The sequence below is a fragment of the Gossypium hirsutum genome, chromosome D02, assembly GCF_007990345.1.
Source record: "Gossypium hirsutum isolate 1008001.06 chromosome D02, Gossypium_hirsutum_v2.1, whole genome shotgun sequence".
Lineage (NCBI taxonomy): Eukaryota > Viridiplantae > Streptophyta > Magnoliopsida > Malvales > Malvaceae > Gossypium > Gossypium hirsutum.
The window spans coordinates 71,132,830-71,237,761 of record NC_053438.1 but is presented as its reverse complement, the minus strand read 5'-3'; the positions used below and the strand labels follow the sequence as shown (position 1 = coordinate 71,237,761).

At 32.1% G+C, this 104,932-nt stretch overlaps 13 protein-coding genes, 1 long non-coding RNA gene and 1 other non-coding gene across 19 annotated transcripts; 5 read left to right on the top strand and 10 right to left on the bottom strand.

The window, feature by feature from the left end:
• The first annotated feature begins 5,288 nt into the window (after positions 1-5,288).
• Positions 5,289-6,956, top strand: LOC107908655 (MYB-like transcription factor 4). Its single transcript, XM_016835891.2, has 2 exons — positions 5,289-5,672; positions 6,316-6,956. Exons 1-2 carry the CDS (start codon positions 5,410-5,412, stop codon positions 6,743-6,745), a joined length of 693 nt encoding a protein of 230 aa, XP_016691380.1. The 5' UTR covers positions 5,289-5,409; the 3' UTR covers positions 6,746-6,956.
• Positions 6,957-10,741: 3,785 nt separating this feature from the next.
• On the bottom strand, positions 10,742-13,651 carry LOC107908656 (proteasome subunit alpha type-7). Its single transcript, XM_016835892.2, has 3 exons — positions 13,248-13,651; positions 11,458-11,872; positions 10,742-11,087 (listed from the first exon to the last, which is right to left on the bottom strand). Exons 1-3 carry the CDS (start codon positions 13,418-13,420, stop codon positions 10,920-10,922), a joined length of 756 nt encoding a protein of 251 aa, XP_016691381.1. The 5' UTR covers positions 13,421-13,651; the 3' UTR covers positions 10,742-10,919.
• A 10,671-nt stretch (positions 13,652-24,322) lies between these two features.
• On the bottom strand, positions 24,323-26,035 carry LOC107908657 (actin-depolymerizing factor 5). Its single transcript, XM_016835893.2, has 3 exons — positions 25,821-26,035; positions 25,480-25,739; positions 24,323-24,673 (listed from the first exon to the last, which is right to left on the bottom strand). Exons 1-3 carry the CDS (start codon positions 25,839-25,841, stop codon positions 24,523-24,525), a joined length of 432 nt encoding a protein of 143 aa, XP_016691382.1. The 5' UTR covers positions 25,842-26,035; the 3' UTR covers positions 24,323-24,522.
• Positions 26,036-29,150: 3,115 nt separating this feature from the next.
• On the bottom strand, positions 29,151-32,704 carry LOC107908658 (26S proteasome non-ATPase regulatory subunit 4 homolog). The gene is made up of 10 exons (XM_016835895.2): positions 32,562-32,704; positions 32,306-32,419; positions 32,088-32,193; positions 31,278-31,392; positions 30,988-31,197; positions 30,591-30,861; positions 30,352-30,472; positions 29,826-29,929; positions 29,668-29,736; positions 29,151-29,574 (listed from the first exon to the last, which is right to left on the bottom strand). The coding sequence occupies exons 1-10, from the start codon at positions 32,571-32,573 to the stop codon at positions 29,527-29,529; spliced, it is 1,170 nt and encodes a 389-aa protein (XP_016691384.1). The 5' UTR covers positions 32,574-32,704; the 3' UTR covers positions 29,151-29,526.
• A 9,872-nt stretch (positions 32,705-42,576) lies between these two features.
• Positions 42,577-42,650, top strand: TRNAT-AGU (transfer RNA threonine (anticodon AGU)). The gene has a single exon. It is a non-coding gene; the product is annotated as a tRNA-Thr (tRNA).
• A 6,934-nt stretch (positions 42,651-49,584) lies between these two features.
• On the top strand, positions 49,585-54,755 carry LOC107908659 (protein NUCLEAR FUSION DEFECTIVE 4). The gene is made up of 3 exons (XM_016835896.2): positions 49,585-50,011; positions 50,092-50,945; positions 53,931-54,755. Exons 1-3 carry the CDS (start codon positions 49,682-49,684, stop codon positions 54,412-54,414), a joined length of 1,668 nt encoding a protein of 555 aa, XP_016691385.1. The 5' UTR covers positions 49,585-49,681; the 3' UTR covers positions 54,415-54,755.
• Positions 54,756-56,480: 1,725 nt separating this feature from the next.
• LOC107908660 (thaumatin-like protein 1) lies at positions 56,481-58,646 on the bottom strand. Its single transcript, XM_016835897.2, has 3 exons — positions 58,292-58,646; positions 57,523-58,195; positions 56,481-56,950 (listed from the first exon to the last, which is right to left on the bottom strand). Exons 1-3 carry the CDS (start codon positions 58,347-58,349, stop codon positions 56,536-56,538), a joined length of 1,146 nt encoding a protein of 381 aa, XP_016691386.1. The 5' UTR covers positions 58,350-58,646; the 3' UTR covers positions 56,481-56,535.
• Positions 58,647-69,312: 10,666 nt separating this feature from the next.
• On the top strand, positions 69,313-73,652 carry LOC107908661 (auxin transporter-like protein 2). The gene is made up of 8 exons (XM_016835898.2): positions 69,313-69,602; positions 69,686-69,871; positions 69,976-70,088; positions 70,336-70,519; positions 70,671-70,768; positions 71,315-71,522; positions 72,131-72,388; positions 73,181-73,652. The coding sequence occupies exons 1-8, from the start codon at positions 69,438-69,440 to the stop codon at positions 73,454-73,456; spliced, it is 1,488 nt and encodes a 495-aa protein (XP_016691387.2). The 5' UTR covers positions 69,313-69,437; the 3' UTR covers positions 73,457-73,652.
• Positions 73,653-76,220: 2,568 nt separating this feature from the next.
• Positions 76,221-77,556, top strand: LOC107908155 (uncharacterized). The gene is made up of 2 exons (XR_001686919.2): positions 76,221-76,283; positions 77,247-77,556. It is a non-coding gene; the product is annotated as an uncharacterized lncRNA (long non-coding RNA).
• A 1,411-nt stretch (positions 77,557-78,967) lies between these two features.
• Positions 78,968-79,942, bottom strand: LOC107908662 (glycine-rich protein 2). Its single transcript, XM_016835899.2, has one exon. It carries the CDS (start codon positions 79,602-79,604, stop codon positions 79,116-79,118), a length of 489 nt encoding a protein of 162 aa, XP_016691388.2. The 5' UTR covers positions 79,605-79,942; the 3' UTR covers positions 78,968-79,115.
• A 1,334-nt stretch (positions 79,943-81,276) lies between these two features.
• LOC107908663 (chaperone protein dnaJ 11, chloroplastic) lies at positions 81,277-81,801 on the bottom strand. Its single transcript, XM_016835900.2, has one exon. The coding sequence runs from the start codon at positions 81,719-81,721 to the stop codon at positions 81,389-81,391; it is 333 nt and encodes a 110-aa protein (XP_016691389.1). The 5' UTR covers positions 81,722-81,801; the 3' UTR covers positions 81,277-81,388.
• A 5,193-nt stretch (positions 81,802-86,994) lies between these two features.
• Positions 86,995-88,383, bottom strand: LOC107908664 (PI-PLC X-box domain-containing protein DDB_G0293730). The gene has a single exon (XM_016835901.2). It carries the CDS (start codon positions 88,145-88,147, stop codon positions 87,191-87,193), a length of 957 nt encoding a protein of 318 aa, XP_016691390.1. The 5' UTR covers positions 88,148-88,383; the 3' UTR covers positions 86,995-87,190.
• Positions 88,384-90,962: 2,579 nt separating this feature from the next.
• LOC107908666 (pentatricopeptide repeat-containing protein At2g21090) lies at positions 90,963-93,236 on the bottom strand. The gene has a single exon (XM_016835902.2). The coding sequence runs from the start codon at positions 93,029-93,031 to the stop codon at positions 91,223-91,225; it is 1,809 nt and encodes a 602-aa protein (XP_016691391.1). The 5' UTR covers positions 93,032-93,236; the 3' UTR covers positions 90,963-91,222.
• A 3,956-nt stretch (positions 93,237-97,192) lies between these two features.
• On the bottom strand, positions 97,193-98,042 carry LOC107908667 (dirigent protein 23). Its single transcript, XM_016835903.2, has one exon. It carries the CDS (start codon positions 97,815-97,817, stop codon positions 97,257-97,259), a length of 561 nt encoding a protein of 186 aa, XP_016691392.1. The 5' UTR covers positions 97,818-98,042; the 3' UTR covers positions 97,193-97,256.
• A 3,153-nt stretch (positions 98,043-101,195) lies between these two features.
• Positions 101,196-104,357, bottom strand: LOC107908668 (eukaryotic translation initiation factor 4B3). Of its 5 annotated transcripts, XR_001687093.2 has the most exons (4): positions 103,190-104,343; positions 102,897-103,000; positions 102,534-102,814; positions 101,196-101,464 (listed from the first exon to the last, which is right to left on the bottom strand). XR_001687093.2 is itself a non-coding variant. In XM_016835904.2 (2 exons), the coding sequence occupies exon 1, from the start codon at positions 104,242-104,244 to the stop codon at positions 103,192-103,194; it is 1,053 nt and encodes a 350-aa protein (XP_016691393.1). In that variant the 5' UTR covers positions 104,245-104,357; the 3' UTR covers positions 101,196-101,464; positions 103,190-103,191. The 5 variants fall into 5 exon arrangements, 1 of the variants encoding a protein (XP_016691393.1); XR_005910597.1 differs by having other exon boundaries at positions 102,534-103,000; XR_001687091.2 differs by lacking the exon at positions 102,897-103,000 and having other exon boundaries at positions 102,534-102,633.
• Positions 104,358-104,932: the final 575 nt, after the last annotated feature.

Sequence of the window (104,932 nt, the reverse complement as noted above, 5' to 3'; positions counted from 1 at the left end):
AAAACAAAAATTCAAATCTCAAATTAAAAAAAAAAACTCAAGTATCAAAGTGAAAATTGAAGCCAAACTCAAGTCTAATGATAAAGTAAATTACACTTTCAAAGAGAAAACCTAATTTCGAACCGTAAAAATAATATTATTGAAAAGTACAACACAAACTCTAAATAAAAACAATAAAAACAACGATCACCTCAATTCAATTTAAATTTAAAAATATTAAAAAAAAAACGATGTACCTATGGACAGTTTATTGATGAAGTCCATTATAAATTTTGGTGGGTGTAATTGGGTTTAATCAAAGCATTATATTATTATGTGTAGGAAAAACTTGGGTTAAAAGGCCAACCTAAATTAATTGCGACGACGAAGGCACCAATCCAACCAATTAATGCGTTTAGGTATATGGTGGGTGTCGAATCCACCAATATAAACCTACGCCTTAGTTTGCAAATTATGCAGTATAGGGAGTAGGGTCGATCCCTCAGAGACTGGTTTACTGTAAACTGTTGCTCGCTTGACCAGATTTATGTCGGGGTAGCTGTCGTGCCCAAGACGTTCGGGGGGGATAAAAATTTGAAAACCTGAAATTAACAGAAAAATAACGTCAAAAGTAAAAGTTGAAAACAGAATAATAAAAACCGTGAAATAAATATTGAGGAAAATTAATTAGAATGAGCTCAGCTTTAGACACGAATTTTCCTCGTCTTTGAACCGATCCTCGAAATTGGATGAACTCCTCTTTTCCAATAAGCTAGTTATAGCTACCGAGGACGCCTCGGACACCAACTCTTCCTTGTGTAAATTAGTTATGGAACGTCCAATAACTAATTCTTACCGATCGAACAACCACGAAACATTCGTGATTTAGAACTCCGGCAGCTTTGCGTTCTAGAATAGCCTAGCTCGAACCAAAGCCCTCAACCGCGTGGGACATTTAAATCCGGTTACTACTTCCCTTGACGGAACCAAACAGCAATCTCTACTTGGCACGCCAATGTGTTCACAGAAAACCGATTAAAAACGTTCCTTTCGGAATTCTAACTGTACGTCTAACCACACTAAATCAAACGACGTCTTTTTTGACTTAGTGTTGATCTGACTTTATGAGTTGACGAAATCATACTCTTAATCCGGAGAAGTAATAAGTACTGAAATTTTAGGAGTTAAATAGCTCGGGTTTGTAACTTACAGGTTTTGACGAGGCTAATTTTGGCCTAAAGCTGAAAATGGGTTTAGTTGGCTAAGGTTTGCGGCATGTTGGTATTTGATAAATTAAATAAGGTAGAAATGGTGAAAAGATGGGTGATGTGATTGAGTATGGGGGATGGAAAAAATAAATATATTAAAGTGGGGTGGTTGAAAAGGAGAATTTGAAAAAAGAGTTGTAAATGGTAAGTAGTAACTAGCTGGAAGTTTTAGGAATTGAAAGTTAAAGAAACTAAAGACAATAAATAAATTTGTGAAAAGTTGAAAATAAAGGTGAAATGGATGGTTTGTTACTGGAATTAATAAATTGAAGGAAAACAAACTAAGAAATAACAAAGGCTACGTGAGAAAGGAGAGAATTGAAAGACAAAAGCTAAATATTTTTTGATTGATGAATTAATGAACAATACAAGCTCTATTTATACTAGGGGATTTACTAAATTAGGAGCCAACTAGTCATAGGAAATTAAGGAAAAATATCCCATAATAAAATAAATCCCAAAATAATCTCCCCCACTAAGTCAACAAAATTTTCAGCTAATTAATATTGGAAAAATTCTACTTTGGCCCTCCTTTGCTTCTTTCTTCAATTTGGCCCAATTGTTTCCTTTTTCTTCTATTTAGCCCCAAATTACATTCCTGCACAAAATTCAATAAATATGGCAAAATTAGTGGTGCATTCTCATAAATTAACCAATTTAGTTACATAAAATATGTAACTTTAGCTTTTAATCAGTATATGTTTGATCCATCATTTTTACCACTAATTTTATCTATTTCTTAAAACTTCAATGGTATACTCCCAAGGTTTTATTGGAGTGAGGTCAGTAATTAATTCTCTGTATTCGGTAGATTCACTAAAAAGTAGATGCTGATCACGAATTTTAAAATTGTTCTATATTCATAACCCTAAATTTAATTTTATTTTGAAAGATAAAAAACACAAGTGGGTAAACTTAAAACATCAATTAAGAATCATTTTTGTATTGGTACAATATATTTATTTTCTATGTATGGTTTAATTGTATTAAACATCCTCAAATTATGTAAATTGGTCCTTCAAAACATTTCAATTGAGTTTTCAAAAGCATCAGAAAAGTATCAATTAGGTCATTCTATCAATTTAGTCCGTAATTTGGTGTTAAATGACAACTCAAATATGATGCAAAGTATATTTAAAATGCATGGATCAAATTATAAATATGTGTGTGCTTATTATATGGATAGCTTGAATTTAATGTGTTAAAAAAAAGAAAAAAAATAACCCTCTTAAATTTTATTGACACCGTTTTTAACATGTCAAGTCGAAATTGTCTAATGTGGTAAGCATACATGCGTTTTAAATATGCTCCATGTTAGATCTAAACTGATATTTAACTCTTAAATTGATAGCTAAGTTGATAAAAAAGATTTGATTGATGTGATACTGATACTTTAATGGCTCAATTAACATGGTTTGAAATTTAAAGATCAATTTAAAATCTAGATAACAATTCCAAGATATTTAGTGCAATTAGCCCTTAACCAACAATATTAGACTTGATATAATTACAAAATAATGACTTAATCTTAGTCCAAAACTCAAATGGTGCCAGTAAAGCTTTGGCAGTATCGGTAAAAGTTGAAATTATGAGTTTTATGTACCTAAGTTCAAGCTCTATCATGGGTGGATTTCTAGTCATGTGCTGTTTAAATTTGAATTACTCGATTTTTAGCTCGTTTATATTTTATATTGTTTTGATTTAAGTATAAATAATAATAAAAAATCTCAAATGGTACCTCCCCCATGTAATTTCTAACGTCAAACGTGACGCCAGTGTTGGACAGTCGGAAAGGTGAAAAAGTAGGTGAATTGTGATATATATATATATCTCATGTGATATATATAAAAAGTATATGTAGTAGGTGAAAAAGTTATATTACGTGTGGTGGGTAAGTAACAAAATACTCATATGCAAATTTGAGCCAAATATTAAAATAAAAAAGTTATATATATATCTCGATTGAGTGTTATGTATTGTTGTCTATATAAGAGGATGTGAGTTCGAGTGAGTAAAGCCCATTATACTCCTATATATGGGTTAGGGATAAACTATGAGGCATTTAAAATATACCTGGACTAAAATAAAAATAAATTTAGACAAAACTAGCATATGATTGGACTTATAAATTTCTATCAATTAAGTACAAATAATTACTCGTAATTTAAGATAAAATATATTTTAATTATTAGTACGATGATGCTTTATTATCGGTGATTTTTATTATAATTATTTAAATGTATTATCTATGTCTTAACTTAAAAAAAATTAAATATAAACCCACTTTTTACATTTGATATTAGTTTTATTTAATTAAAATAAAAAAAATATTTTTTATACAATTATTTAGTATTAAAAACAAGTGAAAAAAAAAGGGCAGGTGAACCAAAGTCCACAAACAACCAAAACCCAACTTCCAAATCTTCTAGAAACCCACTTTTCTTTTTTTTCCCAAATCTCTTTATATAATTATCATATGATTGGCATCAAGGCTTCATCCATTGATGCTTGACAAAATAAGACCAAATCATCGGCAAAAAGAAGATGTCATAATTTGGGACTACCAATTCTCAACTATAAAGGTTTCTAAGATCCTTTTCATATTGTTTTTCGAATATTATGTTCAAGTCGTTTTATGTATAACATGAGTAAATACGGAGATAAAAGATCTTCTTGACGAATTTCGATAGATAGAAGAGGTTTTTAGTTAAAGTAATGTTCCATAAAACCTGCATAGAAGATAAAGAAATACAGTTCATAATAAATTTGATCATTCTAGTAGAAAGACCCACATCAACCAAAGTATCATTCATAAAATCCCATCAAGACTCTATCTTAAGCCTTTTCCAAGTATACTTTTATTGCCTCCAACCCATTTTCTTATTACAAATCCACATCAAATGTATAGCTTCTTGCACTATAAGGATATTGCCTATTGTGGAGTGTGCCTCGTATTTTGGATGAAACAGGGTTGACGTCGGGACGAGGAAGAGTCGACGTCTCGACAACATGACAAGAAGATTCGCCATGTCCTGATGACGCGATGAAGGACGTCCTGACAAGGCAGTATGCCACGTCACGAAGTGGCGATGTGTTCCAACTGAGTTTCTTCTCCTAGTTAAACTCTGTTATATTTTCCTAGTCTAACTCTGTTTATTCTAGGGATGTTTTAGTCATATTTTCTTTAAACGAATTTCAGCCTATAAATAGGTCATCTAGCAACCTGAGATAGTTTAGAATAACAACAACAAAATTAAGAGAGAGTTTGTGAGAATTTTGGAGAATCTTTGTATTTTAGGTTCAGGGTTTATTTGATTTTCCATATTGTACTCCCCTTTTCGGTTTTTTCCGTTTTAGTGAAACTTTTCTTTGCTCGTGGCTTTTTATCCTATTCAGAAGAGTTTTTCCACATAAATATGTTTCTGATTTTCTTGATTTTCGTTTATTCATTGCATAACTTGGGTTTGATCCAACAAACTAGTATCAGAGCTTGGTTCGATTTTCACATTCAACCCGTTTAGAGATGACAAGGAGGTATGATATCGAAAAGTTCGATAGGATCACAAATTTCAACTTATGGCAGGTTCAGATGACGACAAATCTGATTCAAAAAGGTTTGAAAAATGTTGTTATAGGGCAAAAGCCCGCGGATGCGAATCAGACAGAGTGGGAGGAACTTGATGAGAAGACACTGTCAACAATTTAGTTGTGCCTCACTAGTAAATTGTTAGTAAGTCCTTTCAAATTCAAATCATTCAAATTTAAAGTTTTGAGTTATCAAATCAGACCATTATAAACTCGGATCATATTTTAATTTTAATCACTTTTGATTAATTATTTGAATCATTTAAGTTCGAATTAGCTTAAGTTCAATTTACTTTATTCGAATCAATTCGAATTATTAATTTTTTAAAATCAATCAAATTGAATAAATTAAAATTAAAAATAAAATTAATCAAATGAAATTTTCGGATTCGAATGCTGCAATAGTAGTAAGAAGTCTATAAAACCACTTCTAAAGCTGTGGTTCAGGACCGGCCTACTACTTTATAAATTCTCTCTCTCTCTCTCTCAATATATATATACTGAAAAACAACTTTAATTTGTATATTTATATATACTATATATAAATACATTGCTGTGGGTTTATTGCTGAAATCAAATGGGAAGGTCTCCATGTTGTGAGAAAGCTCATACAAACAAAGGTGCATGGACCAAAGAAGAAGATGATCGCCTCATCGCTTATATCCGAGCCCGCGGCGAAGGTTGTTGGCGTTCCCTTCCTAAAGCCGCTGGCCTCCTTCGTTGCGGAAAAAGCTGTCGGCTTCGGTGGATCAACTATTTAAGACCTGACCTTAAACGAGGCAATTTCACTGAGGATGAAGATGAACTCATTATCAAGCTTCATAGCCTTCTTGGTAATAAGTAAGTATACCCCCCATTTTCATCTTAATTGGAACTTTGGTTGCTCATAGTAGTATAAAAATTGGGTTAATTGAATTACAAGATTTTAAGTTGATCTTGAATTTCGAAACTGTTTTAATTGATAAGTCTTTAAAGTATTAATATTGTATCAATCAGATCGTTCCATCAGTTCAATCACCATCTTTAGGCTGATAATTCTATGCTACATAAAGGGCTTTTTTGATTTATATGATGGTGGTAATTTGAGGACTCGATTAAAAATGTTTTGAAATTTAAGAATTTATTTAAAACCTACATCATAATTTTGGGAACATTGGGTGCAATTAGTTTATAAATATTTCAAAAATATTGATGGAACAATATAAAATTTGGTACCGAAGCCAAGTTTTTTTTGTCCCAATTTGATATTGAGTTTAACTTCAATGTTCAATTTGATAGGTAATTAATTTAGATAAAAAAAAAGTTAAACTTTGAACCCAAACTCAGGTACTTTACTAGGGAAAAAAAAAACTCAAGTACCAAATTGAAAAACTCGGTACCAACATTGAAACCAAATCTAGGTACCAAATTGAACATCGAATTCAAATCAGATACCAAATAATAAATTAACCTTTTTTTTTCTTTTTGTTTTTTTTTTATATAGGTGGTCACTTATAGCTGCGAGATTACCAGGAAGAACAGATAACGAGATAAAGAACTACTGGAACACACATATAAGAAGGAAGCTATTGAACCGAGGGGTCGATCCCTTGACTCATAAGCAACTCAATGAAAGCACTGGACGTCATGTTGCAAGTGCAATCTGTTGCAATGGCGTTAATTATGAAGGTAACAAAGAAGACAGCAATTATGATATTAAAAACCCTAATGAATTCATCAACAAAGATGATGATGATGAGATGAAGAAAATCCCAGACTTGAATTTGGACTTGAGAATCAGTCCCCCAACAGAGCCAATCATGAGCAGTAGCATGAACAAAAGCAAGAGCAAGAGCAAGAACAATGGTAATGGTTATGATTTCTTGGGGTTGGAATCTGGTTTCCTGGATTTTAGAAGTTTGGAAATGAAATAAGAGGAAATTTGGGTTTTCTTGTTCTTAAAAAATTAGGTGGTAGATGCAGAGAAAAATGAGAAGGATGTTATAGTTTATTATTAGCTTAAAAATCTTTCTAATTTTGTCTTTATATATGGTTAATGTATAACTTGAGGAGAAATTATGAAGTGATGTTGGTTCGGACCGTTGGATCTTTTATTGATTTGATATTAATTTTATGGGATTTTTTTTAAAAATTTTTGATGAGAGTCCGAATACTTGAACTGGCATCGATAATGATTTTAATGAGTACTTGATAGGAGAAATAATACATATCGCGCATGTTTTAACTCGAACTCATGCCTAAACCTTATAGTGTATTAATGGGTGAGAGTGTTATCACTTGAGCTATTCTCAGTTTCTCACCCAAATAATGTCTTGTATGCTATCGATTATGAGTTAAAATCTCATCAAACACAAATTATGAAATTTCTTGACGAGTCATTATATGTAACATGTATGATTTATTTTCTAAGAACTTCGACGAGATTCTCTCATTCTGAAAGCTCGTATTAAAATTTATATACAACAAATTATAAACAAGTGAAAATACAAATACAAATAATTGTATAATATAAAAAAAAACACACTCGCTGCATGGCAAGCAATGCATGGAATCTAATTATATCAAAGAGAGTCTAATTTTATGAAATTGCATAATAGAGTTTTTAATGTTATAAGTGATGTTAAGAGATTATTATATATTAGATTCTAAACAATTTTTAGTTTAAAAAATATGTAAAAATTATATTTATATAAGAATTAAATAAAACCTGGTTGAAATGGTAATGTGGGATTTTAAGTTTAAATTCTATTATTTACGATTTTTTTTTATTAATTTATAAATAATTAATCATTCATTAATTACATTTATAAAGTGAATATTTATAGGATTGGATTGATGTTATGATTTAATCGAATGCTAATACAATAAAGAAAAAGCTAATTTTTTTAATAAGGTTTTTCTTTATTTACCTGGCGAGGTGGCAGGGTCGTTGTAAGTTTGTTGTCGTCATGGGACGTGCTGCATGGTCATACTTTGACATTCTTTATCCTTGGAGTTGTACTAGGTAGTACAAGGTTGTTACACCTATGTGTCCCCCACAAGAATCTACAGCGGACTCTCAATGATGATTACTTAGAAGTTCATAGAAGAGTCTCACACGAACGCTCTGTTTAGAAGGTTCACAAACCATCTGTAGTGGTTCGTTATCCACAGACAGTTTACGAAGGGTTCTCTATGAATGATCCATAGGTTATCCATAAAGATTCATTATCCACGGGAGGTTCACAGAAAGTCTTTATTAGTTTATCTCATAACTAGTCACGTGTTATATTCTAAAAGGGATATAACAAATTTTAAAAGAGATTATAAAATTATACCATTTTTACCGGGTCAAAGTCACTACCTACCTTTTTAACTCCACCACTAATTTTGAGTATATATATATTAATATAGTGAAAAACATGTGTCTTTATACTAATTTATTTATCGAACAGCGCCCCTTGATGAAGCTAGGAAGTTCGAATGTTGATTTCATGAAAAGCTGAACTCATAATTTAAGAAGAAAAAAAACCCCCCAATTAAACTACTAATTGTTCTAGAAACAATATTAGGTATAACTCCATAATGTTCTTGGTATCAACCACTTAGATATATACTTCTAGAAAGATGATTTAGGATTTAGTGAATCTTTTGGGATTATTTTGATAATTTTCTTTTAGGACTTTTCTATATAATATTTGATCATTTTAAAAATTTTAAACATAAATTTATCGACTTTCATTTCGAATTATGGATTATTAGTCGATAAGATTTTGGTAGTATTAACAAAAGTGAAAGTCGAGACTTTCAAGTGTTTAGATTATTCTGGGTTTAAGTTTTATTATGAGTAGATTTTATCTAAATTTATTTTAATCTAAGTTTAGATATATTCTAGTTTTCAATACATTATGCTTTATATTGAGTTATTTTAGTTTTAGTTGATCGGATATTAGTTCTTTGTAATTTATAATTATACTTGTGATCTAAAAATGCTATAGAGGTTCTTGTACTAGGAGCTAGAATGTATTTTGCCCTCTCCACTAAAAAATGAGTAAATTGGTACATATACATTAGATCAAAGAGTAAGTTAATCATTCTGTTAAAATTTTTTATCTATTTATATGGTAAAAATTGATCCTTGTACATTAACACTACGTATAATGTCTAGTTATTTCATCAGACACACCAGTTTTTGAAAATTTTAACAAAATGAGAAATCTACTCTTTAGTCTAACATACATAGACTAATTTACTCATTTTTTAAATAAAAAATATAATTTAATTTTTAATATAGAGACTTCTACGATATTTTTACTTACTATTATATTGATAATTGTACTTAACTACTTCAAATTATAGATGATTATCTAATTAGACCGCTAATATATATATATATATATATATATGAATGACACCTCACTTGAAGAAAAATGAGTCACTTCTCCATAATTCACATTTCACCATCAATTTTATAATTTCTTTGCTTCTTTTTCAAAGGTGTTTGGTAGAGACATCAAAAGCTTCCATGAGTTTCTTTTTCTCCTTTAGTAATCAGCTCAGTATTAATTAAAAAATAATTATTTATTGAAAAACTTTTATTTAGTAAATTTGAGGGTTTGAAAATAAAATTGATTTCTCCACTTCATTTTGATTCTTATGAAGAATATAATAAAAATAAAATTATGAAAATACTCTAAATGAATAGAAATATTAAGATCGAAAAATGAATTTACACAAAAGAAATTAGATTATTTAAATTTTAGACGAGGCTCAAGCTTAAACATTTAACGTTCAAGCCAACCAGACTTGACCCCCTTTTTTTTTAATTTGTAGTATATTATATTATATTTTTTTTTTGTAATTTGTAACACATAAAAATTAAAACTATAATAATATACAATACTACAATGTAAACATTAAAAATTATAAAAATTGTTTATATTTAAAATTTAATAAATAAAAAAAATTATTGAATATGAGCCAACCTAAAACGGACTTGGATTAATTATTTATAAATACGAGAAAAATTGGGAAAATGTTGAAGCCTATATTTAAGTTGGGTTTAGGTAAGTATAAAATGTATTAATATTACAAATAAGTCTAATGTAATCCGACTCATAAGTACATCTACTACTGTATATAAAATCAAATACATAAACTTTTTTATATATTAATAATCTATATTATATTAAAATTTAACATGTTAATAATTTACATATGATTATATGATTGTTTATTTGAAATGTAAAAGCTTAATTTTCATTTAAAATTTAATTTTAGTATACTCTTTTTATTTAATAATTAAAGTTTAATTGATAAATCCTCAAAAATCCATTTGTTAAATTAAATCATATGATATTTTTTAAAATAAAAAAATGATGACACGAATTTATTTTTAGTCACGTGAAAATCCGGTCAATCATGTCAAACCAATAATAAGTTTATATGTGGTTAAAATATGTTATTAGTCTTTGTATTTCGACAAAATTTAGGATTTAGTCTCTGTATTTAAAAAGCTAGAATTACGAACTTCAACTATTTTGATTTAAAAATCACAGTTCAATTATTAAAATTGTAATTATTTTCTATCAAAATTTGTCAATTTGACATGTTGATTAATCTGTTCTCATGTAATACGCCATATAATTGATAGTAAAATAATGCTAAGTAACGATCATAATTGGACTAAGATTTTTAAATTGAAAAAGTAAGAGGATGAATTTTTAACTTTTAAAGGACATGGACTGAATCTCAAATTTTATAGAAATATAAGGACTAAAAGCATATTTTAACCTTTATATGTCAACCAAATGCTTTAGAAACAAACGATGTTACTAACGTGGAGGTAATAATATCAATCAAATTATATCAAGTTAAAGTAAAATGATTAAATTTAAAAATTTATGCATAACAAAGTACTAAAACCATAATTAAACCCAAAAATGGATTGATATATATATATTAGTCTCTAATTGTAACAACAATCAAGCCCTATAAACAAAAGCATAATGCTGAAAATATATATATATAGTTTTTGAAAGCAGCTAAAAAGGGCAAACTAATGAAAGGACACAAGCTGGGGCAATCGGAGAGATATCCGATATCAAACTAGGTTTCTTTAGGGGCGGCCAGGTCCTTCTTTGCAGCCTCCGCAGCTGCTTTCTCCGCTTCGATCTCGGCAACGATGGCATCGATTTCGGATTCTTCTAGTTGCCGCAGTCCATGCTCTTTCGTCATTGTGGCAACTTCGATGTTCTTTCCCCCGCTTTCGACGACCTAATTGTTAACCAAAAGGAAAACCACATATGTTCTCATTCGAAGATAAACCAAAACAACAAACATAATGCATTAATGAACTAAGCGAGACGTTTTATTTCGCCCGCACGCGATCATCAACCATTGGCAAACACTAATGCATTCACCATCGTCACTCAACAAATTCAATACATAAACTGCATAACAGAGGTAAAAGTATCATGGAGGCACTTGTACTAGGAGAAGGATTACATTTTGCTTCTTTTACTCAAAAAATGAGCAAAATAGTCCCTATCATAAAAGATGTACGTGGAGCGATCGAATGCAAAACCTAATCATATCAATATCAAGTTACAATTGCAGTGATCACATATGAAAAGCAAAAACTTACTTCGAGCAAAGCACGGATCGCTAACTTGATCGTTTCATGTCCGGAAGTTTCTTTATAATTTTTCTCGAGAAACTCCCTCATCGAATTGGAGTTTCTCCCAGTTGCATTAGCCTTCCAAGCCGAAAATGTTCCGGATGGATCGGTCTGGTAAAGAGAAGGAACGCTAGTATAGGGATCAAAGCCAACGATCAACGTCGAGAGACCAAACGGTCTAACACCGCCGCTTTGCGTATACTTCTGTTGCAAACCGGCAATGTATCGTGTTATATATTCGACAGTTACGGGATCCTCAACTGTAAGCCTATGACTTTGACATTCGATTCGAGCCCTATTGATCAAGACTCGAGCATCGGCTTTTAAACCCGCGCAAGCCAGAGCAATGTGATCATCCAAAGACACAATCTTTCTAACACTTCTGTTAGTACAAATAAGAAAAAAGAGATTATACTGAGCTTATAATTTCAAAATCCCATTATTACAACCATTCAAAATCATATATAAAAGAGTTAATTGCACCTATAGGCAATAGTTAATGTTTTCAGAATCGGACCAGTGCCATCGGTCTAAATAGAGATGGCACCGAGGGACAAGCGAGGGCGCTGACCGCCCAAAATAGTAAACTACCATTTGGCCGCAAAGATGAAAGTTTTTGATTTAATCCCTTTTAAAATTCTAAATTAATAAGCATATACAAAGATAAAATGGTAAACTATATCTATGGTCACTTTTGTTTACCTCATGTTACATTTTAGTCACTTATGTCTGAAATGTTACGTTTTAGTCACTTACGTTTTCATGTTGTAACATTTTAATCATTGAGCTATTAATTGCCATTAACAGTGTAACGGTAAGCTGATGTGGCACGTTAAATTATCATTTCAAACAAAAATTTTAAGTTAAATTATACAATTGGTCCCCATATTTTTTTCATTTTGAGCAATTTAATTTTTTCTTTTATGTTCTTTTGACTTTCTTTTTTTCTTTATTTTCCATTTTCTTCTGCTTCCCCCTCTGTTTTTCTACCTTCTCCATTTCTTTTAACATATCAAGAAGTCGAATTGGCAATGAAGAAAGAATCATGGTATGGGTTTATGGGTTTTGATTATAGGCAATGATGGCTTTCGACTTCCTACTTCTTTCTTAACTGTCAATTCGACTTCTTAATATGTTAAAAGATATGGAGAAGGTAGGAAAATAGAAAGAGAAACAGAAGATAATGGAAAATAAAGAGAAAAAGAGAGAGTAAAGTTTAAATAATATAAAAGAAAAAAATTAAATTGCCCAAAACAAAAAAATATAGGGATCGGTTGTATAATTTAACCTAAAATTTTTGTTTAAAATGATGATTTAACGTGCCACGTCAGCTTACCGTTACACCGTTAATGGGCCATTAACGGCTCAGTGATTAAAATATTACAACACATAATGTAAGTGACTAAAACGTAATATTTTAAACAAAAGTGACCAAAATGTAATCTAAAATAAACAAAAGTGACCATAGATGTAGTTTAACCAAGATAAAATTATCCCAAAATGGTAAATTATCATTTGGCCCCCAAAACACTCAAATTAAGCTTACATTCAACGATAAACCTAATCAACAAGCAAATAAAAGAAACTGATTGTTACGATACGGGACTAAATTAGAATGTTTCAAACTAGAAATGATAATTAAGGAAATTAAACAAATTAGGAATGAAATTCCATAAATTAACATAAAATATTCAATCGACAACCTAAAAAATAACCTTATTTGAGAAGATAAGCTCATTTAAAAGGAAATTCAGTACCTGGAATCTTGGAGCTTGACGGCGGATTTCTTCTCGACACCGAGGACGACGATATCAGTGCCGCGAACTCCGACGGCAGCGTTACCTTTACGGACGGCTTCAAGAGCGTACTCCACTTGGAATAAATGACCATCGGGGGAGAAAACAGTAATTGCTCGATCATATCTCGCCATGATTTTTCGTTAAAGCTTTTTTCCCAGTGATATTTACGCCTTTTTTTTTTGGGTTCAATTTCGGTACTTTGTTTGGTTTATTTTTCGAACCAAAGACAAAGATTGTGTTGAAGGATCGATTTGGTTTTTGATTTGCGACCTGATGTTTCGAAAAATGTAAAGAGAAGGACTGTGTTTTTGACCGAAAGAACTTGGGGGACAAGACAGCCATGAAGACACTGTGTACAATGAAAATCATCAGAACGCCGACGTTTTATTTTATTTGCTTTTCTCTTCTTTTTTTTGGGTTAAATTTTGCTATTTGTTCCTGTATTATGTGTGCGTTTTGAATTTAGACCTTATACTTTAATTTAGTTATTTTAGTCTCTATACTTTTCATATTTTGAAATTCCAAACCTGATCAAATGATAACTGCTAAATTCGTTAAATTAAATTATGCAATTTCCAAAATATTATGTAGCAAACATCACCGCATGTGTAATGTTATATCAGTTTACTGTTTTCTTTAGGCGAATCTAAAAACTTTTGAGAAGTTAAAACATAATTTTATAATGTACTAATCTATGATTTTATTATTTCTAAAGGACTAAATAATTTCTATCATTTTAGGAAGGAATTCAATTTTTAAATTTACGAGGTAATGTTTACCTATCTCTTTGGATTTGCTTATAAAAAACTAAAATTATTAAGAGATTAAGTTCTGATCATATCTGCTCTTTTTTTTATACAATACCTAAAACTACTCGTAGCCTCTCCCCAACCTTTAAATAAGAGGATGATGCGTTTCAACGTATTTCAAACCTACGTTCTCTTGTATTGACAATAATATCGATATCAATCGACATTACTAAAAGATTCTTTTTGAGAATTGTGACAATAAAAAGTCTGAACAACGAAAAATGAAAAATAAAATAAAATCATTGTAAAAAATTACAATAAAATTATAATCGAAGGAGATATGATAGCGATTTGATGAAGTTAATGTTAGCAATGGATAGCTCTGGATTGTGAAGGCTTCAAATGTATCTTATCTGCAAGAGTATCTTTCAAAATCTATCACCCTTTAAATGCCATCACATTCATAACTTGGGTTTTTTCTTCAGATTTTCAGAATCGGATCTGTAATTGAATAGTTCAATTGAAGTATTAAAAAGAAAATATTTAAAAATAGACCAAATCGATTCAATCTTTTATTCTAGATTACTGCCGTGTTCAGTTTTTGATCTAATCAATCTGATCCGAATTTGAAAACAATATCTTCAACAAAAACAAAAAACGTTCAAATTAATCTTTTTGCTTCTCCGTTTCTATAGGGTTGCAGCTTCAATTCGATACTAAGAAGAACTTAGCCATATAATTAAATGAGATATCGACTATTATTATTCGATGTTTTAAGATTCAGATCGACGGTTGAATCGGTTATATCAACCATTTTTGATTTAATTGTCGGTTCAATTATTATATGTTATTTTAAATTTTAGAATAAAATTAAAAAAGCATTAAGAAAATTAAAAATATATAAATATAAATATTTATTTTATAAATTATAAAAAGAATTAAATATTTAAACTAGTTTGGTTCAAACTATTGAAAACCGGTTTTACTCGATTCAATTGATTTTGCACCAGTTCGCACTTCTTTCAATCTTATAGGTTGCAGGAGTGAAAAAAAAAGGCTGAAATTGAATTATAGTTTTTTTTGTGAGGTCAAAGTATAATTTTATCTTTTATTAACTTATGATTTATGTTTTCTTTTTCATTTTTGTATGAACCAAAGTGTAATTTTACTATTTATAAAGGGGCTAAAAGATATATTTTTTTTATTTGAGGGGGCTAAGGTCGGTCTGGTTAAAGGCGTAGCGAAGGAGCAAGCAGGGTCTTGCCTTCACCTTGACTCAATGGTATAATTATGATTATAGTGCCTCCTAAATGTCAATTGTTCAATTTAGTCCCTTTTAGCTTTTATTTAAATAAGACAATTACAATTTTGATCCTTTTCAAAAGTTAAAAATTTAATTTAAGTCATTTTAATACAATTTTTTTTAATTTTACCCCTATTTTTTAAATTTATCTCAATCCTCAATCGCACAACTCCTGAATTTCCCTAAATTTGGTCCAGATTTAATTCCCTAACATTATCCTCTTTTGCTTCAATTGTTTACAAGTTATAACTAGTGAACATGCCTTAGATTCACGTGCCACCACATCCCTTTTCAAGTCTAAAAGTCGGCCGCCATTGCAGTACCCATTATAAAACCTCACCCAGGTTGGCACCAACTCCATTTCACCACATCCACACGAATCTACAACCTTGCCTAGCTAGAGTCTTCCAAGCCCTTCTAGCTTCAACCCTCTCATTAATGCACACTACATACATACATCTATATATACATAAATGCTGCTAGTCATGTTGTTTTTGCTTGTACTTGCACACATAGCAATGAGGGTATCTGATTCACTTGCAGCCAATTGGAACCACCTTTGGGTTGTTACTGTATTGTTGTTGAAGTTCATGGATTTCATTAAATTTTGGCCTATACAAGGGAAATGCCCTACCATTACTCTTCTTGTTTACTCTGTTACTTTGTCCTCCATTGTTGTATTTGCCGCACTTCTTGTTGATTTGGCGATGGCCATTCGGTTTCGGTCTGTTCTTCATTGTGAACCAGGCTTGGTTCGGTCTAAAACTTGTAAAGGAGGGATATGTTGGCATAATTTTGGGAGTTGTAAGATTGTTTGTAATGAAAATTTTGAATTGGGTTTGAGTTTTTGAAGTGCTAATGGATTGTTGTAAATTGTAATGAAGATGGTGTGTAGAAAAAACACATTAGAGTAACAGAAGGTATGTTTTATGTTGATTTCCGGAATTAATTTTTTCTAGGGTTTTTTATTGTCCTTACCAATAATATTATCTTCAGAGTTTGAATACTAGTTCTTTTTAGTAGTGCAATATGTAATATTGATTGATTAGTGAGTACAAATTTAATTTTGTATGACTACGACCCACTTTTTTTATTAAACATTTTATTTCATAAAACGACTTACGACAATTGTCGACTAATGTCTAGTATGATACAAAGACTAACAAAATCACAAAATCCAATTTAAGGTATAACTAGGGTCATGTAAGTGTCTTGGCCCCTCTGATTAAATGGGATATTGTTTGTTTTGTCAGGTATAATTAGGGGTGAGCATTCGGTCGAATCGAGTGAAAAAATTTCAAGTTAATCGAGTTCACGAGTCCTATTTTATCATCCAAACTCAATTTTGAAATTTTTTCGAATCAAGTTGAGTGAAATGAAATTCGAGTCGAGTCGAATCGAGTGAAATTGTTTTGAGTTAAATTTAAAAAATTAAACATGTCAAATAAAAATATTGTTACAGTATGAATAATTCCATGTTAAAACATACAAATTTGAAACCATATATATTTGAAAAAAATTTCAAAGCAAAATAATAAAAAAAATAAGATAATTGAGTATGATAAATTTGAATCATTAATTAGCTCCCAAAATTATTATTGCAATGGCCAAATTTCGTCCGGCTCAACAAATAAAACCAAAAATAAATAAAAAGTCTGTTTACAAAATATACTAGTCCAAACTACTAACCCAAGCCCATAACCTAAAATTTTTTCAGAAAACCTAAAACCCTAGCCCCCTTACCGCGCCGCTCCCCGACATGTCAGCGGACGCGGCGCCCAAAACCTTCCCACTTGCACCAAAACGGCAACAGCAACCCCGATGACTTCCACCGCCCCTGCAGGAAACACAAAAAGGGAAAAGAACAGAAACAACATAGAAACAGGAAGCAAAGCAGAAAAGGCAGAAAAAGAAAAAAAAAATAAAATATTTTGTAACATGGCTATAAAAGCCATAGCAATGGCATGTAACCTTTTTTACAGAGAAAAAATACAAAAAAGCAACTAGTTTTAAAAAAGAGGTAATTTGTTTTTATCTATTTTATTTTTTCGAAAATAAAAATAAGATAATCTCTTCTTACTTGCATCGTTTGTTCTTCGCCGTGTGAGGCCGAGGCCACTGTCTCCGATGAAAGACAGTATTGTCGTCAGATGAGAAACCGAAAGGTTTCTTAAAGATTTCTTAGGGTTTCATCATTTTTATTTATTTATTTTATTACAATTTATACTTTTAATTTCATTTAAATTCCAATTCAGTCCTTTATTTATTTACTTCCCCCTTTACGAACTGTTTTTTTTCTTTACCTTTTTAAATATTTAGAATTTATGTTATTTATAACTTTTTATGTACTTTTATATTTTATCATCATTATCATTATTTTTATTTTTATTATTCATATTAGTATTATGATAATGATTATGTCGCGATTATCGCTATTATTACTATAAATTGATGTTGCATTATTATTATTAGCTAGCATAGCGTTTTTATTTTACCTTTTATTTGTTTTTTTTTCTCTTTATTCATTTATTTATTTATTTATCATTTTATTTTATCCATCACTATTTTGTTTTATTTTGTTAATTACTATGCCGTCATGTTAAAATATATTTATTCATTTTTATATTATGCCTAAATAAATTAAATGTATATCATTTTTTTTAAATTATCTTCGTTTTATCTAACGTATAGAAAATACTTAAAATTGAGACAATGTTCATTATTTTTGGAATTCGAGGAGTTGTTCTCTTAACTTACGGAGTATGGCATCTTCCTAAAACCGAAGTAATCGAATATCATATTTAAAATAACGAAAAGCAAGATTTAAGTAGCGATCAAATGGCGATTATTCTGGTTTTTGAGAATTCGAGGTATCGTGTCCTAACTCACGGGGCATGGTCTTTCTTCTCGATTAACTTGAATTAAGGCATTTTTCATTTTATTTAATTTAGTTAAGTCATATCTTAATAACATTATGCAAGGAGGGATCGCGTTTTAAATTCTCTTCAAATTTTCAATCCTCGACACTAAGACATCAAGTAATCAATTAGGTACCAATTTTGGGCGTTATGAGGGTGTTAATCATTCCTTATATGTAATCGACTCCCGAACTCATTTTCTGAATTTGTAAGACCAAATATTACCCTTTTTTAAAAAAATCTAATGAGTCTTAAGGTAATCCAATCACACCTGATTGAAAATGATTGGTGATGACTCCATTTTTCGTTTTTTAAAATTAAAAGTCGATTTTAAAAAAAAAGTTTCGACAATTATTTTAGAAAAATTTTAAAATTTTAAAATTTTTTTAAGAATTTTTATATTTTTTAAAAATATAAATCTTGAATTTTTTTATTTTTTGTTGAGAGAGAGACTGCTTTGCTTATTTTCAATGTTGATAGGAACCAAAAGAGTATTTACACCAACCTGTTATTTGAAATGTGAAATTCAAGTTGACTCGACCTCAAAACTCGAATCGAGTTATTCGAGTTGACTCGAATAATTCGAATAACTCGAAATTCGAAATCTTTTTCAATTTTTTGAATTGAATCGAGCTTTATTCACCCTAATCAAGCATTTAATTTAATTAAACAATTTTTTTACCTTTGGTCCCCCGAAATTTTAAAATTTTATTTTAGCTCTCAATATCAAATTCTTAGTTTCACGCCTTCACCCTTGTCCAAACTCACAAAGTGAGGTAATAAGTTAGGGATCTCGGCGTTGTACAAGACAAAACCTCAAAAGGCTACAACTTAACATTCTATGAAAGAAAAACGAGCAATCATTGCTTATTCCCATATATCTTAGACAATGACCCGAAAACAGCTCCAACATCATCCACCACCAGATGCTTGCTATCGGCTGTTACGATCACCAGAAAGCTCCTCTTCTTCACCGTTGGTGTGAACACCAACTTCGCTTGCTCCACCCTCACAGTCACCCCTGTCGGGGCCACGATATTCGCAATGTAAATTGAGTTTGCCTCACCCACAGCCGTCGTGGTCCTAATGAATGTTCTGTTTGTTGGACCCTTTGATATGGTTGGAAACGATGCAACAAGCTAAGGGTATTTGAGATTCTCAGGTAATAGCTTCTTTTTCATTGGACAAACTGCTGGCGGTTGCGTAATGACTTGAACCAATTTCGAATTATAACCAATAGGACACACAAATTTTTATAATCATTTGTTTGTAATGTCATAACCAAGTCCGGGATCCATTGCACGATTGAGGTTTAGATGCCCCGAACCAAATTCGTATAGAGTTGATCACTTCCTAATTGCTTCGTCAATCATCGACTGATTCTTATTATTGATTATACTTGCGATAGTCATCATAGCTGATCGAATAACCGCCAGACACCAATTGAGGTGTACCGATTTAATCAACGCAGCCGCACAACTAACATGAGGGCAAGCCATGGAAGTTCCTGATTGAAAATTGAACTCGATTTTCTTTTATCGAAGGCTAGCCCGGTCTGACCAACGACAATGGTCCAAGCGGCCAAAATGTTAACCCTTGGAGCAATCAATTTGGGTTTAAGAATTTCAGGGTTCAACCAATTAGGTCCCCTCCCTGAAAACGAAGCCACAACTGGTGTCGGCTTGATACCAATGCCGGTACCCTTAACGTCAATAGTGGCCGTTGGATTTGCCGATAAATCATACACTCATGAGGATGTGTGCGCTGATAGACATTTCTTAATTTGTATGACAATGAATATGATGAGGCAAGGTTTTTGCTTCTTGTCTAGTAAGGACCTTGTGGCAAGGTGCAAGAACAAAATTGGGTTAGAAAGTATAGTGTAGATCAAATTGAAAGATTTACTCTCTTTGTGTGTTGTTTTTAAATTTTCCTAAGGGATACGTTGAAGCCAAATTATCCTTACTGACACTGTTCTGAACCCCTCAATGGTGAAATTAGAAATTTTTTAAGAAGACCAATATTGAGAGGTCAAAATATAATTTCATCATGCATTAGTTTACAATTTCATCATTTTTTAAAAGGACTAAACATAATTTTATTTTTATTTTTGAGGAGACCGAATTGTAATTTTATCATATATAAATTTATAACTTAATATTTTTTAACAAGACTTAAATGTAATTTTTTATTTTTAGGGAGACTAAGGCTCCTACTTGCCCCTTTTGCATACGTCTTGCTTTCAAGCATTATTTCCAATTTTTGTTACTTTTATTCGTTTTTTTATAGCACCGAGTCAAACAATTCTGTCTGATTGGGTTATGTTAGATTATTTATTCGAATCATTTTGAATTTAGATCATTTTAAATTTAGATTTTTTTTTGTTTTGATCATTTTTTGAATCTAGGATAAGCATTTTTGCATTTTTATAAATAAACTAAGTTGAGTCTAATTGAATTCTGAATTAAGCCAAATTTTCGCATTCGGGTCCTTGATAGATATAACAACAACAATTCAGTATGTGAATACAAATAGCTTGATCGCCAACATTAATTTTCCATTCAATTTTAACATGTTGCTTAATTCGTTGGTCATTAAATCAAATAATTCTTTGTGTAAATTTTATTGTTTCATAGTTTATTAGACTTTTAATCGGATCGGAACAATCGAAAAAAACATCTTATTTAATTTTATATAAATAAAAAAATTCGTTTTTCTTTTACGACTCGCTATCCGCTTAAGACCGACCCAACCCTTTTGACCTTGGTAAATATATAGTTACCCGAACCATACAGTTCACCTGTATAGGTTTACACCTAATGGGTTCTTGCCATCATGCAGGTAAATCCATACTCAGGAGGCATTTGTTGACCCTACAATTTCATCTGTTCTCCTCAATGAGTTAAGAGACAATGATTTGTGTAATTGAAATAAAAGCAAAAGAAAAAAAAGACTCTATATCATTGAATTCACAAACTTTATCCATCATCTACAGCCAAAAATCAAGGCCACCTAATTGCTATAATTTTATCTATTTTCTATAATTTTTGTACCATAGTTTTTAAAAATTCATTCGTGTGTTACGTTTTATTTATCTAGATTATGTACATGAAATTATAAAAATAAAATAAAATTTTCTAATTATTTATTTTATGAATAAATACATACCATTATATCGATAAATTTAACTAATAAAATGTTAAAATATTAATTATAAGAAAAATTATAAAAAAATTAAACTAATTTAAGTGAATTTTTTTGTATATATATACACACTATTATTTAAAAAGTTAACTGAGCTGGTGTCACATATCAACCGAGTATTAACTCATTTATGAAATTACTAAAAATTAATTATTTTTATAAAATAAAAAATATTATTTTAAAAATACTTTTATTTTTTATACTTTTATGTAAAATCTAGAAAAAAAAAAGAAATAGCTACACATAATAAATTGAAACCCAATAAATTAAAATTTTTATTATTTCAATTCTACCATTTTAACCAAAATCACATTCTATTTTTTATATCAACTTTTTTTTTAATTTAATGTTTTTCATCCTTATATATATATATATAAAGTTTGATAAGGCAAAAAGATAAAACAAATTAAAACAACAGTGTTCACTAGGTGTTAGGGGCCAAGCCATGATTATTTTGAGGTAATTATATATATGGCCCCATTACATTCATTTCCATCTTCCCATGAATAATGAGGTCTTCATGCCTCTTTTAATAGCTGTAATAATATTAAATGTTGAAATTTATGTGCATTTGGAAGTTTTGGAACTCTAGAAGAATATGATTGGGTTTTAGGATTAATTTCAAAACACATTTTCAAATTATGATTTTAATTAAGTTTTTAAATTATTAATATCATTTTAATCAGGTCCTTTTGTCAGTCCAATTCTCGGCTTAATTGCTAAATGTTAACTCAAATAGAATATTGATCATATTTGAAATACTGGGTCAAATTTTAAACACATGCGTACCTGTAGCATGAACTATAAATTTTAACAACAGAGTTTGTTTTTCTTCTACACATTAGATACAAGTTGCTAATGTAACATGTATAGATATGTTTGAAATTTGATCACATTTTTTATATTCTCCACATCATACCCAAGTTAAAAATGCCTAAGCTTGACGAGTAGGCTAATAGAAAGATTTGAACGACTCTTCCTACACAACAATCGGTCAAAAAACTTTAATTGCAACATTTTTAGTGTAGTTAAAGTATTCTACATATTCGTTTTATGATCAGTAAAAACTAATTCTTTCAAAATTCGTGATATCTCTCTCACCTCTAACATTTCCACAATTAAAATCATTATCTGATGAGACTAATCACCAATCCAATCCATTATGTTTGTGGGTGTGATGAGCTGGGAAAATTTGGGGTCTACTAAAAATTATTTCATTTTCTTATGGCACTGCAAATGCCATATTTCTTTTAGTACTTGACTACTTTAAATTGTCCAGCTTTTTTTTTGATGTAATAGCATGTCCCTAATCAAAGAATTGAAGGGTTAGCCTTACCTATCACCATAAAGGTTGATGTTGCTCACACTTTTGCAATCTCATTTTTCTAGTATTTGGCAAGGCTTTGTAGAGGTTAGCATTGTATTGTATCTAAAGAAAAGGATTATTATTATTATTATCCCAAAAATGAACAATTTTTGCTAAAGGAGATCATCCCAATTTAGGGTTTGTAGCCAACATGAAATTCTTAGATCTTACTTAGGGTTAGTACTTTATTAATAAAATTGGAAAAAGGTAGAAAGCCCGTGGGGTCAATTGGTGGTTCCATTGAAAGAAAAAGTTGATCCACTTTTAGTGGTGCTAATTAAGATTGTATATATATACATGTTATATTATACGTCAATAATTAATGACGGTAGGAATGATCACAAAGCAATAAGAATATACAGATTTTACGTGTAAAAGCTCTTATTGGGAAAAATCACAGGCAGAGTAGAAAAAATTCACTAATGTTGAGAAACAACAATGAGAATTCCGACTAGGCGCAATTTTGAAGGGTTAAACAACCCTCAGATCTTCGCCCCACAAATCTCCAATTTTGTCTCTCTATTTTATTTCTTTAACTGATTTGCACCTCAAACTTTTCATGCCGAATCAAACGGGATTCAGGTCACACAACTCTAACAATACATAAAAGGAATTTATATTTAATAGATCAAAGCTTATAATTTTATTTATTATCTTTGAATCAGATAATGATGTATTGTTAAATTTGAAGTTAAATGAATTTATTTAAAAAAAATAGATAATGATATATTGTTTAGGAATCATAGGAATTGTTTGCTAGTAATGTGTTTGTGATGGTGATTTGTTGCTAATGGTGAGTGAGTTGTACTAAAAAATTTTTAGATAATGTATTATTATCTAATATACCAATAGTGTGTAATTTTATGCATCGTAGTGCATTAAATATTTAACCAATATTTGGCCAAAAAAATAGTAACTATTAGATTGACCATAAAAAGTCGACAACCCCCAAATAGGTTCAACTAGAGTTTAAATTGACCCGAACTTGATATAATATAAACTCAAAATGATTCAAACAAATAACCCAAAATGATTGAAACCCGAAATGATTCAAACCTAAAATGACTCGATAAAAAAAGAGAGCCTTAAACTCAAATCATCGAAATCTCAAACAATCTAAGCTCGAAATGATCTGAGTCCGAAACTTGAAACAAATCAACTAAATGAAAACTCAAGTTTCAAGTTTAAAAAACCCAAGCTCTAAAAGTCGAAACATCCCAAATTCAAAACTATTATGAACTAAAATATCCAAAAATTATGAAAATCAAAGTAAGCCAATCTAATAAGTCTAAAAACAATGTATCAAGTGTTGAATAAAACCCAAAATAAAAAGAAATTAAAAAGAAGGAAAAAGGTGGAAGTGATGGCTACTTTGTCCTCAAATTAGCACGCATAGAACATCAAAATATTATTACAAATTAGAGGATTAGATTACAAAAGGTGTTAAGAATCTAGCCAAAAAAGTATTTTTTTAAAAAAAAAAGCACATGGAGTGATTAAAAGTAAAAAATTGATAAACATGATTTATACAGTAACAATGATTGCAATTGTAAGATACATTGTACTCTTAGAAAAGAACTCAGATTTGAACTTTAAAGACGACATTGTTAAGAGGAATAATCACGATTCACGAACGTCGAATCTCCAGAAAATTAATTTTCATGAATTGTAAAACCGTATTATAATTATTGTTCTAATAAGCTTTATGCTTAATAACATCCATTCCCATCTCAGTTGGATCAGTTGCTTGAACTTCATAGTGGATGCCATCAAGCACTCTCCTTAGCCCATCTTTTGATGTTGCATACAACATTTTTGCCCTTATCCTTGATGCTGTTGGGGACCTAAAATTAAATATAATTAATTAATTAATAAATCCCACCATTTTTATTGTCTTTAGTTAAATGTTTTTGGACCATCAATCCATTGGTTGGCATGCAAGTTTGTCCTCGCATTAATAAAACAAAACAAAATAAAATTGAAAAAAGGTATAAGTGTTGACTTGGTGAATGGTGATGGATCACCATTCCAAATCTTACTAAATCACTATATATTTTTATTTATCATTCAAAGGTAGAAGTAAAAATTGTTCAAAAATTACCGATTGAGTTTTAATTCGATTAGCGTGCAGGAGGACGTGGGTTCGAGTGCGATAAAGCTATTGTCCTTCTATTTATGGGTTGGGAAGGGATTATGGATAGTTCTAGACATTGTGCCAAAAAGAGCAGATATGATGAGGATTTATAATGAGATTATTCAAAAAAATTATTCAGAAATTAAAATTGAGATTGTTTTCGATTAAATATTTTATTATTTGATCCAATTGAAAATTAAAATTAAAATTTAACTTTTTATATTTCACTTGGCATAATTATTTCTAATAAAATTTTTTCCTAAAGAGTAATAAAAGATGCATAGATTCTTATTATTTATCAAATCTACCATTATTGATACCTACCTATAAAAATAATGCTAATCAAAACCTAAATTATTTGCTTATTTTTTAGATGTGCCAAATATACCATGTTACCCTTGTATAAATAATGAAATTCTCATTTTATAAAGGATAAAATAGTCAATTTGTCTTTTAGTGACATTAAAAAATTGTAAAGAAAACAATTAGCAACGGAGTGTAGAAAAGGCAACGAACCATGCAATGAAGAAGATCTTGCTTTTCCGGCAATTATCAACGGTGACGAAATCGAAATCAAACACCGCATATCGGCAATCGTCGGTGGGCAACGAGGCTGTGAAATCATCATAGCTTTCGCCAGCACCACCGACCTTGTCGACGGTCACCAGCTTTGATTTTTCGTCGATCTTGAACACTATGTATCGATGCACTTTCTTCCATTTCATCTCCATGAATGAGTTCTTGCACTCATCGGCCACCCACATCCCGGTCGTAGCCTATAATAACATAAACCGGAATCGAATTAATTACGTATAATCAAAATGAAAATTTAAAAAAAAAAATCAAATGGGATGTACCATCTTGAAAGCCATAGCCATTGTTGATGAGTTGTTTGAGTGATCTTTGGTGTTTTTTTTCGTCGCTGAAAGTTGAAAACGAAGGTGATGAGAATTGAAAGCTGCAATGGGGCTTTATATAAAGAAATAAGTTTGGAAATGCCACTAAAGTTCACTAATAATTACAACTCAACCCATTCTATAGCTATGTTGTGTGGAGTAAACAGTTGTGTTTTGGAGAAACCAAATTGTCACTTTAGGGGGTTTTGCAGCCATTGTTTACATGTATTAGGGTTAATTCACCAAATGTCCTCGAATTATTGTTTAGATTCTAAATTAGTCTCTAAATTTTAAATCATTTAGATTTAACATTAAGTATATTCAAAATACATAGGATATATTTGGAAAGTCGCCTAATAATCGAACGTGGATATAATTACACATGTGATATGTTTGGGTGACCATTGTAATTTGTAATTCTTATTGAACCGAAAGATTGTACCACGTGTCACATTTTTATTGGTTGATATTATGTTTTAGGGTAAAATGAGACGAAATTGAGAGTTTGGGTACTACTTTTGAGCAAAAAAAACTTTAGGCAACTAAGTAGGAAAGATGATATAGTTTAAGGGTCAATTTTACATTTAAGCCTTTAATAAAGTTAGAATTGAAATCTTTTAACATGTATATTTATTTTTAGGGTAATCTAGTTTTTTACTTTGAACTTGGTAACCAGTTCCATTTTTGTACGTAAAAATATAATAATGTGATACTTTGGAATTGTGTCATGTCATCACTTAAAAATTAAAAAATCTATATAAATTCTAAAAATTAAACAAAATTATATATATTTTTAAGTTTTAGGCAATGACGTTAGGGGCGAAGTCAAAACAATTTTTTAGGGGCAGATAAAATTTTAATTTTTTATAGTCTATATCTTTATAAATTTTAAAAGATTAAATCAAATTTTTATAATTCTAGGGGGTCCAAAGTGTAATTTTACTATTATTAATTTAAAATTTTTTTAAAAAATTAAGGGTCTAAATAGCAATTTTACATCCGAGATTCACCTCTGAATGACGTGACACAATCTCAAAGCATTACATTATCTCACTTTTGCATAATCCAATTTTCAGGATCAAAATGAAAAAAAAAACTGTCAAGTTCAGGTACTAAAATAAACAAAAAAAAATACAAATACCAAATTTACCTAGTTATCAAGTTCAGAGATTGAAAATTAAATTTACCCTTTTTTTAATCATTTTAAGCTCTTCAATAACATGGGTAAAATGGTTAAAGATGTATGAAAACATTTCAATGGGTTGCATAAAGAGGGAAGAAGTAGATCAAAATCCCCCCCCCCAAAAAAAAAAAGTTCTTGAAGATTGTAAACTGAGGAAAAGTTTACCAATTAAAATGAAAACATGAACGAAGTAAGAAAAAGAATACAGTGGTCCTACATTGGATACTGCAGATTTCTCTCTATCTTTGTGTCGCTAAAAAGTGTTCTTTGCGTGAAAGCAAAAGTAGAAGAAAAACCCATGGTGAAGATGGGAAGAAGGCAAAAGCTAAAATGGTCCAAAAAAAAAGGGGGGAATTTTTGTTTAGGGCTAATTTGCAATAAACATCCTCAAACTATGATCAGATTTTTGAATTGATCTCAAACTTCAAAACAATAAAACATCCTTATCGAAATCTCGAAAAGTATTACTAAAATATCAATCAAATCATTTGGTCAACCTAATCATTAGTTCGGACTTGGAGCATAATTGTAAACATGTATGTACCTATTGCATGAGCATTTTTGATTTAACTTGTTAAAACAAGAAATAACCTTTTTCTAAATTTTATTAATATTATATGTTTATTAATACATCAAATCTAAATTATCCATGCAATATGTACACACTTATTTATAATTTAACCCATATGGTTTAAGCATATTTTATGTTTGTTCCGAAACTGGTGTTAAGTTTAACACCTAAATTGACTGCTAAGCTAACCGAAGGATCTCATTGATAGAATACTAATTACTTTGAGGATTCAATTAAAATATTTTAAAATTTAGAGACCAATGTAAAATATAGACAATAGTTTGGGGATGTTTTTGTGAAATTAACCCTTTTTATATAAAAATAAAATGAATGATTCCCATTGCCTTTGCTTGCATTGCATGCATGTACCCTCCAATCACCTGTCATCCGAGCAGGTTCTTTGCCCCGGCAGTCCCCCAACTTTGTTCTTTTTTTAATTGATAAAACTGATTTTAAAGCTGTACAATTTAACATTAATTCCAAGATTTGATATCCCTAAGCAGGCTCGAATACTTCCACGAAATTGTCTAAAGAGTGTATAAGCTGACTTAGGCAGGGGAACAGCCTAACAATCATTTTCTCATAAAATAGATTCATTTGAGTTTAGGGGTTGGAATTATTAATTTGGGGTTTAGATTAATTTCAAGTTCAAAATGTTTGAGTAATTTTAAGTTAGAGCCAATTTGAATTCATATATATTAAAGTTTAGTTTGAACAATTTGGTAATTGGATTACATTTTACTCCCTCAATTCAAAATGTGAGTAATCCATGTATGTTTAATCAAAGAATAATCTAATCCTTCCGTTAAAAACTTCATCTACTTTTACTATTAAAAACTATTTCATGTCAACATAAAATACATGTGACACATCTTGTTACTTTGTTAGTCATATCAATTTTTAATAATAAAAATGAATAAAAAATTTTCAATAAAAATCGATTTTATTTTTAAATTTTTTAAGATAAAAAATAAACTATAATCTAATATAAAAAATCTCCATAATACTTTTACCGTTGTGGTTCCGAAAAGATTGACATGCCTAGTACCACTTTGGATGTGGTACAATTTGCTAGGAAAATCTTTTTTGGTGAGAATCTTTAAATTGTAAAATGAATTATAGACATTTCTCACCATTAATTTTTGAAATTTTAAATAAATGATTCATTTCTTTTGAATGGAGTTCACATTTACAAATCACAAAATAATATGTATAATTGAATTAGAACTAGAATTAATCCGAAAATCAAAATACATCTAGACATATTATAATATAAATTTGGACAAGAAACTTAAACCCAAGAATCTTATGAATAACTCAAAGATGACATTTGCGCATGGTAAGACTCAACCTACATATTCAAGATCCCAAGACATCGACCTTTACCGATACCACGAAAGCCTCATCAGCTAAATCAAAAAATTATTTATCAAATATCTTGAGGTAGACCATTTTTTATTTCAAATACTTTCGAACTCGGGTTGATCATATTGAACCAAGTTTAAATTCAGATTAATCGTACGAGTTGAGGTCAAAATTGATAGAAAAAAGAAATCACATTGAAATTAGTCTGTCATAAAACTAAAAGTCACCAACACATCCGTTTTCTTTTCCCCGCTTTGAATGAAATGAAAATAGAGACATGAATGTCAACATATTAATCCTACACTCGATCTTTCGAGTGCTTTAGACCAGAAAAAAAAAAAAAGGAAAATGTTCAACCGAGTCCACTGCAAAGGTTTTAACAAACTCGTCTATTTCAAGTGCCTGTTTTGTGTGTAGGTGTGTGTGTGAAGTAACATAACTCTTTACCGAGTTAAAAATCGACAAACACATCAACCATTATAGCAATAGGAAGGTAGATTAGGATTGATACCATAATTTAAAGTCTCTGGCCCTTCTTCAGCACATCTTCACTTGTCATCTTTTGGTTGCTCATCTTCATTCTTCTTTTCTTGTGACTGTTAGCAAGTAATAAAAATTACAACATATTAGTTTATTAATAGGGAAACATTTGATGTGTATGTGGTAGAATCGGTTTTATTGAAACAAACCTCAGATGGACCTGGCAAAGATGCTAACAAATCTTTTACATTTGGATCATTGGGGTCAACTCCTGGAAGCTGTAAAAGCCATTAACATGTCAGAATTCAGGCAACAGAAAAAAGAAACCAATTGTGAGCTTCAAAAAGGTTAATTCGACTAGACTTACCGATGAAAGGATGGATGACATAAAAGACTGATCTCCCAACACCTTGCTGACATCTGATTCTGATGATTGATCTTTTGAACTGTCCTGCATCGACATCTGAAGTGCTGCGTGCAAGAAACAAAACCATTTTGTATTTTAGTTCAAAAGTAGATCTCGATGTATGCATTTGGATTCATTTGTATCTCTACAAGTAGGGCTTTTGGAGTCGAGCATCTTAAACAAGAAAAAGATCCGATGCAAGTTAATATAAGGCATACATAACTATTATCCTTGCGTGAAATCTAAAAGATTGAAAAGCTTATGCACTGAACCTAGTATGGTTTAGTTCCTTGGCGATAACTGATTTGTGGGATTTAGCAAGATAATAAAATTGTAGACCAACCGGAGACCAATATGGCTGCAATTGTGCACATCGTAAATGTGAAACAGAATCTATAGAAGCATTTTGTAATTCTTCAGACCATAAGTAGTTTGATAAGTATACACCTTGATATGTTAAGACAACAAACAAATAACAGAGACATACCCATGGCCAATTCCCGATCATTGGTAGCCTCAGACATCTCAGCATCACCCGCAGAAGAATCAGATCCTGGGATATTCATCGACAATGCAAGGGCCTGCTTTAGCAAAGCATCATCCTCATCCTGCCACGACATCAGTTAGCCAAAACCAATTTGAAACTTAAGTTGCATTATCCAACGCTAACGGATATTAATTGGTGGAATAGTAAAATATGTTGATTTCAAAGCAACTAACACCAACCATGGGATCAGTAACTTGTTCAGTTGCATTCTGCGAATCGGACTGTGGTTGCACTTCCTCTCCTTTTTCTTGATTAGAAGATTCCTCGGCAGCCTTCTTGGCAGCAGCTTCTTGCCTTGCTCTCTCCTCTTCCATGGAAACCCTTAGGGCAAGAGCCAGCTCTGGATCTATATTTGGATCCACACCGAAATCAAAATTAGTAACACCTACTGATGCTGCATGAGCAGCAAAGCCACCTCCTCCTTCCCCATCCCCAGTGAACACAGGTGTGCTGCCATAGAAATACAGAATCACTATTAAGCAGCAACATAACTATATGACTAAAATGTAATATTTCCCCCTCAATAATCCAAATACTTGAAGAGTTAACAAAGAATAAGGGGGAGCAACATAAAACCTGATGAGCACATCAGAAAGTGCATTTTGACCGGGAGGAACATGAACTATATGACTACTGTCATTATTATTAACAGATGCAAGAAGAGCCTCCAACTTTTCTGGCTTTCCATCTTCATCCTCACCAAAGTCGACAATATCAAGAGCTACACTGTTCTTTTTCAGTTTCTTTCCTATCATCTCCAGGACCTTCTTTTCATACTTAATGGGACTGAAAGCATAAAACACAAGGGGAAAATAGTTATATTCAAATTGAAGTAAACAAGGAAATTGAAGATCAACCAAATATACCTTCCAGAAAAAACTATAATCCTTTGGTGTTGAAGTTTGTTTTGGCGATGCTTGAGGGCCAGCTGAGCAATCTGAATTCCAGCTGCTAGGTTCATCTCACCCCCCATTTCAAGACCTGTGTTAAAACACAGAAAATTACATTAAGAAGAAGTGGAAGAAGGTGATGTGGATGGGGAGAGTAAGAAAGCTGAAAATTTATGACCTTGAATCTGGAAATACTTTTTAAAAAAAAAACACTAAGGGACTAATCATTAATCAAGCTGCTTTTGCATAAAATGACAAACTACACTAAAAGTTAATGCAAAACTTAGTCAGCAAGAACAAGCCCTTAGAGCTGTAAACAAGCAAATAATTCGATGAACAGTTCATAAACAATTAAATTTCTGTTCATTTATCAAGCTAAATAAATTAACATGAACAAGATTTTGAAGCTCATTTGTTCAACAAACCTCACGAACAAGCTCATTTATGTTTGTTTAAAACTCCTTTAATAAATCATTTAAAACTAGTTTAGACCCATTTGCTGTTTAATTATCACATAATTAATATTGTTGATTTTTTAATTGTTTGTGGACATGTTCAATAATATATTCACAAACAAGATTGTGTAAACACAATTACAAACACACATCAATTTTAAAGAATGAACGTGAATATAATTCTAAAATTCTTAACAAACCTAACATGAACAAGGTTAAAAATAATCAATCAAATATTAGCATAGGCACATTCATTACATTCATTCAAGCACAGTTCATTTACAATTCTATAGTTCTAAGTTCTCCAGGATCATAAACAAAAACAGATTACCGTGCATGCAAGCCAAGATTTTGCCGAGATCACTAGTAGGAGTAGTCAATACACGTACTCCTTTGCCCGCCATAGTCAAAATCCCAACCGTATTCTCCGGATTAGACTGCCATTAATTCAATTAAATGAAATAAATTTCCCTATCTCGCGCAATTAGATTCACCAAATAAATAAAGATTAACCTAATAATAAGCTTTAAAGTTAAATCAGTAATCGACCTGGGTTTTAGCTCCACAAATAAGACTAACGGCGTCAGCTTGTGCTTGAAATCGAGAGGGTGAATAATCGCCGTTTCGCATCCATTCTGAGTTATCAATGCATATCATAGTCGCCTGATTGATTTGAAGGAAAAAATGATTCGATTAAAAAAAATTTTAAAAATAAACCCTAATTTTAGAAAGTAATAGATGAAAAATAAAATAAAATAAAGAAATTGATGATTAAATAAAGGCATTTTAGCATTGCTTTGCTTACCTCGAGAACCATGGCTAGGCTTGGAAGAGAAGAAAACTAGTAGAATTCAAGATGTTAGTTTACTATGTGTTCGTTGATTTGCAGAGAGATTTCATTTCAAATAGCAAGCGCTTCAATTCACTTTTACCAATATGCCCCTCCAATATTTTAAAAACAACATTGATGATGAAATCAGTTAAATCATTCATCGGTTCCAAAACGGTTCAACCAATTTAATTGTCGGTCCAACAATAATTAAATAATTAATTGATAAAAAATTATAAATCGGTTCAACTGTTTAACCGCTGACTTTTTGTCTTGGTTTTCAAAATTTTTATCAATTTCCGAGTAATTTGTTTAGAATAAGATCCCTAACCTCCTAAAATTGAAATTTTGTACTTCAAATTCTCTAATTTTTGTAACATTAGAAGTTAATACAAATAAAATTCTATTTTTTTCCCCTCTAAAAATATAAAATAGATTATTTAATTCTTTTAGAAATTGTAAAACTATAAGCTTACAATGGAAAATTTACATTTTTTCCACTCTAGAAAGATAAAATAGATGATTCAATTTCAGCTCTTCTAAAAAAATTTCTTAGTTTCACCCTTGTCAACCAATTCCAAATTCAGTCGGTATAATTGACTGGTCTAATTCGATTCCAATAATATTATGTTCCTCCTTATAAGTTTGGGTTAATTCAAGTAGACATCCCAGATAATGTCTTAGATTTTAAATTTGTCTTGAACGTCAAAAGGTTATACTTGAGTCTATCATATCAATCGGGTTTTTTCATGAGTCTCGTTATCAGTAGTCCAAATAAACTAACATTGCTAGAAGAAGGGACTAAATGCATTTTTTGCAAACAGATTATAATCATGGACAATGTTCCACTCAAGAGGTTAGTTGTTTAAAAATCAAAAGATTATAGTGATATCAACCTTCAAAAAATATTCATTTTGAGTTTTTACTAAATATTTCAATAAGATATACATATTAAACCATCTTATCGACATATTTTCTATGTCATCCAGATTTGAGGATTGTTACACTAGAACAAGGGCATAGACAAGAACAGGCGGTGGTTTTGTCGTTCTCCCCAAATTGATAAAATTACCTTGTAACCCTTTTAAAATTTTAAAAATTATAAGTTAATATAATGGTAAATTTACATTTTAACTATCTAAAATTTATGATTCATTTTTAATCTTTAAAAGCAATTTTTTAGATTCGTCCCTCGAGTAGAATGTGCTCAACTTATATGTATATGTTGACGGTTCAAATGATGGCGGTCCGAAATGAGCAAAATATGAGACAAGATGCTACAATCCAAGATCTGGTTAGCCCAACATGTCTTATGACCCAAAGATATAAAGAGTTATGTCAGGCAAGGCCTGTTAATGCTATTACCATTTAAGATGAAGTTGAGTCGAATTAGTACTATTTTATGTTGATATATTATATTTACAAATGGTTACATTAATTCAATTTGAAAATTAATATATGTATTTTTTTTAAAATGTGTATAATTTAATTAAAATTAAAGTTTCGTGTATATATATGATTTATAATTCAAATTTCACATGTATAATTACATCAAATCAAAAGTCATGTATCAAATTGTACATTAGACAAAAATTCATGTATAAATTTGATATTTATAAAAAAAAACTTTTCTCTTTTTTTCTCCAAACCATTTGGGTATCTTTGTTGTCTTCATAAGTTGTGATGGACAGATGAAGGTGCTTGTCGTTCGCTAAAACTCTACCGGCCACCAGTAGTTTTCTTGGAAAGTGGGTGACTCTTCGTCAACTTTTTAATATGTTTCTGTTTTGAGAGTATTTTAGAATAATAAATGATTTCACGTGTCGATTTGGACCCATGTTGTCTTAAGTTTTATATGTTTTTTTGTTTGTTTTTCTATTGTTTAATAAGTCTTCAGTTTTAGAAGTTTTCGTCTGCTCTTGTAGCATGTTTTTTAGTCTTCCTTATGCATGTAATCTTAGTTTTACAAGTGATTTTAGGGATGATTTTGTTGTTGTCCTTTCTAGTTTGGTGAATGCTCGATTCTTTTGTCGATTTTTGCTCGCCGTTTTAGACCATCCGGGGCTAATTTCCTTATCGTATTAAGTGCTTGCAATCACTTCAGATACGTCGTGCTTGAGTTGTGACAAAGCTAATTGTCAAAGTGTCATAATGTTCTATTGATACTGAGGCTAAAGCCTTTGTTGCGTTGATAGAGCTTGTCTTTCACTATCTATGACGAGTATTTACTATTTTTTTCTCTGAATTGTATAGTTCCAAAATTAATGAATTTACCTTTAAAATTTTTTTATTTATCCCTATTTAATAATGGACAATGTTAATTCTAGAAATGTTCAAATATGACTGTATGAAGTTCAATAGCAGGTGGTTTAGTCCCTATATTTTGAAGAATCTTTTATGCCTACCAACTGTTCGTGGATTTCTCATCTTCTTCATTAATTCTTTTCTTCACGTTTTTTTAATTGAAACACAGCTTTTAGTTTCAAGCTTTAGCCACTGACCCAGCTGTTCTTGTTTCTAGTGAGCCACAAGAAAAAATAATTGCCTCACAACATCCATATGGTGCCAAAAATTTGTCATTACCGTCATATATTATATTATATTTTGAGGTATATAAGGTGCATTCGAAGTTAAAATCATTTAGTCTGGTCGATTGAATCTTAACTCGATTGGTATAGGTATTGTTGTCAATACAAAAGGACATGAGTTCAAATGCGCTAAAGTGCATTATCCTTCTATTTATGAACTAGAGATGGGTTATAAGTAGTTCTAGGCATTGAGTAAAAAAAATAGATATGACCAGAACCAATAATGAGTTTATTAAAAAAACGATTAATTTAAATATTTTCCAATAATTTGCGATACAATAAAAAGACCCTTCATTAATTATTGTTGAAGACTATACAGATTAACCTCCTATGTAGATGACAAAGATATGTCACCTAGTTGGCTTAGTTAATAGTGCAATGTTTGCTACTATGTGTGTTGTATGATATTGTCTTTGTGGGGAACATAGCAAATACGTTCTTCAATGTTCAGTCTTTCAAACCTACTTAATAGAGCTCTCGAAAGACGAGTAGATGACTATGAGTTGGAGTTATTATACTAGTTAAACATCGGCATGTTACATGAACCCCACAATTTCCAACAACAACAATTACATATTTTCACTGTTGTAGCCTCTTGTTCTTGATAGTCATGCAAGTAACCGACCAAATATTACTACCTTTCATTCTATATCGGAGTCGTGACTAAATTTTTATATATGTTATATTCATTCTCACACACTACCATCAAGTCATCCTATTGTATTTTAATGAAACACCTATGCCTTTATAGTCATCTATAGTAAGGTATTATTGTAGCTGGATCTATACCAAAATTCTCCGTCCTCTATAAAAGTCTTCTCTATTACTGAAGGCTCCAAGCGGCCTATCAAATCTCTCTCAAAAAGTTCTCTAAACTCACGAGACCCTAAAATCATCATTCTCAATGACTCTCCGCACCATTTATAATGTGAATCACTTTCACTTTAATTACTTTTTCACACTTTCACTTTAATTACTTTTCCGCAACCTTATAATATAAACAACAATTACAAATCGGTCATCTATATTTTATAACTATTTATCCATTCAATTCCTAAAACAAAATTTTCATAATCAAAAGGAACTGAACTCAAAACCGTAAGTTAAACATTCACTCAATAATCCAACTTACTATAGAAAAATGGAAAACCACTTAATTCTCGGTTAACAATCTTGCTAGGAAAGAGTTTGAACAATTGAGATTCAGGGCAACAAATTGACCACACTAGCTTACCAACATGGCTTCACAGGCAACCAGGCTCGTTCTTGACATTTTGAGGCCCTGGGCAAAATAATAAAATAGGGTTTTAGGTTATTTAAAAGTTGGTAAAAAAAATTAGGCCCTTAAAAGCTAAAAAAAAAATTTGACCCCCTTAACAACTGAAAAACAATATTTTGGACCCCTTTCAGCCTTGGACCCTAGGCGGCCGCACCTCCAAACGACCCCCACGGCCGAGCCTGTAGGCAACCAATGGTCATGTTCTAGGTAGTCAAATTCTAGGTATAAATATCAGGGTACATCTTTCATCCCAAAGTACCCACACTTTCTATCTCTTCATTCTTGGAGTACAAGCTTTGAACACTCTTAACACTTACACATATTTTACAGAAATATTCAACTTATGAATTCAATCCATTTTTCACAACGAGTCATTCAAAATGTTATAACACCACACACTCATAAGACGAATCTCATAAACATACAAAACAATAATTATTATACTAAACCGAAATTTAAAATACCATGTGTCTTCAAATTTCACGATACAAAACCTTAAATCTGTTGTTCCAATAGGGTCGGAAGCGTGTAAATTATTGTACTAAAAAATCACACAAAGTTCAATTCCCAGGAAAGAGAGGTGGATCACATGGATCTCTTAAATACCAAGTCTTTCCTTAGACAGAATATCCCTTCTATAGTAATTTAATAGCACAATTAAATACTACTATTATACCCTCAAATATTGAAAGAAAAATAGGACAAGAAAGAACACAAGAGTTTTAACGAGGTTCGGTAAATTATACCTACGTCCTCGGGCACTAACACCAGATGATAACTTTACTATCTCCAAAGTATTACAAACAAATAGAATTCCTTAAGAATTCTCAAATGGGAGAAGAGAGAAAACTAAGAGAGAAAGATTGGTTGGGATGATTGAAATGAGAAATGAGAAGGCCTATTTATAGTTGAGGTTCAAGGACCAAACAATAAATAGCCCATTATCTCAAGGACCAAAAAAAAAATTATCCCATGCCACTTTTTCAAAGTCAACTTTAGGGTGCTAAACTTGCACCACTTTGTATTGTTTGCCATTAATGTTGTCTCCCATTAATGTTAACAATCTCCACCTTGAAGATTTGATTAGGATAATCACATCTTCACACACTTCCTTCAACTCCCCAAATTCGATAAAGTTATCTTTTGTAGTGCCTACAAATGCACTCTCGAGCGCCATACACCTGAAGGTGCTCAAATTCTCAGGATGTTAATCAAGTTCAAACAATGATTAAACTTGATTGTTGTTACCACCTTGGTCATCATATCTGCGGGATTATCTGCTGTCGGAATCTTCTGAAGTAGAATTTTTCCTTTTTCAAAGACTTCCCGCACAAAGTGATATCTTACGTCGATATGCTTGGTTCTTGAATGATAGACTTGATTTTTCGCTAAATGAATAGCGCTCTGACTGTCACAATATAAACTTATGTGACTTTGAACAACTCCTAAGTCTTTCAACAATCCATTAAGCCAAATAGCCTCCTTAACAGCTTCTGTAACTGCCATATATTCTGCCTCTGTAGTAGACACAGCTACTGTAGACTGTAAGGTAGACTTCCAACTTACTGGGGCTTTCGCAAGAGTAAACAGATACCCCGTAGTTGAACGACGTTTATCTAAATCACCAGCAAAGTCGGAATCAACATATCCAACTACAAACTGACCAAGTGCTTCATCCTGTTCAAAAATTAAACCAACATCTACGGTTTTTCGAAGATACCGTAGAATCCATTTCACAGCTTGCCAATGTCCTTTTCCAGGATCATGCATATACCTGCTCACAACTCCAACAGCTTGTGAAATGTCAGGCCTCGTACACACCATCGCATACATCAAACTCCCAACTGCATTAGCATATGGGACTTTCGCCATATATTCTCTTTCATCTTCAGTCTTCGGAGATAATTGAGCACTAAGTTTCAAATGAGAAGCAAGTGGGGTACTTACATGTTTTGTGTTTTCATTTACACCAAAACATTGTAATACCTTTTTCAGATATTGCTTCTGATTTAAACAGAGCTTGCCTCTCGGTCTATCTCTACTTATCTCCATGCCGAGAATCTTCTTGGCCTCACCTAGATCTTTCATCTCGAACTCTTGATTCAACTGAGCCTTCAGCTTATCTATGTCATTTTGGCTCTTCGAAGCGATTAACATATCATCAACATACAAGAGTAGATAAATGAAAGATCCGTCATGCAGCTTCTGCAAATATACACAATTGTCATATTTGCTTCTTGTGTACTTCTGCCTTCTCATAAAGCTATCAAATCGCTTGTACCACTGCCTCGGGGATTGCTTCAATCCATATAGCGATTTGTTCAGCTTACAAACCCAATTTCTACCACCAGCATCTGTGTATCCTTCGGGCTGAGTCATATAGATCTCCTCTTCTAACTCACCATGCAAGAAAGCCGTCTTAACATCAAGTTGAACTAGCTCCAAATTCAACTGTGCTACCAAGGCCAACAAAATTCTAATGGAGGAATGCTTCACAACAGGGGAAAATACATCATTGTAGTCAATTCCCTCCTTCTGAGCGTAGCCTTTAGCTACCAATCTTGCCTTGTAGCGAATATCCTTCTTGCTAGGAGATCCATCTTTCTTTGCGAATACCCACTTGCATCCGATTGCCCTTTTACCTTTCGGTAATTACGCCAACTCCCAAGTATTGTTCTTCCGGAGAGACTGCATTTCTTCATCCATGGCGCTTTTCCATTTATCACTTTCTAAGCTTTGCATTGCTTTTTGATAAGTGATAGGAATATCATCAACAACGGGAAGGGCGTAGGCCACCATATCAGTAAATCGAGCAGGTTTACGAATTTCTCTCCGTGGCCTTGCAACTGCAACTGGTTCTGGTGTACTTAGTGGTTCTTGGGTCAGAACCTCTTCAACCTCTAATTCCTCCATTGTGGCTGGAGAATTAGACTTATTAACTGGGCAAATCCCCATCTGCTCAAACTCCACCTGTTTTGGAGTACACTCCACCTGCTGTGGAGTATTGCTCGTCTGAATATCTTTATCTGCTACCTTTTTCAATGTGGCAGATTCATCAAAGGTAACATCTCTGCTACAGATCATTTTCTTTGTGCTTAAGCACCAAAGACGAAATCCCTTCACTCCAGAAGTGATTCCCATAAAGAGAGCTTTCTTTGCCCTCGGATCTAACTTTGACTCCTTCACATGGTAATATGCAGTGGTTCCAAACACATGTAAGGAATCATAATCTGTAGCCGGTTTTCCAGACCATACCTCCATAGGAGTTTTTCTTTCTAATGCAGATGATGGCAAATGATTAACAAGATGGCCAGCGTATGTCACAGCCTCAGCCCAAAATTGCTTGCCCAACCCAGCATTGGACAACATACATCGAACTTTCTCCAGTAATGTTCGATTCATACGCTCTGCCACTCCATTCTGTTGTGGTGTATCCCTAACTGTGAAGTGTCGAACAATACCATACTCTTGGCACACATCGAAGAACGGATCACTTTTATATTCCCCTCCATTGTCCGTCCTAAGCAGCTTGATTTTCTTGCCAGTCTGGTTTTCGATCATAGTTTTCCATTTAAGAAAGACTCCAAGCACTTCATCTTTAGTTTTCATGGTATACACCCAAACTCTTCTGGAAAAGTCATCAACAAAAGTAACAAAGTAGTGTTTTCCTCCCAACGAAGGTGTTTTGGAAGGCCCCCACACATCTGAGTGAATATATTCCAAAATACCTTTTGTATTATGGATAGCAGTGCCGAATTTCACTCTCTTTTGCTTTCCCAGAACACAGTGCTCACAAAATTTTAATTTGCAAGCCTTTGCACCTTTCAACAATCCTTGCTTTGCCAGAATTTGCAAGGATTTTTCGCTGGCATGTCCCAACTTCATATGCCACAACTGCATTGAGTCCAATTCTTTGTTACCGGAAGCTGTAGCGACTGCTCCAATAACTGTACTACCTTGGTAGTAATACAAGTTATTTTTCCTGATGCCCTTCAATATCACAAGTGCGCCAGATGTCACTTTCAAAATCCCATCTCTCATAGTAACAACTGAACCATTGGATTCCAAGGCTCCCAATGAGATGAGATTTTTCTTCAAACTGGGCACGTACCGAACATCAGTCAGAACTCTGGTTGATCCATCTTGATTCTTTAATTGGATTGAACCTATCCCAACAGTTTTACAGGCATTGTCATTGCCCATATAAACAACTCCTCCATTTAGTTCTACTAAATCAGAGAACCACTCCCGGTTAGGGGACATATGAAAGGTACAACCCGAATCCAATATCCACTCATCTGAATGGAACGACGATGATGATGCAACCAGTGATAGTTCAGAGTCACTAGTATCATGCTTTGCAACACAAGCATCTACAGCAGCTTTTCCCTTATTCTTCAGCTTTGGACAATTTTTCTTCCAGTGGCCTTTCTCATGACAAAAGGCACATTCATCTTTCCCGAGTCTGGACTTTGACTTTGATCTCCCCTTTTGAGTTTTCTTCCGAGTGTATGAACGACCTCGGACTACTAAAGCTTCTGTATCTCTGATTGAGTTTTTCTGTTTGTCCTTCTTTCTCTGTTCATAACTGTATAAGGCCGCACAGACTTCGCTCAGAGATATATCACTCCTGCCATGAAGTAGAGTAGTTTCTAGGAACTCAAACTCCTCAGGAAGTGACCCCAACAGCATCAAAGCCAAATCTTCATCTTTGAATGTCTCATCCATATTCAGCAAATCAGTGACTAACTGATTAAATTTGGTGATGTGATCATTCATTGTGGTACTTGGGACGTATGTGAAGCGAAACAGTCTTTTCTTCAAGTGGAGCTTATTTTGACTGTTTTTCTTCAAAAATTTTTCTTCAAGTGCCACCCACAACTTATTTGCAGAAGTCTCCTTTGAAAAAGCATACCTCTGCTCTCGAGAAAGGCATGATCGAATTGTGCCACATGCCAACCGATTGATCGCCTTCCAATCTTTCTCCTGTACATCATCTGGTTTCTCTTCATCAATGGCAATGTCTAGACCCTGCTGAAAAAGGGCATCTAGAACCTCACTTTGCCACATACCAAAATGGCCCGTGCCATCAAAGATCTCCACGGTCAATCTTGCATTTGCAATTGTCGGTCTTGTCCACATGGACGATGTTGAAGCTCCTACACCGACCGTTTTCTCCATAATCTTTCAATATACCTAAGGAAATCTTTTCTGATGTGGAAGATCAGTTTAAACTGCAACCACAGAGCATACTACGATTAACCTTCGGCTCTGATACCACTTGTTGTTCCAATAGGGTCGGAAGCGTGTAAATTATTGTACTAAAAAATCACACAAAGTTCAATTCCCAGGAAAGAGAGGTGGATCACATGGATCTCTTAAATACCAAGTCTTTCCTTAGACAGAATATCCCTTCTATAGTAATTTAATAGCACAATTAAATACTACTATTATACCCTCAAATATTGAAAGAAAAATAGGACAAGAAAGAACACAAGAGTTTTAACGAGGTTCGGTAAATTATACCTACGTCCTCGGGCACTAACACCAGATGATAACTTTACTATCTCCAAAGTATTACAAACAAATAGAATTCCTTAAGAATTCTCAAATGGGAGAAGAGAGAAAACTAAGAGAGAAAGATTGGTTGGGATGATTGAAATGAGAAATGAGAAGGCCTATTTATAGTTGAGGTTCAAGGACCAAACAATAAATAGCCCATTATCTCAAGGACCAAAAAAAAATTATCCCATGCCACTTTTTCAAAGTCAACTTTAGGGTGCTAAACTTGCACCACTTTGTATTGTTTGCCATTAATGTTGTCTCCCATTAATGTTAACAAAATCTCTATGTAATATTTGAGAAACCTTCGAATAAGTTATCAGTTGCGATCTCTTCAATATATTTTTTTAAAATTGTAGTTTCATTTCATTCTGTTTTCTTTAAAAATTGTTACAAATGGATTGAATATTAACTTAATTGACATTATTATTGTTGTAATAACATTGCGGCTTCAAACATATAATATTTCCAATTCAGGAGAGATGGGTATTTTACAAATTGTACCTTGCTACAATAATACCACAATAATTAAATAATTACCCAATTTTTTTTCATATCAACAGCTCTTGTAGCTCAGTTGGTTAGAGCACCCGTTTAGTAAGCGGGAGGTCTTGAGTTCGATTCTCAACAAGAGCAAGAACATTGTTTATTATTCAAGATAGTGGTAATTTTTTTTTTTGGTGAAAAATGAAATAATGGGCAATGTTAATTCTAGAAATGCTGTAACAGGTGGTTCAGACTTCAGTCCATATATTTGAAGAATCTTTGATGTCTTCGACTGTTTGTGGATATGTCATCTTCATCATTTATTCCTTTCTTCACGTTTTTCAATTGAAACTATGGTTTCAAGCTTTAGCCACTGACCCAATTGTTCACGCTTCGAGTGAGCCACATCACAACATCCATATGGTGCCAAAAATTGCCAGCTACTCACTTACAGATATATTTCACATTCAGGCCAAGTGTACATCTTTATCAACCCTAATTGAATAAGAGGCACATTCTAAACATATATATATTTCACTTGTCAACTAAGTGACACATTCTTACCAATTGCATAAGAGGCTAAACCGTATCTAATCGCTTATATATAATGAATGATATCTTTGTTATATCGTTGCTTTTAATTGTTGATTATTAGTAAACATCTCAATTAGTCGCTTTTAACTTTTCATATATCCGATACTCACCTAATAAAAGTTTCTTCCATATCGATTGTGAAGGAAAATAACAAATACATCATTCAAGTCTTTCAACCCCATAATCCCCATTGTCGTAGCCTCTTATTCTTGACAAATAGTCGGCCAAACATCACTAATTGCTAGTGGCTACAACTAGACTTGTATATATATCCCTTTGCATTTTCTATAATTTTGATAGGCAATTAATGGGCATGCACCAAGCAACCAGATACTAGGTATGAAATTTAAGGTGCAACTGTCGCCCCTAAAGTACTTACACCCGTCTCTTCACCGGTTTTATATTCTCGTTTTTTTGCGAAATAAATTCAAGATGTGTTTTAGAGCATAAGCTTCGTGACTCCCAAAATTTACATACGTCTTTCGGAAACATTCATTCTATGAACTCGATTCATTTTTTACCACTAGTCGTTTGGAGTGTTACAGCCTCGCATACTCATCTAATTAATATTTAAGTATATGATCATAGACTATGGGTGGGTTTGGATGGGCGATTGGGTGCGGTGCGGTGCGTTTAGCTTACTTTTTGTCTCACGCTATAGTATCGTTACAGTATCTAATCTCACCGCCACCGTTATTTTTATACTAACCGCAGGTAAACGCACCACCCATCCAAACTCACCCTATATATAATATGAATTTGAAAAGTGTACGAATGAATTGAAAACCCATTTCAATTATTGTTTTTCCTTTAATTCAAATTCATTTTTTCAACCCCACACATATATATATTATTTATGCAACGATAAAGACAAGTTTGTCGATACATAATTTGTACATAAGACAATACCATGCACTCATCAATGGTGGAAAAATATCTTATAAAATATTACTTTTCTGGTTTATTAAAATATTATAAATTATAATCGATTGTGCCTTAGCTCAATTGACATGAACATTATTGTTAATGTAGAAGAATATGAGTTTGAGTATGCTAAAATGTATTATCTTTCTATTTATGGATTGGGGTTGAAATATGAGTAATTCTAGACATCGTGTTATAAAGAAGAATGAAAATCAAAGACAAATCTTGATAAGCAACTTTGATTGTGATTTTGGGATCCATTGTTTTTCTTTATTTTCTTTTCATTGTGATATGATGCATGCTTTTCTTCTTCACTCAAAAGCTATCTTGGATCTCGTTGGAAAAAAAAAAGAAGGAAAATTATGATAGACACCTCATTAGTTCTGAAAACAGAAAATTGGGATGGATTGCTAATGTTAGTTTTATGTATCATCGAAGAATAATAATAAGATAATTTCAGTAAAAGTATCATGGAGGTCCTTATATTTGGAGTCAAATTACATTTTGCCCTCTTTACACATTAGACCAAAGAGCGGGCCGATACTTTCTGTTAAAAATTTCATCCATTTGTACTATTAAAAACTAGCATGGCTAATAAAATAACCAGGCAATTACACGTGTACCTCATGCTAGCGTATAAGGACCAGCTTTTAACAGTAGAAATTGATGGAATTTTTAACAAGATAACATGTTTACTCTTTAATCCAACGTACAAGAATTCATTTACCCATTTTTTAGTAGAGGGGACAAATATAATTCAACTTCAAATATAAGGGCCTCCATGATATTTTCACCGATATCCCATTACTAGTAATATAAACAACAACAAAAGACCTGTAAATTTATATTAACCAAATTAGGAAAGAAAAAATATCAAATTTCAGACCCATATTTGTCCCTCTCTTTAAAGAGCTTTCAATTTCCACGTATTTGATCGTTATCTACCACTCATCTACTAATTAATGGTTTATGCTACGTAATTTATGTATTCGGATTGGGATTGATCAAGTTGATGTATAATAATTAATAACGAGGTGATACAGAAATGTTTAAATTCTTGAAATATAAATTTTAAATTTTATTTTAATTTGTACATTTTAATGATTAAGCTTTTTTTTAAATATATTTTTTCATATTCACATATAATATATATATAAATTGAAAATAAATTGGGTATATTTTAAACAAGTCTATTTTTTTTTTATCGAGCTTAATATTTTTATCCAAATCCTCTTCGAATATTTAAATACAGCTTCAAACTTAAACCAATAACTCAACCATCAGACAAATCTAATTTCATCTTCTCCCCTTGTGAATATTCACGAGGGTTGAAACAGCTATGCGGGTTACTCTATAGTGTTGTTTCATTGTGCCTTAAAGCTAAGATCATGCCAACAACACAAGAGAGCGGCGATTAAGATCCCTCATTCACACTTCAACGATTAATGTTTAAACCCCAATGACGTAATCATTTTTCTCTTAATTTTGATTAAAGTTATATTTTAGTCACTCGACTTTTAAAAATTACATAATTATCACCGATATTATCGAGTTGTTATATTTTAGTCACTCGTCTATTAATTTTTGTTACTCAACACATTAATAGAAAGGGTTAGTAATAATTTAGCTCATGAAGTATAGCTTAAATTTCATTTTAATACTTTTAGAATTTTTCTAAAAAGAAACTCTTGAAATTAAATATTTATTTTTTAAAATTTATAAAACCATATTTTTTAGAAAAATATAAATATATGAAAATTTTAAATTATCATAAAATTCTAAAGTTTAATGAAATGTTTGGAACGTAATTTTTAAAAGTTGGATAACTATTATAGTAAGGAAAGATAGGACATGTGGTTATAAAAAAAGTACATAAATAAGGACATGTGCTTGTAAGTCACAAGTGACCTACTTTGACAAAACATGTCTTTTTTCATGAAAATTATGATTGCTTGGACCTCATATTTCGTCACGTTTCAATCCAAGTTTAGTTTTAATCAATCAAAGTTATGTTAAGGTTAAAAATGGTATCGGGTGGTCGATTAAGTTTTAGTTCGGGTAGTATTATTGTTAATGTAGGAAGACGTGGTTTCGAATATGCTAAAACGTATTATTCTTTTATTTATGAGTTAGGAGGGGTTATTGGTAGTTTTAGAATTGGGGTTTGATCAGATTTTTTATATTTCTTCACATTGACACCTAAATATTTTAAAATTTACAACTATACTTGTAAAAGAATAGTAGTAATTAATTATTTTTCATCAATTAATTTATTAATTTATAAAATATATATTTTCTACCAAAAAAACTTTATCATTCAAGCTTATGGTTAACTTAATAAAAGGATCTAATTAATATGATGTTAGTATTTTAAAAGTTCAATTAAAGTGTTTTCAAAATTAAAAGTTTTAATTTTAGCCATCAAATTTTGTGGGATAAGTGCGGAGCATGAAAAGGCCACGTGTAGATTATGTATAGTTCACTTGTCTCCCTCAAATTATGATGGGAGGTTTATATAGCCATCAAATCTCGTAGGACAAGTGTGTGGCGTGTAAAAGTCACATGCAGATCATGTATTGTCCACTTGTCTCCCTCTGATTATAATAAGAGCCTTATATGCTCTTCAAATCCCGTGGGACAAGTGTGGAGCATGTAAAGGTCACATGTAGATTGTGTATAGTTCACTTGTCTCCCTCAAGTTATGATGGGAGGCTGATATAGCCATCAAGTCTTATCAGACAAGTGTGGAGCATGAAAAAGCCACATGTAAGTCGTGTATAGTTCATTTGTCTCCCTCAAACTATGATGGGAGGCTTATAGCCATCAAATCTCATAAGACAAGTGTGTGGGATTTAAAAGTCACGTGTAGATCATGTATAGTCCACTTGTCTCCTCCTAATTATGATGGGAGGCTTATATGCCCCTCAAATCGCATGGTACAAGTGTGTAGTATGTAAAAGTCACGTGCAGATCGTGTATAGTCCACATGTCTCCCCCTAATTATGATGGGAGGCTTATATGCCCCTCAAATCTCATGATACAAGTGTGTAGTATGTAAAGGTCACGTGTAGATCGTGTATAGTTCACTTTTCTCCCTTAAGTTATGATGGGAGGCTTATATAGCCATCAAGTCTTGTAAGACAAGTGTGGAGCATGTAAATGTCACGTGTAAGTCATGTAGAATTCATTTGTCTCCCTCAAGTTATGATGGAAGGCTTATAGTCATCAAATTTCATAGGACAAGTGAGTGGGATTTAAAAGTCACATATAAATCATGTATAGTTCACTTGTCTCCCCCCAATTATGATGGGAGGCTTATATGCCCCTCAAATCTCATGAGACAAGTGTGTAGCATGTAAAGATCAGGTATAGATCATGTATAGTTCACGTGTATTCCTTAAATTATGATTAAAGGTTTAGATAGCCATCAAATTTCGTAATATAAATAAATAATATATAATCCACATGTTGATAACAATGCAACATTTTACTCTCCTCTCACAAATTTATCTCCAAAAGATAAGATATTTTGTATAGTATGCGGTCCAAAACCATACACGAAAGGCCTTCCAAAGCTGTATGTTTTGATTAATATGATGATGGCCCATCGCTCAGCTTTCCTTTTCTTTGACATTCAACTTTTAAGCCCTTAAACTTTGTTTTTTCATAAATCTGACATATTTTCGAATTTAGTTATTAATTTTTTTTATTATGCATAAGTGATAATTTATTTAATATTTTTTTAGTTGATTGAGTTTTAACTCGATTGGTATGGGTATTGTTGCCAGTGTAGGAGGATGTGGGTTTGAGTACGTTGAAGCGCATTATCCTCCTATTTAATGATTAGGAGGGATTATGGGTAGTTCTAGGCATTATGTTAAAAAGAGCAGATACGATTAGAACCTACAATGAGATTGTTCAATAAAATAAAATTATAATTTTGACTCAAATGGTATTAATTAAATTAATCAGGTCAAGTATTATTATTAGTTTTGTATTATGTGTAAGTCGTGGATTTTGTTTATATTCTTCAATTTAAACATTTTTTGTCCTTATTCTTTTTAAAATTTGAAATCTTAATCTCGATTTAAATGGTAACTAAAATCCATTAACTGAAATAACGTAAGTTTTTTTTTAAACATTATGTGAAAATAGTAAACTGATACTATATTACGCATGTAGTAACATGTTTATCGCGTAAAATTTGGAAAACAATAGAATTTAAAGTATCGAACTTAATGGTTACTATTTGGGTCATGACCGAAAAATTTGAAAAAGTATATAAAAATACCAAGTTAAAGTATATAGACTAAATTCATAACTTACACTAACAATTGAATTTAACCAATTACTTAATATATATATAATCTCATTATAGATTCTAATCATACCTGTTCTTTTTTACATAATATTTAGAATTACCCATAGCCCCTCCCTAACCCATAAATAGGAGAATAATGCGCTTCAGCTCATTTGAACCCACATCCTCTTGCGTTGACAACAATACCCATATAAATCGAATTAAAACCCGATCAACACTTAATATATTATTATTTGATACACTCTCGATGAAAATTTTCAAATTCATAATTTTAAAAAATCATTATATGTACCATTTTAAATATTAATTAAAGATACCTTGAGCAAAAGGAATGAGCGATAATATATTTTCTTCATCATAGATTTTACTTTCTTTTTTAGGATAAGCGTTGTTTTTCTTTATATCATAGATGTTCTAAGAAACGTGAACATGAAGTAATTTAGCAATAATGTAATTAAGGTGCTATTATCTTAAATGAGTTGATTCTATTTTGGTCACTGTTTGGCTAACGATGATAACTTTTAAAATTAACATAATAACAATTTTAACTTTCAACATTTATATATTGTGTCAATTTAGTTTTGATTTTAAAAAATCTAACCCTCAATATTTACGCATTGTGTAATTTAGGTGACCAATAAAGACAAAATTGATTAGTTGGGTAACCATTTTATAACTTTTCATAGTTGGTGACCAAAATAAAAATTTACTGATAGTTAAGTAACCATTTTGTAATTTTTTATAGTTAAGTAACCAAGAATGAAATTTACTAATAGTTAGGTGACTACTACTATAGTTGGGTGACATCATCACTTGAAAATTTTGAAAATATATTTACTTTTTAAAATTTTTAGGTGACGGTATGATACAATCACAAAATGTCACTTTGAATAAATCTAAGTTCAAGGACTAAAATGAACTCAATTGTAAGGTTTAGATACTAAAATAATATATATACCAAAATAGATATAATTACCAAATTTGGGATTAAAAGTAATTTAACTTAAAATTTTCGTTTGAAATGATGGTTTAATGTGCCACGTCAGCTTATTGTTACACTGTTAACAACAATTAATGATTCAGTGACTAAAATGTTACAACACGATAACGTAAGTGACTAAAACATAACATTTCAAACATAAATGACTAAAATATAACCTGAGAGAAACAAAAGTGACTATTTTGATAGTTTATCCGAAGTTATATTAAAAAAAAACACGTTCTCAATTCCAAATCCAGTAACCCAATAAATTAATTATAAATTCAATAGCCTAAACCACTAAAAGTTTATCATAAATTCCTCAAAAATTATCAAGATCATCTTCTTCAAGCTAAAAAGTTGATGGGGTATCATGAAACTTACAGTCCCAATGGCTGGAAATGGCTAGGCTTCGTTTCTGCTGTATGGGTTCAAGCTATTTCAGGCAATAACTATACATTTTCCAACTATTCCGATGCCATCAAGTCCCTTATGAACCTTACCCAGCTCGAACTTAACAATTTATCGGTAGCTAAAGATATCGGTAAAGCTTTTGGTCTCCTCGCCGGCCTTGCCTCTGACCGTTTACCCACCCCAGTTATTCTCCTTATCGGTGCTATTGAAGGGTTGATCGGTTATGGTCTTCAATGGTTAGTCGTCAGTCAGAAAATTCAACCATTGCCTTACTGGCAGGTATATATATGGAAAGTTAGAAAGTATTTGTTCTTTTAAGCATTTCATCGAACACTGAAGAACTTTGTTGGTCCTTGCAGATGTGTATATTTCTTTGCATGGGAGGTAACAGCACGACATGGATGAACACAGCCGTGTTAGTGACATGTATCCGTAACTTCCGTCGTAACCGTGGACCGGTTTCCGGTATATTAAAAGGTTACGTGGGTCTTAGCACCGCCATTTTTACAGACATTTGCTCCGCTTTATTCTCAGATAACCCCGCCAAGTTCCTAATCATGTTAACCGTTATCCCTTTTGCCGTTTGCCTCACCGCCGTCTTTTTCCTCCGTGAAACCTCTCAGTCCGTCTCCGTCGCTGCGGAAAAAGAAGAAGCTCGCCATTTCGCTATATTCAACGTCGTCGCCGTCGTGGTTGCCTTTTATCTATTAGCCTATGGCTTCATTGGTTCGACCAATCAAGTCTTTTCACTCGTTTTCGTTATTATACTTCTCGTTTTACTAGCTAGTCCATTGGCGGTGCCGGTTTATTCTTTTTACAAGAGCTGGCGCTTGGTCAGGTTCGAACCAGACGTGGAGCGACGGGAACCGCTGCTGGTACAAGAAGCTAATGAGACGGCGGAGGCGGCGGAGAGAAATGAGGTTATTAACGATGAGCCGCCGGTTGCGGTGGAGGAAGCGGTGGTGGTGGAAAAGAGTAGGCCGGTGATAGGAGAGGACCACACAATTTTTGAGGCGATGCGGACATGGGACTTTTGGCTTTTATTTGTGTCGTTTTTGTGTGGGGTGGGAACCGGTTTGGCAGTGATGAATAACATGGCACAGATCGGTCTGGCCTTTGGCCACGCCGACGTTTCGATTTTTGTGTCGCTCATCAGTATATGGGGTTTCTTCGGTCGGATCGCTTCGGGTTCGGTTTCGGAATATTTTCTCAAGTAAGTTTCATTTTTTATTAAATCCAATTTTAGTTAAATATCGATTTAGAGAATAGCATTAAATCAGTTAAATTAGGATTTCAAAATTTTCATAAATTTTTAATAATTTTAATCGGATGTAGTCGAATCGATAAATTAATAATACGATCAATTCAATTCTAAAAACATTCCATTAGAGTGAGTTTAATTCAGTTAAATTCAGTTAAATTTTTTAAAATTTCTGAAAGCGTGTTATATTTTAGGAATTTTAAACCTTATATGTTAAAATTGTAATTTTTTTTCAATAAAATAAAAAATCAATAACATTTATATATTTTTGAAAAAGATTTTTTGATATCAAAATTGTTTTCACTATTTTAAATGTGTAATATTTATTTTTTACTCTATAAAATATTAAAATTAATTATAAATTAAATAAAGAATAAAATCCAATTTGATTTGAATAATTCAAATTTTTAATTTTTCGAGTTTTTTTACTCAACCCTCTTAGGGATTTTGATGTAATTTAAGAAAAAAGTCTATTCAGAAAAATAATGTTTTACCTTTTTAATTTGGAGTTTGATTTAACTTGATTCCAAAATTGATCGAGTCCGATATGATTACTGGACACCTAAAATATGATATGTCTTGAAGTATTACATATTTTTTATTATATTAACTTTTTTTCGATAAAATAAATTATAAAATTTTATAAAAATAAAAATATCTTATTAAAGATATCTGAAAACCTTAGAAAATTTTAATTAAAATGTATAAAATAGTTATAAAATTAAAAAAAATTGAAGTTGGTGATATAAGTTTGACTCTGATTCTGAATTGGTCCACAAATTTCAAAGACTCAAACTATCAATGTTATATCAACCGGGTCCCTCCATTATTAAAACCGTTAATTTAACCATTAAAAGATACATAATCTAGAATAATTAAAAACTTTAATTTTTTATTTGGATTCTTCATTTTAAATTACGTCACATAAAATTTTATATTTCATTTAACAGTTAAATTAACGATTTTAGTAATGAAAAAAATATTATTCATACAATATTGATAGTTTAAAGATGTAATTATAGTGTTTAACTGTTATTTTTATGCAACATAAATTCTACACGAAATGCTCTTTCTTGTACGTTTCTAGCTTTTGAAGCAAAGAAATATTGTTGTTTAGTCAATTAATACAGTGGGACACGCCAAGTTGCAGCGCCATGCCGGCGTGCCATAACATCAAAGCTTTGTTGTTTTGTTATTTTGCTTAAATGCACATGTACGAATTGTAGTCGGTTCAGCTGGTTAGCACTCCATGTTGATACCATAGTGTTAAAACCCTAACAATGATGAGCGTGATTGTTGAAGGGAGGTCGCGCTGTCTGAGTCGGTTTCGTATTTTTAATGAATATATTGTTTTCAAGGTGTTTATGTTTAGTTATCCCCAAGAATTTGTCTCTTATACTCTGGGGAGAGTCTAAACATCTCTTTGATAGTTAGGCACTATTTAAACTCGTGAATTCTTTGGGACTCTCCTCAAAGTACGAAAGATAAAATCCGAAAATAATTGAACATAAACATTTAAGAACGATACCTCATTTAAAAGCCCAAAAACAACCTCCCCTCAACAATAATGTTTAGATGCCGACAGTTTTAGCACCAAAAAAATCAATCGATGGGTTGATTATAGTTGGCTCTATTTATTGTACTATGCAGAAAGTTTTATGTGGTTTTTGTTCTATCTCATCCCTACTGCATAGATGATGGTGATGGGTGCCACACTGCATGGCTCTTCGCAGGCATTTTAAAGCCATTTGACATTTTATTTCTGTTGGCCATATAGATATAAGCTTATATAGGATTGAGCCTTCACTTGATGGATAAGGATGCCTATGTGCATTGTAATCCACAGGACCACAGCTACTTTATTGATATTTGTAATCCTTTGGTTATTTCTCTATGCTTTTTTCTAATCGAACTGGTTCAACCTAAAACTAATTAAGGTATTAAATTGATTGAACCGAGAATAGGTTAAAAAATTGATTGAACCAAAAGTTGAACTATTTTTTTATTTTTTTGAATTTTTAATGCTTCTTTAATCGAACCGATTAAATCAAAAAATTAGTGACTTGATCGGTTCGACTACTTATTCGATTCTAAAAACGTTACTTTGTTGGGTCCTAGAGGTTGATCCACTGTTTACAGGCTTTGTTGATAGATGTAATTAGGCAGGCTTTCTTTCCTAAAAGTTATAATTATGAGCAAGTCGAGTTATTTTTGAGTTGGATCAATTTGGATTGTGATTTTAGATTTTAAAATGTATAGATTATTTTGAATTATATCAATTTTGATTCAAGTCAAGTTTGTGTCAATTTCGAATTCGAGTTGTTATAGGTTTGAGTTTTAAGCTTGTTTTTATTGGATAAGATCATTACATGTTTTAGGAATTTCAGGATCTAATCATATTCTGATTTCTTGTTGGAATTGTTCTGGGTTAAGATAGTTTTGCTTTAGTATTGGTTTAGGTTGGGTCAGTTTCTAATTTGGACCAATTTGGGCTATCAATCAATTCAAACTTTGGGTTAAAATATAGATCAATTTTGGTTCAAGTCAATTCGGGTTTGTGTCAATTTCGAATTTAAGTTATTATAAGTTCTAGTTTTAGGCTTCGATTTTTTGGATTGAATTATTACAGGTTCCAAAAATTTTAAGCTCTAGTCATTTAATTTTTTGTTTGAGTCATTTTGAATTCCGATTCGATTATTCTGAGTTCAAATAGTTTTGCTTTTGTTTTGTTTTGAATTCTGACAGTTTCTAATTTGGATCAAGTTAATTCGAGTTAAACAAGTTTAGATTGTTTACTTTTTTACGACAAAATCATCTCAAGTCAAATTTGAACTCAAACTGGCCGAATCGGGTTCTTGCTAGGTCGAGCTATAATCGATATGCTGTCATTTCTTACACATTTAATTTGTAACATTGAACTTGTTGAACCACTTGCAGGAAAGCTGGAACACCTAGGCCTCTTTGGAATGCAGCATCTCAGATCCTCATGGCGGTCGGGTTCCTTCTTATGGCATTAGCAATGCCCGGTTGCGTTTACATCGGCTCGATCATTGTCGGCGCCTGTTACGGAGTCCGTCTAGCTGTTTCAGTCCCCGTCGCCTCGGAACTATTCGGTCTCAAATATTATGGTTTACTCTACAATGTCTTAATCCTCAACCTTCCCATCGGTTCTTTCCTCTTTTCCGGCTTGCTCGCAGGCTACCTATACGATGCCGAGGCCACCCCAACACCAGGTGGTGGGAATACTTGTGTAGGTAGTCATTGTTACAGGCTTGTGTTCATCATAATGGCTTTAGCCTCAATTCTCGGATTCGGTTTGGATGTTTTACTAACAACAAGATCCAAGAACATCTATACCAAGATATTCACACGCCGGAAATCAAAGAAGCCGTCGACGACGATGGAATCCAATGGCCAATAAATACTGTTGGAATGTAGGATTGCCGAGCTTTTTACCTTATCAGCAATAGCCTCAGTTATAGGATCTTGATTTGGATGTGTTGTTGGTAATTAGAACCAAGGTGTTCACCGACGGGAACCGAAGAAACCCTCGACGGCATATAACCGCCATTACGGTTCGTCATTTTATACCGACGTTGGCAGTTCGAGTACCATTGGATTAAGTATTTTTTTTCAGGGAAAATGTTTTCAGGCATCTCATTTGTTGTTGCCATTTGTATTACTCAGAGTCAGTTTGAAGTTAAATGTAAAATCTTGAGCTTGGCCGGTCTAAATAAATGGTTCTCTCAAAATTACTGAAAATTTTTAAATATTTTCATTAAGCCCTTCAAATATTTTGAAAGATTTTTATTAAACTTTTCAGAATTTTGAAAAATTCTCATTAAGCCCTCAAAGATTGTGTTTGTTACATTGTTATTAGTCCAACTTGATGAGCCTAAGGCTCAAATATAATGATTACATGAATCAACCCAAGAGAAGAGAACTTGCAAACAAATGTTACACATAAATATTTTAGTGCAAAATTATAAATTAATCTATTGTAAAATTATATTTTACCCACTCAAATATGAAATAAATTATATTTAGTCCCTTAAAAATAATAATATTATAAATTAATACATGATAAAATTACATTTTGGTCTCTCAAAAATTTATAATTCAATTTACGGCCGGAGATAAACCTTTATTATCGTTTTGCAAAGACATTCTCCCACTACTATCTCGTATTTGACTTAAATTCAATTTAATCGATTTTTTTTACTAGTTCAACTCTTTTTCGATTTTATGATTATTGTTAAATTGATTAGACCATCAATTCGCAGTTAAAGCATCCAATTTAATCTGATTTTATGAATTAAAATATTCTAAATAAACTTGAGAAAATATAAGCATTTTAGCAATAAATAATCAAAATCCTAACTAAAATGGTAAAAGAAAAAAAGTTAGTGGGGGTGGAACAAATTTTCAGTGCCATTTAACCCCACTTCTTGACTTTATTGTAACTTTAATAAGGTCCCATTCCATTATTTTTAGGCATATTCCTTTTTATTATTTCAACCAACCCCCCTTTAATGTAAATTTACCACTTTTGATCCTTTTTCCACCCAACAAAGTGCAGAACATATGAAACTGGCTCATGGCAGACAAAAGCCCAAAGCTTAGATCGAAAATCGAGGGCTCTGCATCCTTTTTCTCTGAATTTCATTATTTAAAAATTTTAAAATTTTATATAAAATAAAAAATACCCAAATGTATAAACAAATTATACAGCCTTGAAATGTCACGTCATCTTATCTTAATAAAATTTAAGTTCAGGAACTAAATCGAAAAATTTTATGGACTAATGTGAACTAAAAGAAATCCGGGTCAATGTAAAAAAAAAATTACCAAATTCTATCTCTTTTGACATACATACCACTTTCTCGTCCCATTCACACTAAATTAATACATTCACTAGGAGAGGAATTAATTTTATTTGGTTTTAATCCCTCTATTATACTAAAATTGGAGATTAAATCTCTCTGTTTTAATTTGATATATTTTGACCCTTTTACTCCTATAATACTATTAGTAGATCCAAATTAATAATACCATTAGTTATCGGTGTTAAATAATGACATAAATTTTTAAACCGACTCTGATCATTTGTTTGACATGTAAAATTATTATTGATTGAATATGTTTGATTAAATTTTCACACAACCTTAATTGTGTTGGAATAAAAAATGAGTCACCGCTTCAATGGCAACATAGTTACCGGTTTAAACTAGAGGTGTTTATGGTTTAATCTTGAGCTTGAACTTTCAAACCTTAGGTCGAATGAATGAGACTCGAGTTTGATAGTTTGAACCAATTAATAACATTATAAAAAAATTACGTCTTTGTCAAGTTGTTAATTGACTTAATCCGAAATTCAAAACCAAGACAAATCCTACCCCTCCTAGAATAAAAATATATATACAAAGAGATCTAATTATACTAAATAAAAATAGAACTAAATCACAAATCTTACCAAAATAGAGGGACTAAAACAACAATAAAACCGTTACATATTATACATTAAAATTTTGAGGACTGATCCTTACATTATAAACGAAAACATTAAAAGGAGAGAAGTTGGTGCATATTGTAGAATCCAAGGAGTTGTTCTCGGTGAATCTCCCATGGCCAAGCCAGCTAACCATGACCCATCTGTCAACATTGTTTTACCGGTTCCGTCCGGATCGGAGATCGAATCCGAACCCGAGTATCCATAACCGGAATTCGAATATCCTGAACCTGAGTATCCATAACCAGAACCTGAATCCGAATACTCGTAGCCATTACCCGAATAAGTTAACCCTGATTCCGACCCTGATCCTTGTGGTGTTGAACTTGTCGTCGACGAATAAGTTAACCCCGATTCCGACCCTGATCCTTGTGGTGTTGAACCTGTCGTCGGGGTAGTTTCTTCCGGAACTGCCGGAACCGGTGTAGCATCTTTGGAAGATTTTTTACTACAACAAAATATATATCCAAATAACTAATAACATAATTAAAATTGTACAAAACATGCAATAAATTATCATACTCTTCGTAAATTTAAATTTTAATTTATATACTTTTATTTTATTTCTAAGAACCCGATCTTTACTTTTCATATTTCTAATTTTAAATTCAACTATTACCACTAATTAAAATTATTTTATTAAATTCAAGCTCGTTACAACGTCATTTACAACGTCATTTCTTTAGTTACATTGCTGCCAAATAATTTTTTTTATTTTAAAATATCATATCATCGTATTTATAAACCGGTTTATCCGTCGGTTTTTGTGACAGATTTTGAATCATTGATAATCTATATATAATTTTATACCACTGATTCAACCACTAATTCTCGATTCAATCTATTAGTTTCCACTAATTGAACCACTAATTCTCGATTCAACCTATTAGTCCGATCTAATTCGGACTAATCTGATTTAGACAATGTGAGACTCGAAAAATTTATGAAATTCAGAATTAGATAAATAGATATATACACCAAATATTTTTCCTATATATATGTGGTGGTGAAAACATTTACCTAGGAGAGGAGGGACAAAACGTCACCGTATAGTCTGCACCGGTACAGGTAAAAGTACTCGTAGCATCATCATACGCATAGCTATAAGATCTCGGACACGCCGCCTTAAACATTTCGGAATAAACCGACGGTTTACAAGTGGCGGGTGTACCATACGCACCGCTACAACAATACTCAGGGCTCCCAAACGCTTCGCACGCGCTCTTACAAGCATCACCATTACCGACCCGTAGTTCCGACGGGCATTTTCGGTTCAAATCAGTCGTACAACCCGTCGAAGAACAAAGGCCCGACCCACCACGGCCTTCAACTATCATCGGCATATTATAACCATCGACGAGACTAACGTCGTAAAAATCTTGACCACCGGTGGTTCCAAGAGTGAACTCAGCTAGAGTCACCGGCGGAGCAGCACCGAGTCCGTTGCATTCTACTTGACCCGACCCGCAATCGCCGGTGAGACAAGTTCCGGAGCCGGATCCGTCGAATTTACACCCCGTTCGACCCCAAAAACGACCGGACCAACCCGTCGGAGCTTGGAATGAACGAGAAGAGTCTTTTGGGAGCTCGAATCCGGTGGTTCCCAGACTAGGAGTACCTGCATTTGCTAATATACCAGGCCATACAGTGTAATCACACCGGTTGATGAATGTGAACGAAGCACCATATACACCTGTTACAAAAAAAAAGAAAGATTAAAACTTTAACATGTTGAAAGATTATAATGTGAGAGGAACCCCGAAAATCGAAAGGTTTGATTTTTTTAAACCTTTTGGGGTTATAAGGAAGATAATGAGAGCTAAAATGGTGATGAAATGAAGATCCATTAGGGTTTTTTTTGTGCTTCTTCTTCTTCTTCTTCTTAGCTTGAAAATGGTGGAATAAAGGGAATGAAAGGAAGGTAGTAATGGTGGAGTGAAGTGAGTTGAATCGTTTCCCAAAAAGAAAAGACGACAAAAGTGTTAATGGGAACGACAGTAGGAGATAAAGGGACAGATCATTGTCTGTTGCTACTGTGATATAATACCTTAATATCTGTACTGTGATCAACTTAGTAGTACCGTATAAATGGATGCATTTACCGTTTTAAATTTATCTATTTTTTAGAAAAATTTACAAATATCAAATAAATAATACAGAATACGGAGGTATATATCGATTTTAAAGAAAATTCAAGGTTTTGGGTTAGTTATTTTGAAAATTAGGGAAATAAATCGTTTTTATCTTCTCTTTAAACACGATTTATTTTCTTAATTTTTTAAAAAAATCCTAAATTATTAACCCTAAATTTTAAATATGAAATATCCATTCATTACATCAAATGTTCATTAATAATCTCCGCAAATAAAAATTTATCATTTAATAAATTCAAAATAAACATGAAAAAAAGAAGTCAAAGGGTGAGAATTTTTTCGATAAAAGAAGGTAAAGGATGAGTGAAGATTTTTTTTTCTTTGATAATCGGGTGAGTGGGTTTTTTATTATATTTTAAATGTGAAAGCATATCCCAAAAAATTTGAAATGTTAAACATTACTTTCCAGTGTGATATTTTCTATTAGTTAATACATTTCAATTAAGTTTTTAACATAATAATACATAAAAATATATATTTTTAATATTATTTATGCATCGACTGGTGCACATGTTCTAGTCGATACGACCGAAATTGACCAAAGCTAGCCGGTGCGATCAGCACAAACCAAAATTTTCACCAATGAGGAAAGGGTGCGACATTGACTGGTACAATCAGAACCGATGCAGAACCAACCATCGTGATTGATTCACAAAAACTAGTTTTTCGAAACTTTTGGTAGGTCGTATTGGTTAGACCACTAATTTTTTATTTGATAGGTTAGTTCAATTCAATTAAATAAATTAAAAAATATATTTAATAAAAATAAAAAATAGAAAAACACTATTCAATTGAGTCTTTAGCTCAATTCAACTAGTTTGTATTGGTTTGTGAGTTAATCAATTCAGCCTTTTTATATTAGGAGTCGAATTGCATTTTACCCTTCTACTAAAAAAAGGGGTAAATCATTACCAACACCCCATAGCAAATAATAATCTTGCTATTCAAATTTGAGCAATTCTTAAGAAAGGAGAACGGATTGTATGAAATTGTAATTTCACGTCATCCTTATCCCTTTCCAATAGACTTTATAATAGGAGAGTGTTAAATTAGATTTTTCGTTTTAAGTAAGATTACACTCAACCATCAACCATTTAGTTGAACTTGATTCCCTCCCAAATTCATAGTGTATAAATCACTACAATATTTCCAATCATTCTAGAGGTCCCCAACCATAGACAATAACCAATTTAACCCATATTTTCTCATAGAAAGACAATAAATTCGTTAAACCCTAAAAGTATGCTTGAATGCATCATTGTAGAAGGAAAAAAGAGAGAGTAAAAATTTGCTTTTGATTGTTGATTTGATAAAGGTGAACTTTTCAAAGAATACATGAGAAGCATGTATAAAATTGCATGGATCATTATTATTTATAGGGTTCCTATGGACACATGGGTCAATTTGTCCTACACACCATGTGATTATACAGTATAAAATTTATGCTTTTGGGAGAAAGAGAATCTTTTTGACATAATATTTAAAATTACTCATCACCCTTCTCTAACCCATAAATAGAGGAATAATATGTTTTAGCGCACTCGAATCTACGTCCTTCTGCATTGGCAACAATGCTCATACCAGTCGAGTTAACACTCAATCCACAATTTTTTTTAAAAAAATTAACATAATGAAGTAAGAGTAAAATGTACCTATGTGTATATATACTTTGTTGTAAGATTGCTTCAAGGGTCCTACGAGAATTATTCAATTATTTATTATTAGTTTGCCTTATTGTTAAGTGAACAAATTTTTGCCTAACAATTTATTGTACGAGGCTTTTGATAGCTATTTATGATGGTTGACGGCTACTGTGTCTATATTTTGGCACAAGAGAAGCTAGCTTTGAAGTATTTTTTTCCCTTTTTTATAATTGGAGTAGAGAGTAAGATAGATACGGATGAAACTCAAGCTCTCATAATCATGATATAGTTAGTACTATTCTGATTCAAAATCGATACTAAATAGTTTAAGTTTTGCTCCTATCAAAATTTTGGTGTGTTAAATCCTATTGTAGTCAATACCAACTTGTATCGACGTTCGGGGTTAAGGGAAGGGGTACGCAATTGCCTTAATCTTATCCAAAAATGAAAAACTGTCTATTAATTTCTTTAGTTGGCATATATAAAGATAAAATTGCACTCGGGACTCCAAATTTTTTTTATTCATTTATGCTCCTAAAAGAAATTTCTTAAACCAATAATAGCTATTCAATCATTAAAAAAAACCTGAATTTCAATCTCTTGGCATCAAGCTAAAGCCATACTATTTTCCTTGTGAATGCCGACAATGTGTTTAACGTTTTTATACATGGACCCATCACCCATGCTGATTGCTGGATATTGCTGGTGCAATTCGCCTTTTTCTTTTTTAAATAAGCCCATCATTGGTTAAGCTTTACTCAGGTTGGTGAATGGTGATTGTCACAATGTGATATATGTGATGGTTGTAACCATCCTTTAGAATACAATCGATAGTTTCGAGTGTGACTCTCATTCAAGATAACATAGGGTTGACGTTGGGATGAGAAAGAGTCGATGTCCCGACGACAAGATTCATCACATCTCAACAACGCGATGAAAAGTGTCCCAATGAGGCAACATGCCATGTCACGACGTGGCAACGTGTTCCGTACTCAGTCGGGTTTTTTTTTTCTAATTAAACTCTGTTATATTTTGCAGTCTAACTTTGATTATTTTAGAGATGTTTTAGTCATATTTATACACGAAGTTCAACTTATAAATAGGTCTCTTAGCAACCCTAGATAGTTTAAAATAAAAATAGCAAAATTAAGAGAGAGTTTATGGGAATTTCGAGGAATCTTTGTATTTCAGGTTAAGTTTATTTGCTTTCTCATCTTGTACTCCACCTTTTGTTTTTACCGATTTTAGTAAAATTTTCTTTCTCCATGATTTTTTATTCTCTTCAGAGAGATTTTTTTATGTAAATATTTGTATCCAATTTTTTCGATTTTCGTTCATGTCCAGCACATAACTCGGATTTGACCATATGCATTTGTTTTGTGTGTATAGATAATTATATTAAATAAACTTCAATTTCTAAGAAAAAGTAGGAAATCAATGGCGGTTTGAAGGTAAAAATGGCGAGTGATCATAAGCTAAAACTAATTTGCTAACGTCAAAACTCTAAAGTGCAGAGCGTAGATAAGATCCCACTTTATTTCTTATTGGAGACAAGTCCCTTTTCTTTTTGTCTCCTGCCCTTATCTTTGTTTGAAGCCAATGGAGTAGGGTTTTAAGATATATATACATACATACACAATAGAAAAATATTTGCAGCCCTAATTTTCTTTTTCAGGATTGAAGGTTTGTCGAGTTGTTTACTTATTGAACTCTCGTGTTTGATTTGATGATTAAAAGATGTTAATTCATAAAATCTATCTAAATTCGAGTCTTTCAAAAATAAATATAGATTTTTATTTGAGCATCTCTGATCACCTGAATATTAGTGGTCCACTCCATCATTGTTTACAGCTCATGTGATTCCATCACATCAAGCCTATTAGGCCATGTGGTAACAAATGTTGCAGAGCTGACAAGTATAGATCAAGATCGTTCCGATCGAAATCCTGTCGGAACAAATTATCCCGGTATTCCTGAACATGATCTCCGGTTGCCTGTAATGTTGGACCGTCCATTCCACCATAGCTTTGATCTGCTCTTCATCACTAACATCAGAGTGGATGTAGCGATCACCATCACCACACGACCACCTTGATCAACGAAAAGACAGGCGATGGTCTTGTCGGTGATGCTGACTCCGCCGGTAATGACGGCTACTTTGCCTTCTAGCTTGTTGTTGGACATCGTTGGGCTTATTCTTTTACAGTGGTTGCTTTAATGGCCATGTAAAGCTAATCATCACCACCCGTATAGTGTTATGGATAATTTGTTTTTTTTTTATATATAATTAAAAGATAAAAGAAAAGGAATGGATTGTGTTCACTGCTCACCAGTTTTCTCATAAATAAATTATTTTAAAGCGGAAATACTTTATGAAGGAATATATGCTAGCATCAATTGTACTGCTCCTAGGGATATGTATATATATGTACGTATATATGTGTATGATAGTGATGGTTGAGTGAAGTGCAAAGTATTTTAGCTTGTTGAGGATTAAAAGAGGCAAAGGCATGAAACTAGCGTGAGTTGGGAGTCGTAAAAATTGTCTGTAATGCACATGATAGTTAGATGTTGAAAGTTGAGGAAGAAACCTCTTAAGGTTAAGGATGAATATTTCTAGGTGATAATGATCATCCCTCGACTTGTTGTGGTTGGCCACTTAGGAAGCATAATAACATTTTAGATAAGTCACAGTGGGGTTGACATGGATTAAGTGAAACTCCATGTGTACTCTTTGTAAAGGGGAACTCATATACGGTACTTTACCTAAGTAGATCAGAGATGTATGGTGTGTCGAGCGTGGATACGTCTGCGAGGACCATGGCTGGTGAGACACAAGGGTGTAAATAAAGAGGTAGGTAGTAGTTTAGATTTCCCCATAAATGATAAATTTACCTTATAACCCTAAGAAATTACAAATTAATATAATGATAAATTGACATTTTGACCCCAATATTTTCTTGGTAAACAAACAGAAAAATATATGGCTGGTTTCTTTTATTTACCTTGTTGGATATAAAACATTTGGGCCTCTTTAAACTTTTAAATGCAAAAAATAGTTGGGCCTTACTTTAGGTAAAATAGTGGCATGTTATTTTCCTTAAAAAATAATTACAGCATTATATTATAGATGTATAGTTAAATTCCTTTTTTAAATCAATTTTTTAATTTGTATTAAACTGTTTTTTTAGTCAAATTTATACGCCTTGAATTTAAGCTTTCGAGAAAGCAAGTTAAAAGATGAGCTAATTGTTGATTGAGCCTTAGCTCGATTGGCATCGATGTTATTGTCAGTGCAAGAGATCATAGGTTAGTTTTAAATTAATTATTACAGCCTTATTTCATGGATTTGGTCTGAGTTTTTTTTCATTAACATATTTTTATAATTATAATTTAATAAAAATAAATTAATTTATTAGAAAATATTCAGATTGCATTATGTTGTGTCAACTTAAAAGCCCAACAAACCCGTGGCCTAAAAGGCTTAAAGCACCCTAATGTATAAACGCACAATATTACTAGCTACATAAGACAAGAATAAAGTTTTCGGAAGTAGTAATGTTTGAATCAGATCGAACCAATTAGATTGGTAGTAGTCAGGGTATCAATACAAAGAATAGTATTGAACTAATTGAATAGTAAATTGGTATGAATTAGTTAAATCGAATTTTTGTTTTTAAGATTTTTTTAATGATTATTTTAATTGAATTAGTCGAATCGATGAACCGATGGTTTGATCAATTCGATCATCGGTCCGACTCTAAAGTTATTGGCCGGAAGCACAATCTTGTCAAAACAAAAACACATACCCCAACTAATTACATGCAAGAAATGACTTGACCTCCACGCATTCTCATTCAATCAGTAACCTCAAGACACAGAGAGACCCAAGTATCTTTTGTTGTACACTTTAACATTACTCTATCTGTATCTTTTCTTGGTGTCTGCTTTTACTGACTTAAACATCAGAGAGTGTTCCGAAACACAAGTTTTAACGAACCATAGTTTTCCATGCTCAACAAAAACATGATTAAAAGTTGACAGTTTTCACTAAATTTGGCATTAATTTTGTCATTAAAAAAAAGTAAGACAATGTTTTTCACTTTATTTAATTTACCCCTGAATCGATTGTGAGTCGTGATCTAATGGACCTTATGTTGTTTTTGTGGTTTTTTTAAGACTATTATAAATGTAATAATGTTTGAAAAACATTTATTATTGATTTATTTAGACAAATTAAATGTTTAAGGACATATTTGCATATAAATTAAAGATTAGAGTTTATTTTAATCACTTTGGATATAATAAAAGGATAAATATCAAAACTATACATAAAATTTGATTTAATGTGCAATGTTATACACGAATTTTGATTTTGTGTGCTTTTATTCATGAAATTTTAATTCGATTCATTTTTCATAAATCACTAACAATATTATCGAATTAACACTATTTTACGTTGATATATTGCATACAAAAATAATTATATTAATCTAATATGAAAATAAATGTATGTATTTATTTCTTTAAATATATATAATTCAATCAGAATCAAAGTTTCATGTATCAAATTGCACATTGGATCAAAGTTCATGTATAAATTTGATATTTATCCAAGAGCGAATCTGGGGGTTGGCAAAAGCCCCTCCAAAATGTAAAATTGCAATACTGATAAAATTACACCCTAGCCCCTTAAAAATGATAAAATTTTGATATAATCTTTTAAAAACTATAAAATTACATTCTAACTCTCATATAAATATACAACTTAATTCTGACCCCAAAATTTTTTTCTAGCTTTACTCCTGTATTTATCCCTAACTAAAATGATGAAATTAAACAGTTTTTTTTTAAATAATTTTAATCAAATTTATTTTTCCATTCATCATCAATTAATTCCATCAATAACTTAAATATAAAAAAAACAATACTAAACAATAATTGGATGTGAATTATTGATAATAATAGGTTTTTTTTTAAATTTGACATTTTTTAGATTATATATATTTAAAATTTTCATGTGATGCACATCGAACTCTATCATACTAATCATGGACCAAATTGGAAAAAAGAAGTTATCAAATTCCCAAACTAACATGAATCTAAAAAACTTCAAGGACCAGATTAATAAAAATTATCGATTTCAAAGACTAAATGTTACTTTATCCCTTTAGTAAAATAATCGGTTCATTCCTTATTACGTGAAATATTATTTATAAAACTCTATCGTACCTTACTGAAATTCAAATTTAAAGACCAAATTGAAAAAACCATCAGATTCAAGGACTAAATATTAAGATAAAACAACTAGTACACTCTTTATCATGTCCCAATGTTATTATGTTATATTAACTTAGAAACAACAAATTGGTGGTTAAGCACTACCAAGAGCAGTCTGCATGCAACAAAGGTGTTTGGTCAAAGAAGACACAGTGTTCCAGAGGGAATGTTCTTGGTCCCCAACAGCCACCATAAATATGTTCCACTGCACCTAAACAAAAAAGCTTTCTAATTTTATTTTTTAAAAATTTAAGGGTCTGAAAAAAAACTCATGCTTTTGCTCAATCATATCAACACAAACAACATAAGTTTGATGTTTTTTCCCCCCCTTTTTACTGATTTGTAGAAAGACAAACTCATTATGTTTTTTTCTACCATCATATGTTGTAAGATATAATCAGTAATCTCTCTGGGTAAGTTGTTTGCATTGGAGTTTCGGGGGAATGCCACTAACACTTTGAAGTTTCATGTATTATGTAGTGTGGGTATTAGTAAAATTATTTAAACTCGAGATTGAGTTGGTGTTATAAGTTAATCGGGTATAATGTACATGGAAGAAGTCATGTTATTATAAGGATGATTGTTGGTATAAATACATGTCTGAGTAACTGTAAAATAGAAATAAACTAATACGAAGTGCACAAACGAACTAAGAACTAAAATAATCTGAACATCCAGACTGGGGATGAGTGTTTGATTGAATTGAATGAAAAAAATAATTTGGGTTAATCGAGTCGAGTGAAATGAAATTCGAGTTGAATTTATTTGTTCGATTTAAATTTAAAAAAATTAAACCAGCTATATTGAAATCTTGTTAACAATATGACTAAAATTCTAAGGTAAAGAATATAAATACCACATTTATTTGAAAACTCTTTAAAAAAAAGATAATTAGTATGATAAATTCGATTTAAGAAATTACAAAAAAATAGGGATGACAAAACCCGAACCACCAAATGGATTCCGAATCGATCTGCTCTAAATGGAGCGGGTTTTTTTTAAAAAAAAGGTGGATGTGAGGTTGGATGGGATGGATTTTTTCTTTTAGATAATGGGTTTAAAGCCGCTATGATAATTGCTTACCTTGCCCACCCCGCTCAACCATATAAAATTATCATTTTATCCTTATATATAAACTATTAAAATGATAAAAAAATGTAAAAATGTAATATAGAAAAGATTTATATTTAAATATTTACTTGATTTTAAAATGATTGAAAAAAATTAAAGATAAGTAACAAAAATTAAATCGAAGCAGAGTGGGGTGAGGATGCATGCATCAAACATCTATAAAGATGGTAGTGATTTTCAAGGTTATATATCCACAGTGAAGCGAGGCGGGTGGTGGAGCAGAGCGTGTCTATTGTTGAGCAGTAGTGAATTTAGCATTATCCACCTCCATCCCGTTTCATTACCATCCTTACTAAAATGTTATTTATTTGTGTAATATGAGGATGTTTTTGCCTTTTAAGATATAAATTTTTTTAGAGAGAGATTACAAGTACAAATACAGTAAATACATGTCCGAGCAATCTACAAAGTAAAATCAAGCCAATACAAAACACAAACAAACTAAGATCTAAACTAAAATCGATTCACCAAATTAAAACCCACACATAATAATTACGTATAATAAGACCCAAATCAAAGTTCAAATTTTCAAACCCGAGTTGTGACCCTTCTAATCTTTGGAGTCTATAAATCCATTTTGGGCGGGGGAGGGCGGGGGAGGGGGGGCATGTGATAAAATCATATAGGAAAAAAAAAGGGTCTTAAAACGTGATTCTTCTCCTTGTTGGTTGCAAAGGTAACACCTAACAGATCACGCCCCTTGGGCTGTCATCATGTGGTCTACTGTGTTATTATTTTTCCTTTCACTCCTTTCTCCTACGTTGTTCTTCTACATTTCCCATTCTTATTTATTTTCCATAATAACCCATTTTTTTCTATTTAAGGTATATTTGATGTTGGTTTTACCGATTATAGAGATTAATTCTTTTAGTATTCATGATTATTATTTTTTAATTGTGTCGTTTTTTGAGTTCGAATATGAGTTTTTTTTTAAGTGGGTAAACTATTAAATTTGTTATTTTTGTTTTTCTCAGGTTACATTTTAATTATTATGTTTGAAATGTTACGTTTTAATCACTGAGCTGTTAATTTCTGTTAACGGTATAACGGTAAGCTGACGTGACACATTAACTCATCATTTCAAACAAAAAATTTAGGTTAAATTATACAATTGGTCCCCATATTTTTTGAGCAATTTTTTTTCTTTTATGTTCTTTTAACTTTCTTTTTTTTCTTTATTTTACATTCTCTTCTGATTCTCCCTCTATTTTCCTCCCTTCTCCATCTCTTTTAACATAAAAGAAATAAAAATTAAACTGCTCAAAACAAAAAATATATATATATAGAGACCAATTGTATAATTTAACCTAAAATTTTCGTTTGAAATGATGATTTAATGTGTTACGTTATCTTATTGTTACAACGTTAACGACAATTAACGCTTAATGACTAAAATGTTATAACACGATAATTTAAGTGACTAAAATGTAACCTGAGAAACAAAAGTGACTATTTTGGTAATTTACCTTTCTTAAACAACACAATTAAACAACACAATGCATCTTACAACTACACCAAATACATGTTGGTGTAACTCAGCGGCGATACGGGGGCAAGGAACAATGAAAAATTGCAATTCTAGCTCTTTATAACTGATCAAATTATAAATTAATATATGATAAAATTACGTTTTGCCCCTCTAAAATGAATTTTTTTATTTAGTCTCTTAAAAATGATGAAATCATATATTAATACATGATAAAAATTATAATTCAGTTTTGGTCTGCCCTAGAAAAATTTCTAGATTCACCGCGATATAACCATTTTATGTCTGTTACCTACGAGAGTTTGGTTTAATTGCAAGGTTGAGATTATGGGAACTCTAAAATCTCATATTTGAGTCTCACTTAAACCTCATTTGCTATTTTTTTATATTTTAATTTAACATAATTTGATTAATCTACTTTTATAATGTTATTAGGATGTCGAAGTTAACAACATTGTTAATTGTTGTTCTCCAAGTGATGCAAAGTAAAGGGACTAAAACAAAAATTAAACCTAAAAATTAAGGTTAGATTAGGTAGAGAGACAAATGTAATAATAAGCTTGGTTGCTCGGGAAGCGAAGAGACCCGCTCGTGCAGACAAAGCCACTCACGCTTTCTCTCATTAATTTAATTTAATCTTTTAGATTAAATAAAATAATGTTATATTAAGGTTAAATTAGTCAAATATGTCGAAAAAATTTAATTGATAAAATAGATCGATTTTTTAAAAATTTTTTAAAGAAATAAGTTATTTTTGAAGATAGAATACAAAAGTATGTCCAGTTGTGTGCGTTTTCTACTAGTAGAACTCGAATCTAAATCACATTTAGGACAATTTAATCTTTAACCATCAAGCCATGACATGAGGTTGAACTTGTTATAGGTATTTTAAACAAACATATAAAAACAAATTTTTAATAGTAAAAAATAATAAAATATTTTCCAAAGAACCAAATTACTTCTCAATGCATTGAATAGTAGGGAAAAAACAGGCAATGAGTTACTTTTACCGCAAAAAGAAGAAAAAAAAACCTTTAATTTAATCTAAAAAAAAAGTAAATTTTTACTCACGTCTGCCACCACCTTGTATATATATACATATACCACTTCTATATCTATACTCATTTCCACCACCCCATCTTCTTCTTACATTGAACCAACACAACCCCAGTTTTTCATTTTTTCAAATCAAAGAACTTAACTTGTAGGAACCAGTGATAAAAAACCAGAGGTTTATCAACCATGGAAAGTGAAAAAGTAGGGGAAGAAGAGACTGTGATTGTTGGGGACTATGTAGAAATTATGAAAACTGAAGGCAAATCAAAGGGCATGAAAAGCAAATTCTCTAAGCTCTTCTGGCATGGTGGTTCTGTATATGATGCCTGGTTCAGCTGTGCTTCTAATCAGGTTTGCTTCTCTTTTTTTTTTCTTACATCTTTCCTTTATTACAGTATTGGTTTTTAACATTTTTTTTTGGTTTGGTTTTTCAGGTGGCTCAAGTGTTGCTTACATTGCCATATTCATTTTCACAGTTGGGGATGTTGTCTGGTATCTTATTGCAGTTGTTTTATGGTTTGTTGGGTAGTTGGACAGCTTATATCATTAGCATATTGTATGTAGAATATAGAACAAGGAAAGAAAGAGAGAAGGTTGATTTCAGGAACCATGTCATTCAGGTTTTTTAACAAACACCTTCAAATCTAGATATACCATAGTGAAAAATCAAGTCTTTTGTCGTAACTTGGTCTTAAAAATCCAAACTTTATTTGCTTTCATGCAGTGGTTTGAAGTTCTTGATGGTCTCCTTGGAAAACATTGGAGAAATGTGGGTTTGGCATTCAATTGCACTTTTCTTCTCTTTGGATCTGTCATTCAACTCATAGCTTGTGCAAGGTATCATAAATTATTAGGGGGCAAACCGCAATTTTACCATTACACCAACATGTAATTTCATAAAACTGGAGACCCCATGGCAAGTTCTTTTCAGGGTCTGCTTTTACTGATTTGCAACGTTTCTTTGAACCCTTTACTGTGTTCATATATTTAATTAATGAAAAAGGAATCAAACATGCAAGGCTGACAATGAATTCCCTGATATCGGGGGGTATCCTTTTGTTTTGTTTTTTTTTTAATGTTGCAGCAATATATATTACATAAATGACAATCTAGACAAGAGGACATGGACTTACATCTTTGGGGCATGTTGTGCTACCACTGTCTTTATTCCTTCATTTCACAATTATAGAATCTGGTCTTTCCTTGGTCTTTTAATGACCACTTACACTGCTTGGTACCTCACCATTGCTTCCCTCCTCCATGGCCAGGTAATTTTAAAAGCTCTTTAGTGGTAAAACTGCATTTTACCCCTCTTCACTTGAAAAATAAACAAGTTAGCCCTTCTCTGGTCCATAGTTCCTGTGCTTCAATGGTATCAAATTCAACACTATACTGTTATGGGATTTGGAAAAATTGTAGGTTGAAGGGGTTCAACATGCTGGTCCAACCAAGCTAGTGCTATACTTCACTGGGGCCACCAACATTCTCTATACATTTGGGGGACATGCTGTCACTGTGTAAGACAAAAATTTATGTTTATAATCCTTGTCTTTTACATTATCTTCAAAAGAATATAAAATTTGTTTGTTCAATGTTTTGTGCCTGGTCTTATGTCTTAACCAGTTCTGAAAATGGCCAGAGAGACATGATCTGACCATTGGAGATCTAATGGCCAATAATCAATAAGTTTAAATTAATTATATTATATTGTTTGTATTTAGTAATTGATGTTCTAGCTTTTGATTCTCTAAATTCCCATTTGTGGTGTTGAAGGTAAAAAAGTTATTATTCCCTTTTCAATGTATAAAAGCCAATGATCTTCATTTTTTTGGTGCCTTTCGCTTTTGCTTTTATCATGAGAAAAAGGCCAAAGAAGGTTCACTTTTCAATGAATCCAACACACCCCCACAGGCATAAAAAAAAGGGTTAAAATATATTATTAGTATGTATACTTTGATAAAAATTGAGATTAAGTCCCTATAAGAAAGAATTTTCTATTAAAATTTGTCAATTTTGTATGATGATTAAGCCGTATTCCTGTGATGTGATGGGGGTATATGCAGGGAGATCATGCATGCAATGTGGAAGCCACAGAGGTTTAAAGCTATATACTTGATAGCCACACTGTATGTAATGACACTGACACTTCCTTCAGCGGCAGCTGTTTATTGGGCATTTGGGGACATGCTTCTCGATCACTCAAATGCTTTTTCCCTTCTCCCAAGAACTACATTCAGGGACATGGCTGTCATTTTAATGCTCATCCACCAGGCAAGTGCCCTATGAAAGTAAAATTATAATAATAGTAATTGTATTAGTAGTAAAATTATATTTTGCTCCTATTAAAAATTAAATAAATTAATTTTTATATCTTAGATTATTAAAAGGTAAACTGGTCATTTTTTAAATTTTTATTTATTTTTACTGTTAACAATAGGACATGATGATTTTTTTTTAACAAAAAAATGACGAGTTTACTTTTTAATATAATATAGAGGATTAATTTACTCATTTTTTGAGTAAAGAGAGTGAAATGCAAATCGACTCTTAGTATAAGGACTTTCATGGTACTTTTACTTGTAAAAGTACTATGGAGACTTTTGTATTAAGATTTGAATTGCGTTTTGCCTTTTTTACTAAAAAAATAGATAAATTAATCTCTATACGTTAAATCAAAGAGTAAACCAGTCATTTTGTTAGAAATTCTATTCATTTCTACCCTAAAAAAGATGAGTTTGCTCTTTGATTTAACGAATATGAAATTTCTTTTTTAATACAACGACCTTGATAAATTTACCGCTGTATGAATCCTCTTTTTATCACATACATAACAAAATGTTGACCATTATGATGATCTTTGATGGGTATGTTATGTGCAGTTCATAACATTTGGATTTGCATGCACCCCATTGTATTTTGTATGGGAGAAAGCCATTGGGATGCATGAATGTAAGAGCCTATGCAAAAGAGCAGCAGCAAGATTGCCAGTGGTGATTCCCATTTGGTTCTTGGCTATAATTTTCCCATTCTTTGGACCTATCAACTCTACTGTGGGATCTCTTCTGGTTAGCTTCACTGTCTATATCATCCCTGCATTGGCTCACATTTTCACCTTCAGATCAGCCACTGCTAGAGAGGTACCTTAAACTATGAACTAAACATAATTAAAAAAAATTCAAAGTAATGACAATTAAGAAAAATCTGGGTGGTAACGTGTGGTCACAGTCTAGCAGAATCAGTCCCCTGATTTGAAATTTGAATGTCTTTACACAGCATTTTTTTATGATTTTATCTGCCTTCTTTTTGCTTATTTCATGCAAAATAGACAGTAAGCAACTATTCATCTATGTTCCTGCTGATATATCAGAATATCTTGGCAGAAAATTATTTTAGGGTCAAAAGTATAAATTTACCATTATACTATTTTATAATTTTCTAAATTTCAAAAGTTCTAAAGGCAAATTTACCATTTTAGAGAGGGTCAGTCCTTGTCTTTCCCCCTGTATCTGGGGTACTTGCAAGAAATCGAGACAAAAAATGGATGGTTAAACCGGTTTTATAAATTTGAGTTGAATCGTGAACTAATGGCTTAACTAGGTTGATCACGAGTTCAAATATTAAAACATTGGTTTCAAATTCAGTTAATTTGAGTCGTGTTATGCTATTTAGTATTTCAAATTTTTTGAGACATTGGGTTCCTATTACTTAAGTTCGAGTTATTGCAATTTGCAAATAAGATTTTAGTCAGGCGAAACCAAAAAATTTGAATTAAGGGACCAATATAAAATTAAGTAGACTTGAATTGTTGACTTTTTATATTCAAATAGGTTTTCAAATTTAGAGTTTAGGGTGATATTTACCGTTTGATCTTCATGTATGATTATTACCATTTGATATTTGATGAACGGCTGATGATGATGATGATGCAGAATGCTGTGGACCAACCACCCAAGTACTTTGGAAGATGGGTGGGGACATTCACCATAAACGTGTTCATTGTGGTGTGGGTCCTAATCGTTGGGTTCGGATTCGGTGGATGGGCGAGCATGGTAAATTTTATAGACCAGATCGACACATTCGGGCTCTTCACAAAGTGTTACCAATGTCCACCACCGTCAGTGGCGGTTTCACCTCCATCCCACGGCCTCAACACCACCGCAGCCGCTCCTCTACACCAACCATTCAACCACACTCGCCGCCACTGATTTACGCCGCCGCCGAAATCAAACGGAAGTTCATAAATCAGATAAATATATATATATTTGGATTGGCTGGTAAAATTAATTATTGTAAACACACAATGCCATCCAATTTGGTTTTTTTTTTTTTAATTTAGCTTAGAGAGTTTGCAATGCATTTCCAAGAGAATATTAAAAAAGAAAAGTTAAATTTTGATTTTAATATTTTTATTATGCTGAAATTTAGAATTTAATTTTTTTAATTTTGATCCCTCTACTTTTATCGTAATAATCAGGTCGAAATTGATAATACTATTAAATTGATTTGAAGTACCAAGCGATCCCTCTACTTTTATCGTACAATTTGCTGTAAACGTGATTTATTTTAATCTTTTTCCGGATCGATACAATTCTTAAACTGATCAGCCGATTAAATCAGATTCCGACCATGTTGCCTTAAACCAGCTGATTTAACTTATAGGGAGATTGATAACATGGGATGGAATCAAATTTGTAATGAAGATTTTGAGAGTCCCTTTTTAAGGCATTGGTGTTTGGGCATTGAAAATGATGATTCAAGCAATGAAAGCTGGTTTCATGGAAGATGGGGACAAAGAATGCGTATATATTGTTGAAACTTGAAAGCATCTTTCATTTTCTTTCATCTGTCTTGTCCATGATGATAAATCATCAAAAAGATTTTACCAGAAAATATACCCTAATGATTAAAATGAAAAAAATGGGGTATGGGGATTTATGATGTTGCTTGGATGTTGGGCAATAATAATTTATTTTAACGATTAAGGTGTTTCTTTTATGGTATAATTAAATGTTTAGTATACATAAGGATATATTCATATTATACACGTAAACACACATTACATGGTTTAGTGAGTTTTATGGGTGAACAGTTTTTAATCACCAGATCAAATACGAGAGTTCTTTATGATCAAGATGTTATTTATGTCTGTTTTGCCGTAATATGGTCTCCTTCTAGAAGTGTCACATGTCGACGTGTAGGGTATGCCTCGTATTTTCGATTGAACAGACAGCGACGTCACGATTACAAGCTTCCCGACATTGCGACATGGAGATGTGATAGCCCGAAATAGGGCCTAATTGGAATAGTGGTTTCGTAACCACAAATCCGAAGTGAAATAGTTTAATTTTATAAATTTTTATTAGTTACTGATTGATTGAAATATTGTGTGAAAATATGGATAGGAAATTTTAATGCTTTAGTGCTTAATTGAATTTTTAGGACTAAATTGAGAAAAATGCAAAGTGTGTCTAATTAGTGATTAAATGACTTAATTGAATTATTGCATGAAATTGGAAGTGTTTATGTGGCAATTAGACCATAAATTAGTGTTATGGACACAAAAGGGTATTTCTAGACAAATATCTAAGTAATGGGTCAAGGGCATTTTTGTCCAAATTGGGTAAAAGACAAAATAAAGAGAAAATAAGTGTCCATCTTCTTCAAAAAAATCAGAAGCTTGCTGCCGAAAGTTTCAGGTTACCATAGTTAAGGGTTTTGATTTTCCTAAGCTCAATTGTAAGTGATTTCTTGCCCCGTTTTTAATTATTTTCGTATTTTTATGCTTATTGAAGCTTGAATTTCATGTTTCTACCATTTAATTTAAATGAAATTAAAGTTTAAAAATTGACCCATTCATGATATAATTGTAAATTGATTAGTGATGTTAGATAATGAATGTTTGAAGTGTTAATTACAAGTTTTACTAGATGAATTTCAATGAAAAATGTTGAAAAAGGGCTAAATTGTGAAAGATGGTAAAGTGTGCATAAAGTTGTGATTTTGTGAAATTGAGGCCCGTTATGAGCATGAAATATGATTTAGTGAAGTTTGAAATTTAAGAATTTAGAGAATTTTATTTTTACGAGCTTAGGGACAAAAGTGGAATTTTTGAAAAGTTATGGGGAAAAATGTAAATGTGTCAAAATGTTGTGTATGAATTGTATTTGAATGGAATATTGATAAAATGTATTAAATTGTGTTAATATAGATCAAGAAAGAAGAAATAGTGCAAGTGATCGGGGAAAAGAGAAAGTTATCGACTAAATTACAAAAATAGTCGTTTTGCATCCGAGGTAAGTTATATGTAAATAATAGTTATATTTGTATAAATTGTGAATTATATTTGATATGTGAATTAATATTGAATGTGGAAGGAAAGTTGTTCATGAATTATTCAAGTGATAAAGTGTTGAAAATAAAGTGTTAAGTGTAAATTCCCGGTTGAACTTAGGAATAGAATTGGATACAAGTGACATGTCACTAGAGACCAGTGTTACAGTGTTACAGTGAGTCCCGGGTGCTGGGTGATCTAGCATGTGTTGCAGACACCTGACAGCTTGTGTGAGCAGACCCGTGGACATTTCCAGTGTTATTGATCAGTGGTAGCTTCGGCTACATTTCAGTGGTAGCTTTGGCTACATCCAGTGGTAGCTTCGGCTACATATCAGTGGTAGCTTCGGCTACATATCAGTGTGGCACTTATGTGCTAAATCTCTACGTATCCGTGTATATTCCAAGTGTTCAACGGGATTAATAATGAATTAAAGTGAATATGAAATGTTAAGTGTGAAAATGTATATGCAAGTGAATTGGTAAGATTGTGTATGTGTAAGTGATGGAAATTGCTAAGAAATGTTTTGATTAGTTATATGTTAAAAGTGTTAATTATTAATTGAGTAATTATTGTTTACATGTAACTTACTAAGCTATTTATAGCTTACACATCTCTTTCTTTCCTTTGTTTTATAGTGATTTGAACTTGATCGAATAGTGGACCGTCGGAGCTCGTATCACACTATCATAACCATCTCGGTATTATGTGCTTTTCAAAATGTTTAAACTATGGCATGTATAGAGTCTTAATCATTTTGAGCATGTCCAAATGATATGGCTAATGTTAGCTATTGAAGTAGTTATTAAAGAATATGTTTTGGAGTTATGTATGTGTAAATGGTAACTAATTCAAAGAAGCAGTTTCTTTGACAGCAGCAGTGACGTGAATGTGAAAAATCACCATAAATAGTAGAAATGGAATTAGAGGGTGAATGATATATAGAATTAAAGCTTATCAAGTCTATTTTTACATGAAAGAAACGGTGTAGGCAAAAAAATTTTATATTTTGAGATATTTAAATTTTAGTGAGACAGGGTCAGAATGGTTTTTGAAGTCCCCTGTTCTAACTTTAGAAATCATTATAAATTGTACAGAAATAATTATAGGTCATAATTTATATGTTTAGATTCCTTAGTAAGTCTATTTTCAAAATAAATTAATGGTAACCTTATATGAATTCTGTACAATTAGATATTTGATTTTTAGCGCCAAGAGGTCAGATCTGTCGAGCTGTGAAACAGGGGATACTTTAATGAATAAACTGTACTAATGTGCTAAGTCAAAAATTCTGAAAATTTTATGGTAAGTAGGAATATGAGTTTAGTTTCACGGAAAATTTACGGATTTAAATTTTGAGTTTCGTAACTCAAGTTATAATTAAATTAGTGACAGTTGCGCAGGTGGACAGTGTTGTTATGAACAGTGAATTTAATTTTAAAAGCAAATTTTTATGCTCCGAATCGGTAAGTTAAATTGGATGACATCTCGTACTCGATTCCGGAGACGGTCTCGGGTAAGGGGTGTTACATTTAGTGGTATCAGAGCTACGGTTTAGTCGATTCTCGGACTAACGTAGCGAGTGTAATAGACTATCTATACATGCCATAATTGAATAATGATAGTGTGACGACTCCTGACATCTTAAAATGTTTTTTTTATAGTAATGGATTCTAACCGAGATACAGCTGATGATGCTCAAAGTAATGTGCCTGTTGAAAGTCGATTCGAGACTCAGGGTCAAGGAGATGAGGCTCGAGAAGCTTTTCTCCAAAGTCATTGGGTCTTGAGGCTTTGGATTTTGGGTATATTTGAAAACTTTGCATAAGGACCAGAAATTGTGTCCAACTTGATGCAAAAGCTAAAACAGCTAATGAACCTCATCTCCATAGCACCCATGTAAATAGAAACATCATTTTAAATCTAGTCCATTTGAATTAAGTAAATTTGAGTTTATGTCTATTTTTTGAATAATTCGAGTTTGAGTTAGTTTTGAGTTTTGGAAATTTTCTACGTTATGCCATTCGAGTTTGAAATTTAAGTCTTTTAATTTTAATCATTACGGGTTTAGATCATTTTGAGTCATGTCATTCGAGTTTTAAGCTTAAGTCTTTTAATTTGGATCATCATAGGTTTATATCATTTTAAGTAATTTATTTAAATCTTTTTGGATACAAATTATTTTTTATTTGGTTTGTTTTAGATTGAAATTAATTTAAGTTCTTAACAGGGATGAATGGACATGCTAATTAAAAAAGAGCAAGCAAACCCCCGTGATAGAGTTGCTCGAGCTCGATTCACTCAATGTCTCTCAAATGATCTATTTTACTGTTTGAAAAATAATTGTTTTTAAATTTAATTATATTATATAAATATATGAACATTAATATTTTTTTATATTTTTATATTTTTAGGGATAATGTCACATTTGCTACCCGTATTTTTATAAAATTTCTAATGCGGTACATATACTTTGAAAATGTCCAATATGTGTTTTACGAAAGTACAAATACCACATTGAACATTTTATGAAAGTACATGTATCAAATGTGACATTACCCTTTTTTATAATTATTTCTAAACAATAAAACAAGTCGAATTGACTCGACTCAAGTTAAAAAATATAATCTCAAATTTGAATTAAAATAGGTCGAGTTGAACAAACTACTTTACTCATAAACACACCTCTACCAATTTATCTCATATAATTGATATGGTTTTAGGTTTGGATTTTTCAAGGCTTCCCCACTCCCCACCCTACTATTTCCATTCTACCATCTAATGGAAGTAGATAATAAACAAAGAGAACCCTAAGTGAAAAAAGGATAATCATGCACAAAATGTCACTTTCTTTTTCATAAATTATCCCCCCACCTTCCCAATTTTAGGTACACTAGTTGAACAAAAATATCAACACTGTAAAAATCTTTTAAATTAGTATTTTATGAATAATGAAAACTTTATATTATCTATTGATTGAGTTTCAGTTCAACAGGCATGGGTATTATTGCCACTATAGGAGAATGTGAGTTCGAATATGTTGAATTACACTATACTCTTATTTATGGGTTGAAGAGTGACTATAGGTAATTTTAAGTATTATATTAGTTTTAGTATTGATGTTTAAATTATTTTGAGTTTGGATCAAGTTTCATATCAACACAGTATTAGTACATATCAAAATGAATAGTCTTTTAACTTAGATTAGATTTCCTGATAGTTGGCATATGTTAGTACATATCGAAATGGACTGACATAACCGAAATTTATATCGAAATAAAAACTAAACTTTATTATTCTGATCTACCATTATGAAATTGACTTCCTTGAACAAAAAAATTTGATGATAATTAGGGGTTTTAAGTTTTAACATTATTTCCATTGCTTATACCAAATTCTTCCATTAGAGCAAATAACTTTACAAAAAGTGCCCATTACAACTATTTTAAAACATCACAATATAACTAACATTATAATCCTTGAAATACTCAAAAACCTAACAATACTTCATAATAGACTGCAGGGATTAAGGCTCAACGGTTATTGCCAGGACATTCCCGGGCAAAGTGACCGGCGACACCACAGTTGTAACAAGCCAACCCACCGTATCCACCTCCGCCACCCCCATATCTTCCACCGCCGCCGCCGCTGCCACCTTGCCCACAGTCCCTTGCCAAATGTCCAACCTCTCCACACTTAAAACACCCTCCTCCACCAGACCCACCTTCCCTCCCTCCACCTCTGTACACACCACCACCGCCGGCGCCACCGCGTCCGGATCTCGAGCTGCCACGAACAGGTTCGCCGTTGGGTCCGGTAACATCAACAGCCTTGGAACGACCTTCGGAAGACTCAATGACGAACTCGACCTCTTCACCATCTGCAAGGCTACGGAACCCATCGGAACGGATCGATGACTGGTGAACGAAAACGTCGTCGCCGCCGTCCGTCGGAGTGATGAACCCAAAACCCTTTTGGTCGTTGAACCACTTCACCGTTCCGGCCAACCTACTCTCTGCCATTTTTTTACCCTAAAAAAACGTAAAGTGACTGAGGCGATGAACAAGGCGGATGCGGGGAGTTTTTTATATCGAATAAACAGTGTAAATAGTAAAATGCAAATGGTGTGACCGTGTGTGTCAGATTATAGGATTAAAATCGACGGCTACAGATGAAGGGATCGGACGGTTAGGGATTTGGATAAGGTGGAAAAAGAATGGATGTGGACCGTTTGATTTCGTGTACAGGAAGGGTGTTTTGGGAATAATGTAAAGTGTAAAAAAAAAACACTAATTATATTTTGGGATGACAAAATTCGATTAAACTCCAAAAAAAAAAATAAAGAAAATTTTAATTTTTTATTTAATTAAGTTATTCGAGTCAACTTGAATAAGTAATTCAATTTTTCAAGTTTAAGTCAAGTTAAATTTTACAATTCTACTAACTTGAACAATAAATTGATGTAAGTATCTATTTATTTTCTCGAGTTAAGATGATAAAATAATACTTATCAACTCGATTAACTCGAAAATTTTCACCCGATTTGACTGGATTCAATCGAATGCTCGCCCTGATTATAATTGAGGAGAGATCCACTTACACCGATGTGAATCTAAAGTAGTTTAACACCCTTCCATATATTTTTGTACGATTAATATTTTAACAATCTAACCGTCATATTTCATATTCCCTTCATATAATAGAGATATCGAATCTGTTCAAAAATTTACATACACGATAAGTATAATTATGTCGATAGATTCAACTGTTAGGTCATTAAAATATTTTTAAATTTCAATTAAAGATAAGTGATATTTTTCAACCCATAAGTGACATTAAATAATTATCACTTTAATCATGAGCCTAATTATGTTTGCTTATATTAATAACCAGCCAAACTGAGTCTCATAAAATAGTTTAGTTAAAAGCTTAGGCCTCAGGTCCTTAGGCCCTTAGGCTCTACATATGAACATTTGGACCTAAAAAGCGCAGATATTTTTGAACCCACCAAGTTCATAAAAAAATCCAAAAATTGAAATTTAATCTGAATTATAGTGTTTAAACGATTTTCGAAATATTTTTTTTTCTGATTTTTATATATTTTTTAAATTTTATAATATATATATTTTATCAAAGAAAAATAGTATATGTTATAAAGTATTCCAAGTGGAACCTTTTTTATTGGTCACAATATGTTAAGTGACGCGTCTTTATTTTCCATAATATCTTAACGCTTTATTTTAACATTAAAAGAAGGGTTAAAAACATAAATTTATCATATTTTAGGTACCAAATTGAGATAAAAATATTTAAACATCAAAATAAGAAATAAATATATTTTAAAAATCGAATCGTAAATTAAACCTAAAAAAGAAAATTCACTTGTTTTTGATGTGCTTTTTGCTAGTTGCAACTGAGGGTGAAATCAAAATTTTTCTTAAGGGGTGAAATTAAATTGTAATTTTTACGATAGTAAAAATATAATTTTTTAAAAGATGAAATCAAAATATTATTTTTAAGGGGCTAAAATATAATTTTATCTTTACTAATTAAAAATTTTAAAGAATTTAAATGATAAAATTTTCATTTTAAAGGGGTTGGGCCCTGCCAGCCTCTGGATTTGCTCCTGATTAATTTACAATAAAGACCATGGGACTTGTCACAATGGAATACGACATTGATTATGTTAGGTACAATGGAAAAATATATTACATTTTTAAGAATAAAAGTTAGAGATAACTATAAATTCTAAAAAGATTAAATTTCATGGATATAAAACGAACATAAAAAAAATACATATAATTAACTACCAGCACTGATCGGTCTCCCAATTCCTATTAGCACCATAACTAGAAAACCCATACGAAGCCACCGCCGTCGCAGTTGCTTCCATAGTCGTAAAGGGACGGTTCCACCGTCTAAGATTCCTATCATAATCCGCACGTTGATTAGGATCCGACAACGTGGAATACGCTGCATGGATTCTCATGAACCGATCAGCAGACATTTCTTTCTGGTTTACAGACACAACATCAGGGTGCCACGTTCTCGCAAGTCTTCTATAAGCTGCCTTGATTTCACTACCGTTTGCACTCACTGGTACACCAAGAACCTCGTACAATGAGACAGATGAAGCCATTGATAAACAAAAGGGTTTTAAGGTAACACAAAAGGAGATGAAGATGTAAGAGATTTATAAGTGAGGTGTGGGGGCGGGGGGGGGGGAACCAAATTTAAAACCATATGGACGAACATGATTGTGTTTTAATAGATCCTTATCCAATTGAGTTCTTGTCTGTTAGCTGAGTCAGCTCACTGTTAGTTGTGGATAGGCTTGTACTGTTCATTGTGGATAGGGCTGGAAAAACAACAGCATAGGATTCTATCCAGTTTTAATGGAGACATGTTTAAAGAAAAATTTCTTGTTTTAGGACCTGTTCTCTGCTCAATGTTTATATTCAATTATTCATACTTCCTTTTTCATAGTAAAATCATTAAGGACTTTTTGGTTTTTGAAATTATTTTCAGGGTTAATATCACGGGTAATCCCTCAACTTTAACCAAATATGCAATATGGTACCTATATAAATTTAACATCATTTAATTCACCTAATCACATGGTAATAATGATTAAATGAATGATATATGTCATCAACTGATTACTTTTGGGTTTTGCCTATAATTTTTGCTGGTTGAAGAATTAGTTCTGTATTTTATGTTTGGGTTTGAAAAATGAGCTTAAAATTTTGTCTATGTTCGATCCGGATAAAAATTGCTAAAAATTGAGCCTAGCTTGGCCCGCGTGTATTAAAAGTTTTTATATAATTTTTCATATAAAAATAAATTTAAAAAATATAATACAACAACTACAATAAAAACATTAAAATAAATGTTTCTGGGAAAAAAATTAAAAAAATTTAAATAACACTAAGATAAGTACAACTTAACAAGTAAATACTTCTAAAATAATAGCAAAATTATTAATAAAACATTAATTATACAATATTCAAATAACAATAACAAAATAGTAGTAATATAATTGCAAAACAATAAAAAAAACAATGGCAAAATAGTAATAAAAAGAACAGCGACAATTTTTTTTTGGAAATTCGGGCTGGGCCAAAAAAGTTTACCCGAGGCTCAACCCATTTGGGCCTTATTTTTTTTCCAAACTCATTTTCGGGCCGATATTTTTGCCCAAATTCTCTCATTTTTTGAGCGGACTTTCAGCCCAGGTCGAGTGGCCCGACCCTTGGACAAGTCTACCTAAACCCTTAACAATCAAAGGTATTGTTACAAGTGGATAATTCGAAGACTTCTCTTAAAAAATCGACTCCCCTCAACAATTTTAGTTTTTAAAAGTATTTTAAATTTTTATTTAATGCTTAAAAATAGAAAATTTAAAAATTTTCACCCCGACAAAAATGTATTCAAACAATAAAAATTATATGAATATACGTGACCAAGGGCGTGGCCAGGGGTTGGTAGGGGGCTTGGCCCATCCTAAAATGGAAAATTTTTCATTTAGGCCTTTTAACTTTTTTTTTAAATTTTAAATTAATAAAGGTAAAACCACACTTTGTCCCCTAAAGATACTAAAGATGATAAAAAATGATTTAATCCTTTAAATTTTATAAATATATAAACTATTCAAATAATGATATTACATTTTACTATCGTAAAACTTAAAATTTAATTTTGACCCCTAAAAATTTTTTTACCTGCCCCCGTACATGGCTATCATTTATTCGTCATCGTCATAAATTACAAGTTAAAACTTTGGGTGGCAGCATAATATACGTATCAAATTAAATATTTTATTTGTACAGGTATGATATTGCACATTAAATGAAAAGTTTAGGGGCCAATTGCAGAATTAACCCTATGATGATGATGATGATGTATAATTGTATGGTTTTTGTCTTTTTATGTTAGGTCTTACATAGCATCCAAGTCCCCCCAATCATCATGCCATGTTATCCGATGGGTAATTCAAAAGTTAGACATGTTGATGGGTCGGATTATTCATTTAAGTATGGAGATTTATCTAAATTTTGGGAGAATTTATATAAAAATATTAAGTTTGGAAAAACGGATTTGAAGAAAAAAATTAGGCTCATTCAAAATATGGATTGAGTTCGAGCTTGAATATTCAATGCATAAGCCTGATCAGACCCATTTTTTTTTTAAGTTTGAAATGTTTTATATCATGTTAGTTTTATATATTATGCAATTTATAACACATAAAAATTAATGATACTATTATAATGTAAACATTAAAAAATGTTAAGATGATTATATATAAAATTTTAATAAATAAAAATATATAAACTTATTAAATATTAAATTTAAAGTAATATAAATATAATTTTAATTTTTTTAAATAATATAAATATATATTTTTTAAAATATAATGGGTTTGAGTTAGCTATTTACAAACATAAATAGACTTAGGATAAAATTTTAGGTCCATATTTTAGACCTGATCGAGCCTAGGTAAGCATAAATTATATCAATATCATATCTAAACTTAACCCGACTTGACCCATAAACACCTCGAGAATTGGACTCTGATTACGTAAAGCGAGAATGCGTAAACAATGAATTTCATTCGGGTATATATATATCATTTTATTTAACTCGATTTTGATCACTCAAATCCAAGTTTGTTTTATTTAAGTTTGAAGTAGGCCTCAAGGCCCATGGAATTACCCTTCATTTGGACAAAGTTTGATATTGGGCTAAGTGCATATTTTTTAGCACATTTCTTTTGATGACAATTATTATTTTTCTTGATTAAAATGTTTCGTAATTTAAATTTACAACTAAAATGTGCAATAATTTTTTATATAAAAAATAAATTTATGTGGGTCGGGCAGGTTCAATTTTTAATATTTTTATTCATGTCAAGCTTGAGTAAAATTATAAACCCATTTTTTTTAAACCAAACGTAAATTTAAATTTGATAAGACTCGACTCAAATTCGGTCTGATCCGATCTATGAACACGTCTACAATTACCCAATCATTTACTACATTGTACCAACCACATAATTATTTTATTCTATTTTGAAATTTCCTTTTGTGAGCAACTATCTCGTTTGTCATTATCAATTGCCATTTTTATTTGATTTGTTGTTTGTATTTATCTTGAATTATTTTTAATCTAAAAAGCCAGATCATTGAAAGAGAATATTTATCAACCAAGACAATATTGTCGCCATGTGCTACTCACTCAAACATCCAGGAACAGTCCCACCTGTAATAGTTATTATCACAAATGTTGGAATTAAATTTGATTCGTCGGTCGGATAGATTCGAATAAAGGGATTGAATTAATCTAAGAGTGAATTGTTTGAAACTGATAAAAAATAAAAAAAATTGGGTAAAAAATAGACAATTGAACCATGTATATTGAATTTAGAATTCATAACGATAATTTTGAGCGGTAATTAAGTGACTAATTGCATCTTATTAAACCTATAATTATTCAGAAAACAAGGTTAAATTTATCAAATATGTTTAATTTATAGTTCAAATTTTAAATTAATCTTCAAATTTCATAACATTCTGATTAAAAATTTAAATGTATCGACATCGTATTAATTAGATCATTCCATCAATTTTGTTATTAACTTTGTGTTAAATACTAGCTCAAATTATCAAGGAGTGCCATGAAGTATCAAGGGTTTGTGCATCTTCTCAAGGTAAGCTTTAATGTGTGGCAGTAGAATCAGGATATGCCGCTGGATGAATGGGGGAGTGGATAATAGGTTTTGATGGAAGATTGGGGAGATGTTCTATATTTGAGGCAGAACTATGTGTGATTTTAGATGGTTTGTCGTTACTACAAGGAAGGCAATGTGTGAAGTATTGTTGCAGAAGGATAGTTTGGAAGTCATTGAAGCCCTCTAGCTCGGCGTTAACCAAGCAAATTCACCAGCACTTGAAGACTGTAGAATGTTGGCTATTACACTATATCCCAAGAAAAGAAAATAGAAAAGCCGATCGAATGGCTAAAATGGCTTTTGACAGAGAAAAAGAGTTGAAGGTGTTTGGAGGATGTCCCAATGATTTTCTTATACCTAACATGTAATGTAAAAGGAAAAAGAAATTGCTAGATATTATTTTTTCAACAAGTCATATTAGAATCACAAACATATTTACAAATTTATCTATATATTTTGACATTTCTTTATTTAAATTTAAACTTACATTTGATGATTAAAATAAGGGTTAGATTGATAAAGGTAAAACCTTTTAAAGCTAGGGGACCAATTCCAAAATCTGAACAATATCTAGGAGACTTTTAGTGTAATTAACCCCTAAAAATATAGGGTTAATGGAAAGAAGCTAAAATATGGTAATAACTCGTATAGAACATGGGTGTGGATATGAAAGTAAAAAATTGCTTTTAGAGGGATTAGAAATGAATTATAAATTTTAAAGGGGTTTAAGTATAATTTTATTATTGTATTAATTTGTAAATTAACCAAATTTAAAAAATTTAAATGAAAATTTTACCATTTTTATTGGAATAAAGCCCCATGCCCCCTATCTACATCTCCTTTTTCATTGGATTGCTTTTATATTTTCTGATCCAAATTTATTCTAATGGGTATATATCACTTTCTAGGGTGTCATGTGTATATATATATTTCACTTTTTAGGGTTTCCTTTTGAATTTAACTTTTCATTAATTTGTTAAGAATCATGGTAAGTTATTTCAACTAAATTCAAAGTTACGCTAAACCAGATGTTTAAACAAAAATAAAAAGTAAAATTCGGGTTTGTCACCCGTGACTTGGATAAGTCTCACTGAAGGATCGAGTGCAAGGCAAATCACGAGAGGACAATAGAGGAGTTCAATGATCTAACTCGCGGGTCCAGCTCACACAAATCGAGTGAGGATCGCGGCGCAAACCGAGTGAGGATCACGTCATCTGCAGGCGACCCAAAATGAAACACGTGTTTAGTAGGCCTAAAGTCAGCTCAGAATGCCAGTCCTAGGAATAAAGAAGACTGCGTACACTGCAGGCGACTCAGGGAGAAACACGTATCCAGTAAGCCTAGAACCCGCACAGAATGTCAGTCTAAGGAACGGTGGAGTTAAGACAAAACAGTGGGGGTCAGGTTGTGGGCTACAACAATATAAATACCTAAAGGCTCCCATTGATGCTATATGAGACAAAATTACTCAACAATACTATTTTCTTTTCTTATCACTTGGCCGATAAATATGAGTAAGGCATGCAATAACCTTGTAACCAATTTAAACTCAAATAAGCAAGGATGTTTGAATAAGACTGAACTAATTAAATTGGGAACCGGTTGGAGTACCGATTTAGAGAATGGTGTTAAACTGATTGAATTGAGAATTAATACGAATCAGTTAAACTGGTTAAAAATCGGATGAATCAATTTTTTTAAATTTCTAATAAGATATGAAACATTACAATTAAACAATAGTGTCTATTATAAAAACATATGGTACAACATTACAAACAAAATAAACTGAACAACCCAATTTCCATGTATGAAGAAATTATTTTACAAAAAAAAAAAACACCAAATAATTTTAACCACACAAAACAATATCCCCACTTTCATCAACAAGCCCCTTCAACCCTAGCCTGGGTAAGTCCGACACAAGCATCGACGAAATCCTCATCGATAAAATCTGTCGAAAAGATCTGCAACCGATCAGCACAACCCTTTGTAAAGCATTGCGTGATGAACAACCTCGCATACCCATGAATCCGATTCGTCACAGGTTTAACACACACAATAGGGTTATCCGGTTGTGGAGTCACCGTATTCTCCACTCTATAAAAGAATTTTCTCGACGAAGCCGGTGGTTGTTCCGACAAATGCTTCAAGTTGCTATCGAACTTCGTCGACGGCAAGTCCGTATCGATCCAATTATCTTTCAAATGACCCGCGTTCCAAAACGGAGACCCAGATTGAGGACGTGGAGATTTGTTTGGTTTCCACACACAAATAATTCTCTTCGGTAATAGTTCAGCTATAGTTTTTCCAAACACATGTTCGTCTTGATGAATAAGGTACTCACCGAGTTGTTCTTCTAAGTACTTCTCGAACTCCGGCGGGTCCTGATGACCGAACTCCGTACGAATCTCCAGTATTATCACCTCCGACTGTGTTTCCGACAAGAACTTCTTGATATCGCCGATAACAACATCGATACCGTACGTCGTTAAAACCCCATGACACACACGACGGTTCTCGTTGACCCGAATATCCAAAACCCGAGTACCTTTAACGAGTTGTTGGTATACCGATAGCGATTGACACTGTGCAAAAGGACGAGTAATAAACGGAATACCGATCTTGTTCGTCGCCGAATCATGAGTTCCCGGCCATACAATCTTGTTTATATAAACTTTATCAACCCCAAGTCCGGCCATCCAATTCTTCCTATCCGCTGGCCGGTAATCACTTCCGGGATACGATTCACCGCAGTTTTCATTGAGATCACAAAGGGTTTTCTTTTCAGCCTTGATATTTTTACGCCTTTCAAATTGTTTTGAGAACAAAGAACCCATTTTTTTGATGAAACCCCCCCCTTTTTTTTTTGAAACTGTTTAAGTTAAAGGTTTAGTTTTTATGGGGTTGAATATAGAGCATTGTAACGAACACACAGAGTGCGATACTCATAATAGTGTTCGTATTTTAGATAATAATAATAACCGACAGCTTTTTTTTTTCAACGTTTTCTAAGTAAAAATAAAATAAAATTTGCTGTAAATGTTTGGTTTTTAAAGAAAGACAGAAAAGGCTGTCTTTGGGGTTTGGTAGGGTTGGCTTTGAGCTTTCAATTTGCATAATTGATGGAGATTTTTGATCAATTTTTAATGGATTATGCCTGTAAGATTCTTACAAATGTGTGGTTTTCCAACAACAATGTATAATTTTTTGGTTGGATTTTTTTAAAATTAATTTTCAGTCTTTGTTTTGACTCTTTTTTTTTTTTTGCAAAATATGTTAAAAAGATTAATGAATTTGGTGATTTTTTCAATTTAGTTCTTAAATTTTTTTATTCACATTAGTTTTGGAATTTAACAATTTTTTTTTCAATATAGTTTCTAAACTTGAATTCCATTAAAGTCTGAAATTGTTGCATCATTACATAAAATATATGTAAGATCTAAACAATATAAAAAGAAATTGGAAATTTTCAAGTAATAACGTAACGCAATCTCGAAATATTACGTCAATGTACTTTAATAGAATCTAAATTTAGAGGTCGAATTGAGAAAGACTGCCAAATTTTGGAACTAATGTGAATCAAAGAAAAATTCAATAACCAAGATGAGAGAAGTTATCAAATGTAGACTCGAGGGGCTAAATGTTTTTAATAAAAAATTATATAATTTTTAAATATTTTCAGCTAAAGTCGTCACGTCATCAAAATTTAATGAAATTTAAATTTAAGGGTCAAATAAAAAGAAATTGATAACCTTTGAAACTAATGTAAACTAAATAAAAATTTAGGACCAATACGACAAAAGTTATAAAAAAATAGGGACTAAATGTTTTTAATAATTTTTTTGTTAAACCCACGTGTTAAATGTGGATTGGTGATAAGTGGGCCCAAATGGAAGGCACTTGGCAAATTCTCATGGAAATATCCAATTTTCTTATTTGTCCTTATCACACGTTTTCGGTTCAACCACTTTGGAAAGGTCAAAAGCAACTAAAATATTAAAGGGTCAAATTTCGATTTTGGTCTCTCTACTTTAGTTCGGGATAATTTGGTTTGCTGTGACTAATATTATAATGATATTCAAATTTCGATTATAGTTGTAACTTTAAAAAAAATATAAGGATCAAAATTGTAATTTGACCTTATGAATGCTTTTACTAACCAGAAGTTAAGCTTTAATCCAATTCAACTCTTCTACAATGAATGATTAGCCACAATGAGACAGATTTTTACCACTAGCCAATTAAGTGAAAAGGACCTAAAGAAAGCAACAAAATGAAATGAAGTGGATAGCCATTTGGAGCTTCAAAGAAAGAGGGTCCCAATGGGTAATATTGCCTAATTTGAATGATGTGGAGCACACAATCAATGAATATCCAGGGACCTACCATGTGCAAAGATGATCTGTATGCTAATCTTCAATGATTATAGAAATATCACCAATTTTCAATTTTGGTGGTTTGCTACAATAAAATTTTCAATTTGAGATTTGAGTTTCTTTTTTTTCCTAATTAAGTACATGAATTTGATGTTAATGTAAATTTAGTAGCTGAGCTTTTCTTTTTACCCCAAACTAGTAGTTTTGTTTTTTTACTAGAACTTTTGTGTTAAATATTCATTTGGCCACATATGACCATTTGGTTTTGGTACCAAATAGAACATCAAAGTAAACGTTAGGTACTAAATTGAATACTAAAGTCAAATTCAAGTAACAAATTGAATATCAAAGCCAAGCTCAAATACCAAATTGAATATATTGCGCTTTTTGTTTTGTCTCAACTAAGCATTATGTTTTTTTACTAGAGCACATGTGTCAAACATTCAATTTTTTACTAGAGTACATGATGTCATTTGGTTTGACTACCAAATTAAATATTGAAGCCAAACTCAGATACCAAATTAAACATTGAAGCTAAACTCGAATACCAAATTAAATACTGAGCTTTTTGTTATGTCTCAATTAAGTACTTATGTTTTTTTTACTAGAACATATGTGTCAAACATTCATTGGGCCATGTGATACTGTTTGATCTAAAACCAAAATGAACACTAAAACCAAACTTAAGTACCAAATTGAATACTGAAGTCAAACTCAGATACCAAATAATATATTAACCCTAAAATTAATCAAGAGATCAACAGAATATACCAGGCTTCCACAAGTTCTCAAGAGCCAATGCTGCAGTTAACCTCAGATTTACATTACAATGAGCCAACCACATTCACAGCAAGAAATGACAAAAAAAAAGGCAAAAATTCCATGGAGGCCCTTATATTAGGAGTCGACTTGCATTTTGCCCCCTCTACTAAAAAATGAGAATATTAGTCCCTAACGTTAGATCAAAGAGCAAACTGATCATTTTGCTAAAAATTTCATTAATTTCTACTATTAAAAACTGATCCTTGTACCTCATGGTGAGGTACAAGTGGCACGTCATGTGTCACTGTCTGGTTATTCCATCAACCATGTCAAATTTTAACAAAAATGATCAATTTGCTCTTTGATTTAACATATAATGACTAATTTGCCTTTTTTTTTTAGTAGAAGGGGCAAAATGCAATATGACTCTTAGTACAGGAGCCTCCATGGTACTCTTACCCAAAAAACCAGATGCATGGACACATCATAGGACAATGAAGCATGAAGAAAGATAAACACATCAAAATTCACCAATTTTTATTCAATAAAACACTTGAATGGAAACAAACTGCCTACAAGGAAGCATAATATATGAATTCAGTGAACGAAGTCTGAAACTATTGGAGCAAAACCTCAAAGATCATATATGAATTTGAAAGGTTCAACTCTACAGAAACTAAACACAGTTAAAATTGCCCCTGAGACCGGAAGGGTGAAGGGAAATAAAAATGATACAACAAAAACAAAAATCGAATCCAGCAAAGATGAAAATGGCTAACATCTATTTTCAAATTCAAGCAATGAAACATCTTCATCCATTTGATCAGCTAACTGGTCCAAAGCTAAGTATATTGCTTCTTTCAATGGGTGCAAACTATCTGATACAGAGAAAGCATGCACTTTATTTTCAAGTTCCATCCAACTCAGAGCTACTTCTTTCCTAACTTGTCTCTTACTCATAAGGTGTCTTACCTTCTCAACCGATTCCCATTTCCCGAGTGTGCCGTATATACTCGAGAGCAATACATATGCTGCTGAAGATTGCGGCTCTAACTCGATGAGTTGTTCAGCTGCTTTTTTCCCCAATTCTATGTTTCCGTGGATTCTTGAAACGCTGAGTAGTGCATTCCAAACTCGTTTATCAGGATTACATGGCATATTCTCAAGATGGTTCATCAACATCTCAAATCGACCGGCTCGACCTAAGAGATCGATTAAACATGCGTAATGCTGTTGATCAGGTGCTATGTCATGGTCGGAAGACATGGATTTGAAATACCTAAGCCCTTCGGCAACAAGACCAGAGTGGCTACATGCGTTGATAATAACAACAAATGTTGTCCTATCTGGCTTTACTCCTTGTTTTACCATGTCATCGAACATTTTCATTGCCTCTTCACCGTGTCCATGCTGTGCCAATGCGGATATCATTGTGTTCCACAATACGGGATCTTGCTTATTACTCATGAGATAAAAAATCAGTTTGCTAACTTTAAGGTTGCCGCATTTTGAGTACATATCGATGAGAGAACTGATGACTATTGTGTTCGGCATAAAATTAGTTCGAATCAAACAAGCATGTATTTGTTTACCATGTGTAAGTGAAGCTACACTAGCACAAGCACAAAGGCAATTACTAAAGGTAAACTGATCAGGTCTAACTCGAGACACCATCATCCTTGTGAACAATTCAAGTGCCGTATCCCCCATACCATTTCTAACATAACCCGAAATCAAAGCAGTCCAAGAAACTGGATTTTTCTCAGGCATCTTATCGAACAAATCATTTGCTGATTCCATATCTCCCCATTGAGCAAACCCCGAAACCAAAGTCGTCCAAACAATAATATCTCTCACTTTCATCTCATCAAACAGCTTCCTAGCCTCCCCCATCATCCCACATTTCACATAAGCATCAACAACAGAGCTCGAAATCACCAAATTCGACAAAAACCCCGAAACGAAAACCTGATTATGAACCTGCCTAGCAAGTTGCAATTCTCTAGACTTAACACAAACAGTCAAAACACCAGCAAAACTGAACTCATTGTACCCAATACGCAAACCCCTTAACTCCTTATAAAACTTCGTCGCTTCCTCAAAAAACCCACTTCGTGCATAAGCAATAACCATCGTGTTCCACGAAACGACATCCCTTTCAGGCATTTGATCGAACAACTGTCTCGCAGGCTTTACCATGCCTAATTTCGCATACCCAGACAACATATTATTAAAAGAATACAAATTTCTAACACCCATATTATCGAACACTTTGCGGGCGCCAATTAAATCGCCGCAACTAGAATACATGTTGATCAAATGATTGGATAAAAAAGTACCGGGCTTTTTCAATCCGGTTAGTTTTAAATGAAGGTGAAGGAATTTGCCTTCTTTGAGACACTTGGTTTTGGCGCATTGTTGTAAGAGAGAAGCAAGTGTTTGAAAGGGTAAACGAATACCCTTTCTTGTTAAGAGCTCGAGCGAATTGGTTGCTTGTGAAAGACGGGATTGGGAAGTGACATTGAGAAAGGGTTTCACTAGACAACGAGGGTATCTGCGATTCGAACGAAATGGGGAGCGCATTGGGAAGAGAAACCATGTGAGGATTTGAAATGGGAAAAAGTGGGTTTTTCGTTCTTCTTCATGTCAGCTTAGCTCCAACGAGGCATTTCGTTGCCGGTTCGCGGTGAACGGCGTGGCTGTTGGTTTCACGGGGCAAATTTGAGGGATCTCTGGGTCCATTGGGAGATCCATGTTTTCTAGTTGTCGAACCAAACCCAAAACAAACCGGTTCGCTTCCATTTGGTTCATTAATTTTCGAAAAAGTTACCGAAACATATTAATTTATAAAATTAGAATAAACCACAGTGAAAATCTTTAAACTATTAACAAGTTTATATTTTGGTCACTCAAAAAGTTATGAAATTGTTATTAAACTAGTCAAAAAATTTTATTTAAGTCACTAAATTATTCGAAACTTTTTATTTAATGGGCTATTAATTTTTTTCGTTTTTAAAGTCTAGCTAGTAAGCTCAAAGTAATGATTTAACAATCAGTACAATGGATCAATATCCATCAACAAGTAGAATAACACATCTTAAGTCCAAGCCGATTTGACGGTCAATAACGAAGATCAGAGGAGAAAACTGTTTGGATTTTGGTTTGCAGATTTGTGACGTTCAAATATGTTTCATGAAAAAAATTGAACTATAGCAAAGAAGGAGAAGAAGAACTTTCGAGTAGTACAAGTAGTACAAATAGAAAAGGCTATAAAACAACAATTTTAATAGCCCAATGAAATTTCGAATAATTCAGTAAACATTTTGTAACTTTTAAATTTGAAAAATTAAATCATAAATTTACTAATAATTTAGTGATATTAAGTGTAGTTTAATCTTCAAATTATGTCCAATTTTGAAATTTAAGAGTAATAAAAAATAAATTATAAATTAAAACAATATATCTGACATAAAAACATCTAAATATGAAATTATTGTGCAAGTTTTACCATATGCAATCGAATTTAATCTAAATAAGTTTTACCGTGGCTCGTAAGACCCGTTCTAGACACTCATGGTTGGGACCATGACGGTATCAACGTCGAAAGATCATTCATGGTGAAACACAAATTCCCCGTTTCATTTTCGGGACAAATCACGAAAGACAAAAAGGACACCAACATCCAAACCGAACTAGCCAGTTCATTAAAGCACGGTTCCGATAAAGCAACTTCATTAGCCTTCGACATGGAAACGGTTGGAAACGACATGTACTACACATTATGCGGCGAGACAAGGTTTATTAATTTCTTCAAGGCAACAACCGGACTCTCAGTTACACTCTTAGACGACGTGTAAGCAGCCGAATTGAAAGTCGAAGACAAAGTTATCGTGAAAAAACGGTTCTGTGTCGTAATGACCGGGAGTGCTATGACTGCTCACGGCGATATCGCATACGGTGGCAGCTTAGAAGCACAATGGAAGGATAAAGATTACCTTCTAAATAACTCATTGTCTACACTTGGGGTATCTATAATGGATTGGCATGGTGATCATGTCATTGGATGCAATGTACAGTCACATGTTCGGATCGGACGGTCTACGAACGTAATAGCTCAGGCCGATCTGAATAACCGAGGCACCGGACAAGTGAGTATACAAATAAGCAGCTCGGAACAGATTCAGCTAGCTTTGGTTGCTTTGTTTCCATTGATGAAAAAGCTAATCGGTTATCCCCAACGAATGTTGTATGGACCATTATAAAAATGGTTAAAATATATTATAAGTCCTTGTAATTTTCGAAGATTATTTTCAGGAATTTAGTCCCTCCTCTTTTCAAAATTTAAAATTCAAGTGAAACTATGCATGTTCATTTTACGGTTAATGTTCAAGGTTCACGACTATCCTTTCTAACAATGTTGATTCAAATTTAAAGGTGAAACTATGTGCATTCTTTAATGATGTAAAGCAATATTTAACCTCTAAACTTGAAAACTATTATTCTAAACTTTTTTTTTGTTTATATTAATCCTATAACTTGGAAATTTTTCCTAATTTAGATTTTGCTAAGGTATGATTATGAGGCACTCGTGATTATGGCACATCATCATTTGAATATTTTAAAATATCTTGAAATTTCTTCATAAATTTTTTTTTTTGTATTTTTAAAAATTTCAAGTGATCATGTGAGAAAATCTTAGAATGTTAAGTCATTGTACTTTTAGTAAATTTAAATTGAAGGACTAAATTTTAAAAAGATTATCAAATTTCGAAACTAATGTAATAAAAAATTAAAAACGAAATTTATAAAATTACCAAATTCAAAACCTAAATCTTTGCTTTACTTTTTCTTAATTGCCAGAGTTTCATGGAAAGTTATCATAATTATATTTCAAATTACATTTTAATCCCTTTATTGAAAAATAAGCATATTAGATTTTTAATACTAGATGAACGAGCAAAATTATTTATCCGTTAAAATACGTCATTAGATGCTTATTTTAATGTGTACACATAATGCATAATAATAAATTTAATCCTTAACTTTTATACTTTCATCTAATTTGATCCTTTTTTTTAAAGCAAATTGGTTCTCAACCTTTCATTGTTAACATGGCTTTATTAATCTTATTATGATTTATATACCACATCGCCCAAAAATTTCAAAACCCCAGATAAAATTTATAATTTTCAAAATTATGAAGAGCTCTTTTCATAAATTTAGAATTATTATTTTTACTATGATTTTTTTAAATTTTAAATTTTAATTATATCACACCAAGAAAAAAAAATCAAATCGAATAAATATATAATAATTTATTTATTTTTAATAAAGAAAAAAGGTTAGAACACAATCCGACAATAATACTTTTAACATTTGGAGGAAAAGGGGTGATAATGTTGTCTCTAATTATGAAATATAATAAAACAAAACATGTCTTGTCTCCAATTATGAAATATAATAAATGTTTTATATATATATATTTGATGGGTAAACTTAAAAATAGTCAATTTTATTTGCTTCAGATTATATTTTAGTTACTTACGTTATCATTTTATTACGAAGTGATCACTCTATCGTTGAACTCATTTACCTCTCTAATAGTAGTCCTACGTGGTAGTCCAAATGGGCTTTAAATGTCAACTTGGATGTCCAGTTGTTGGGATGAAAATAAGTTTTTAATTAAATAAATTTAATTTGGACTGCCACGTAGGACATTCAAGTTGGCATTTAAAACTCATTTGGACTGCCGCATAGGACTGCCGTTAGGGAGGTAATTGAGCTTAACGGTAAAGTGGTCATTTCGTAACAAAACGATAGCGTAAGTGACTAAAATAAAATATGAGGTAAACAAAAGTGACTATTTTTATAGTTTACCCATATTTATACAAAAGTCCATAATTAGGTTGTCCAATCATGTCTGTCTACTTTAATTTAACACTATTTAGTCCCATTTGTAGGTCCAAATTGATAACACAATCAACTTTTGCCATTAAAGTGATTATGTGATTTTTTTTACTATTATCTTATATGAAAATCCAATCAGTTATGTTTAATCACTAATAAATTTACACGTTAATCGAATACTTAAGGTTGTTTAAAACAAAACAAAACTCGTGTTATCACTTGAATTGTAATAATTAACGGTGTTATAAATTTGAACATATTGTTAATTTTATGATCTAATTATGTAATCCGCATGCTTTATCAAAATTGAGAAATCAATCCCTTTATCTTAATTTAACAGAAATTAGTCGTCATGCTTTATCAAAATCGAGAAGTTAATGTAATTTGATAAACACGATTAAAACTTTTTGTTAAAAAGCTACCCAAAAAATCAATCATTCAAATTCTTGTGTTAGCCCAATTTTCCTAAAATGCGAGATAAATTAAATAGAGATTGGAAATTCAAAATTAAATCTAACATTATAAAAGACGGAGATCAAATTTTAAATTTCAGTATAATAAAAGGACTAAAACCGTAATTAGACGGTAGCCATAACAAGTGCATGATAGAGTATATAAATTACACTAATATAGTGTCTTATTAGGTAAAATAAGCAAATCTATGATTAAAAAACATTAAGAACAAATTAATTTTTTGGGTTAAAAATTTTATTTTTTTGTATTATTAAAAATTATCGTGCCTAATATAACCCGATAATGATATATGACGTGACAAATATACTTTTTAACAATAATAATAAATAAAATTTTTAATAAAAATATTAGTTTATTTTTATCTAAGATTAATAATTTTTTAGTAGAAGAGTTAAAATAGAATTAGATTATTAGTACATGATTTTGCCTAATGAACGATGGTAACATTATAAGCAACTATAGCATCACCGACCTCGTTATACCAATGAGTTTTCGCCACCGCATACCCACGTGCCAGCCGGAAAACGCCGGTTCCACCGACGATAGGCATTTCCCGAACCGGACTCAAAGCCGAGTTCTTACCGAGAATACTTATAGAGCTACCATTATACATCCCATCAGTGAAACAAAAGCTCATAACCATCAATAAAGCCAGCTCTTCCTTCCCGGCCGACCCATAAATCCCTTGTGCCCGTCCGATCAACTTGGATTTCGGGTCCGGCGTTTCGGTCAATGGGTCATCCGCCATTAACAAAGCTCCGAATAGGGTCGGTGATTTCTCGGTGTCGGCGGCTTGAGCTACTCTAATGGCGGTTGGGTCTTTACCGCTGATCGTATCGTGGAAGTAGAACTGGAGGTTGGTTACTGTTTCTTGTTTGGTTTCGAGCTTTGATATTGCCCAGTTATTGATATGGAAGCTTTGTGTTAACGGTGGAGATGTAACAATGAGGGAGATGATGAACAGTAGAATGTAGCTCAGCTTCACCATTTTTTGACTGTTTTTTTTAGCTAATTTGTAGCAAAAATGGTGGCTTGATTGAAAAAGGAGGAGGAGGTTTTTGATGAATGTTTACTGTAAACAAATGTGGGTTTTATAGGGACGAAAGGGAAAGGATTCAAAGGGGAGCATAGCCATGAGAGAAGAAAAGAGAACCCCTTTTTATATGGGTAAATTGTATTTAAGGTCACTAAACTATTAAAAGTTTACGTTTTAATCTCTCAACTTCAAAAAGTTACAATATGGTCACTGAACTATTCGAAAGTTGTCATTTAAGTTACTGAACTATTTGAAAGTTTTTATTTAAGTCAAGTTTTTTCTTTTAAAAAAGTTTGAGTAGTGAACTTCAAGTGACGATTCGACGATTGGTATGGTAAATCAGTTCCCATTGACGAGTAGAAAACATATCTTAGATCCAAGCTGATCTAACGATCAATGTTGGAGATTGAAGAAGAAACTTGTTTAGATTTTGGTTTGTAAATTCGTGATGTTCAAAACTATATGAAAATAAAACTAAACAATAGAAAAAAAATGAGAAAGAGAGCTTTCGATTAGTTCAGGCCGTGCGAATAGATAAAGCTATACATCAACGATTTTAGCAACCAACTTAAATAAAAATGTTCAATGACTATTTTGTACCTTTTTTAAATCGAGTAACTAAAATATAGATTTACTAATAATTTAGTAATATTGAATGTAGTTTACCATTTTTTATCTTTGAATTTTAAATTAGTCATTACTTTAAAAATGTTTTAATTGTGTTGTCAAAATGTCTTTAATATCCTTAGTTTAAAAGATACCACTATTATTATAACAATCATGAAGACATGAGTTCAAACAAAATTAAGTGCGTTTTTTCTTCGATTTAATGGTTGAAGAAACATTATGGAATAGAAGTAAGCATTTTAGTAAAGAATATCTGTAACTTAACCATTAGCTCAGGCATTAAATCGTTGGTCAAGTCTAATGTGGAGCATTATATCCTCACTCCAAAATTTTGTTGATCTAAATTGTCCATGCAGTAAATACACATATTTACAATTTGATAGAAACATTTTCCATACAGGTCTAGCTGGGGTAATAAGAGGATACAATTAAAATTTTAGTGCCTCCCAAATGTAAATAATTCAATCTAATCCTTTTTAGTTTTTTTTTAATGAAAAAATTGTAATTTTTGCCTCATTTTTAAAAAAAATTCAATTTAAATCATTTTAATATAAAATTTTCAGCTTCCCCAAATTTTTTTTAACTTTGGTTCTATCACAAAGTTTGTCAATTGATATTTAACACATAAAATAATAATAAAATTAGTGATATAATATTAATATTTTGAAATTTAAAAATTAATTTTTAGAAATAGAATTAGTTTGTTCAACCAAATGAAGAAGAAAGGGGATCTGAGTAGTTGGGGTAAAGTCTTTTTTTTTTTTAATGAATATATAAGTCATAATGTATGTGACCTACTTCTTTGTTAATGATATCCACATCCATGCCTTAATATGAATGGAACCAAAATGGCACAAAATCAGTGCATAGATTTGGGGAGACTTTGAAGAATAAATTAACTACCTAATTTACTTTGTTGCAATAGTCTAAATTAGTGGTACAAAAATCAGACATTAGTGTTCATATGGTATTCAAGTTCAATTTGGAAAAAAACTTAAACTCAATTTGATAATTATCGAGCGACGTTCTTGTTGAATTCGAGCTTATTATTATTTAACTCAAACAACTTGAGAGCCTTTATATTATTTTTATATTATTAAATTATATTACTGTCCTTATCCTATATTATTAACCCTCAACTTAATGATTGAGCTGAACTCGAACTTAAAAATAGATATTCAATTAAGCTCGAGTTGAGCTTCGAGTCGAGCTCAAGCTTGATAATATCCGGGCTCGGCCATGTTCAATTACACCCCTAAGTACATGTTAATTCAAGTGGTAAAGAGTTTGATGTTCTTTAAGTAGGGTTTGAAGTTCATTCTTTTGCATTTAAAAAAACAGCACTGAGAGATTTTTGCCTCTTATTTATGAGTCTGACTTGATTTGATCTCGAATTTAATTAAGATTCACTGTAATTACCGAATATAATATCGAAAGATTACTGATGAAAAAGAAATAGTGGTATATAAAATCAGTCCTCTTTTGAAAGATTCAACAGGATCAAATTATGTTGTCGTGATTACAGGCGAGCTACCATCAAAATGCATTTGTACAGTTAGGTAATCAAAAAAGGGTTTAGATTTTGAAATTGAAAAACGATAATCATGGCTGCTTTTTAGTGGTTAGTTAGTGAATATATTTTAATGTTAAGGGAAAAAAATAGTGGATTTAAATTTGAATGATATAATATATATAAACTTATTTATAGTCGAATTATCTGTCCGAAATATAAAAGAGTTTAGATAAAAAAAAATAAGGATTAAAAAATGAGTTCAAAAAATAAAAAAGAAATTAAATCTGTTTAAAATATAACCAAGTTTGAGCTTTAACATTGAAAGTTTAAGTTTTATTTGACCCGGTATTTTTGTAATATATTTTTAATTTATATTTACACCACACTTGAACATTAAAAAATTATGTTAAATTGTCCAAATTTAAAATTTTAATAAAAAATAATTTAAAAGGTTAAATATTAAATTAAAAATAATATCTATTACTATTAAGAAATAATATAGATGGAGCTAAAACAGGTTTGGGTTAAATATGAGTGAACTTAACAAAATTTTAAACTCATATTTCAAACCAAACTGAGCTTAAGCAAACATAAAGCATACTGATATCACATATAGGTATGACCTAGATATGACCCTAACTTGACCGGCTAAATTAGCCATATATGCCATTATTTTTCTTTAATTGGTTAAATAAGCCGTTTTTTTTATTCAAAATTTAAGGAAATAGACCAATCTTGAAGAAAGTATGAAAAGCATGTCAAGCTAGATGCGCTTTTTGCACAGATAGCACATGTGCACAATTTAGCCAACCCGACCCAAAAGCACTTTTAATACGTCTTTTCTTTTATTAATACTTTAGATTCAAGTTGTTTATATGACAAAGTACATATTTGTTTACAATTTAATTCTCATGTTTTAAAAATGTTCTCACATTAAATTTAGACTAACATTTAACAACTAAATAACTAGAGCAACGGAAAGAAAGTTGGTACACGATGTTCCAGCTGGTGCGACAAGAATTGGGTGGAACAGGCCAATGAGATTAGTTCAGACAAGAATGTTAGCCGATACGGAATAGGAAGTTAGTTGCATTGGTTTATTACTGAAACGGTGCACACCGACCGGACTCAATGTGGAACCAACTACATTGGTTAGCATACACACATACAGAATAGAAATGTACCAACAATTCGAACAATTATGTCAACTATTGATGTAGTATAATGACAAATAACTTGCATTATTCACGTATCTGTTGATATGGACATAAAAAAAAAAGATTTATTCGATCAACAACTCGAACAATTACATCAACTAATGATGGAGTAGTATAGTGACAAATAACTTGCATTATTTACATCTTTATTGATGTCAAGTCTTGAGTTTAAATCTAAACAAACCTTTTTCTGTCCGTGCCTTCAATTCTCAGGAACACGGCCGTTCGTCGTTTCCTAGGCCCTGGATTCGAGAAGAAAAAAATATCAGAGTCTGCAATGTCCAAAGTTGTTATGAAACACACTTTGAGCAACACAGTTTTTCCATAAGAATGAACCAAAAGACGGATATAATAGGCAGGGAATTTGGTTTGGACAAGATAAAATGTGTGCATTTCTTTTTGGTATAGCCATAACTGTCCTCATCCATTTATCGGTCTGAGCCTAATCCTATTTGAGCCAGGAGTGGTATTTAGGTAAATCCCTCTCAATAATGATGATTCAAGATTTCGAACTCAGTCCAAATATCCGGGGAAGAAATTCACTGCCACTTCTTCCAACCATTTGTTGGTTTTTTTTTGGGGATTTTCAATTGCGCATCTTAAACATAAATGTGAATACTCATATAACAAGAAAAGGGACAAGTTAGACCAACGCCTTAGGTCGAATAATTAAGGAGCTTGACGTCCCGAGGCTTGGGTTAGAGTCTTGTGGGTGGAGAAAGTAGCATTGGGGAGCTTTGACATCGTTTAGAGGTTCGACCTGGCTTGACTTTGGATTTAGCCGGGGTCTAATGTAGCTACGGGACACGGGGGGCTCAGACCAAAAACAAAAGAGACAGTTGAGATGCCAAAGATGCATGGTTATCATTCTCCGTTTATCTATTAAGGCTAATTTCATTTCCCAGAATTCATGCAAAAACAGCACAAAGCAACTATGACAGACAATAAAAATACAATTATGCTACTTTTAATCCAGTTCATAAGATCAAAATGAAGTTTTAAATGACAGAAGAGAATGAAAGAGCCCACGATAGCAACTGCAATGTATTAAGCAATACCTAGAAGCAGCATATAAACAGTTTATATATAATCCAAGAAGATTCATTCTGAAGAAAGCGTGCTCCTACACAATGTATCATCACCTTAAACAAACAATAAATATGCCAGAATTCTCGAATTAACCGAGCAATCTAATTTCAGCTAAATGAAGAAAACATGCTACTAAAAATGTATTATCATCTTAAACAAACAATACATATAGCAATGTTCTTGAATTAATTGAGCAATCAAATTTCAGCTAATTGAACAAACCTTTAGGGTTGATTAGCAGCCTCAACAGACTCAGCAGCAGCATATAGAAAGTTCATATACAAACCAATGAGCTTCATACTGAAGAAAGCATGCTCCTACACTATGTATCATCATCGTAAACAAACAATAAATATAGTGATATTCTTGAATTAACCGAGCAGTCAAATTTCAGCTAATGGAACAAGCCTTTGGGGTTGATTAGCAGCCTCAATAGACTCTGAAGCAGCATATAAACAGTTCATATACAAACCAACGAGATTCATACTGAAGAAAGCATGCTCCTACACAATGTATCATCGTCTTAAACAAACAATAAATATAGTGATATTCTCAAATTAAACGAGCAATCGAATTTCAGCTAACCGAACAAGCCTTTGGGGTTGATGAGCAGCCTCAGCAGACTCAGAAGCAGCATATAAACAGTTCATATACAAACCAACGAGATTCATACTGAAGAAAGCATGCTCCTACACAATGTATCATCATCTTAAACAAACAATACATATAGTGATATTCTCGAATTTACCAAGCAAACAAATTTCAGCTCATCGAACAAAACATGCTCCTACACATTCTATGATAATCTTCAACAAACAATGAATATAGCAATATTCTCGAATTAACCGAGCAACCAAACTTCAGCTAATCGAACAAACCTTTAGGGTTGATTAGCAGCTTCAACAGACTCATGCTTCCTCCAGCTTCTTTCCACCGGCACACGCTCACTCCCGAAACTTCCCTTTCCTCCTTTCTCAGCAACTGCTGATGTCTCTTTAATCTTAGCAGCTTCCATCTTCTCATCAATCTCCTTCCAATCTTTCCCTTTTTCCTTCAAAACCTCCTCTCGCGGCCTCGCCTCACCAAAAGGATTTTCCCCCTTGGGCTTATCCGCCGGAGTCGCACCCTTCTTACCCTTTTCAGTTTGAGGAGCTTTACGTGGCTGAAGCACAAGCTTTGGTCTAACCCCACCGCTACCAGCAGAACTGACACTCTCATCATTTTTCTTTCCCCAATTATCCAAATCCCTCGGCGAATCTCTCGCTTGAGTCGAATCGAAACTGCTTCTTTCGAAACCCCCACCAAATCTCCGAGGCGGTGCCTCTGCGGCGCTTTTATAGTTCTTATTAGCTGCCCAGCTATCTACTTCATCGGCTTTCGATTGCGAATTGGAAAACCCACCACCACCGCCTCCTCTCCCTCTCCTCTCAAATCCACCCCCAAATCCGTTCGCCACGGAAGTCGATTTCTTAGCCGAAGCCCAATCATCAATCTCATCGGCGCGTGAGGGAGCAGTTTCTCTATCTTTATTCAATCCCCAAGAAGATCCCCATCTACTATTACTCGAATAATCATCGCCATCGGAACCATACCTATTCGAACCATAAGATTTAAAACCACCACCTAGTCGGTTGCGATCGAGTTCCTCAGCGGAACGTTGTCGAGGGCCGGTGGGGAGTGCGAGAAGATCCTCGCGAGTGAGTCGGGTTGGCTCACTGGGCTTAGAAGCAAACTCGGCGAGAGATAGGGTTTGACCCTTCTTTTTCTTCGCCTTGGTGGTGGTGACAGCGGTGGCTAAGGAAGGGAAATCCCCGAGCTTTTCGGTTGAGGAACCGGCGCCGCTTTGTTGTCGCTCGTCTTCCGCTTCATTTTCTTCGGCGTCAACAGCCCATACGCCGGGTTTACCCCATGGAGATGATACAGTCGCCGCCATGGCGCGGCGGTGATATTTTTTGGAGAGTAGCGTTTAACGAAATTTCAAATTCAAAGCTTGCGTATTTATTGTCGTTTAAATGTTTGGCGTTATGCGGTTTTTGTACGTTTTTTATTTTTGGAAACTTTTATAACTATTTTGATATTTTCCCTTTTTTTAAATTTATTTTGTTGTCAAAAGGTAATTAATAATATTTAAATTAAAAATAAATATTAGTAATTAAAATCAGTTAAATTATTTTTTTTTAAGTTACAATTACAATCAATATATTCCATAATTATTTGTAACTAATCACTACAAAACACAAACGGAATTATAGTTAATAGGTTATGACACGGTTACGATATGAGTAAAAAATAAAAAGGCATAATATTAAATTCAACTCTTAACGTTTATATTTTTTGTCAATTTAACCCTTATTTTCTTAATTAAATTTAGCCTTACACCTTAAAAAAAGTCATTTTGCCTCTTTTTTTTATATAGATATATTGACTAAAACATTAATTTTTTAATGATGTTAACATGAAAATTTATGTGTACTTAATGTTGATACGACACTATTTATCTTCTATGTCATGCCAACAAATAATTTTAAAATTATAAAAAATTATTTAAAAAACAAAAAATGAAATTCAAATAAAAATAACATTTAGTACATATTGATTATTATGCAAGTTGTCATGTTTAA

Excerpts from the sequence above, each read along its gene's own strand:
- LOC107908655 (XM_016835891.2), top strand. The coding sequence starts at position 5,410 with ATGGGAAGGTCTCCATGTTGTGAGAAAGCTCATACAAACAAAGGTGCA. Across the intron at positions 5,673-6,315 it reads CATAGCCTTCTTGGTAATAA|GTGGTCACTTATAGCTGCGA; the intron begins GTAAGTATACCC and ends TTTTTTATATAG.
- LOC107908656 (XM_016835892.2), bottom strand. The coding sequence starts at position 13,420 with ATGGCGAGATATGATCGAGCAATTACTGTTTTCTCCCCCGATGGTCAT. Across the intron at positions 11,873-13,247 it reads GTCAAGCTCCAAGATTCCAG|AAGTGTTAGAAAGATTGTGT; the intron begins GTACTGAATTTC and ends TTGTACTAACAG. Across the intron at positions 11,088-11,457 it reads CGATCCGTGCTTTGCTCGAA|GTCGTCGAAAGCGGGGGAAA; the intron begins GTAAGTTTTTGC and ends GTTAACAATTAG.
- LOC107908657 (XM_016835893.2), bottom strand. The coding sequence starts at position 25,841 with ATGGCTATGGCTTTCAAGATG. Across the intron at positions 25,740-25,820 it reads TGGCTATGGCTTTCAAGATG|GCTACGACCGGGATGTGGGT; the intron begins GTACATCCCATT and ends ATGTTATTATAG. Across the intron at positions 24,674-25,479 it reads AAGATCTTCTTCATTGCATG|GTCCCCAACAGCATCAAGGA; the intron begins GTTCGTTGCCTT and ends ATTTAATTTTAG.
- LOC107908658 (XM_016835895.2), bottom strand. Across the intron at positions 30,862-30,987 it reads CTTTCTGATGTGCTCATCAG|CACACCTGTGTTCACTGGGG; the intron begins GTTTTATGTTGC and ends TTTCTATGGCAG. Across the intron at positions 29,930-30,351 it reads TGATCGGGAATTGGCCATGG|CACTTCAGATGTCGATGCAG; the intron begins GTATGTCTCTGT and ends TCTTGCACGCAG.
- LOC107908659 (XM_016835896.2), top strand. The coding sequence starts at position 49,682 with ATGGGGTATCATGAAACTTACAGTCCCAATGGCTGGAAATGGCTAGGC. Across the intron at positions 50,012-50,091 it reads AACCATTGCCTTACTGGCAG|ATGTGTATATTTCTTTGCAT; the intron begins GTATATATATGG and ends TGGTCCTTGCAG. Across the intron at positions 50,946-53,930 it reads GTTTCGGAATATTTTCTCAA|GAAAGCTGGAACACCTAGGC; the intron begins GTAAGTTTCATT and ends AACCACTTGCAG.
- LOC107908660 (XM_016835897.2), bottom strand. The coding sequence starts at position 58,349 with ATGGATCTTCATTTCATCACCATTTTAGCTCTCATTATCTTCCTTATA. Across the intron at positions 58,196-58,291 it reads CTTCCTTATAACCCCAAAAG|GTGTATATGGTGCTTCGTTC; the intron begins GTTTAAAAAAAT and ends TTTTTGTAACAG. Across the intron at positions 56,951-57,522 it reads TTTTGTCCCTCCTCTCCTAG|TAAAAAATCTTCCAAAGATG; the intron begins GTAAATGTTTTC and ends ATTTTGTTGTAG.
- LOC107908661 (XM_016835898.2), top strand. The coding sequence starts at position 69,438 with ATGGAAAGTGAAAAAGTAGGGGAAGAAGAGACTGTGATTGTTGGGGAC. Across the intron at positions 69,603-69,685 it reads TCAGCTGTGCTTCTAATCAG|GTGGCTCAAGTGTTGCTTAC; the intron begins GTTTGCTTCTCT and ends TTGGTTTTTCAG. Across the intron at positions 69,872-69,975 it reads TCAGGAACCATGTCATTCAG|TGGTTTGAAGTTCTTGATGG; the intron begins GTTTTTTAACAA and ends GCTTTCATGCAG.
- LOC107908662 (XM_016835899.2), bottom strand. The coding sequence starts at position 79,604 with ATGGCAGAGAGTAGGTTGGCCGGAACGGTGAAGTGGTTCAACGACCAA.
- LOC107908663 (XM_016835900.2), bottom strand. The coding sequence starts at position 81,721 with ATGGCTTCATCTGTCTCATTGTACGAGGTTCTTGGTGTACCAGTGAGT.
- LOC107908664 (XM_016835901.2), bottom strand. The coding sequence starts at position 88,147 with ATGGGTTCTTTGTTCTCAAAACAATTTGAAAGGCGTAAAAATATCAAG.
- LOC107908666 (XM_016835902.2), bottom strand. The coding sequence starts at position 93,031 with ATGCGCTCCCCATTTCGTTCGAATCGCAGATACCCTCGTTGTCTAGTG.
- LOC107908667 (XM_016835903.2), bottom strand. The coding sequence starts at position 97,817 with ATGGTGAAGCTGAGCTACATTCTACTGTTCATCATCTCCCTCATTGTT.
- LOC107908668 (XM_016835904.2), bottom strand. The coding sequence starts at position 104,244 with ATGGCGGCGACTGTATCATCTCCATGGGGTAAACCCGGCGTATGGGCT.